The following is a 144179-nucleotide window of genomic DNA, read 5'->3' as shown; positions in this document are numbered from 1 at the left end:
TTCCCCCCAGGTTATTTTCTAGACGGGAAAGAAGAAACTCCATTAAAGGTCTTTCTTGCCTCAAAATGTCCAGGTTTGCTGTTGCAAAGGCCACCATAGAATCTTGCTAGCTGTATGTTTAATTTATAATGCAGTGAACAGGTGAATTCTGTGAATTCTCCTACTCATATACTTTCTTTGGCAGGGGATGTGTGTGTGTGTGTGTGTTTTATCTCTGCCAAGAATCTGGGGGCAGGTTCTTTGGAATGTTGCTTTCATTTGCCGTGGTTGGTGCGCCAAGTGCAGTAGAGGCGTGGGGGGAAAACACCAGATCCCCACAAGGAGCGGGGGAGGAAACAGGAGAACAGCATCTACAATCTGAATCACAGACAGAAAAGAAACAAGAGGGAGGAAGAAAAGGGAGGGTGCGTTCTCTCTTTAGTTACAAGAAGGCTTTGCAAGCAGGGACAAAATTAAGACCGGGCGGTGGAATCCCTACTGTGTGTGTCATGGTTTCTAACCCCATATCAGACAGAGAAGGATGGGTATTCTCCAGAAAACAGTGTTGGAGAACGTGGGAATTCCTCTCAATAGCAGCAGAACTTGTGGGATGGGCTCCCTTTGGAGAGTGCGTGGCACTTGGACTGCGGGAGGATGCAGAGTTCTAGGGAAAGATAGAATCCTGAGACATGTGGTCTCTTTCTTTCCCACTGCCAAGACCTTAATAGAATGAGCAAGTGGGAGCCTGCAAGGACCTGTGGGGGGCATCTCATTCCCCCCCCTCCTCACTATTTCCTCTTTCCTTCCTTAAAAGCCTCCATAGCTTCTCCCCTTTTCTGGCTTCCTTCTCCTTCCCACCCAATAGCCAACCTACATTTATCTGTCCCTTTGTCTTCAGCTTTCCCTCCCCCTCCCAGCAGCCTCTACCTAGGAAAACTATGGCACAGTTGTGTGGAGCCAGCCACTGGGCCAGGCCCACTTAAGAACATAAGAAAGGCCATGCTGGATCAGACCAAGGTCCATCAAGTCCAGCAGTCTGTTCACAGTGGCCAACCAGGGGCCTCTAGGAAGCCCCCAAACAAGACAACAGCAGCAGCATTATCCTGCTTGTGTTCCAGTGCACCTAATATAATAGACATGCCCCTCTGATCCTGGAGAAAATAGGTGTGCATCATGACTTGCATGGTAGTTATGGAACCCCCCTTCCCTGGTAGAAGTGCCCAAGCCAGAGATAAACAGGAAATCTTCCAAGTAGTAATGGGTTGGATCCAGGCTACATTTTTCACTCATGCGAGGCACTTCTGTCAGTGGAACTGAATGTTTCTGTGTCCCCCATTCCTGCTGAGAGGGGACCCTCAGGAGTAGAATGGGAGGAAAATTGTAGGTCTGCAGCAGGAAAGGGGGATTGGGGAAAATCAACACACCCCTTCTGTTAGCAGAAAATTTAGTCTGGGTCCAACTCTGTGAGACTCGCCTAAGAAGCCAGAATTCCATTGCTGTCTATTTCTACGCCAAGCTTTTGTCTTCTGTGTTTTCATTTGCCCTGAGCTCCACGCTGTATTTTGGCACCTAAGGTGGGTTCCTGAGAGCTTCTACTTCCATTATTTAAAGAGAGAAGTATCCAGTCCTCGTGGTTACGGAGATACTTTTGACCCTGTAATCAGTTTTCACTTGCCATGCTTTTAATGGGGGTTTCATCCTTTTGTCTGGCACAGCCTCTGTGCTTTTAACAACTGTGTGACAAGCAGAAGTTCAACAGGTGAAGCATTTCTTCATATGAGGCATGAGGAAAGCATCTTTATCTGCCTGCCATGGAGCTGTAAAAGACATATAAATAATGGCAACCCCAACAAGGCTTTTTGCCTCCAAAAATTCAAATTCTTTGGAAACTCCAAAACCAATTTTAGAGTAGGGTGCAAACCGAACAACCCATTGCAGATTGAGTATATTTACATATGTGCATAAATTTTATTTTCACACTTTATTTTGGGGGCAGAATCTGCGGAATTTAAATTCCTCTGTATGTGTGAACAACCTGGGCTACCTCGGTATGATTTCTGTATCTTGCTAACCAGGTATGTCATCTGAGATGCTTATTTGATAGCTAAAACGGAAAGAGACAAATGTGAACAACACAGCAACAACTTGCATTTGAATTAGCAAGTTTCTCCCCATCTTTTCCGAGTCTTAGCAGGATGCTGAGCTGCCTCCACCCCCAGACCCCATGCCAAGAAGCCTTTATTTTTAAAATCGCAAACAATGAACAAGCAGCTGCTATGAGCCTGGATGGAAATTATATATACATTTTAATTAGCTCCCTTTGAGTCAATTTCCCTTCCCATAATTCATTAGCAGGAGCAGGTGCCAGAATGACCCCCCTAACCCCTTATCTGTAGGGTGGAGAACCTTCTTTATCCCCCCGGCTCACCTGGTATTTATTTTTGGTAGTTAGACGGCTCTAGTCTGGCATCACAAACAGAATTGAGAGACACAGAGCCTGCTATGAATTCAAATGTAAAAGAAACCTGTTGCAATACCATGTCTGTGCTGTGCATATCTATACTACAGAGACATTATCCCCCCTCCCCAAGCAAATTCTGCAAACTCTAGTTAAGGGTTGTGAAGGCTTGTTATCTCTAAGGGAAAAAATGCTAAGCATTTTTACCAAACTCCCATTCCTAGGATTGTTTGGTGGAAGGTACAACAGTTAACTTGGTATCAAATAATGTTTGTACTGCAGATGTGCCCTTTGGCTTTTTCAAATCAAAGAGGCTAGAAAGAACCACAGATAAGCCCAAGGCAAGATGCACGAACAGTAAGCACAAGTGAAATATGTACAGATTCACCTGTCCATTTTTAAAATGCGTGTTTTGGCGCTTTAGATACTAACATACTTATTATAGCATCTTTTGACTTTAGACCAGGGTCTATAATCTGATGAAATGAACTCCTGCTCACAAAAGATTGTCCAGTAATAAATCCATTAGTTTTTAAGATGTTTCAACACTCTTTCGGTTATGCTGTAAAACAATATGGCAGTGATAGCCCATACACAGACAGATCCTCAAAATGGGCTAGGGAGGGTGTAACTGTTTTGCCTGTGGCTATGTAACCCACCTATCCCTCTGGAATCTGCACTCTTGACATCGCATTCCCATTACTACTGACCCTGAACCAGTATATGTAGCCATCCTTCTCCCACCCAGTGACCTTCCTGCTGTCGCATGTTGAAATCAGCACGGACCAGCGATTGATGCCCAATCACAACTGCAAGCGGTTAGGATTGCATGTGTGATCCATGCAAATTTAGTGCATGACATCCTCAGCAAAGTCACAGTAAGCTCAATCCCTGCCAATGTGGCTAAAAACACATGGGGTGACCAAGAACCATTGCTGCCACAACTTTCCAGAGCCTGGCCGGGATGCCAGAGTCAAAGCCACAGTGAGGTTGTGAGACCACTACTGTTGTGGGACCACTACTGTTCATTGTCTTCCTAAGGTCTCTGAACCACAATTGAAGGTCAAGTCAGACGCAAAGAGTCGGCTCCTGCTTCAGCTATGGATTGAGTGGGAATAGGTCACACTTATCTCAAGAAAACACTGTGGTAGCTAAGGCATGACGTCAGCACCCTGATGCCACCAGCTTGTCAGCCCTTCCAGCCTTCCCCTCTCTCTCTCTCCTGCTCCTACAAAGTTTCTCTCTCCTACAGCTCTTCCCCATGAGGAAACACCTTGCAGAACTTGCCAAGTCTGTTGGAACGTAAGCAGCGAGACAAAGAGCTCCTTGGGTGGCAATAAAACCCACCCCCACCCCTCTGGAGGGCCTGGCAGAGACCTGGGTGTGCAGTGGCTCCAAAGAGCCCTGAGCAAAAGGTTGCTGTTTGCAGCAAAGGTGGAGGACTGGCCGATGAGGCACTGCGCACAAATGTGTCTTTGGACTCTGCAAAGAGAAAATGTGTATTGTAAGTAGGCTACATGCCATTCTGTGATTGTCCGGCTCTGCATTCCTGCCTGTGCCCTTATAAGGATGTTTGTATCCTCGCATGTACCAGCATTGGTTGTCACTGTCCAGTTTGCTTGGCTGCTGCCTTTTCTCTCCTGGGGAAACCTCAAGGTATGCACATGCTAATTTGTTTGAAAATATACAGATTTTCAAATTTTCACAGAACACCCCACCACCACTCAATATATAGGCCAGGCCAAGTCAGTGGTGGAAAAAATAGACTAAATAATATTATTCTGGACTTCCAAGCTTGAATGTAAGTAAAATGTAAGTGTTTCCGATAATGAACTCGTTGGAATAGGGACGTGTCCTTTTTGCTTATGTTGTACTGCCATGTACATTGATGAGCGTATAAAGAAGCAATATGTTGTTCATCGTAATGTATGACCAATATTCTGCACGCGTTCCTGCCCACTTTCACCAATCTGATTGATTTCACTGGCTAGGACTATGGCTCTGATCCTCACAATTTCCCCACGACTTGATCCCCTCAAGTTCTGAAACCAGAGAGGGTTTGCCATGCAGCCTAGAGGATCTAAGCCTTGGTCACCAAAGTGACTCCCGTGTGCCTGCCAACATTTTTCCTGGTGCCCATCAAGTGTCTTTAGAAAGTGAGTGAGGCCAATTGGGGCTTTTGCCCAGCAGGGTTTCTGCTTGGGCACTGGAGATCTGATTGGGAGTGCAAACTAAAAGGCATCCTGTTAAACAGGGCTTCCGGCTGAAATGTTGGAAGATTTCCTATTAGAATTATGCTTAGCCTCACTCCTTGGCATTTTGTGGTTGACCCTGCCTCCTGTGGCAGCCATATTGTGGTTGGCTTAATCTCCTGTGGCAGCACCATTTCTGTATTTGCAACCACTACCACACGTCAGGATTCCAAAAGGCAACTCTAAGCAGCTGCACTTGGGCGTCTTGAGCAACTCACTTAGGACCTGAGAAGTTCTGTGGCTATTATTTGGCAAGGAAAGCTGCTCCATTTATATACAGCTCCTATCTTTTGTTCACTCCTTCAATGTGGTATCAACATCTGTCCTAGGGGAAAGCAGACTGGAGGAATAAAGTGCTTTCTAATGAAATGTCTGGTCATCAAGGGGAATTAGCTGTTTGACGTGGGTCCTTAGGTCCCTAGGATTGGTTAAGCGGGGGCTCCTTTGAAACCAGACCCAACTGTCCATAATGTGCCCAGCAGACCGTATCTAATGAATGAGAAGCAGGAAGAGTTCAAGAACGGTACACAAGTATTGGAAAAGGTGGTAGAGAAACCACATCTCTGGCGCATCACCTGTATTACAGGTGTCAGTAGTGGCTGTTTTGCATAGCGTGGAAGTGGCTTTTAGGACTGCCTCAGCTGACCCAGCACCGATGAGCTACAGCCCATAAGGGGAAGGAGTGTTCATAACCCCCGCAGGTGGCCCAGGCACACATTCATCAATGCTGTGCTCCCAGAGCTGTTGGGAAGGGAGGCTTATGCAACACGTATTTCTCTATGCCAGCACAGAGCAGTACACCCCCCTGGGGAAAGAGCTGATAAAGAGACAGGTCAATGACTTGTAAATGGGTGACAGGTTTCGCACATTACACGCAAAAGGCATTCCCGGCATTCCACAGCCTGTACCCTCGGACCATCCAGGCTTTATAGTTCACTGGAGTGCTGCAGGGTGGTCTTTCTGTCTGCCTCTGAAGAAGCCCTTGAAGACTGGAAGAAAAGGCATCTCTTTCCCCCAATAAGAGCCTTTTTGCTTAATTGCTCCTCAAGCTGTAGCCAGCAGGCCATCTGCTGCCAGCAAAGCCTTTTGATGTGGTTAGGAGCCCCTTAGACGAACATGAGTCAGGGCTCACAGAAGACCAGCAGTGGATGAAGGGGAAGCCACTTGTGTGCCCTGTACTGGAAAGGACCGCATTGCAGTCTTATTTGTTTTTATTTTAAACATTTATTAGCTGCTTTCCTCCCCTGTGGAACTCAAGGTGGCTTAAATTTTGTTATATTACTAAAATACAATAAAAACAACAATTATAAAACTGGAAAAGAGAGCCAGTGTGGTGTAGCGGTTAAGAGTGGCAGACTCAAATCTGAAGAACCAGGATCGATTTCCCACTCCTCCACGTGAAGCCTACTGGGTGACCTTGGGCCAGTCACAGTTCTCTCAGAACTCCCTCAGCCCCACACCTATTTCACAAGGTGCCTGTTGTTGGGGAGAGGAAGGAAATGTGATTGTAAGCCACTTTGAGATTCCTTAAGGTAGAGAAAAGTGGACCACCAATAATAAAAGCTAGATCAATCAAAACTGTCTTTAACTTCCTCCTGAAGGTCAACAATGAGGGGGCCAGTTGCACCCTCCCCGGGAAGGTTGTTCCATAATTGTGGGGCTACCACCAAAAAGGCCCTCTCTCATGTACCCACCAAACGAGTGTCTTTAATTGGTGGAACAGTCAGGAGGGCATCTCCCTGCAATCTTAATGCCAGGGCAGGAACGTATGGGAGAAGATGGTCCTTCAGATACCTCAGCCCCAAGCCATATAGGGCTTTAAAGGACAAAACTAACACTTTTAATTGAGTTCAGTAGCAGATCGGTAGCCAGCGTAATTGTCATAGTACTGGGGACGTATACTCCTGAGAGCTGGCCCCCACCAGCCTTTCAAGTGTGTGGCGCATTGGAAAAGCTAAGAATATAGGCTAGGGATGCAAGTGTTGTAAGGGTGGCCTTCAGTGCAGGGCTGTTGTAAAGATGATCAGTGTAGGTGCTGGGCCATAGACAGCAGCAGTGTCAAACCAGTGACCCAAGCAAAATCTCAGCCTGACCTGGAAGGCTTTATATTGTTTCCCAGCCAGGGTAAGCCAGTGGCTAGCCTGGGTCAGCCAGAATCATGCTAGAGCCTCAGAGTACTTCATTGCCTAGGGGAACACTCTGCAGCCCCCACATCTCTGTTTCCAGTCCCATCTGTTCTTTGGATGTACATGTGAGAAACACTTTGAACACTTGAAATGTAGAACTTGTAATCACTATACCTTGCACATGAAGCCTGCTGGGTGAGCTTGGGCCAGTCACAGTTCTCTCAGAACTCTCTCAGCCCACTCAGAGGTAGGCAATGGCAAGACACCTCTGAACGTCTCTTGCTTTGAAACCCCTACAGAGTTGCAATAAGTTAGCTGTGACTTGACAGCGCACGTGCACACACACAGACAATTACTATACATTCCCATGTGTTTTTTCCCCCCAAATCTACATCTACTGTGGTTCCACCAGAAAGAGATATCTTTCAGCAAGAATTTCAGAGAACTGTGTTGTCTTAAAGAGTTTGAATAGCAGCTTGGGAGCATGGCTCCAGGCCCTGTTAAAATGGAAAGTGAGAAAGTTCTTGTGGGTCCCTAAAGAACAGATCCCAGCTGCTTGTGAAGGAAAGAACGCAACAGGTTTATTTACATAGGGTTGGATCCTGATGAAACTGGCAGTTTTCACCGATTCCACCACTCTCTGTCCCCAAGGAACAGCATTTTGTTAATTTCAGTGGGCCACAGTGGAAGAGGCAGGAAAGTTCCTATCTGCTGGTGGAAAAGTTAGTCTAGATCCAACCCATATTTATACCACTTGGGCCTAGAGACCCCGACAGCAACAACTCCAACAGCCATCTTAGCAACTTTTTCATCCAAGACACCACCAGGAGGCAGAAAGAAGCCTCCAGACATTAGCTGTTTATGAACTGTATCATCCCTTGTATAACAGGCCTGACTACACAGCACGCTGTTCCTAGGTCCTGTTGACAAGACATTCTCTTGGAACTTAATTCACAGGCACCTGTGAGCCCAAGCTGGCACATGTGGAGAAGCAGACTCAAGGCCCCCACAGGTTATTTTCCCAACATGAAATGGGCCCCTGGAAGCTGATACTGTTACTTCCAGGTTCCTAGCCCCACTGTCTGCATGCACGGTAGAATCAGAGTGCGCACAAGGGGGGCTAGGAACCTGTAACTAACAGTATCATGCCAGGAGTGTGTGTGTGTGTGTGTGTGGCGGATCTCTCTCCCCTTCCTGCTTCTGCCCACTTGCCATAAGCTGGTCAGCGGGCAGCCCAGTCGATTGGCCGGCAATTGCCTGCTGCAACTGGGCAGTTGGTAACCCTATGAGAGGGATCGTGAGGGGATGGGGGAAGGATGCACAGGCATGTGGGCCAGCAGGAAGGAAGGGAGGCATATGGGGGGGGGCTGGTGGAAGGCTGAGGGGAGGAGGGGAACTCTATGCCTAGAGCCCCCCAAAATCTGGAACCAGCCCTGCTTGTTGTTTTCACCTCCAACCAGCAGCTCCTGTGGAACAGGAAGCAAGTGCCTGAGCCTAGGTTGAGCATAGGGTGCCTGGCAGTCTGGCCTTGATGGTTATCCAGCCATGCCCAGACCTTAGTTGCTGTTTACCTGTTTACAGAGATTGCCTTACTTAGCCCTTGCATGGCCCCCGATCTTGTCCCTGGTTTTGTTACAGACCCTAGCTGCTCCAGTGCAGCCAAAAGTCCTACCTGAGTATTGAACTCTGGTAAGGTCTGCTAACTTGAAACTTTGCTCTAGGGCCATTTATGCATGGCTGCCCTGCTGACTACACTGGGGCTTTGCCTTGATTATGCATGCATTTTCCGACAGTCAGAGGTCTTCCCTCGCATTTCCGCATGTTTTGCCTGCATTTTCTGGAGTCATGGTTAGCCAGCATCCAGAAATACCGGGCAAAACGCGTGGGGAGAGTGAGGTGACCGCTGATGGTCCGAAAATGCATGTATAATCAAGGCAAAGCTTCAATGTAGTAGGTGGGGTGACCGCGAGGAAACAGCCATGCACAAATGGCCTAAGAGAGTTTTAAGGGAGACAAAATGAGAACTGCTTTAACACTCTTTATCTTCAGCATTTAGTGCATTCGCTGAGAAGTTTCCTTTGTAAGCGGAGAGAGCCAGGATTTAGCGGTCTTTCCCATTTTACATGCAAGGACAACCTAAGGTTACAGTGATGTGATGTGACCAATGCTAATGCAGGCAGACAGTGTGAGAGTACGGCATCCAAAGCAAGGATCCCTCTGACGGCAGCCCTTCACCCTTTATCCATGCTGCCTCTAAGTTCCCATTTAACAATTCTGTCACATTTGTCTGGCAATACTTTGTCTTCCATTGACAGTCACCTTAGCAAGAGAACTAAGGACTCACTGGACCACAGAGGCTGAACTCTTCCATGACCTCTAAAGTGGTCCCGCTCTAGCAGAGCAGCTCCGGGATCACATGGTGTAGGAGGGAAGTCCATTGCCCCAACTCTAGCCCATGTTGTTATGGATAAACAGCAGTCTGCATTCCATTTCTCTCCCCCCCTTGCTTGCGTGTGCTGAGGGGCAGAAAGCATAACTAAGTGGAGAGACTTCTCTCTGACCCCCCAAAACCTGGCACACCAAAAGGAGAAGCATGAGAAATTGGGTGCAAATGAAAGGCAAGGCTTTGCTCTCTTCCCTTCCCCCCCGCAATGTTCTGTCTCCCGCTTCCAGCTATCCTTAGGCTGAGAGGAACCCTCTGAGCCTCGACATGTCCATGGCCAAGACCAATGCCTTTGCATCAAGCGTCACATTTATCATTCCGGACCCATTTCAATAGCAGCCATTGTCCTTAGGAAAGGTCACCAGCACCAGACACTTTGCTGGACTCTGGTCTGCAGAAGAAGCCTGTGGAACAATTCAGACTGTAGGAAGGGGATTGGAAGTGGGAGATAATGCTGACTGAAGTCATGGAACGGATTAGAGGGCAGTTAGAAATTGCCATGACCCTAGTTTGTTGCCTTCGGGATAAGGAAGCATGTGTGTATGTATGTGTGGGAAATGTGGTGAGAGACCAAACTGGCATTATATGAATATTGGTTTTGTTTATTACAGCTTTAGCCTGCCTTTCTTCCAAGGAGCTGAAATTATTATACAGATTATGTCCAGAATTTTAAGGTGTGGGCATCGGTAGTGAAATAGATCAATGCCAAATATTTACCTTAAGTTGACATTTAAATTTTTTTTGATATGACAGAATTTGATACCATCTAACATTACCGTTTGATGTATATTTGTTATTTAAAATTTTGGTTTTCTGTGGGATGCAGTTCTGTAAATATAATTTAGTTTTTTAAAGAAAGCAACAACAAAAAAGAAATAAAAGTGATGAGTGCTGGACTGGATGTTCCCCAAGCCACAATTTGTGGGGAAGGGCTCCCTTTGCTAGCTTGTGCCTTTCTATGGATCAAGGTTCACCATCTCTACCTCAAATGTCTCATTTTCTAAAGTGTTCCTTATCTGTGTCAAATTGGTTTTGAAAACTCCAGGCACTTCGAACTCCTTTTCTAGCTTTCTCCCGCTTTCCTAGCTTAAGAGCTTTTCTTGAAGGCATTCTCCTTTAAAAGGCATTTTTAAAGGAAGGCTATATTTTACCTTGTTTAATGAGTACCCTTTCAGGCTAGAGATCACTTTAGGAGCCTGTGCTTTATTTACACCAAGTTGTCTATCCCAGTTTCTGATATTCACTTTCCTTTCCTCTCCGCAAAATGTATTAATAAAAGCCATTCACAGTGGAAAGCCGTTGCCAACATATTTTCCATCTTATCGTCATTCTCTTGCATTTCCCCCCCACCCCAGTGCTTTAGTAGCACATGCCATGGTGTGATCATCTTACTAGGTCAGCCCCTCAGAATCTGAGTTTACATCGATAGCCTCTTGGGCTCTTTATTAGTCACGACCTCTGGATTCCCCCACCCCCCAATAGACTTTATGAATACCCTAGTTTGTCTTGGTTTTGAAGGCTGATTCTCAACTGTCCAGGGCTCGTGCCAATTTCGGGAAAATGTCAGTCCACAGCAGACGTTTGGCATCAGTCTGAATTGCGCACAGAGTCCACCGCTCCAAACCACCGCTCTTAACCGCTACACCATGCTGAAACTCTTCTCTGCTTTACCCCTCTGCGTGCCGAGGAAACAACGCATCAAGCGTTGGAGCACAGTGAGGTAAGACAAGCAGAGGACAGGATTAAGGTACCATCACGTGCCCCCATTATATCTAGTTTGGGCATATGGAAGAGAAATTATTCCAGGATTTCAGATTCTACATATTAGGGATGCCCATGTGATGTAGTGGTTATGGTATCAGTCTACGATCTGGGAGGCCAGATTCAGATCCTGAGTCTGCCATGGAAGCTTGCTGGGTGTTCTTGGACCAGAGTCACACTCTCTGAACCTAAACTACCTCACAAAATTTATACTCCACTTTTCTCCCCAATAGGGACCCAAAGCTTTGGGACCTTATTGGGGAGAAAAGTGGAATATAAATTAAGTAGGTAAATAAATCTAAGAACTTCATGCCAAACATATTCAGCAGACGAATATACCATTTTTGACAGTCGTGATATCACAGGATCCTAGCTTCAGAACTCCTTGTCTCTCCACCATCTGACATAAGCTGCACAGTTTTGTAACTATGCTGTAGCTGTGGAGGCTTGCTTTCCTTTCTTTATGATTTGGGGCCTCTTTGGCAAAGGGACATACAATCTCCCTCATGGTCACCATTGGGTCACGTAGTTAAAGTGCACAGATCTCCGTTTGCTTCCTCCTGCGCATGCGCGAAATGCTGCCAATCCAGATTACCATTGATAACATGGACTAAGAAGAACACCAAATGGTAAATTTAAAAAACAACAACCAGCGTTTATCTAAAACGCTGACTGATTTGTTCACTCTTTATTTAAACAGTTGGCTGTGGAGTGGCCTGCATCAACTGGACAGGCCTGTGGGGAGGGACCTATGACTCCCATCCGTCTGTGCGAGAATGCTCATGTCTACAATGCTCCCAATTGCACTGAACTGTATACCGTTTGAATATGTGGCAAGTGAACCCACCATACAGTCTCAAGCTTCTAAGGAACAGCTGAATGGAAGTTAGTTCCCTGCTTGCAAGGGGCGAGCAGAACATGCTCTAAACTGTTGGGTGCTCGAGCATTCGTCCTTGTCGCTGTGACTCTGTGCAGCATCTGGGCTGGAGCAGTGCTCCTTGTAGTAACCATCCAGGCAGCGGGTCTCAGGAATGAGGAGAGCTGCTGTGGGCTGGAATGTGGTTTCAAGTGACGGCACAGTTGCCGCAGGTGAGAAGAAAGGGAGGAGGGAGAGCCCTGGGAGGAACAACAGCGCATTGAGGCCACCCTATCTCTCTGGGGCAAAGGAAACGGAAAGAAGATAAGGAACCTTTTGGATCAAGAATTCCTTCTCACTTTCCCCTTTCTGTTTGTCTTTCAGCAGAGATAACACCAGACCTTATACAGTTTACCTGTATCCCAAGCTGCCAGCAACAGCAGAAAACAGCTATGTGACACTTTCAATTTCCTCAAACACACACTCCTTACTCTTTTCTAACCAGGGAACAACGGCGCTGGACAAATGAACTCACCCTGTGCGTGCCACACCCGACTCCAGGCCCTCTTATTTCTAGCATCATGCCCACCTGGCTTATCTCGACTGGCTGTAACTCGAGGAGTGATTCGGAAAAACAGAAACAAGATTTCAGACTATGAAATGGGGAGCTTTTTCAAGCCAAAACTGATAAAGAAGGGAGAATATTGGTATTGTGTTTCCTTCATCACTTTCCTTGTTGAAGAATCTGGGGGAAAGGATAGCTAAACCGTAATATGCATTTGGGGAGGGGGTGTTAATGCAGGGGATTAGGCTAGGTGTTCTTCATGACCTTTCTGGTTGATGAAATTGAAATACTCTGCTGACCAAAAGCAAACAGCTTGAGGTATTTTTATAAGACGGGTCTGCACATCTTGTGACTCACCACACCAAACACAGCCTGGGAGCCAAGTTTGACCACCCTTGTGCTTTCACAGCCTTGAACACACAACAAAACCAGAAGTTTTAGTGAGTTACTGGTGGACCTCCATAAATAGCTGGAGGACTGCGTTTGGCTTGGTGGGTTGCAAGTTATGCAGGCCTCCTATAAGAGCTGTTCCTGTCAAAGGACCTCACTTATTTACTGTCTCGATGGGAGACCACCAAGGAATACCAGGGTTGTTGTGCAGAGGAAGGCACTGGCAAGCCACCTCTGTTAGTCTCTTGCCATGAAAACCCCAAAAGGGGTCGCCATAAGTCAGCTGTGATTTGATGGCACTTCACACACACACACACACACAATGAACAAAGGGCTGGGGGAATTATATGCCACACTTTGTTTCCACTCTGTGTGAGCAGAGGCAAAGCTGAAGAAAGGCCCTGCTCTGCACCCTAGGACAGAGATCAGTTCACCTGGAGAAAATGGCCACTTTGGAAGGTGGACTCTATAGCATTATACCCCATTGAAGTCCCTCCCCAAATCCCACCCTCCTCAGGCTCCACCCCCAAAATATCCAGGTATTTCCCTACCCGGAGCTAGCAACCCTAAGCTCCCAAAGCAGGTATGTTTTTCACAAGCCATGCACATAATAACTTGATACTTAGAGAGCAAAATAGGAGCCCGGCAGGATCAGACCAAGGATACATACAGTGTACAGCATTCTGTGTTCAGCAGTGGCCAGGTGGGCGCAGGCCTTATCCAAGAGAGTTCTTAGTGTTGATTCACAGTCCAGTTCTCTTGCAGCACACACGGAGCAAATGTGGTTTTACTGCATTTGCTGAGCCATTCCTAATACTGGGGGTGGGGGGGGGATTCACTTGTGCCGGTGTAGCGATGCAAAAGAAGTGTGGGGCAGATACACAAAATGCTCATGAAGTGCAGGCAACCCCCAACCGTTTTCCTGTTCATCACCTTTTGGCAAAGACCTTCATTCTGTTGTTGTTGTTTGTGGCGGTTCCGTTTGACGTAGGAGAGGATCTAGAAGGTAGGGAACACAGGAAGGTGGATGACTCAGATCCAGTAACCAGATGGCAGTTCTAACTATTGGACACCTGAAGAGTGGCAGGAAAGAGACTGGAAGGGTGAATATGACCGAGGGGGTGGATTTGGGAGCTCCAAAATAATACCGCTTTCCCCTGCTTTATTGTTTGCTCCTGCATCTGGGAATCTCATCAAGCGCACGCCTCAAGGTTAGCTCATAGGCAAGCAGGCTGGAAAGGAAAGGAGGCCTCAGAGCACACCAAAGCGGAGAGTGCCCCAAGAGCATTTCCATCTGCATCGTCTCTGCAGATGACCACTCCTAGGGTTGCCATGTTAGTTTCCTGACAGGGCTCTTGTGCATTTAAGAGCAGCCTGATATGAAGAAACGTAGCCGTTTTCTTAGCTTGGAGATAAGCGGCGGAGAAAGGCTCACACTGTGTCAGGCTGCTCTTCAAGACACAGGAGCAGGGATAATTAAAAAAAAATCTTGGCAGCTGTAACCACTTGGTGCCATTTCCTCTGCTCCCACATTCCACTTCTGCTCTCTTATTATTTTACAGAATTGTGTGTGTGTAAAGTGCCGTCAAGTCGCAGCCGACTTATGGCGACCCTTCTTTTGGGGTTTGAAGCGGCTAAGAGAGGAAGAGAATCAGCTAAAGACACTGTAGAAATGTAGCTGTGAGTTGTAAGGAGGCAGGAAACAATCTGCCCTCTCCTAGTTTGCACAAAGGAGGTCAACAAACCCTCACAGAAGCCAATCCTGGATAGGCAGCTTGGCCAGTCTTGGGGTTGCAGGGGGACTCATTGCACTCTACTTTGCAGCCCCCTCCCTCATTCTCATTACACGAAAGGGCCATCCACTGCCCTTTGTTTAGCACTATGCTCTCTTGGAAGAAAACAGGGCAAAATGGACCTCGGTCCTCTGGGTGGAAAAGAGGCACGGGGCAGAAACTGTGACATGAGCTAACATGATAGCATGAATCAACAGAAACAATCATCAAGGCAAATTGCAATGTGTGGCTCTTTTTTAGGGTTGCCAACCTCCGAGTACTTGGAAAAAGAAAGGCTCAGTGCTGTATGGATAATGGAAGGAATCCAGACAGCACTCACACGATATATATTAAAGTACTAATTTATAAAGGTGAAGGAAGGTGCAAAATGATGCACTTGTCCACTTTGAGACCTACATGAATTTCTTCTGGTCCTATGAGACTGTGTTTTTTCCTTGCATTTTATTGATACAGATAGCTGATGAAGCCATGAGCGAAACGTGATTTGGATCTAGACAACACGTCCTAACAGCTTCCCTCCGTGGCTCCTGCCTGGGACTCCGCTTTCCAGCAACTTACAACATCGAAAGAAGTCCATATTTGAGTATAAAATTTTTCTTACCTGTTACTCAGGACACTCAGGAATTGACGTTGACTTACCTGACTCCCAGGATATTTATACATTGAACTTTTTTGCTGCTGGACGGCTATTGATATCTATATGTGTATCTGGTTATTACCTTGTTGTATATATTGTTCACTTTTGCACCTTCCTTCACCTTTATAAATTAGTACTTTAATATATATCGTGTGAGTGCTGTCTGGATTCCTTCCAACCTCCGAGTACTAGCTGGAGATCTCCTGCTATTACAACTGATCTCCAGTTAATACAGATCAGTTTCCCTGGAGAAAATTGCCACTTTGGCAATTGGACTCTGTGGCATTGAAGTCCCTCCCCAAACCCCGCTCTCCTCAGGCTCCACCCCAAAAACCTCCCACCGGTGGCGAAGAGGGACCTGGCAACTCTAATCTATGACCTTCCAGGGAAGAGGTTCAGCCTCCAGTTCATGGACGGTACCACAGGTGTATTGTGTACATCAGACTGGTTTTCAAATAGGGGTTTCTAGGAAGCTTGTCAGGGGTTTCCTCAGGACAAGATCGGTAATGGTTGACAAGCTTCCCTGGAAGATACTATTATCAGTCTTCCCCTGCCATGAAGAACCTCAGAGGAACATTAGTCTCCTCCTAGGAAGAACCCTGGGGCTGAATGAGGACAACAAGGCCAATTGTCCTGACTAGCCTCTATGGAAACTGTAGGAGCAATTTAGACTTCATGCCAACATCTACTATAATGCACAAGGCTTCTCTGGCAAATAAATCCACGAAACAGTTCCCTAAAGGCAGGAGGCTTGAAAACTGCTGGCACAGAGTAATGTTCCCCACACAGCTATAGTGCATCAGAACATGGACTGGGATGTGCATCAGAACATGGACTGGGATGTGCATTCAAAACATGCACATCCCACTAAAAATAATGTGCATTCACACTTGAGTGTTCATTCTGGTGCTCATTTAAGAGTACATCTGATTTGCACCCTGATGCACCCAGTGATTCCGCACACCCAGTGTGCAGAAGCCTGCTTCTGGGCTCAGCTCTTCTTACCTGGAGTGGGGGCAACTATGTTTCTTTCTACCTTCAGATGTCAGTTATTAAGAAGTACGATGGCACTTCAATGAAGACAGATTGATTGTCCCATTAATAGTAAAGGGGGGCAATTTCCATCATCCTGAGCAGCCTCTAAAGCCAGAAGCTCAGGCTTTGCCTGTCAGCACCGACTGCTAGGGGCAACTCCCCCCCACCCCTGGTCCACCTACAAGGAAGTCCTGCTTTGAATGGGGCTAGCTCCTGTCAAATACATCTGTAAATGATAACCAAAACAACCAAAATCCAAAAAGACAAGTGCAGGGAAGTATACTAGAAGCTAATGAAGCGTGCTTGAGAACGGATTAAGGAAAGCAGCAGAGGTTTTCATGGGGCACCTGTTGAGACTTTCCCCACCGGAGAGCCGGGCGCTCCAGGGTCCAGGGCAGTATCGTCACTTCTTGGCTCAAGGAGGAGAGGGGATATCCTTAGCCTCTCATCTTGAACCATGGCATCCGGCCCGTTACTGCCTTTGCAGAGTTCCTGTCCTCTGGAATGTGCGTGATGATCTAATCTTTCACAATACCACATTGAACAGAGCGATGTCAGGGCCCCTTGTGTGTACTCCCTTCTGCAATCCAAGTCCACTCCCCACCCTGGCCTAGAAATAAACCTGTTACTTCAGGCACCATCTTTTTTATCCCTTCTCTTTTAGGTCTCTGGCTTCTCCTGTTTAAAAGATGACTGGACTCTATTTTTAAATAGGGCTTGATGTCACAGTTACCTGGCCTGATCCTGACTGGTGTAGCTGGGAGCTGTCACAATGACTCAGATAACAGTGTCACAATTTGCCAGTGCAGTTCAGATGGTCTTTATGGTCCACATAAAGAAATGCACAGACACCATAAGACCCCAGCTCCTCTTGTAGATCTTTTCTCGCAACGTGTTTCCAATATGTGCTCCAACCACATTCCTATGCCTCTGGAATCCTCACGTTTCACCTTCAGGATTTCTTCTGGTCCCAGTTGAACACAGGACACTGCCTTATACTGAGTCAAACTCAGTCCATCTAATTCAGTATTGCCTACTCTGACTGGCAGCAGCTCTCAGGCAGAGAAAGGTGTTTCCTTGCACCTATTCTCTGAGATCCTTTCACTGAAGATGCCAAGGATTGAACTAGGATCTTCTGCATGCAAGATGTGCTCTTCCACAGATCCAGTCCCTCCCTCCTCTGCACTGGAATTTCCATTCCAGTAAATATCCTGCAACACAATCTCCCATCGTAGGGTTGCCAACACTGGGTCGAGAAATTCCTGGATATTTGGAGGTGGAGCCTGGGGAGGGAAGGTTTGGGGAAGGGAGGAACCTCAGCAGGGTATAACGCCAAAGCAGTCATTTTCTCCAGGGGAGCTGATCTATGTAGTCTAGAGATCAGTAGTAATTCCAGGAGATCTCCAGGCGTTACCTGGAGGTTGACAGCCCTATCCCACTTTGATTCCTGTTTCTCAGTCGGTGAAGCCCTATCTGAACTCACACCCCACATTTTCAGTTTATCCCAGCCTCATTGCGGGCTCGCCCCTCACTCTACCTCTGCCCCTACTTATATTCCGTATCCTCTGTGCTGCAGATCTTCTCATTGCGTGCAGCCTCCTGCATGCATGAGCAATCTGTAGTGCAGACAGCTGCAGTTGCGAAGTCTGACTTCTTCTATTGTATGTTTTGCTGGTATCCGCATGGTAGCTTAAGCTCCCCAGATCTCTCATCCCCTGTTAAAATGTCTTTGCCATTTTGCATGCCTAGTCCTGGTTTAGCATATGCACATTGTTTTCCTTAGTAATTGCTTCTCTATTAATTCTAATAAAAGCTAATAGCATTCGGAGGAGATTCGTGAATGAAACTCAACAGGGCTCTTTAGCAGAAGACTTTTCTGTCCTCACCGACAGAAAAAGGCAGGCACAGACTGTAAAAGGGCTTTGTTAAAGATCAAAGGGAGGGAGAGAGAATCAGGAGATGGCATTCAGGCTCTAGACTTCCTGATTCCTGAGCTCATAGTCAATCTGCTTTGCTGAAGATAGTCATCTGGGCTGATTTGCCCATTGGCAAAAGTATGTAGTACAGCCTTGCATTCACACAGACAATATGAACCATTCTTTTCCTACAGAAAAGCTGGCACATCAGAAAGAAGATTCCTGGATAGAGCCCTCCCCGACATGCTAATTTTCTATATGCAAATATGTGATGCTCCACCTACATTCGGAACTTGTGGAATCTATAGCACATATTCTTAAGACTATATAGTGGGTGCATTGATCTTTGCTTGTTGTATACCATTTCTGGAATACCCCCCCCCCCCGGAAAATTCGCAAGAACATACTTACAAAGCTGACTGGTTCCACATCAAGCCATGGGTTCATTAAGCCTAGTAGTGCCTTCTGGTTGGCAACAGCTCTCCAAAGGATCTTTCTCTATCCTGCTCATAATTTCTTAGACCCTGTACAATCTTATGGCCCTGTACACCCATCCTATCTCATCCCATCCATATGATTTCATAAAAGAAGCGTGTATTTTATTACTAAAATGACATAGACTGCTTCCGTGGGGGGAGGGCCAAGAAGGCAAGCAGTAGGGAAACCTCCACATTACCTTGTCCCCATGCTGTTTACTCCTGTTAAAGCCCGCCACCCAGCTTCCCCTCCTCATGGGCTTCCAACACATCACCACAGAATCACCAATGCACCGACAATTATGCTGCAACGACAATTATGCTGCACCCTTTCCCCTTCCCAGCTGCACCACAGCATAAAGTCACCCTGCAGCTCAGCTGGGGAAAGGGGGGGGAGCCCTTGACAGAACTAAGAATGGGGGATGGAGCTTAGGGCTGCCATTTTGAAGGCGAAGCTTAGCTCCACTCTCCGATCCTCCACATGGATACTCTGCCCATGACCATCCTGCTGTTCTTCCTCAAAGGGGAAAGCTCTGGCTCAAAGGGGAAACACGTGGCACACATCTGCATGCTACCCCCCCATGCAGTATTTCCCTTCCCCCAACCACATTTTGTTGTGGTGGTGTGTGGAAGTCTATCAGTGTGGCAATATGAGGTAACAGTACTTGGCACATTTGAGAAGTAGGTATCAAGCTATATGTGTTGAAAAATAGTATGTGTGAAGCTGAGGTCTCTGAAGAAGACCTCAGAGAGCTTGAATTCTCAGAGTGGTAGAGCAGGTGCGGAAATGCTGGAAGTACCGGAGAGGGCTCCTCAGTCCAAAGGAAGCCAGCTGCAGATGATGTTAACCCGGAGCAGGAAGTGGGACGATGGAAGGAGCTCTCTTGAAGGAAGTGATGAGGCACCAACTAAAGGAGGAACATTTCATTAAGACACAGTCAAGGTGAGGTCAGGGAAGAGCATCTGGAACCATTCCCAAAGCTAGAGAATTCCTCTTATGGCTGTGGTTGCAAGTTCCTTGGAACTACCAAACAAAGTTCGTTGTCTGACCATTTTTACACTGTCAGCTCTTGGTAGGAGTGTGGAGACGTAAAATCTCCTTCCCACATCATCCATCATGCCTGGAGCCTTAAGATAACCACCAACAGTATGTTTCCTCAGAGAGCACTAAAGAAAGATGGGATTGGATAGGCCAAGCAATTGGTGAATGGCTTCTGCTGTGAGTGGCAGGCAAGCAGCAAAGGACGGAGCCAGAACTGGATTAGATGAAGTTGCACGAAGAAGAGGCACTTTGGCAGCATTGTGAGAGCCCCAAAGACCAAAATAGCAGAGATCTAATTTGGACAGAGCTTATAGAATGGATGAAAGGTCACTGAAATTGCCTGTTTCAGGAGGGTAGCCAATCTGGAGTAGAAGAGCTAGATTCGAGTCCAGTAGCACCTTAGAGCAGCAACAAGCAGCAACAAGATTTTCAGGGTATAAACTTTTGAGAGTCAACACTCCCTTCGTCAGATACAAGAAATCACCTGGTATCCTATATACCAAAGTGTGTCTACAAGTAGATGGTTTAATTGTTCTGGCGTCTGCCAAGGAGCCTTGGGATTTCATGGTTTTCCCACCAGGGTGCTGAGGTGCATGTTGTAGATCATTAGCCTCTTGACAAATCTACTTTCCCTAAGGCTCCTTGAAGGGAAGACATTCATCTGACTTAAGCTTGCACACGTAGAAAATGACTTTTCAGCTACAACAGGGCAAAGGTAACACATATGGCACTGCTGCTGGGCAGGAGCGAACAGGACAGACAGACCTTTTGGAGCAGGGGCATGCAGAAGTGGACCTGTCGAGGCAATCATGTATCATTAAATGCTGTACAACTGGCAGAGATCAACACGCCCACTTCTGTACCTCTGCACTGATGGTGGCTGAGAACGAGCCGAGCCCCAGCAGCAGTGGCAGCACCATGGGGGACATCTTGAATCATAGAGTTGGAAGGGACCACCAGGGTCATCTAGTCCAACCCCCTGCACAATGCAGGAAATTCACAACTATCTCCCACACACACCTCCAGTGACCCCTACTCTATGTCCAGAAGATGGTCAAGATGCTCACCCTCTTATCATCACTTTGTCATAGAATCAGCATTGCTGACAGATGGCCATCTAGCCTCTGCTTAAAAACCTCCAGGGAAGGAGAGCTTACCACCTCCCAAGGAAGCCTGTTCCACCGAGGAACCGCTCTGTTAGAAAATTCTTCCTAATGTCTAGACGGAAACTCTTTTGATTTAATTTCAACTCGTTGGTTCTGGTCTGAACTTCTGGGGTAACAGAAAACAACTCCTCTATGTGACAGCCCTTCAGGTACTTAAAGATGGTTATCATATCCCCTCTCAGTTTTCTCCTCTTCAGGCTAAACATACCCAGCTCCTTCAACCTTTCCTCATAGGACTTGGTCTCCAGACCCCTCACCATCTTTGTTGCCCTCCTCTGGACACGTTCCAGCTTGTCTACATCTTTCTTAAATTGCGGTGCTCAAAACTGACACAGTACTCTAGGTGAGGTCTAACCTTGACTGGTGGCAGCAGGGATCTGGGAGATGACCATGAGTGGAGCCTGCACCCCTTGCGTCCTCCCACCTCAGTGGGCAGGGATGGTCTGAGCTCTTGCAACGCATTGGCAGCCTCCAGTGCTTGGGTGGCTTGGGCAGAGAGCCAGCCCTGGGAGGAGCCAACAAGGGACAGAGTCATCAACTAGTGGGGTGAAGGAGGCGACTGCTGTTAACTCTTTGTGGCCCTGTAAACTGGCCCTGGACAGAGATAGCTGAGCGCTTGCATCAGCGGGACTGCCCAAGGAGGCAAGCAGGCGGATGTTTTCTTCCCCACGTCTTGTGAGAAAGTTCGTTGGACCTTCTCTGCGGCCTTTCTCCTCAAAGTTTCCTTTTGTGCATGCGGGACAGAGGGCTCCTTGTGTGCAAGAGACGTGTATGGGAGGCAGCTGTCTTGGCATTGTGGAGCGGAAAGCAGAGCCCTTTGAAATGGCAGAAAGACCCGCGGCCACACCCTGCAGTTGCATTAGGGTCTGACTGTGGCAAACCAGACCACTTCTTTTTTTTCCCTCTTAGAGCAGCTGTAGCCAGGTTAGAAGGGAACCCTGGGAGTTTCCCTTTTCTCTGGGTGGCAACTGAATCACCTGCAGAAGGCATGCCACCATAGTTATTCTCCACCCCCCCCACCTAGAGTTGTACAACTGCAACTACTAGAAGTTGCTTGAATGTCATCCAGCCCTAGCAGCTGTAAGAGGAACTGTTTTTTGTGGGGTGCTTCCTGGATTTTCCATCACCCATTTTCAGAAGAGGATTCTGAGTAAGGGGGGGGGGGAAACAGAGGGCATTTATACAGAGCTGTTTCCCCACCGTCACCCCTTCCGACTGCTCCGGTGCTTTGTTTTGATTATGCACGCCTTTCCCAACTGTCAGAGGTCGCCTCCCTCTCCCCTTTCCACGTGTTTCGCTTGTGTTTTCCGGATGCTGGTTTAGCGAGAATCCGGAAAACGCGGGCAAAATGCACGGAAATGCGCCGGGAGAGCGAGGTGACCTCTGATGGTTGGGAAAGGCATGCATAATCAAAACAAAGCACCGGAGCAGTTGGAAGGGGTGATGGCGGGGAAACAGCTCTGCATAAATGGCAAGAGAGAAACAGGGATCAGAGGAAGAACCCGTAAAGTGAAAAGGGGAGTTTTGAACACCAGGAACAACCAGGGGGGGGGGGTGCACGCTGCAGCAGCAAAACCCCCCCCCCACAATTTCTTCTTATTTTCCAACTCTAAGTTTTCACTCCCCTAACCTCCACCCATTGATTTTTGCACTGCAAAGAATCAGGTGTAGATGGGAATAGTTAAAAGGGCTACTGAACAAATGCAGAGCCTTGCCCCTCCACCCTCCCCATAGCTGCTTTAAAATGAAAGAAAAACGTTGGGAGATCCCACGTCGTGTGCACTGGGCCTTGAGGATGGCTTTGGATGTCCTGCAGATGCAAACAAAGGGAGCCCAAGCGCTTATTGCTCTTCTGCATCATTGCAAGGTCTAAAAAAAGCTTTCGTAGTGTCTTCAGTGGGGCAGTAGGAAAACTGTACATCCATGGGTAGCCTGCGTACGGTTGCCAGTCTCCAGACCACTTCTCCTGGAGCAAATGGCAGCTTCAGAAGGCAGACACTATGACATCCCTGCTGAACATCCTCCCTAGGCTCCGCCCTCAAATTTCCAGAAATTTTCCAACGCGGAGTTGGCAACCCTACACTTGTGCAATATCTCTGTTAAACAGTACAAGAATGCAGAGGAACAAGAAGTATAGAGGGGTTGCACTTCTGGTCCTTTTGCATTCTGCAACTTCTCTCAGAGACGGTGGCCTTTTATGCAGGGACGTTTCCCTGTGGTCCTGTCCCCCCCGCTGACTGCTTCGGGGCTTCTTTTTGATTATGCATGCCTTTTCCGCCCGTCAGAGGTTTCCTTGTTCTCCCCGCGAGTTTTGCCCTTGTTTTCCAGATGCTGTTTTAATCAAAAGGAAGCCCCGAAACAGTCGGCAGTGGTGACAGAGGGGAAATGTCCCAGCGTAAAAAGACCTGCGAGTGGGCGAAAACGCACGGTCGCTTTAGCCTCCTTTATTCCCTGTTTCAGCCAGGATTCAGCCAGGATCGAACGCATGCGTTTTGCTGAACGTGCGTTCGATCCTGGCTGAATCCTGGCTGAAACAGGCAATAGGAGGCTAAAGCGACCATGCGTTTTCGCCCAAGTGACTCCAGCCATTTGTAAGTGTTGGGGGAACAGGAAGCACAGTTGCCTTGCAATTCCTGTCTCTATGGTTCTCCACAATATCCAAAAATGGAACTTCCCCCTCCCTTTTGTGATGCCTGAACTGTCCCTTTTTGAGGAAATGGAACTCTGCAGGGAAGGGAGAGAGTGTTTAACCCTTCAGTCTGCACACAGTCTCAAAGTAAATGTCCTGTAAAACCACATCCCCTCCCTTTAAATGTTAATAACAAAGAAGGGAGACTAACTTTAAATTGCAAAATTGCAATGCAGCTGATGAAACACTCTAGCCCTTCTCTGCATGGGCCCAAGGCAAACCGATGTTGCACCAACTTGCCATGTGTGTTTTATGAACAGGAGGAGATGCCTCATCCGAGCAAATGACAAATGTGGGCATGAAGAGGCAGGGGTGGAGGGGAGTTTCACCAGCAAAATATTCCATTCAGGCCACATGCAGCAGCAACACCAGATCTTGCAGCAAACTGTCCATTTGGTGGCATCCTAAAGATACATCTGCTTAATGCTTATTTATGCACAAGCTTGGCTGCCTGCTGGACAAGGGCTGGTTTGACACTGAGGTTTTTCTCCCCTTTGGCTTCCAAACTGAAGTGCTTTTTTATGGAGCATCCACACAACCTTGTGCTCTTACGGTTGTCTAATTGCCCTTTCCCTGGCTTCAATATGTTCTTCCGCAAACCTGCTTCGCTCTGATCGTTTCAGAAAGCGCACAATCTATGCACGCTATCACATTGTGCAAAGGTCTTGCACACACTGGCACCATTTTCTGGCCGTCAGATCACTGTAGTTGCCGTTTTCCTCAGAGGGATTTTTCACTGGTAATCGTTACAGCTTTATAATACCATAGTCATTTAAAAACAAATTTCAAAAAGCTCGCCAGCGGGGCAGCAGGGAAAAATGTAGGGAGAATGGCATGGATGTGAGGGGGTGACAGAGGGAAATGAGCAGAAAACCCCTGTGTGGATGCTCTGTGGAGAATGCACACAGCTTGACATTTGCAGTGGCTATGCAAGCGGCACTAGGGTTACCAACCTCCAGGTACTAGCTGGAGATCTCCGAGATAATGGCTGCTTTGGCAGTTGAACTCTATGGCATTGAAGTCCCCTCCCCTCCTCAAACCCCGCCCTCCTCAGGCTCCGCCCCAAAAACCTCCCGCCGGTGGCGAAGAGGGACCTGGCAACTCTAAGGGGCACACAGAATCCTTGCTGCGTAGAAGCAGCCAGGTTTTGCGCTCACTGGCTCAGGGTCCTCCATTGGGAAAAGCACCGATGTTTTCAAGGGCTGCTGCCTCCATTTCCAGTTGCACTCCAGGCTCACAGCCTGTCAATGAAGCAACATGAAGAAGTTTTGGTCAGCAGACTCCAGAAAGGGTGTGTGTGTTGCGTGTCTGTTCTCTCCCACCCCACCTATGTCATTTTACAAAGCGAGCGGGAAGAAAGTGTTACTTCAAACATGACAATGTCTACAGCCGGCACAAACAGCATCCAGCCCAAAGCAGGGGAGCAGGAGCTGGCATATTAGAGTGCTCTAAAATGGAAAAGCAGCTGTGGATATTGTGGCAAAATTATGAGTCTGATTCAAGCATGGACTTCCTGCATCTCTTTTTTTCCTCACAGGAGAGTTGGCATCTTTGAGCAATTATTCTGCTTTTGTGTCCCTGCAACTTCCTGTGTTTCCTCCCCACCCCCTTGCCCGGGTCTCCACACAAGCAACCAAGCAGCGTAAAAACCGGATCTGAGTTTCTCGAGAAATCTCCTGCTACTTGTCTGCTGGCTGAAGGACATTCAGATGTGACGTCACAACCCTCTCGGTGGCGGCCACCCAGCGGTGTGACGGCACTGACGCACTCAACTAGAACGTTATGCAAGAGGCAGAGCGATTGCGGTCTCAAGATGCCGGGACACGATCCCAACACTTCAAACATGGTTAGACAAATCCCTAGAATATATTACTATGGCACATTAAACGGAATATATGAAAGATAATACACGAGAACAGAACTATGAGAGATGGAGATCCTTTTATGAATTTATTAAAAACACCAAACAAAAGATCCAATTAAACCAACTTACTAATAGGAAAAAATAACAATAATAATTTGGAAGACGGTATTACAAAAAGGGGTAGATATTGCTAGAAAGTAACAAAATGATATGTAAATAATATTATTTTCCTTTCTCCCTGGTATGTCTCTATATAAATGAAAATAAAATAATAATAATAATAAAAACAAAATCCACTTTGCGAGTAAGTTAATGTATTATTATACTCCACAGGGGGTAGCATTAGGCATATCAATGTTGAACAATATTGCTGTAATGTTTTCTTTTTTTCCTTCCCTTCCTTTTTTTCCTTCTGTACCCTTATTTGTTATTGAAAATAAAAATATTTAAAAAAAAAGATGCCGGGACGCGGCTTTGCACAGCGACACCTAACCTCACCCCTCAGTCTGCAGAGCCATGTCTGCTCAGCATCCTTCTGTAAGCCAACTTCCCTTTCTTCCAAAACTCAAATCTGGACAGCAATGAGTCAGTAACTATTGAGAGGACTGGGGCAGATTTGGCTCTTCCCTGGAAAAGTTCCTGGTGGGCCACTGGCCTGAGGGGTGGTGCTGGCAGGGTCACAGGGGCTGTTTGGCTCAAACCCAACCAGTGGCAGTGTGCCCATTGCCTTGCCCCATTGCCCCTTTGCAGGCCGTCTGGGTCCAAAGCAAAAAATTCCACAGGGGCCACTCAGCTCAGACCTAGGGTTGCCAACCTCCAGGTGCTGGCTTGAGATCTCCCACTACTACAACTGATCTCCAGGCGATATAAATCAGTTCAGCTGGAGAAAATGGCCGCTTTGGCAATTGGACTCTATGGCATTGAAGTCCCTCCCCAAACCCCACCCTCCTCAGGCTCCATCCCAAAAACCTCCCACCAGTGGCAAAGAGGGACCTGGCAAACCTACTCAAACCTGGCCAGCAGCAACCATCATTGGCATTGGCTTGCTGATGGCTTCCACCACCACCCCGAAATGGCACCCTTTATGCGGGTTTTATGGATCTTAAGGGAGCTTTTGATACCATCCTGAGGGAGAGGCTATGGTTGAAACTATCAAATTCTACTATGGATAGGAGGTTACTATGGCTTATTCAGCAATTTCATAATGACCTCACAGCTCAGGTTCGCTGTGGCAATCAAGGAGAACTAACCGAGGGTCAAGGGAGTTAGACAAGGTTGCGTCCTTGCTCCTCTCGTTTAATCTATACCTGAATGATACGGCAACCAATTTCTCAGAGTTTTGCCACCCCCCAAAGCTTGCAAGTCCTCCCACCCCAATTCTACTCTATGCTGACGATGCAATTCTCCTGTCCCACACAATAATTGGTTTGAAAAGATCTTTGCAAACTTTTTCTGAGTACTGCTCTAGGGAAGGTCTTAAAATAAACCATCATAAATCTAAGATTACGATCTTCACTAAGAGGAGAAAAATGCCTCTTTTTCGCTGGGTATTAGATGGCTTTGAGGTTGCCCAAGTCAAGGAGTTTGTTTACCTTGGCATTCTTTTTTCCCATAACCTAAATTGGAATGCCCATCAAAAAGCAGTGTCCAACAAAATTAAACCTGGGGTTGGTGCTATTGTCAACTTTTTTCACACCAAAGGTGGCAAATATATTCCAGAGGCTATTCAGGTTTTCAATCTGAAAATTACCCCTATTATCCTCTTTGGTGTTGCCATCTGGATTACAGTCATCAATGAATCTATCGATCGTCCACTGCTTCAGTTCTTACGAAAACTCCTAAATGCCCCTCGATGTGTTGCTGGCGTTACTCTTCGTTCCGAGTTTGGCCAAATGTCACTTGAAGCTAGGGCGTGGTTGGCCACCTTTAAACTACACCTTAAACTGTGCTTTAGCACTGAGGGGTTCCTAGCTTCTCTGAAGCATGACCCTTTTAAATCCTCATGGCAAAAAATCTTAGATGAGAAACTGTCATTGTTGGGCTTCTCGCAGGATATGTTATTAGATCTTGGGAAAACGGAAGCTTTTACCAAAATTAAAAAGCGCATTAAAGAGCTCAATTATAACAGAACTACTTTTCGTGCTCGTCGCGTCTGTTCATCCCAGTTCTTCGGAATACCCCCTCCACGTGGTCTGCCTTCCTATACATAGTATCTGACAACTCGTCTCTGTAGAGCTTTTTGCTTGGCTAGATTGAATGCTAACCCTTCTATGGTAATGCAGGGCAGAATTCTGAATATACCATACTCAGACAGGATCTGCCCTTGCTCTTCTGGCTCTATTGACTCATTAGCCCATGCCCTTTTGGAATGCCGCTTTTACGAGGATCTTCGATCGCACTATATTTCCCCCCTTTTAATATACAAATCCAATGCCTCTGTGACTGACATAATGCCTTTTTTACTAAGCGATAGGGACCCCAAGGCTACATTGTCAGTGGCAAGATTTGTTTCAGTCCATATATCCCTCCAACACTAGATATATGCTGCTCAAGATCAATTGATCAAGGAGCTTCTAAGGGATAAAAGGAAAGGATGGCTTCTACCTCCTCTTCCACCACTGTTGGTTGAGCCTACCTGAAAGGAGCCTGTGGGGTTGGACAGCGCTCCAGGAGGCTGCTCCAGTTTCCCCACACAACGTGTTTCGGCCTGTATGTATTTCTGGATGTGTATCTATAATAATTGTACTTGTATATATGACCAATGAAGAAGGCCATACAAGCCGAAACGTGTCTGGTTATTTATCGGTCATTTATATTGGTTTTTAGCATCAACAATGTTGGAACGTTAGTAATTATTTTTATATATATTCTTTTAATTGATTAGCCTGTATATAAGGCCCAGTGTTTTTATTTCTGTGTACACCGTATAATAAACATTACTATTCTGTTATAACTTTCAGCTCAACTTGCAGGTTCATAAAAGATAACCTCCAAACACGTGTATGGGAAGGGTCTCTAGCTCAGTGGGAGAACATCTGCTTGGCATGCAGGTCTCAGATTCAGTCCCTGGCATCTGCAGTTAAAATGATCAGATGGTGGGTGATGTGAAAGACCTCTGTCTATAAGGCTCCATGTATTCATCACAAAGTCCTCACAAGGATTGTTTATCACACGTGTGATGGGAGTTTTGTGTCTCCGAGATGCAACCACAGCACGCAGTAGGGTTGCCATGTCTCTTTGCCATTGGCTGGAAGTTTTTGGGGCGGAGCCTAAGGAGGGCAAGGTTTGGCGAGGGGAGGGACTTCAATGCCACAGAGTCCAATTGCCAAAGTGGCCATTTTCTCCAATATTATGTATTTTTACCTTTAAAGAGATTGATGTTAGAAATCCACATTTGTATTTAATGGTATTTTTTGTATAAGAGGTACTACTATATGTGTTTTTGCCTTTTTGATATGCTTAGTACCTTTACTCCCCTTTGGGCTGATTGTTCATTTTCTCCAGGTGAACCGATCTATATCGGCTGGAGATCAGTTGCACTAGCAGGAGATCTCCATCTAGTACCTGGAGGTTGGCAACCCTAGTCAGAGTAGACAGGTCTGTCTTTGATAGGCCGTCTGACTCGGTAGAAGCCAGCTGCATGCATTCATGTGTGTATTCCTGCACAAATCCTTTCTACCAAGTGACTATGGGATGCAATTCACCTCTCAGAAAAGTAAGTGGTAGAACTGCTAATGACCTCAGTGATGCAAGATTTCACTTTGGCGCACTGATCCACAAATATGCAAGCAAAGAAGGGGCCCTCGTTCCTTTCCCCTGTGAACAGATGATCTCTGTCAGTTCCTGACAGTGCTGAGCACCTGTTTGCCAGCGTGAAGAACCCAGACCTGGGAGCCTAGCGGCAGACAGGCAGCATTCTGCTGGTTCTGTGTAATTGCCTGTGCTGGCTTGCAGTTGCACCTCTCCCCCTAGCTTTGGAATGAGTTCAGAATGGTGATGGACATTTAAGAATATTGCTGCTGAAATTCTGAGCTCTTGCTATTCTGATAGATTGTTCCTTCTGTGCAGAAAAGCTGGCAGGCGATGCTGCCTCCAACGTCCCATGCCTCCAATTTTCCCGTCCATCTGTATTCAGTGGCTGAATGTTCTGCTCTGTGATAGGCCGGTGGCAGAGACAACATGCCACCCTACCTGGCCTGCTGCCCTCACTAAGCTTCTAAGGTGATTTCTAGGGTTGCCAACGTCCAGGTGGTGGGCTAGAGATCTCCTGGGATTACAACTGATCTTCAGGTGACAGAGATCAGTTCACCTGGAGAAAATGGCCGCTTTGGAAGGTGGGCTCTATGGTATTATATCCCATTGAAGTCCTGCCCCTCGCCAAACCCTACCCTCCTCAGGCTCCACCCACAAAATCTCCAGGTATTTCCCAACCGAGAGCTGACAACCCTAGTGATCTCTGGCTTCTCATCTACTAGTTCTGTGAATAGGGGAAACCTCTGCATGCATGCAAATTCGGGGCTGGATGCAACGAATTTACCCCCTTCAGCAGAAATGTGCATTGGCTGGGGAAGAAATTGGGAAACTTATTTTGTGTAGAGATTGTCCCTCAGTGGATCAGGGGTGCCAGGTATTCATATGGGCCCTGCTGTTGATAGAAACAGCAAGACGTTTTTAAAGTCCCTGAACAGTAACAGCTCTGGTAAATATAAATATAATTAATTTATTCCTTTTAAATTAAAAGAAAATCCCACCATAGCCTACAATATCAGAGTATGTGACCATTTGAAAACAAATCAAGCTGAAATGCAAGCAGAACCACTCTAGGCAAGTTCCACAAATGCTTTCCTGGTCTAGCAGTCATAATATCAGAGTTCGTGGAACCACCAAAGGTCATTTCCCTATAGGAAAATCTTTGATTGAAGCCACAAGTACAGTCTTAGTACTGTGCTAAACTGTATGCCAGTCTAGAATGTATTTGCTAAAGCAGCCATTTTCTCCAGGCGAACTGATCTCTATCGGCTGGAGATCAGTTGTAATAGCAGATCTCCAGCCACCATCTGGAGGTTGGCAGCCCTAGCACCACTGCTGTGACTGAGCCTATGCCAACAGGCTGAATCTGTCTTTTCACTGGACATAGATATATAACGTGCCGACCACAGGCCTGGAGTGCCCCTCTTCCCAGTGCTGCCAATCCACCGGAGGTCTGTTCTTGCCAGGTTTGGGAGAGGGCATTTTTCATTTTAAACAAAGAGAGTGGCAGCAAAGAATCTGTCCCACCCCTGCAAGACCTGGATGGCTGCCGTGTCTAGACACCTTCCCTTCTACGCTACTGTTAAAGGCCTGTCCTGTTTTGACTGGGGCAAGTTGACTTTGCCGCACAACCCGCTTCATTCACAAAACCTGACAGAGGAAACTGGTGTGAGTTTGAAGCTGATGTGTGAAAGGATTTCTATGAACAGCAGGGAGGAGCCACAGAGAACCACCCATTCAAAAGTGGGCCCCAGAAGAGCAAGCAGGCCAAACAGCTGCAGCATTCAAAACCTCTCCCTTCTGTAGCCGTGTGTGTGTGTGTGTGTGTGTGTGTGTGTGTGTGTGTGTTGGGGAGGAGGCAGGGCTTCTGTCCCAGGGCTATTGAACACAGATCAGACCCCTGTTGTAAAACACGTCATCGTTTTATACATTCACATCAAAAGTTTAAAATGTACATACATGAGTTGCAACTCTGATAGTGCCAACCAGTGGGCAGTCCAGGTGTTTTGCCACCTGGAGGAAGGACACGGAATGGTAGCAGTAACTGCCATGGCTAGGGTTGCCAACCTCCAGGTGATAGCTGGAGATCTCCCGCTTTTACACCTGATCTCCAGACGATAGGAATCAGTTCCCCTGGAGAAAATGCCTGCTTTGGCAACTGGACTCTATGGCACTGAAGTCCCTCCCCTCCCCAAACCCTGCCCTCCTCAGGCTTCGCCCCTAAAATCTCCAGGCATTTCCCAACCCGGAGCTGGCAACCCTAGCCACAGCCAGGAGTCAGAGGCAAGATAACTCTCCTCACTTTTTTTTGCTGACCTGGGCTCTCTCTTAAAATAGTGTACCAAGTCACACTATCGCAAAAGTCCTTCCTTTTGCAAGAGTCCAGCCACCATTTTGACTATCTTGGCAATAAGCAATTGGAAATGGTGGCCCAGTTCTTGCAAGAAGAAAGCATCTTGCAAAAATTTGGGAAATACTATGCAGGGCCTCTTTAAGAAGCTGCAGGGGACTCTGGACAGGGGTGGTAGTTCGGCAGCTGCCTCAATGGTGACAGGTGGAGGGGGCGTGAATCTGCCACCTGAGGCCACTGCCTCAGCTCACCTCCCTCTGAAGCTGGTCTTGATGCCAACTTTCAAAACATCTCTCCAGCTGTCCCTTTCAGAGCAGTTTGATCTGATGCTGTTTGCCCATCACCACGTTTGGTTCTTGACCATGAAAAGCTTCACCTGCTGATTTCTGCAAATCAAATTCCTATGAAAGAGACCAGTTCCTTTTGGCCAGTTGGCTGCCTACGAGCAGCCCTGAGATTGCCACATTCAATGCCGGATTTCCTACCCTGAGTTTGCGTTGCCATGAGTGCGGCACATTATAATACCCTAGAAGGAAATGGTGCTAGGACAAAAACTACCAACTTTCTTCCCTACAGTGCCTTCTGCAGGGGACTGAAGAACCTACAAGCACCAGGCTCCATATTGCCCAGATCACTGCCCTTCTCCATGGAGTATTTTATTCTCCACCCTTGGCAAAAGACCCCCTAGGCCAGGGGACAGAAACTTTTTACAATTAAAAAGCTAAATTACACCAAAATTCAGAGCAAGAGATCAACCAAGAATCAGCATAAGAAAGCCCATTTGCCTAAATAAAGTATATATTACTTAACAATACTGCTAATTGACATGTTGATTCATAATGTGTAACTTTTCTGCAGCCCAAACACTGGTTGTTGTGAGTCTTTTATTAAGAAGGGTCCCATACAAGGTCTTACAGTAAGACAATATGCCCAGGAGCACCCTGTGTCATAGCTTTAGGGCACTGGCATAAATCTGTACATGGTTCACACTTGGATTAATGGCAACTGTTTATCATCTCTGAGAAGCCCTTTAGTCCCATAAAAATCTTTGCCTGCCATTCCTTTCATATACTGGTTATTCTAGCCTCCTACCTACCCCGCCAATATACTTGACAATTTCATGTTCTTTTAATTTTTTTAAAGGACCACGTTTGGCTCTAGAGGTTATAGGCCTCTGCACTAGAGTAACCCAAGTACAGCCAAGGGGAGGAGAAACACACACATCTGGTATGTGACGTCCTACCTTAAATTTATCTATTTACTTCATTTATACCCACCTTTTTCCTCGACTAGGACCCAAAGTGACTTCCATTGTTCTCCAGTCCTCCATTTTATCCTCACAACAACCCTGTAAAGTAGGTTATGCAGAGAGTGTGTGACTGGCCTACACTCACCAGCAAGTTTCCATGGCAGAATGGGGATTCAAACTGGGGTGCCCTACATCTTAGTCCAACACTAGCCAGTAAGCACCACAGTACATTTAAATAGCAAGGGGCGCTCATTGAAATATTAACCTCAGGGATCTTGAAATGATATTCAGTGTAATGAGAAATTGAACCCTGGGGAGAATGGCGGGATATAGAAGTAGAAAGGTCCTTTGGAAATTACGTAGCCATGTTAGTTAGTTGCAGCAAAACCAAAAAGGAGATTTGTGGCTCCTGAAAGACTACCAAGTTTATTGTTGGATAAGCTTTCATGGGCTTGGGAGCATGTTGATCAGATGCACGAAAAAGCTTAAGCTACAATGAATGTACTGGTCTTTAAGATGCCACAAGCTTCTTTTTTGGTTTTGCAAACAAGGATCCTGCACTCCACAATGGACAGAGTATGGAATGGGGAATCCTGAGAACAGGTGTTGCTGAAAGGAAGTAGGTGTGATCCTGAAGTCTGAAGTGCAAGCCAACAAAATTTCAAACGTTCAACAAACGTGGGTCATATTGTGGGCCAAAATTTATGGTACCCAAAAAGACATGTTTCTTTTAATGAAAAGCAGCCTTGGAGGCTGTAATCAAGAGCAGGAGACTATTAGCCTCCTGCGGATGCTTTTCATTTAAGGCAAATTGTTTGGAGACCGTTTATGCATCTCCAGTGCTGACCTCTAGTTTGGCCTTGACAGCTGCTACTGTAAAATGCAGCCTCTGATGGGTATTCTTATATCTAATAGTCAGGTATGGGCCCATCTGTGGATACTTAAAACTGTGGATTGGGGCCACAAAACAGACAGTTCAGCAAACTTAGGGGACCCTCTGGGTTTGCAGAAAAATCTTAAAACCTTACAAAAGTACCCTGGGGAATTTAAATCCCGCCAAAGTGAAGAGCATTGTCTACACATACAGAGACAACAGACTTACCTCCTGTGTCCTGGAGGAGAGCAGGAGCTGTGCGGGGACAGCTTGTGAAGTCTGGGAGCCACTCCAGTCCTGGGAGCAATGGCAGAGTCCAAGAGCCATGCTAGATGCAGCTATGGAAGTGGTGATGTCCAGGAGCCACTCTGGTCTGGCAGTGTTGGTGTCTGAGAGCCTCTACCCTCCCAACCATGTTGGCAATGGTGTCCGGGAGCTGCTCTGGGCTCAGCAATGGGATGGTCATGGCAGGGAGCTGCACCTAGGCTCAATGGGCAAGTGGTGGGCAGGATTGGAACCCCCCCCCCACGCATCTCATGGGCCACCTCTTGTTTGGGTCTAATAGATTATCCAAGCCAATAAGGCATAGAAGGTAGAGTGTTGGATGTGCAGAGTTCAAATCCCCCATTCTACTGTGAATCTCACTGGGTGGCCTTGGGCCAATCACAATCTTGCATCCCAACCAAACTCAGAAGGCTGTTAGGGGAATAAAATGGGGAGGAGAGCTACGAAGGTCTTCCTGAGGTTCTTGGTAGAAGAGTGGGATAAAAGAAAATAACATAACTCCTACATCTGATAAGACTGTTGCCCCCAAAAATGTATCCATTGTTTTGGGTGGATGGAGTGTTATGGTGAATCCAAATATGCTGTGCTGATCACTGGATTACTTGAACATCCAGCAGGGAATTGCAAGTGTGAGTTAGTCATCACGTATCAGAAACCAGAGACAGAACTTTCTGAGCTCCTGACATCACTTCGAATGCAATATTTTTCAATGAATGCAGCTCACCGGTTCAGCTGTGAGTCATCACCTGCAGTCATCAACTGCGGAGACATTGAGTAGCAGATGTCTGGGAATGAGCCCTTAGATTCCAGTCGGGAAGCCCCTGGGCTCAAATATCCCCCTGATCATTATAGGAGCATCCTGGCAGCTTTCAAGCTTTCATTTGATTACTTGGGAGCACGACCTAGGAGGGAACTTAACCATGCAGGGGCCCCTTTTCAGTACCCCAGCTGGTTGTTCTTGAGCTCACTGCCTGACCCACATCAGTCCCCATTTGCCAGAACCAACAGTGGCACAGGGAACTGCTATGAAAGCAGAGAAGCTCAACAGGGATTGCTGCACTCTGAAAACAAGTAAGGCTCTTGGCCTTTGCACACTTTTCTGCTAAAACACACACATCAGATGCCTGGCTTGGGATGACAGGAGGCTGCAAATGTATTGCTGACCCCGGCAGGCGATATCCTTTATGTTTTGAAGGGGAAAACTGCAATGGCTATTCCACCCAAAGTCATGTTGCAAAGATTTTTTTCCCTCCTAGCAAGAAGGAACAGAACACCTCCTCTTAGCCTCCAGGCTGTGCTGTCAAGATGCGCTTTCTCCATTGTGTGAGTCAGGCCTTCCTGACTAACACCTGAACAGCAGGGAATGAGGTGGGTTCACGCAGACACCTCCTAACCTTAGGCCATACAGTTGTCTCCCTGACTTCCTCTAGTAGCTTGGCCAAATGTGTCTTCTTCAATCCATCCATCCAGCTAATTACTCTGGTAAGAATCTCTGTAGAATTCCATATTTAGAAGCAAGTTATCAAGGAGGCAGATGGCTTGCTTTGTTTTGCTTTGAGAGGACACACAGCTGGGCTTAGCTGGTGTTTCTCAAACTTGTAAAACTTGGGTTCATCTTCCAGGATCTCAAACTCTGTGCAAAACTATCCATTGGATGGGTGTGTGCAGATTTCACCCATCTCTGCGTGCAAGAAACTGGACCGGAGTGCCTAGATATTAATGATTAGTTTAGTACAAGTGCTATCCTCTTTCTCCTGCCTGTCACACCTACTCTCCTGCAACATGCAGTCCTTTGCTGGTGAGCACCTCCTTCCTTCAGCTTCTGCTCCAAGGCTTCTTAACAAATGAAGGTTTCTTTCTTTCCCATTAGAATGCTCGACCAGGGTTCAACCCTGGTTAACAATCCTTGTTACCAGGGAAGAAAGAAGTCTCAGGTTGTTTATGCATGGGTATTTTCACTCACATTCGCCCCTGGTCTGAAGTGGTTGTTCCTTGGAGTTATGCATGAGTTTTCCGTCCATTAGAGATGACCTCGCGCCCAGCCCTCGCAATGTCTGGGTCTTCCCATTCCTCTGTTAACCCAACACTTCCCTGTCCCCTGAGCAAAGCCTTGGTTTCTCTCACAGCTAGTTACAAAGCAGCATGTCCAGAGGCGGGGTTTCAAATACTTCCTGGGAGCTCTTTCTGAGCAGAAGAAAGGCTTTTTAAAACCGATAATTGGATTTCTCCCCCACCCCCCTTTCAGATTGCTTTGGTTTTTTCGTTGTTCTTAAGATGCTTTTTAATGTGGCAGTTGGGTTGGGGGGGGTTAACTTTTCTCTCACAGTAAGCACTACAAGTAAGCCAATTACAAAGCAGCATTTAAAGGGGCGGGGACTTGATTTGAGCTTGGAGACTGCTGGTGCATAGATTCCCAACAGGAAAGCATGGGTACAGTGAGCAACAAACTTCAGGTAAAACTCCCATGCATAAATGGCCTCAATGTGTCAAGGCGGTGCCTGCTTCCAGATATCATGGCAGACTGGAGCTAACTGAAAACTTCCCTCCTTCTTGAATCTTAGGGGAGGAGGGAGAGAGCCTAACAACAAACCATGTTCATGCCCATCATGAGCACACATTTTGTGTCGAAGATGCCTGAACTAGAGAGAGGATCCCCATGTATCATTTATCTTCTAGAAACGGTGGATGTCTCCCAGAGCGAGCCTCATCACTTTTGATGCTTAGAAGGAGGGATGCCTCCTGACCCAACATCTGCAAACCTGCAGCTTTGCTCATGATTGGATTGGAAAAGAAGAAAAGGCAAATGTTATTTTTAAAGGAGGGGGATTTGTCCCTCTGAATCAGGTATGAGTTTCTCTTTCCCTAACAAGAGCTTGAGAGGCCCTTTCCGCCTTTGCTCAGCTGAAACTTGAAACTTGATGATCCAGCGTTCTTTTCACTAGAGCAGAGGATGGGGTGTCATCCTCCTCCAAAATCCTGGCCCAATTCCAGGTCCCATTTTCTTTTATAAATGTGGGGCTGAGCTCCCTATGCAGCCTTATAGCCGGAGTGTGTGCGCGCGCGTGTGTGAAATGGAATTTGAGCCGTGTAGGCCCAAAGCCAGGCTGTTCTTACCCCAGGGGGGAGAATGAAGCAGGATGCAAGTGTATTTTTAGTGAGGTAGGATTGGGTCCTGGCTTGCCTGCTCAGTGTGCAAATGAGGAACAGCTGCAGGCAGTAGAAATGGTTGGACTGTAGCAATGATGTCACCACCTAGGCAAGTTCCATGTTGCCCTCTGAGTGTGGAAGAGAGAGAAAGAGAGCCAAAGGCACGACTACCAGACAAAGGGGAAGGATTCTGAGCCAAAATAACACCCCCAGGAATCACCACATTTAGCCATCCACACCTTTTGTTGGGCACAGGCTCAAGCCAGAACACTTTTAAGATTTCTATAAATATTGTCCACACCAAGCCCTTAAATGAGCTTAGGGTTGCCAGGTCTCTCTTCGCCACCGGTGGGTGGTTTTGGGGGCAGAGCCTAAGGAGGGCAGGGTTTGGGGAGGGACTTCAATGCCGTAGAATCCAATTGCCAAAGCAGTCATTTTTCTCCAGGTGAACTAATCTCTATTGGCTGGAGATCAGTTGTAATCACAGGAGATCTCCAGCTACTACCTGGACGTTGGCAACCCTAAACCCTAGGTCCAGAAGAGATGAAATCAGCAAGCCACTCAATTCAATCTGGTGTGGAGCCAAATGGTCATAGTGAAGCGGCAGCTTGAGACTGAAAGTGGCTTACAGAAAGTGCCAAGAAACAGAAAGACAAACCCCTCTGCATCCCTTTTCCTACTGTTTCATGTTCCCCCCGCTTCCCAAAATGGCTGTAAGATCTCGAGAGAGCCTTCAATATGGTCAGTTCCCTGGTGAGGAGAGAACATCAGAGTTGGATGGTATTTTTGTGACCTCTGTTTCTTAACAGAGGTACAACTTGAGCACAAGGGTACAGAAGTCTTCAAAGTGATACCAGGGTCCCATAACCAAACAGCCCTTGGAACCCCACCTCATATTTTTTGCCAGCTGCAAAATGTCTGCTTCTGTCTGCTTTGCCAGCTACATGCCAGCTATCAGTCTGATTCTTTCCACCCCAACTCACACAAATAAGGGGTTCCGCTAGCTATTGGTCACTAAATATCAAAACCATTTAGCAAGTCTTTCAGATATCAAATGGCACAAAAACCTTGAGGAAAAGGCAATTTTGTGTATCCATGGATAATGCTTACAACACAGTGCTTCTTGGAATATGCAAAGCAACTCCAGTTTATCAATTTAATCTCTCTGATCAGCTTGGCAAGGCTGCCTTGCTTTCTAACAGCCCTACTGGTTCCAAAGCCTCCTCCCACCTTTGGAAAGTTGTTGTATCCTACCAGCAGCCTCACTGCCATCCTTCCATTGGGGTGTGCATCAGGCAAAAAAAAAGAAAAGAAAGAATTAAATTGCACTGAGCATGCTATATCATAATAAATCATAGCATGGAAATGCTTTGAGCAATTGGGTTTTCCCCAGGTACGGGCATCATTGTTCATTGCTATGGCAATGGGAATAACTTTATAAACTAGTCATGAAAATGCTTCAGGGTGGATAATGTATATAACTTTGGGCCCTCCATCAGAGAATAAATTCATCCCCAATATCCAAACCAACCTAAGCCTACATACAACCTAAAGCAGTTATTTCTCAAGGTTTCCTGGCACCTGTTTTCTTCTTCCCTGAAGCAGCTCTTTCCCAGAGTGACTAGCCAGTTCTGGCTTTCCTCCATCTTCTTGGAGGAGGGGGTGATTCAGAATATTCCAGGAGGCACCACCTTTGTGCCTACAGGGAGCACCCATTCTGAAACGGCTGCCTACCAACAGTTTTTGACTGGCCCAATGGCAGCAATCTTGTGGTGTTACTCACTCCTCATTCTCCGCATTCCAAAAGTACCCACAGTCTCACTGAGATTGGAGACCCCTGACATAATGCCTTGTCCACACATTATATTTTGTCCTTTGGCTGCTGCCAGTAACAGCAACTAATCTGTTTACATAAGAAAAGCCATGCTGGATCAGAACAAAGCTTATCAAGTCCAGCAGTCTAGTCACACAGCGGCCAACCCAGTGCCTCTAGGAAGACCACAAACAAGACAACTGCAGCAGCAACATCCTTCCTGTGTTCCACAGCACCTAATATAACAGGCATTCTCCTCTGATCCTGGAGATAATAGGTATACATCATGAGTAGTATCCATTTTGACTAGTAGCCATGAATAGCCCTATCCTTCATGGACATGTCCACTCCCCTCTTAAAGCCATCCAAGTTGGCAGCCATCGCCACATCCTGGGGCAGGGAGTTCCACAATTTAACTGTGCGTTGTGTGAAAAAATACTTCCTTTTCTCTGTTTTGAATCTGTCACCCTCCAGCTTTAGCAGAACTCCATGTTCTAGTATTGAGGGAGAAAAGCTTCTCCCTGTCCACTCTCTCCAAACCATGCATAATTTTATAGACCTCTATCATGTCTCCCCTTAACCGCCTTCTTTCCAAGCTAAACAGCCCTAAGCGTTTTAACCGCTTCTCATAGGGAAGTTGCTCTAGTCCCCTGATCATTTTGGTTGCTCTTTTCTGCACCTTCTCAAGCTGTGCAATATCCTTTTTTAGGTGTGGTGACCAGAACTGTACACAGTATTCATTCAGTGTAACCAGCACAAGCATAATTGTCTACAGCAAGGGTGCCTTTTTTGTTGTTGTGGTTACCGTAGGGTTTTTAAGGCAAGACACATTGGGAGGTGGTTTGCCATTGCCTGCCTCTGTGTCATGACCCTGGTATTCCTTGGAGGTCTCCCATCCAAATACTAGTCAGGGTCAGGGCTGAGAGTGTGTGACTGGCCCAAGGTCACCCAGCAAGCTTCCATGGCGCAAGTGGGGATTCGGACCTGGGTTTCCCAGGTCCTAGTCCAACACCGTAACCACTACACCATGCTAGCTCTCTATGGGTGCCTAGAGAACATGTTTTCAGTACTTTGGACCATATCAGAAATATAAGCGTGAAGAGGCAAGGTGGATTCTTCATTTAAAAAGAAGAAGCATGGACTCACAGTCAGAGGTACGTCCACAAGGAAGACTAGGAAGGATGAGAGATTATTTCCAGCTCTTACCGAGTAAGCACAGGCATTGGCAGCTTCCTTCCCTTCCTGCAGGAGGCACTATGGGACACAGAAGCTAGAGGCAGAAGCAGTCATTAGTTAATGCTGAGTCATGGCAACCCCTGCTGGCCATTGTGCACACAGGTGGGATTCTAATATTCTTAAATAATGACTCAACATCCACCTGCATGAGGAAAAGGCACAATGCAGATGTTCATACAGGCTATAAAGGGAGCTGTTTGAAAGGGCCCAGCCAGCCAGCCCTTGGGAGAAGGGTATTTCCTTTCTATTGTTGGCCATTATACCTCACATCACTCATCTGGAAAAATGTACGGAGACGTCTGGGAATGTGAGTTTACTCCTTCTGGGCATATCTCCTCTCGCTTTCCTTCCTCTTGGACAGTTGTTTCTTAACTTCATGGGCCTGAGACATTCTTAGACGGAGCGAAGGCTGCATTCAGCCCTCCAGACTGACTCCCTTCAACCAACCGTTCTCCAAAAGAGAATCACCCCATTTATTCCTTGTGTGTGTGTAAAGTGCCGTCAAGTTGCAGCCAACTTATGGCGAACCCTTTTGGGGGGTTTTCATGGCAAGAGACTAACAGAGGTGGTTTGCCAGTGCCTTCCTCTGCATAGCAACCCTGGTATTCCTTGGTGGTCTCCCATCCAAATACTAACTAGGGCCAACCCTACTTAGCTTCTGAGATCTGACAAGATCAGGCTAGCCTGGGCCATCCAGGTCAGAGTTGTTTATTTTTTAGTTCCATATATATACAAAGCAAAGACAGTGCAAAGTCTTTTTGATTCTGGTGGGGACTAAAAAAATAGAGAGGCAGAATTCAGATGTTGTGCTAAACCATGATTTGTTTCAACTGGGGTTAGAGCAGCAAACTCTGATTAGTCTACCAGGCAGAAGTAACAAATCCCAGTCTGTACAGACAGACCCTAGTTTGACAGATTCTTGCATCTCTCCTGCCACCCAGCAAGGAGGATGTCCTCCTAGCGTTGCCAGCTCTGGCATGGAAAATTCCTGGAGATCTGGGGATGGAACCTGGGGAGGGAAGTGTTTGGCAATGGGGGGGGGGGCTCACCAGGGATGTGGTGCCAGAGAGTCCCACCATCTGAAGCTGTCGTTTTCTCCAGGGCAACTGATTTATATAGTCTGAAGATCAGTTGTAATTCTGGGAGAATTCCAGTTCCTCACCTGGAAGCTGACAACCGTACCTCCCATACTGCTGTCCAGATGGTCACAAAAGACAGTACTACTCCACAAATTATACTATTAGCAAACTAACTGGGGCGTGATCAAACCACAGTTTATCATGATATTTGAAAAGAGCTACAGCAAATTCCATTTGAGCGTACTGATGATCCCCTGGGTTGCTCTTGACAGCACTGGTTAATGCTGTTGATCACAGTGCCAAAATCCACTCAAATTCAGTTATTTGCTTCAGTAACACTAATAAAAAGATACGGAGGGCACTTTCACTTTTTAGCTGGTGGCTGCTTTTACATTACGATCATTTTGTGTTTATTTTTACATGATTTTATGAGGCAAGTCGCTCTGAATGTAGGGAAAGGCAGGGCAAAAAACTATGGACGTAAATTAATGAAGTTATTGTGGTATTGTTGGGTTGACCTGCGACTTGGGCTCTTTGTGAAAACAGCCACATCATTATTGTACCAAATGCACACCTTTGTCCAGATATGCTTAGTGTATGTCTCACACTGTGCTGATAGCCATTCCCTTAGAACTATACAAGTATTTCCTGATCTAGGGACCCTTTGACTATGGATAAGGTTACCCTGGGCCTCTGCTTCAGAATACCTACTCAAAAAAGTTTACTGTTCTACTCCAACTAGGCCCTTCCCTTCTCCATGATCTAACTCCCCCACCCACCTACCCCCCTTGGCTGCCCGGAACCTGACACCAGTAATTGCTCCATGACAAAATGGGAATCTGGTAAATGAGAGAGGGCAAGAATAAGGGTCCTCTGAAAAGAAACAGCCACTTCTTGCTGTTCCCCAAGAACCTCAGCCATAGCAGAATGCTTCCATGGCAACTGGGACACCTGGGAAAGGCATCTTTCAGCACCCCACACATGTGTGTGTAGAAAAAGACAGCTTTCAGGGGCAGGAACAGAGCCAATACATTTGTGTCACAAATTATTCCAGACAGGTTCTCATCTCTCTCTCCCCTCCCCCAGCATGACATCCCCCTTTTTCATATGAGGGTCTTCGTTCCTATTAAAATGCCCAATATTTCCTTTGCTTTCTGTTCATACCTTGCACCTTTTTTTTTTTTTGCTTGCTTGCTCGCTTGCTTGCTTATAGACAGGTCTCTGAATGTTTCACACTATAAATCAAATGTCTGTAGCAGAAACAAACACAAATGCAGTAATATGCAAGCAAGCATAAACATATTGATTTTACTTGTATATTGTTGTCTGCCACTATGGTTTTCAGCAGTGTGCTTTATGGCACAAATACTACAAGCAATTTTTGCAGTACTTGATTCAATGATATATATACTGATTGATTGTGCCTAGTCTTTCTACTGATACTGCCCCCAGAGAGCTAATGAAAAATAAAAAGTTAACAATTAAACAACATTAAAAAGCCACACAATTAAACAAGAGATAATAGTTTAAAATTACACCAAATAGCAATTAAAACAGAACCACATTGAAGTAACACACACACATATTAACCTTTACTGGCATAATAACCACATTGTCAGATGCGTTTGTACAGGCACCTTAAAGAAAAAATCGTGTTCCATCATAAACTGACAATCAGTTAAAATCAGTATATAACTAACATTAAAAAGGATCTCCTTCTCATATTTCAAACTAATAAAGCCATCTGGACCCTTTAATAACAAATACACTGATACATCTCTATGGGCACCATTCTTGTCCTATACCATCATTCTCTCTCTCTCTCTCTCTCTCTCTCTCTCTCTGTCTTTATAGCGATTGCAAGAAATTCAGTGACATGCTTGATGACTTCTGGAGTTTTATCCATCAATAAAAATTTGATACTCTTGTCTGCTGAATTTTTTGGACTTGAAGGAGAGGATTAATTAGTTCTAAATGCTGTTGAATAAAGAATGGACAGCGCAAGAGGAAATGATGGTCTGAATCTGGTTCATTAAAGTAACACAATAATCAGATCACATCAGAGCAGATTTTGATTTAAAAAACAAAACAAAACAGTACCCTCTACTCACTGCTTTCAGGAAATAGCTTTGCTGTTTTTTATCTAAAGGACTCAGGAGGGACTGGGCCCAACAGGCATGCTACTTGATTGCACCAGTTAAAACTAGGGTTGCCAACCTCCAGGTGGGACCTGGAGATCGCCTGGAATTTCAACTGATCTCCAGAGTCACAGCGATCTGCTCCCCTGGAGAAAAATGGCATTATACAACACTGAGATCACTCCCCTCCCCGTACCCCACCCACACCAAGCTTCATTCCTAAATCTCCAGGCATTTCCTAACCTGGAGTTGGCATCTCTAAACCTTTGCTCCATAGCTTCCAGATAGTGTTTGTAAATAAATAATCAAATTTCTCAGATTGTGCCTGCTATTCCCACAACAAAAGTTAGCTTTTTACGGTGCAGCATTTTAATTTTATGCATTTATTTTAGTGCAGAGAACACCCAGGCTTCTTAGTAGATGGTGGGGAGAGAGGGAGAAGCAGATCTACTCCATTCTGTGCAACTACAGTGGGGAGACTCAGATTGCAGTCTGTTCAGCTATGAAGCTCACTGAGTCACCCTGGGACAGTCACTCTCGGCATAACCTACCTCACAGGGTTGTTGTGAAGACAAAATAGGAGGGGTCCACGAATGCTTTCTTGAGGTTCCCAGGTAATATTAAAATAAAACACATAAAATAAACTGATTTTATATCTGATTGTCATAATCATCCCATACACTCAAAAGGATCCTGAGTCATAGTATGTTGAGGGAAGGAACTGAGAATTCTCTGCTCGATACCCTTAACCTCTCCATCACTGAGCCCTGGGGATGACCACTAAACTTGAATACATTGGCAATGTAGCTGTGGCCGGAGAAACTTAACTATTGCCGGCCGGCCTCTGAAAGGGTCATCTAGCTACTTTGCTGCTCACTGTGATAAAACAGATACTTGAAGGGGGAAATTATTTTTAAAATATTAGAGCTGTAAATCCCTTTATGCCCCGGGAAGTTCATCAACAACCAGTCATGATTATTGGCCCCATGGGGTCCCCTTTGTTTGAGAGCACCAACTTAACATCCAGACGAGGAAGGAGCCTCAGAAATGGGACCTCTTTGGCAATATGGGATAGGGCGGGGCTAAGAAGCAGAAGCGTTACCAGCACATTCACCTCCCTAACCAGAACGGCCCTTTTCGACTTTGCGCTTGCTCTCTGCATGATGGGCCCTGTGGCTTGTGTTGCTTGGACTGATTGGTGGAGGCCTAGAAGGGCAGATATCCCTGTTATTACGGGCAAGAGTTGAACCTGAAGGGCATCTGGGTCCTTTTCTGCTCTGCGAATTCCCCACTTCTGGGCCTAGGACAAGATTGGTTTTAAGCGAAGTGTTTCTAGTGAGTTTTCTCCATAGCCCTTACATAGCAGCGCTCCCTCATCCCGGGTCAAATCTGCTGCTGCTGCCTGCCTCCCTCCCCTCCTTTGGGGCCTGTTGGGAATGGGTGTGAAGAATTTCTGGCCCAGCTTCAGAGAAGAAGCCTGTTCAGGCAATAGCAGCAGTGAGCACACGTCAGGGCTGCTCTGAATTCCACTTCCAAGAGGCAGCCGTGGGACAAAAGCCAAAATGGGGGCTGGAGCGGGGCTCATCAGCTGAGGAAGGAGCACCCAGCCACCTGGTTCCTTCAGCATGTGAACATGCTCTCCCTCCTCTCAGTGCGTGGGTCAAGGTGGAGGAGGAAACCTGGACGTATCTACTAGGCAAATTAGAGGAGAGGCTAAGTGGAAAGAAGGGAATGGCTAAAGAGTGAAGAGGGAGCAACAAGCTTGGTCCAGTACTGTACATATGGATTGCAAGGCAGGTGTGAAAAGGACAGGAGTGAGCAGTCATGGAGGCTTGAACATGCATCATAAAAGCGTAAGAAAGGCCATGCTGGATCAGACCAAGGTCCATCAAGTCCAGCAGTCTGTTCACAAAGTGACCAACCAGGTGCCTCTAGGAAGCCCACAAACAAGATGACTGCAGCAGCATCCACAGCACCTAATATAATAGGTATGCTCCTCTGATCCTGGAAAGAATAGGTATGCATCATGACTAGTATCCATTTTGACTAGTAGCCCTGAATAGCCCTCTCCTCCATGAACATGGCCACTCCCCTCTTAAAGCCTTCCAAGTTGGCAGCCATCACCACATCCTGGGGCAGGGAGTTCCACAATTTAACTGTGCTTTGTGGGAATACTTCGTTTTATCTGTTTTGAATCTCTCACCCTCCAGCTTCAGCAGATGACCCTGTGTTCTGGTATTATGAGGTGGGGGGAAGCTTCTCCATGTTCATACCATGCATAATTTTATAGACCTCTATCATGTCTCCCCTTAACTGCCTTCTTCCCAAGCTAAACAGCTCTAAGCATTTTAACCGTTCCTTATAGGGCAGTTGCTCTAGTCCCCTGACCAACAGAGAGATGTTCCACCTACACCCTATGTCAGCTGGTAGCAGTTCCATGCTGTTGTATATTTTCGTTGCCCTCTCATTGAAGCCTGTGTTCATATTACTTGTGATGCATTGCAGGTTATTTTGGAACTTCACTGTCAAGGAGTGCTAGAATAGGGTGGAAAGGAACCCCCAAATCGATCAGTACTAGTGGGCTGCTTTATGTGACCCAGAAGCAGTTAATACTTTTATTCCATCTTCAACTGCCTTTGCCCAGATGCAATGATTTCACCTATTACTGAACATAGAGTAGTCCATGTACTCCTCTCGTTGACCAATGCCTCTTTGCGGGATCTACAGCTGCCAACCTCCACTTGGTAGCTGGAGATCTCCCGCTATTAGAACTGCTCTCCAGATGACAGAGATCAGTTCACTTGGAGAAGATGGCCACTTTGGAAGGTGAACTCTTTGGCATTATACCCCACTGAAGTTCCTCTCCCCTCCACAAACCCTGCTCTCCTTAGGCTGCACCCCTCCCAATCTCCAGGTATTTCCCAACCTGGAGCTGGCAACCCAGCATTATCTCAGGCAGGGTTCTCACCCACCCCAGCTTGTAGTGAAATCCTTTAATTGGGGTCACCATGGATTGGACCTGGAGGAGTCTCCAGTGTCCATTGCTACAGTACAGGAAGAGGTTCTCCACTCCAGGCCCCTTCATTGATCGTCTCCCATAGTCCAGCTGCAGCACAGTATTAATTGGGACTTTCACAAGAGACCATCGATGGAAGAGTGAATCCAGCCCAGATCCAAGAACTGATTTCACTACATTTTCTCTATTCTACAAACACACAAATGTCTCAAACTCCTGTTCCATGCTGCTGTTCATGTATTCTGTGTATTTCCATTCCTCTCCTACTGAGACCTGTGAACATGTTACTTGAGATTCATTGTGGACTATTTTGGAACTTCAGTTTGTTTAAAACCACAATGTAGGAACACCTTAATATTAGTGGTTGGAGAAAATGAGCTGTCCTGCTGGTCCTTATGAGACCTTACTTGACAAAATTAACTATCACAATGCATCAGGCCAGGCCGCTGTATAGGTGAGCATGTGAAATACATCTTGGCTTATAAAAATGGAAAAACAGTGTACACATAAATCCACCCATCCTAGTTACCAGGGTATAATTACTGACAAGAAAATTCTACCTCTTTCAAAACACAGCCTTGATACCTTCTTCATGATAACTTCAAGCAGCCCAGAGTTCAAGGCACCAAAGGAACTGAATTTGGGAGTACAGAAGCCCCTCCCCCATTTTACCATACTTGCAAATATTAAATTGACCCTGAGCATACTTCTAAGCCCCCATTCTGGAGTTACAATGTACAGCTGTTCCATTTTCAGACTTCCAGTAACCAGAGTGTCTTGGCTGACGTGTTTGCCAACTGTCCTGTTCCTAGATGGTGTAGAAATATCCCAACAATTCTGATAAACCAGTTAGTAAATGAATCCAAGAAACTTATGAATGTAAACTTTTCCAGTTGTCATACATGATGCATCTCAGAGACTGAACAGGTCAGGAATTGAAATGACTATTAGGAGCCCAGAACAAAGAGGAAAGGCCAGACAGAAGAATTTGCGGGGACTGTTTCAGCAATAGAGAAATGAAAGCATGCTCTTGTGCCCCCATCATGTGCAATGCATTACTTCTGCTTCAAATTCCAATAAAACAAGACAAAAAGACAACTCTCCCTCAGAAATGATCTGTTCTGTTGCTGAGGTATTTATTTTTTATTGGCTAGTTATCACTTTGAAGGAAAGCCTCCATTTCCTCTTCATCAACCCAAGTACACCATTCAATAGAGATGAAGACTCTCCGCCAGTCTTACAAATATATGACCAAATGCTGGAAACTGGAGGCAATTGGGGTCAAGAACACTTTTCCAAAGACCATATCTACCCCCCCCCCCCGACAGCACTGCCATTTCCCAAGGAACAATAATATATATATATATGGGTGGGGGGAGAGAAATCATCAGGGAGAGAGAATTGTTTGGGAATCTCCCACCCCCACAGAACAACAGTGACAGATGGCTGAGTTTTGTGCCTAGGCGAGCTGCTTCCTGGTAACCTAGCTCTGAGCATCAAAAAAATTGTGCTGTATGTAGCACATTCCCATAGCAAACATTAAGCAGGAAGCTACTTAGCTAGCCTCAAACGTGAGTGCTATGGTGTGGGATTGAGATATTTCTACCCCTCCTTCTGTATAAGGGAGTTTGAGGGGAGGGGTTGGGTATAGAATTCTATACACCAGTTATATCCAGCACACAGTGCCTGTGGGCACTATGATGCCTACCCATCAACGTGTTTCCTGGCACTGACTTGCTTCTTGAGTCTTGGGGGATAACATTCAAAGGGTCTCAAATACAACAGAAAAAGCTCACTCCCTACTGGCTGACAGGTCAGCAAAGCACCGCGCTCACTCAAGGCAGGATGCCACAGCCTCAACTTGTCCATAGACACACACTTCCTTATGTCTCTGAGCTTGGAAACTTCTCCCTATGACAACACCGAGATCAAACTCTTCTTTCTTTAGAAACTCAAACCAAGCGTCATGTCTTTCCCAAAGAAGTGAGCTAATCTGGGGTTGTCGTCCACATCTTTGGGGCAGGAAGTACTTCAGAAGAGGCCAGGAAACATTTTGTTTGCAAGGGGCGCTCACTCAGAAGCCGCTGCTCCCATTGTGGGACAACACTTGGCTCGGTACCCGACATTTGAAATCAGCCCTGTCTCTGTGGCAGCCATCCTTTGGCAGCATCCACCAGTTTCACAAAATTCCAGAAATGCCTATGGGCTCAACAAGGCAAGGAACTCCTGCTAGAAGCAGGAGAGGCAGCATATAAAATTTTTGGTGCTTGCTCGCCTGACCAGCTTCTGCCCAAGGAAGAGGGTTTATAGTTTAGGAAGCCATGTTACCACCCAAGCCTGTTTGGTTCCCATTTATGGATGCGGCTAACGTTGTGTGGGAGTTGACCATGGCAAAGTGGCTCCCACTCAGCTTAAGTGTCAGCCTGGAGATGGGAGAACACACACACAGAAGTAGCTAGGCAACCACAGAACAAGCTCCTCAGATCATAAGTAGCCTACAATGAGAAGCAGCTGCTCATGAGGAACCAAGTAGTAGGTGGAGTAGTGGAAGAAAAGAGGGTCAATGGGTTGAGCACAAACCAGGGCAATATTAATAGCAAGGAGTCTGGGTCCTTCCTAGAACTACTGCAAGATCATGATGTAGGGAAGAAGGAGGGAACCTGTAGGGATGCTGTGAATGTTGCAGTGACCGTGTGCACAGGTGAGTTTACCTGGTTTGACAGTTGCAATCAAGGTAAGCCCATTCCCTAGAGCCAGCGTGGTGTAGTGGTTAAGAGCGGTGGACTCTGATCTGGAGAACCGGGTTTGATTCCCCACTCCTCCACATGAACTGTGGAGGCTAATCTGGTGAACTGGATTTGTTTCCCCTCTTCCACATGAAGCCAGCTGGGTGACCTTGGGCTAGTCACACTCTCTACCTCACAGGGTGTCTTGTTGTGGGGAGGGGAGGGGAAGGGAAAGTGATTCTAAGCTGGTTTGGTTCTGCCTTAAGTGGTAGAGGGAGTTGGCATATAAAAACCAGTTAGCCCAAGGTCCCCCAGGAGTGGAGAAACAAATCCAGTTCACCAGATCAGCCTCTACCGCTCATGTGGAGGAGTGGGGAATCAAACCCAGTTCTCAAGATCAGAGTCCACTGCTCTTAACCACACCACCACGCTGGCTCTACATATTGCCCTTGATTTTTTAAGATGTAAAAGGCAGATGTGAGGGGAGACAACTCCCACGGTGGTTGGCAAAATTGTGCATATGTGAAAACCCTCCCACTCCAAACAGATTGGCAGCCATTATCATGACTAAGGAATACAGAAAGAAAGGAATAGCAGATGGTAGCATTTTAAAAAAATAGTGCTGATTTGCCAGTTTATATGCTTAATGATTGATTTAACTCTTGGTTTTTGGCAGAAGACAGTAGTTCATAGCAGTGACTTTTTTTGGGGGGCGCTCCACTGGGCTGTGACACAACACAGGTGCGAAAGCCAAACGTGCCATTACTCTCTGCAGGAATACAGTAACACTTTGAACTGCCGCAAATGGGTTACGAGCAGTTGAACCAGTCATCCAAAAATCATCTGCAACTGGCAATCAGGACAGGATCCAAAGCAGCTGGTGTTCAAGCATCCCTAAACACACCCTAAAAGAGGTGTGAATTTGTTTTATTTTGGTAGCAGTTGACTGGGAGACGAAGGCTGCATGTGCTATACCAGTAGCTATGGGTGGGGCCTTGGCTCAGTGTTAGAGCACGTGCTTCTCATGCAAAGAGTCCCAGGCTCAGTCCCTGGCATCTCTAATTAACCAAGGCTCAGGAAAGAGATGATATGAAGAACCTCTAGAGAGCCAGCATGGTGTAGTGGTTAAGAGTGGTGGACTCTGATCTGGAGAACCGGGTTTGATTCCCCACTCCTCCACATGAAGCCAGCTGGGGTACCTTGGGCTAGTCACAGTTCTCTCCAAACTCTCTCACAAGGTGTCTGTTGTGGGGAGGGGAAGGGAAAGTGATTGTAAGCCACTTTGATTCTCCTTTTAAAAAAGGTAGAGAAAGTCGGCATATAAAAACCAACTTTCCATCTCTACTTGGGTCCTCAGAGATCCACAAACCACAGAAGACAACACTGACCTCCACAGACCAATGCTCTGGGACTTCGCCCCCTCCCCCACTGGGAATCAATTACCAAGTGGACATTCAGCACTTCAAGGGGCAAATGGGCATGTGGGATTTTGGCTAGCGCCCTTCTCCCCATTTGCAATGATTTGTGACTGCTTCTGTCAGCCATTGAAGGAGAGTTGTTTTATCCTGCCATGAGGATAAATCCAGAGGCTAGATTTCTTCCCAAGGCTCGGAACAGATGGCAAACAAGGCATACCTCCTCAACTTACAGCGTTTATGAACACAGGACACTAAAGGGTTTCATCGCTGCCTGCCACAAATCCATCACTCCAGGAAGTATTGGTATCATGGTTAGATTTAGAGCAGAGACAAGGGTTCAGGATCCATAGCCATGAAACTCACTGGGTGATTTGACTAAACTACACTTATCAGACTTGATGCCAGGTTCTATACTATGGTCCACACGGAAGCAGGGGTGAAAGCAACTTACATTTCTTCCAGAAAGATGGGAGGGAACCCTTCGGCCACTTTCTTCCTGGATTATTTGGCTTACTTTCACCCCTATGTGGAATATGAACAATATTGGTATGGTAATATGGGAACAATATAGTCAGGACTTCTGATATTCTAGATGGTTATGCCACACTTAGAAACTCCAGAAAAATCCCCCATCACCACCAAAATCCCTGCTTAGGCAGGCAGTATCAATAGTAGCATTTTGGGGAAGCCTAACCGCAAGAAAAAGGCTATATTTAGTGCATTCTGCATTTTGCCAATGACCACAAAGAATCTCATGACACTCAATTTAAGAGGGAAGGAAGAGAAACTTCCTCAAAAATGAAATCACATGAATACTGATGAAATGGGCCTTTTCTAGGAAACTTGAGATGTTTCCAAACAAACCCAAAGCGAAAACTGTCACACTAACACACCATTTACCTCCCCAGTAGTTAAATGTTTACATTAACCAGCAGAAGATTCCTTTATTCTTCACTCCGACCCTTATCCACACCTCTCCTATTCTTGTATTTATAGTCACCCTAACACACACAGCCTATAACTAAAGAAATAAAGATGGAATCCCATGCTTGTGTTTGCCAAGTATGGAATTATGTACCATGATTGCAAACTTTAATGCCTTGACAAAGCTGTGGCAGATGAGGATTCTGCTGATTTAACGTTCTGCAACATTTTTGTGAACTGCCATTCACAACAATGGTGCCATATTATAAAACATGGAGGGACCTTTGCAGAATGATAGATGGAAGATCAACCTGACCCCAACAAGCTTACAATCTACAACTTGACACAGGGGAAGCAAGCAAGGGGGCAGGAGAAGATGGAAACAGGACAAACGGGGAAGAACATCCACTCAGTTCATACCCACATACTTATGCTTCACTTCAGCAGGCGGTGAGGATTGGTTCATAGCAGATGGGGTGCATGAAACTCTTGCTATGGACGCAGCCCATGGCAGGTGGATTTTTACTGCCCAGAAACAGAAACCACCGGAAATTGTAAAAGGGAGCAATGTTCGGGTCAAAGCAAACACCAATTGCTAGTCTACCCTGGACGCGTGTGTGTGTACTGTCGTTTCCGACTCATGGCGACCTTATGAATCAATGTCCTCCAAAATGTCCTATCTTTGACAGCCTTGCTCAAATCTTGCAAATTGAGGGCTGTGGCTTCCTTTATTGAGTCAATCCATTTCATTGGGTCTTCCTCTTTTCCTGCTGCCCTCCACTTTTCCTAGCATGATTGTCTTTTCCAATGACTCTTGTCTTCTCATAATGTGACCCTGGATATATGTACTTTTAACAGCTTCAGGGTAGAGATTATTTGGCAGGCTTCACTCTATCTCTACAGTACAGTGTCAGGTGAAACTGCCTCTCTCAGCCTCAGAATCCCTTTCACAAGAGCTCTATCCAGTATGGCACCTAGCAAGAAGCAGAGCAAACCTGATGAAGACCTTGGAGTTAGTTCTGCTGTTTTCTTCTAGTTCTCCCCCACCCAATGACTCATGCCCCAGTTTACTGAAAGGATTACAGGCAAATGGCTATGTTCACAGGGAGAGTACATAATTTCAGTCAAGAGGGTTGGGTCTGGCTGTCCCAACCCAGCATCTTAATGTAAACTAAGTTAAATCCACACCTTGCTCTGGATGATTATTCTGGATGTACAGAACATAATAAATATGAATGATGGTGATTAGCGCAGATCAAAAAGCCTTTGTGAATGTTGGAAGGAAATTGTTAGTTCAAGAGGATCTGAAATCTGTCTTGACTTGGCAGGTAGCACGGGGCTTCTCCTCCCTCCTGACCTCTGCTGTATCGGAGCAGTGTGCTGACTAATAGCACTACAAAGGCCGCTGTCAACGGGTTTCAGGCCTGCTTTAGTCTACAGGAGGGTGCAGCTGTAATGACTGGGCATTTCCACTGAAGTGAGGTGCTTCAATGAACTCTGTGGATGGCCCCACTCACACCCTCAATTTGGGAGGGGGGAATGGTACTCTTAATGCGGACAAAAGCAACCAAAGAGCAAATAGGATGAGCATGTCCGTTCGGTGCTGGGCTGGGGTTGAGAAGTACATCCAATCGAAGAGCAAATAGGATGAGCATGTCCGTTCGGTGCTGGGCTGGGGTTGAGAAGTGCATCCCGCTCCCGGGCAAGTTGCAAAGTTTAATACGACACACACAGCCTGGGGCAAAATCATTCAAGCACTTTTGTGGTAATAAAAGCAGTATCATAACTCCACCTTGTCAGTTTACTATGCAAGAAAAGGAATATCTCCCTGCTGTAGTTTTTTTTAAAATCAGCTTGGTGGAGGCCTCTAGGTAGGTACTGTCATAGACCAATAAATAATAATTAAGGTGACTGAAAAGCAGCAGTTTTAAACATGCCTGAATCACAAGTCAAACCAAGCTACCATTACAAAAACAAGCCTAGCATCAAATATACACTTAAGATCTGCAGCATCAAATAGCAATGGGGGTGGGGGGGCAGGATGAGGGTAATAACATGTCTTTCAAAGAGTAGGGGGAGCCAAGGCAGTAGAGAACAGCCACAGGCTGCTCAAAGAAGCTTCATCCCCTTTGGGCATATTAATAAACTCCTTCCCTATGTTAAGCATACTTGAAGCGTTCCACCTGTCCCTCTGATCAGAGCAAGAAGACTGGTCCCACGTAGCGGCGCCAGATGAGCCACTTGTGAAGCTAATTGTGGGAACGGAAAACTCAAAACCTCAAACCGCCCCCTTCGTGCGCCTGAGGCAACCTTGAACATAACGCAGTCTTTACCGAGGAGGAGCCGTTGCTTTCCACTTCAGCTGCTAAGGAGGAGGAGACCGGGGACATGCTGGTCTCAAGCCTGATGTTTCCTAGCAAGGGTACGCACACAAATCAGCATGTCCCACGGCTGGAAGGACTGGGCAACTCCACCGGGATTTTTGCTTCATTTTGCCAGCTAGTTCCCTCAACTGAATATTAAGAGCTGGTTAAGAAGAGCTGGTTTTTATATGCCGACTTTCTCCACCACTTAAGGATCAAACTGACTTGCAAACACCTTCCCTTTGCCTCCCCACAGCAGACACCCTGTGAGGTAGGTGGGGCTGAGAGAGTTCTTAATAGAACTGTGACTAGCCCAAGGTCACCCAGCTGGTTTCAAGTTTGAGAACCAGTGCTCTGTGAGGAAGGACTGTGACTCAGGGGCGGAGAATGCTTTGCCATACAGAAGGGGTCCCTGGCTCAGTCCCTGAGCCCTTCAAGTTAAAAGATAACAGGGGTTCAGCAGAGAAAGGCTTTTTCCAACACCACAGAAGGCCTCAAAGTCAGGCAATGCTAAGCTAGATGGGGAGTAATAACTTGTTAAAAAAGGAAAGCCACTGCATTAGAGACCCCTAAATTAAAATCTCTTGCTATCTGTGAAGTTTAGCGTAAATCCCTGTCACATCCACTCTCCATCTAACCTCTCAAAAGGTTGTTGCACAACATTACTGGAAGCCTCAAGTATGGCACCCTGAGCGCCTTCACTGAAGAACAGAACTCAAATGTGATAAAGAGCTGCAGATGAAATACATCTTATTTCAGGATGCACATCCATACTGGGGAACATTGTGAATCTGGCTGCTGAAAGAAAAGGGAGACGTGCTGTACCTTAAAGTGACCAATTTATGGTAGCAAGAGCTTTCAGGGCCTCAAGCTCACCGTCGGATACGTGCATGATTTCAGAATAGATGATTGTCTAAACCACACTCTGCAGAGCTCATCACCACGAAGGTCATCAGTCTTTTAACAGACTGCTTACAGAAGGCAACTGCACATGATCGGCAAATTACTAAAACACAGAAACGACGAAAGAAGCCACTTCTCCTCCCAGGCCAGAGTCTCTTCCAGACTGAGCTCAGTCAAGTCCTGATCCCTGACCCTAGTTTGATTGTTCCTTGTTGCTGTGGAGACTGTGTGCTCAACACAGGATGCAGAATTTGCCGCAGCAACTGAAAGGCTGAGTAAAAGCACGATTTGACAGAAAGCACTGAGAGCAAAGAGTGCACCACCACCTACTGGTACATTCAGTTTGCAACAGCAGGGTTTCTTCCTAGGGCATTTTCACATAACGAGGCCTGATTTATCTATACTGACCACCGATCACTGCTTATGTAGAAATCACCAAAGAGAATAAAAATTCTGGGTTTTACTTTCCTATCACAAACCTAAGTGAAACAATAGCCTTCAAACCACAATCTTTATATTCTTAAAATTCAGCAACCCCCTTCTCCATCACCTTGACATATTTTGGTATTTGAAAGGTCAAAACTAGTAACAGGAGGAGCCTAGAAATGTCTCCTACTGAGCAAGAACACCTCCTTAGGAAAAATATACCATTTAATTCAGTAGAATTTGCTACTAATCCCAGAGTTAAAATAGTACTCCCCCTCCAAGGAATCACCCCTGACTGCAGCCTTTAGATTTTCAAGACAAAGAAATGCCTCCATGGTCACCCAAAATACTGAAATGTGAAGCTACCTTAAACTGAACTAGACCTCTGGTCTATCAAGGACTGTACTGTCTACTTACACTGGCAGTGGCTCACCAGGGTCTCAGGCAGTGTTTTTTCGCATTGCATCCTCCCTGATCTCTTTACATTTGAGATGCCAGAGACTGAACTTGGGACCTTCTACATGCCAAGCAGATGCTCTACCGCTGAGCCATGCCCTCCTCCCCAGTCCAGTATTTTGCTCCCTTGTCCCAACCAGTAGACCTTTGCCCTGTAGTTTTCCAATGCTTGGGAAGCCAACAGGCAGAGCAAGCAAAGGCCAGGAAGTTTTTTTTTAAAAAGCGCAATTGAATAAACTTGGTTACCACCTTGCACAGGTCTATCTCTTCCTTGTGCACCCCCCACAATGTGTTGCAAGCAAAAAGAATCCTCTGGAAATCCAGGGACTGTACCAGGGAAAGTGCAGGCACAAAGTTTTAATTGCCCAAAGTGCATCACATACCTTACATGACCCCTACAGGCAGTCTTGAAAAGCCAGTCATCGTGGTTATCCCTTTAGCGTAGTGGGCAAGAGTGAGCACCAAGGTAAGCTGCCCCTGATTCAAACCTCACCTCAGCCACAAACAAAGGGGCCATAAGTGATTCTCTTATGTCTACAAAATAGAAATACTGACTTACACTAGAAGGCAGTTGCCAGGAGGTTTGACATTTAATACCATACTGTGGCTAAATAACTGTGGAATAAATTTGAACTAGTACTTCATTCAAGGTATTTAGCACTATGCTGCCCCAGCCCTTTTTAGTATGAAAGTTATATTTTATTGATAACCAACTATGAACTAAACTAAGAACACAATACCTGAAGATGCCCATTCTTTGGCATTTTGATTACAGAGAACTTATTTACCTCCCAGCAACACTCAGCCTAATAGTGCAAAGTCCCCTACAATGAGAAATAGCTCAGAGCCCCCTAACTCAGCTGTGAATTTATGAACTTGGGCAGGGCTTGACAAATCCCAGGCAACCAGGTTGCCTAGAAATTTCATTGTGGTGGTGCCTAGCATTTTTTGTGGAAGCAATACTTAAGAACATGATCATACATAATCTCAAAACCTGAAATATGAGTCTGGCAGGGCTCCTAAAGCCACAGAAAAAATGTGTCAAGGGAAGGCCTGATACTTCCCTTCCACCTTCTTCTGAAACCATTACAGCACAAGTGGGAATTGCAGAAGTAATCAAAGCAATCTGTAGGACTACAGAGTTCTGTAATCAACAGGCTCCACCAAGGACCAATGGTAAAAGCATGGTATAACAAAATGCAACTGAGTGGACCACCCAATCACCCACAGCTGAACAGTTAGCTATTTCCATTCAAGGTCCTCAATACAGGTCCATGCAACAGTCCATGTAGTTATATAATCTCTAGAATCAAAGCATTGGAAATGACCACCAAGGTCATCTAGTCCAACCCCCTGCCCAATGCAGGAAAATCACAACTACTTCCCCCCATGACCCCTACTTCATACCCAGAAGATGGCAAAAAAATAAACCCCTCCAGGATCCCTGGTCAATCTGGCCTGGAGGAAAATTGCTCCCTGACCCCAAAGTGGCAATCGGCCATGCAAGAAAGGGCCATGAGAGCCAAACACTGATGCAAACCTTCCTGCCCTCCCTCTCATGATCTGCCTGAGGTCATAGAATCAGCATTGCTGACAGATGGCCATCTAGCCTCTGCTTAAAAACCTCCAAAGGTTACAGCTTGTACTGACATTTCAAAGGAAGCAAGTGACCCACCACTTCTGCCCCAATGTACCAAAAAGGCAAGTCTTAGGCAAAACAACCAACCTGACTGCTTCCTTTGAATCTCATTTTTAATTGCTTGCTTCAGTACTAACAGCAGGTACGAAGGTTCCTGAGCTGCTGGCCATGAAGGTGATTTTATATTCCAACACAACACAGTTCAGTTATAACATTAATGCCCAATATTCAACTCTCGCTCATGAGCTACACATATCTGAATTTAAAACAACCCGCCGTGTGTACCACATCATGTGCATGACAGTCCACACTAACAGTGCAATCCTCAAAACACTTTCCTGCGAGTAAGCCCCACTGAATACAGCTGAGCAGACCTACTTCGAGACTGCTGTTATGAGCCACCTAGAACATTTTTAGAACAGGGAGTAGGGACATAGGTTTACCAAAAAATGATCACCACAGTACAGAGGAGATCCAGAAGGTTAAAGACACACAACAACAAGCTAACTCAGCCTTCTGCATCTTCTTGTACAGTGAAGGAATAATGAGCACCTTGGAACAGAGTGTACAGGACAGCCTGCTATATTCAAATTTGGGTGGTGCCACAGTGCACCTGTTGTCATGGAAATGTATCTGTTCAGGCAGGTAAGAACAAAGAACTGTGGTTGCTGGGCCTTACAAGGAGTTTTGCAATATTCATAGGCCCATCTAGAATAGAGGCAGTGTGGTGTAGTGGTTGGAAGGTTGGCCTAAGATCTGGAAGACCAGGTTCAAATCCCCACTCTGCCATGGAAGCTGACTGGGTGACCTTGGGCCAGTCATACACTCAGCCTAACCAACCTCACTGGGCTGTTGTGAGGACAAATGGAAAAGAGAACGTGGTGAGCCACTGAGTCCCCATTGGGGAGAAAGGCAGAGCATAAATGAAGCCGATAAATAAAACACACTGTCATCCCAGCTTCCCCCGCAGAGAACACCACTACCAGGATACAGATGGTTAACATGCGTGATGCCCCAAGACCAAGAGCTCCTAGTCAGAGGGCCCCCAAAAAGCTCCATCCAGCCTGACAGTCAACCTTCAAGTGAATTTACAGTTAGAGCACATATATATATACAAGCAAGTCTACTGAAAGGAGGACATTTGCCACCTAACATCCTACCTGCTTGTACCCACGGGACAAGTATGCCCAACCCATTATAATCCAGCTAAACAATGGTTGCAGCAACAATAATTCATAAAGCACAGGCCAAGGAAGTGTTTCTGAAAAATATGTGTAGCTTTATTAGAGACTACAGGCCATATTACCACAATTTGCCAGACATTATGCTGCCTCTTCTTTGGCAAGACGGTCTTTCTTAAGTGGTCCCTGCAAAGAAAGTCACAAAAATGTCAGTGTACAAAACAGACTCCCCCCCATGTCTCACACTTATCAAGGAGTACACCTTATGATTTTTGTTTTGTCCTGCTTCTTGAAGAGGCGGTAGGGTAATATCACAGGATCATTAAAATTGTAGTACTGCCATCTACTGGTCATACAATGCACACCAAATACAACTAATAAAGCGTAGGAAAGGACCAAGACGGAGCACTGACTGTATTACTGGTGACCAGCCTGCTAGTTGTAGATTAACAAAACATGCTGGACTAGGCAGATTTTGGCGCGATCTAACAAAGACTTATATAAACAGTGCCTACTTGTGGTTACTTGAGTTAGTTATGCCTTAACAACTGTAGTCCTAAGTAGGATTTGTAAATTTAAAACCAGTGAAGCAAATGTTGAGAGTATGCCACACAAGACTGCAATCAGCACACTCTGGCATGGGGAATATAATGTTCCCTTCGGTAAAATGAGTACCCAGCTTGCTGGGGTTAAAGGGAAGATGACTGGGGAAGGCACTGGCAAACCACCCCGTAAACAAAGTCTGCCTAGTAAACGTCGGAATGTGATGTCACCCCATGGGTCAGGAATGACCCGGTGCTTGCACAGGGGACCTTTACCTTTAAGGAACAACTGGATGAACCCAACCTTTTGAATAGTATCTCAAAAGGGCCTTTTGGCAAATGCACATAAAAGCCCCTCCAATTTAATCTGTATGTACTGTGTCTGAAAAAGAAGCTTTAAAGCAAGCTACATGGGAAAAACACACCTGTTAAGAGCTACATCCAACCGTTTATCCACCTTTAACAACTCCATGTTATGCATGATTCTAGCCCTCAAGACTGTTAACATTCTTTATGCAGCGGTTCCCAAACTTTTTGAGTCACGGAGCACTTTTCAGGAGAGAAATTTGTCACGGAGCACTAATTTTAACCTAGAATCTATATACTAAACCAAATGACAGCAGTATTTTTCTTTCCGCTCTCTTCACGGAACACTAGGAGATGTTTCGCGGAGTACCAAGTGCTCAGTGGAGCAGTTTGGAAACCGCTGCTTTACAGCAATGTCCAATGAAACCTCAGAGAAGCTAAGCAGGATTGTAAGGTATAAGGTAGTTCTACCACACACCTTCTTTACATATAACTTTCCTAATTGTACGTGTTTACATACCACTGTACATCATTTAGAAGCATCCTTCCACATAGGCTGTAATCGGTATTCATACTATTACGGTACTCTTAGAGCCCTTGCTCAGATGGAATCTCCAGGACAGATCTTCCATGGGTAACAAAAAAAGCTGCCCCTGTGCCTAGACTATTAATGGGTATGTTCCCTTCACATTCTGGGAACATATTCCTATCCCTCACACTTTGAAGTAGTTCAGCCAACCCCACAGGGGTTGAAGAGGCCCGATTCAACACAATGAGCATATCAACATTACATTTAAGGATCTATGCAGCAAGCAGATATACAAGCAAGTAATCTTACCATGAAAGCCTTCTTTTCCTCTGCTGTCTGGAAGCGGCCATGACCAAACTTGGAAGTTGTGTCAATAAACTTCAAGTCAATCTTCTCCAGGGCCCGACGCTTGGTCTGCACAAGCAACGACTAAGGGGAAAGAGCGGGTTAGAATGAACTGGCAACCACAAAGACTAGAGTTTTCAGACTGCCACCTGGAAACACTGCAGATGGGGTGGGAAAGTCACAGCCTAGAGCAGTGATGGCAAACCTTTTAGAGACCGAGTGCCCAAACTACAAGCCCAAACCCACTTATTTACCGCCAAGTGCCAACATGGCAATTTAAGCCAACACGGCTTAAAGCATCTACCGCAGGGGTGGGGAACCTTTTTCCTGCAAAGGGCTATTTGCATATTTATAGCATCATTCGGGGGCCATACCAGGTGTAGGTCTCCCGGCGGCAGGGTGGGGGGGAGATGCTAGGGTTGCCAGGTCTCCAGCCACCACCTGGAAGTTGGCAACCCTAGTAGAGGAAGGGAGGGGGAGGGATGGATAAAGGAAGGAACTGGGAAAGAAAAGAGAAGGAAGGAACTGGGGAAGAAAGGATGGAAGGAAGAGTGGGGGGAGGGACAGAGAGAAAGAGGAAGAAAGGAACTGGGAAAGGAAAGAAGGAAAGAACTGGGGAAGAAAGGGGAGGGGGAGGGGGAGAAAGGAAGGACGGAGGGAGATGGCAGGCCCTTCTCTGGTGGACGCGCGGCTGTTGAGGGGCCGCCGGGCCCTCCACGAGCGCCCTGAGGAGACGGTGGGCGAAAACCGCCGGGGAGAGGCGCCTGAGGACGACGATGGCGGCGGCTGCGGCCTGGAGCTGGTCTTTTGGGAGCCGCCTGAGGGGGACGAGGAAGAGGAAGGCGGCGAGGAGCTGCTCCTAGAGCCTGGAGGAGCAGGCCCGGCCTCCTTGCCGCTGGCCTCCCCGCCGCCTGTCAGCTGTTGGGGGGCTGGAGGGGGGGGAAAGCGGAAGAAGCCAGCCACGTGCGTGCGAGGCGGGAAGCCTTCAGCCCTGCTGATGCGCACGCAGGTGGGGGGAGAAAGGCGGTGTGTCGGGCGCTCTTCCCTGCCGGCCCCCCTCAAAGGTCCCGCCAGTGGCAGCGGCACCGAGGCTAGCCCGGGGGGATGAAAGCGGGGGAGGCGAGGCCAGAGGCAACAACGAGGCTCCAGCAGCAGCTCCTCCTCGCTGCCTTCCTCCTCCTCGTCCCCCTCAGGCAGTTCCCAAAAGTCCAGCTCCAGGCCGCCGCTGTCAGAAGGAGGCTTCGGCCAGGAGAGTGCCGCCTAGCCCTGCCCCCAGGAGGCCCCCCCCCGCCCCTTCTATTGCACCTGGCCTGGCCTCTGGAGGGAGGCGTCGGAGAGGGTGCCTTTTCTGAAGGGAGCGTTCATGGCCACCATGCAGAAAGGCTCCGGCTGCTGCAAGCGGAGGAGAGCCCCACCCGCCCCGTCTATGGCAACAGCTCCCCGCGCGTGCCCACAGAGAGGGCTCCGTGTGCCCAATCCAGCACACGTGCCACGCGTTCGCCAACACCGGCCCAGAGGTATTTACTGTAGAGTTCTCCACTCAACCTGAAAGGTATCATGTATGACAGCCCCAGCTTCCCCCTCAAGGTGTGCAAGTCTTGCCTACTGTTCTGGAATGCACCTTGCCATGTATAGTACAGGAAGCCTCATCTAAACTCCTTAGTGTTAATGGCGTAGAGCAGGGGTGTCATAACATAGGGCCTGCGGGCTGGATTCGGCCCCTTGAGAGCTCTTATTCGGCCCGCGAGCCAGCCACGGCAACCAACCCTCCCACTCTCAATCTGGGCTGGCAAGGCATGGCCCGGCCCAACCAAGTGGTCCTTGCAACATCATATCTGGTCCTTGCAACAATTGAATTCGACACTCCTGGTGTAAAGTTTACAATGCCCAGAAAGATGCAAGCAATACCACCCCCTTAAAGATGTTAGTTGCTGAATGACATAACAAGAGATTCAACGTGACCCAGAAGTATCCTTGTATTGCTCACCTTGCGCAGAGTGAGAACTCTCTTCTTGGTCCCAACAACACAGCCTTTCAACATGATAAAGTCATTGGTCACTTCACCATAATGAACAAACCCGCCCTGTACAAGGAGAACAGTGAGTAAACATACAAGGCAGTTCTTAATACTAAATGTCATAATTAATTCTGCTGTTTGCCAAACCAAGGCACCAGAAGTTATTAACTTCATCCCAAGCAGGATTTACAACAGAAAACTAGCCTGGGGAATCTGCCTGTATGCTGAAGGAAAACAGAAACTACAGGAGCTGCCAGAGCTATTAATAATCCAAGTACTGCAATTTAGTGCCTGTGCCTCAGAGAATAGTGGGGCCCCTCAAACCTTGGCCTACACACAATGCAAAGTCTTATTGCCTAGATATTCCACCCACAACCCACATCTTTTTAACTAGAAAACCACTTACCAGAGGGTTGATGCTTTTGACAGATTGATCATACTCTGTTGAAGCATTATTTTTGATCAGCTTGCCATCCTTGATTTGGTATCCCTGGCCAATCTTGTAGATCTAAGAAGCCAAGAGAAGAGGGGTAAAGTTTCTCTTTAATGAACTGTGGAAAGCGATGACCAAATCTCAATACCAACCCTCTTAGGCTGACTTTTCTCCTAAGCAACTTGATTCCTCCAATGTGTCACAAATGCCATTATCATGGCAGCACTTTCTACACCTGATTATTGAACTTTGATATGTTTCACTTACAAGTTATGCTTACAAGCATGTTCTAATTTGAATTATTAACTGCAGTTATTGCCTTTAGCATGACAATCACTCACTGGGCCCATTACAAAGCAGTTTTAATTCATTCTTGTATAACTGCTCATAGCTAAGGGACGCATTGGGTTATACCCAGCATAAGGAACTGGCAGTGTGGATCCTTCCCAAACAGCCTGTTGCTCCGAAAATCGTGAGGATGGCAAGAGCCTTGAAAATAGAATTTGCCACAGTATGAAGAACTACAGCAAGAACATAAGAACTACTCAGCTAGCTCAGACCAGTGATTAATTTAGTTCAGCATTATGTCTGACATAGTAGCCAATCAATTCCTCTGGAGGGCCAAAAACAGGGCATAGAGGCTAAGGCCTTCCCCTAATGCGGTCTCCTGGCAATGGGATTCAGAGGTTTACAGCCTGATGTGGAGGAGGAATCAGGTAACATTGCCACCTACTGGAATAAATTTAGATTGGCCCAATTCAATCCAAGAGCTTTCAAGAGACTCCATTTCTCATCCAACAACCCTTAGTGAACAGCAACCTGTATGAACTACATGAGCTAGGCAAATAACTCCCAAAGCTCTCTGCAGGATTAAGTCCAGCTGCCTCTGCTATAATCCGCACCTATACAGGAACTTCTATGGAGCACAGGGCACATATACACACCACTCCATCTTAAGGCTGCAAACTGCAAAGTACACCCATACCTTTTTATTGATTTCTGTGCGGTGATGATAGCCCTTCTGACCAGCTCGAGCTACAGAGAAGGCCACACGAGCAGGGTGCCATGCTCCAATGCAGGCCACTTTGCGCAGTCCTCTGTGAGTCTTGCGGGGCAGCTTTTTGGTGTGCCATCGGCTGGTAACCCCTAAGAACAAGACAGAACAAATGAAAGTGTCAATATACTGGACTCTGTAGAAAAAAGAAAAACCCTGTAGGAAAGCAGCCAACAAAGGTTCAACTACCTATCCTGTACCTCCTGCATTTACCACCAGTAGGATCTGACTGCTCCGCTTTGGGGGCACTTAAAACACAAGTTACACACAAAAAAATAACTTCTAAGTGAGCAAAATTTATTCCCAGACATTGTTCCCAAAGCTGATCTCAGAAGGAAGGCAGCATGGAATGACTCCTCACGGGTATCAGGCACTGTGCCCAGTGCATATTCCATGACCTCATCACTGAACAGCTTCTACCTAGCAATGGCGCAATGTAATCCCCTCCTCCTTCCCTATGCCCAGGGCAACAATACAAAGGTACCAGAAACAAATCTTTGCCATGGGATCAGGTGGGGGAATACATTACCTTTGTACCCCTTGCCCTTGGTGACCCCAATGACATCTATCATTTCGTCTTGGCCAAAGACAGTTGATACTGGCACTTGCTGCTCCAGCTTCTCCCGGGCCCAGTCCACTTTTTGAGCCACAGTGCCACCATTCACCTGGATCTCCATCAGGTGAGACTTCTTTTGCCGCAGAGGAAGCATGCGCATCTGAGGACCCAGAAAATAGGTGTTTATTACCATAGTGTATACAACAAGGTTGCCTTCTCAGACTTTTCCTGTATCAGGTAGGTATCTTGAGCTCAATAACCCCAACCTATACTGGATTTTTTTTTTCTTTACTGATTCTGAAATTTTAACACGACTTCAGAACTGACTTATTAAACTTGATTTTGGAACCAAATGTCATTAGAAATCATAATAGCTGTATAATTTTTCCAGAGTCCACAGATCTTGCTATGTAAAGTGAGCAATAATGCTTTACAGCAACTTGAATGGTAATGAAGAATAGGACAAAATGTGCTAACGCTGCACAAGATCTGGTAGTCTTTCAGATAGCAGTTGCCTCATTCTCATGGACAGTACTTGGGACTTCAAGATTTTGCACAATCTATTAAAATGGTCAAATTCAAAGCCAAATAAATGGGGCCCTGGCCAAAATGCTCACTGATGCAGGAGTTTGCAGCACATTAGCATCTAGGCTACATGGCACCAAATACCAATTACAATTCCCATTCCATTCAGCCCTCAATAACCAAACCCCATTAATTCCTAAGGTCTTCCGTAAGCCCCTATATGCTGCCAGAAACAGAGAAGACTTACTTGGGTATGAGCTATAACCCTGATAACCTGGCAGTACTTCTTCATGCTATTGAAGTCCTTCTCCAGTTGCTTTTTGCCTTCATCATCCTGCCACTTCTTGCAGTACTTGGTAAAAGCCTTCTTCTTGGACTTATGCCTTCAAGGAGGAGCAGAGAGGGGGATTGGCACAGCCCTTCATCAACCCACCCAGGGAGGTGGTTGAGTGGAAGAAGCTGCCACAGGAGGTCAGTTGTGGCTCATTGTCGGCTTCTAAGGTCTTTTCCACCGACAAGAGGAGCCTGGAGCTCATCAGACAAAGGCAAAGCTGCCAAAGCTGAGCGGAGCTGCCATAAATACATGAAAAGATTAATATGCACTGAAAAGAACAGTCACAAGAAATGGCACTATTCAGAAATTCCTCGTGTCTGATATTTATGTGCAAGTAAACTGCTTTCACTTTAACACAATCACTCCTCTTAATACTACATAGTAGTGAAGCATCTCCTTGACTCCATTAACTTACAGGAGAGAAACATTTACAACTGCACAAAATTCAAAGTTCTGTATGTGGGGGAAAACCCTTCCCAGGTCTTCAAGCAAAGGTGCTCCAAGAAAACAGGGCTTGCCACCTTGAAGACAACCTACTACACTCAGTACTCGACAATCAGCAACAAGCGCCAAAGGCGATTTTCATATGTCCGCCCGTCGAGGAGATCATCATGTGTAGTATTCATCTCCAAGTACCAGAGAACTATCATCATCTTTATCCTAACACAGTATAGTTCCTATAAAGAACCTTTCAAAAAGTGTTCTGCTATAAATGCTGAGATCAAGCCTTCAGGATACCTCTGAATTATTTCCCCCAGATCTGCAACATGGAAGCCCTGCACTCTCAAATGCTTCCAGAAGAGTTGGTTTTTATATGCGAACTTTTGCTGCCACTTAAGGAAGAATCAAACCGGCTTACAATCACTTTCCCTTCCCCTCCCCACAACAGACATGGGGCTGAGAGAGCTTTAAGAGAGCTGTAACTAGCCCAAGGTCACCTAGCTGGCTTCATGTGGGGAAACCAACCCGGCTCACCAGAAGTAGATACAACCTAGGCTTGATTTTCATATTATATCTTTCTAATTAGAAAAATTAATCACTGCCCTCATACCAGTTCTTGTAGAAGCGACGCTTGCACTCATCGCTGATGTGCTCAGCAAAGATGGTCTTGAAGGTGCGAAGGCCACGTGGAGTTTGCACATAGCTCACAATACCCACAATGACCATGGGAGGGGTTTCCACTATAGTAACCGCCTCTACAACTTCTTTCTTGTTCACCTCTGCAGAAAAAAAAATACACAATACAGTTAATATCAATGCATATTAATCTATACTTTCTTACAACTGAGGGCAGATTCCAAAATAACAAATTCCAGGGACACAGCAGTGTTAGCCTGTCGCAGCAACCACAAACAGAAGTCTTGCAACACTGGCTTGACTTACTGAGGCAGTAGCTTTTGTGGAGCTGATTACGTGACATCAGTCCAAGTTTAATTCACACTTTTTTGTTCATCTTTAAGGTGCAACAAAATCATGTTTGAGGGAAACCTTAAATGCTATGCTCAAAACCAATATTCAACACTGAAGTCCTGTCAGATTAAAGAGGCATATTACTAGGTTAGCACAATAACCCCAAGTGTGCAATTTTAACACTATTCTGAAAAGCCGAAGAAGTGCCCAAGGTGAAGGCTAGAGACAGACAGTAAAACAGGCGTTTTCTCTGTGACTAATCTTTTAATGCAGGCCAAAAGAAATGTCAACTAAAGCTTTCTCCCATCTTCTATGTGTTACTGTAGCCTAAAAACAAACTGCAACTGTCTGGTGCAATTCTTTCAGGCTGACTCATCTGCCACATGGAGATAATGGCCTATGTTATAAGGTTGACTGAGGGCATACATGAAGAACTCTTGAATAATAAAAGAAATGCCGTAATGTTAATTTCACTTCCCTCCCTCCCAACTGCTTCCCACCTCAAGACTGATACATACTGGATCCAGGCCTGTCAACTTCACGGACGATGTGGGTCATGCCAGCCTTATACCCAAGAAACGCAGTGAGGTGGATGGGTTTATTGGGGTCGTCCTTCGGGAAGCTCTTCACCTTGCCCCGATGGCGACGGCTGCGCTTGCGAGGCAGAAAGCCCAAAGATCCATGCCTGGGAGCTGAGAACTTACGATGGGACTGGAAAGAAATATATATTGCTCAGTAGGTAGCTGTGACCAACTCATTCTCTCCCCTCCTATCTCAAACCAGGATGATTTGTGAGGTTAAGATACTCTAAGCTCATTGGGAAAAGACTGGGACACAAACTTTAATGAAACCCTTTCCTCCATCCACAATCAATTTCTTGAAACGAGAACCACAACGTACTTTCACTGTGTCTGCATCTACATACTCTACTGACCAAATAACCAGATTTTTTTAGCAACAGTACTGTAATTTCAGAATTTTCATTTATTTGTTTACCTTATTTTCTACCTTTCTCCCCAAAGGGGCTTACATCTTTCCCTTCTCCCCCATTTTACTCTAGCAACCTTGTAAAATAGGTTAGGCTGAGTGTGGGATTAGCCCAAGGTCACCCAGCAAGCTTCCATGGCAGTGGAGATTTGAACCCGGGTTCTAGTCCAACAATTTAACCACTACACCATGCTGGCTAGACCATTACAACTTCCACAGGATCACATTAACACTATTAAAATGATAAATTAGCCTTCATCAGCTCTTTCCAGGACGTTTACCCTTAGGTACAATACTGTTTTATACTTTTGCAGTCCCATGACATAAGTCTGCCATGTGTTTGTTCTATTAACAATAGCAACAGTTATGAATTATATATTTAGGGTTCTGCATCTGTTGGACAAATACTGCTTCTCCTCTTCATGTACTGTTACTACTAGTCATGAGGCATGCCCATTCTCTCTAGTATCAGAGGAGCATGCCTATTATATTAGGTGCTGTTGAACCCAGGCAGGATAATGCTGCTACAGTGGTCTTGCTTGTGGGCTTTGTAGAGCCCTGGTTGGCCAGTGTGTGAACAGACTGCTGGACTTGATGGGCCATGGTCTGATCCAGCATGGCATGTGCATGAGCTTTTTATATAGTACAAAGTAACCAAACTTCCATGCTACATTAAAAAAAATACAATTAATTATCCTTATGGGAAAATCAATTTCCCTTCTACAATAAGCAGCCACCAATGATAAAATACATTGGTATTGTAGTCAAACACCACTAGAGACAATTCCAACTCCCATATTTAAGAAAAGACATCCAAATACTTGTTAGCTCTATATGTGCTATTAGCCCAGTTAGATATCTAGCTAGACACTTAGGCTCTTGCGCTTGCCAGTTTATTTTCACAGGACAGCAGTTAACATTTCTATATAGACCCCTAGAGTTGGAAGGTCAATGTTCTACTCAGTACTACCCCTGCTCTTTGGTAAGACATTCTTTAGAGTAAAAAGGCTAAAGAAAAATTATCCTTCATACATCCCATTGTTAAAAGTACTTTTTAAAAAATGGGGCAAATGCTAAGCGGGTTCACCCCCAATCCATTTCAACCTAAGCAGCTGTTACATGTTTTAGGGACATCGAGGTAGCCTGTACAAAACACCGCAGGCCGATACCACAGTCGAGCTAAATCTCATGGGGGCTTACACAAATACGGGCGAATCCCCCTCGCTACACCAACCGAGGACAGGCGTCAGCGGAGGCCTAGTGTTCCCTCAATGTTCGCGGTGTAAGAAGCCCCTAAATAGTTATCGGGTTACCGACAACAGAGACCCTACAGCAGGAAAAAGTAAGTCCCCATGCGGTCGAAACCATAATCGAGGCGATGGCCACGGATAACGCTTTCCCCAGCCCCCACCCACCACTCACCATCTTTGCTCCGAGCTGACGTAGAAGGGAAGGAAAAGACAGCGCACGCGCTATTTATGCCCTCGCCCTTGTACGTACGTAAGCGCGCAGCAGTAACGCACGCGCATTCCAAAGCATCCGTGGGGGGCTCAAGCTCGCGAGATGTTGAAACTGTCCGAGAAGTCGGGAGCTGGTAAATGATAACGCCATTATTTAAATGAACAAAGTAGTTAATTACGGGCGCCGGCTGTGCTCAATCGTCTTTGAAAGGCGGAATGTTGAAAGGTCTTCAGTTGTACCGGCGTAATACAAATTGGGAAGAACTAGGTAGGACTGCCTTCTGAGTAAACATGCATAGAGTCAGCGTGTCTAGTGGCAAGTAATAAATCCCATTCTCCAGTAATAGAAATGTAAAGCAAAACTCCAGTATACTTTGATAGCATTTCCTGAGAGCGTAACAAGGACTTGGAATTCTTAAGACATTCCAAGTGTTTACTAGCTTAGGAACATTAGAGAGAGTATAAGATATTGCTGTTGTGAGTGATATCTATACTGCTTTTTTTTTGTTTTGTTTTTTGCATTTTACATAATGACATCTGATTCTGGATTTCATGGCTCTTTGACCCTGCTGTTGACAATTTTGTTCCTTAATAACCTTATATATATATATAATATCTGCCTGGTGGCAGCCCACTACCTGCACCTTACAAAGATGGCTCTGGTCAATGAAAATTTACAATGCTAGAATAAAAACTTGTTAGCCTTTAAGGTGCCAGCCACAGGACTCCTTATCTGCCTTGAGTCTCATCAAGAAGAGTGGATATAAAAATAAATATATTTATGCAGCACTGGGGTAAGCGATCCTGCAGTTTCAGTGGGAGCCAGCAGAAATGCAACATATGAGAGAGCCTGTCAACATTTTCACCCAGTCATGGGAACTAAGGGGGTAACTCACCCCAGGCCCTAAATGAATAAAATTATAAATGGCATGACTGTCTGATATAAAATAAAACAGAAGTCTAGTGGCAGTTGAAACATTAACAACATTTTTTATTTCAGAATGTGCTTTTGTGAGTCAGAGCTGATATCAGCCATTGTTGACCTAAAATGTCCCACATAGCAGGACATTAATAATAGAAAGTGTGATACCATTTTGTGGACTAAAATTATTCAGCATATGCAGGCTTTCCAATTGCACAAATCTTTCCCCTTGCATCCGATTGCCCTCATACCTCATCTTTCTCTATTTCTGTCTTCTCAAATTTTGCAAAATATGATGATAAAAACCAATAAACTATTAAATCATCTGAAATCCGTAGGTACAAGGTCTTTAAACATCATAGTTCCCTATTTATCTTATCATTTCAAAAAGCCATTATGTTCTGTAATAGGTTTTATAGATCTCTCTATGCAAAATGCCATCTCTGTTTTCATATCCTTACACTGAAGTCAAACACCAGCACTTTCCACAGTTGATCTCCAATATTGACTCTGAAGCTATGACTTGATAGCAACAGTCACCTCTTGGCAATGATGCACATGGTACAAATATCTTTTTGGAGCTGCTACATTCAAATTTTGCTTTTATAAACATGTGATGTCCATTATTGCCACAACTGAAAAGTTACATGCAGACTGGTGGGAGAAATGACTGAAAAAGAACATGAAGCTGATTCTGTAAGAAACCTGTACAAGGTTGTGCAGTAAGTAATGGCAATGCCTGTTAGCAATAGCTGTATAGAGCATGCTTGGTCAGTATTTAGACAAAGGAGCACAAGCATCTTCCTGCTGATGTATTCAAGATTGAAGTATCAGTGACTTCCATAACCAAAAACTAGGTTGTGTGTGTGTTAAGTACTGTCAAGTTGCTTCCAACTTATGGCAACCGCATGAATTAATGTCCTCCCAAACATCATCAAATACAAATATTTATACTTTTATTCAGATAAGAGTTTGATGTGACACAGTGTGTAACCTGGCTCTTGCTAATTTTGACCAACCTTAGGTCACACGGTAACCCTATTCCTGCACTAACCAACTCCATTGCCCTGCATTTCCCTTCATCCTCAGCCACACTTGGCTTCTAATTCTCTGTATTTTCCTCTTTGAGTAGTGAGGTACAGAATCAAAGTTGTGCCCTCTCGCTTGCCTCTTCCTTCCTCCAGCTCTCTCCCCCTACAGCCTCCTTTCTTTCCATTTACGCATTCTGGGCTCTTGACAATTCTCCACTCTGCTGGACTTTGTAACAGCTGGGGAGGGGGTTGACTGTTTAGAGAGTGCCATATTTTAACTGTTGTAAATTCTCTATTTTAATGTATTTAATTTTTGTGTTTTATGTTCTATATTATTATTGTACTGATGATGTTTTTATCTTGTTATAAACCCCCCTGAGTCCTGCTTTGGCAAGGGATGGTGGCATATAAATAAAATAAATTATTGTTGTTGTTATGCATGTGTATGTGTGGCTGGTATCCAGAAAAGCCTGGAGCCAAAAGATGGTCACTGCCTCAACATGACAATTTAGTCCTCTCTCTGATGTAATCAATTGTGATGATATCATTCAGCCTGTGAGGAGAAATGTCCAACACTGGAGCTGGGGCCAGAAGAGAAGTGAAGACATTTGTGGTGGGATAGGTATGGCTTTACATCAACACTAACAAGAAAGAACCTGCAATTTCCCAGCCATCTGGAAACAAAACTACAATGAGGGCAGAACAGACATGGGGGCAGCCCCAGGCCCACCTGATAGCACTCCTCTTAATGTACTGTCTCTGTGTGAAAGTCTACAGGACACTGCTTCATCCCCTTAGCACCATAGTAAGTTTAATCTTCTATTGGGTCACTGTCCATGTGGCTGGGATCTTCATCCTTTGGGACTGTGGCCTAAAGATGTCAAGCGCGATGCTTTCAGTTCTGCTTAGGAAACTTGGGAGGGAAGTGCTACTTCCAGTGGTCCAAATCGTCTGGAAATCCCAGTTGGCAGTCCAAAGCTGCTGCTTTTATTTGGCCAATGGCTTTCTATATTGTGCTGCCAGACGAGCTCTGGAGCTCCTGAGGCAACCAGCCATGCCACCTCCTTCGTCTCCAGTGCACCCATCTCACCACTGCCTGGACTCTTTTCTCCAACACAACAGTGAAAGCTACCAGACAGCATTGCGGCCGGTCATGCAGCAAATAGCTGTTGCGCTCTTCCTTGGGTTCCTCAATGGTGTGCAGGAAGCATTCCGTCAGTCAGCAATGTCAGTGAAATATGAACTGATTGAGTTTTTTAAAAGCATCACACCCGCGCACCATCCTGCTTACAAAGAAAACATCTTAGACGACATCACCTGTAGCCTCCCGCTTACCCGCATCCCTTTGTGTAACCGTTTCAAGGGCCCTGCAACTTGCACCCTCAGAGACATACCCCATTCCATTGCCATGCTTAAGTTTGTTGTGGCCACCAAGCATATCATCAGGGGACCAGGCAAGTATGGTTTAGAGGTCACGGCTACCCCTTTGCATGTGAGGTTCCAGAACAACATCAAAATGAAGAATACAGACCCAGCTGTGAAGCAGATGAAGAAGGCATGTGTAGTCTTTATTGCTTTCTACCTTTCTGTACTCTCCATCATCATGAAGATGGTCAAATAAAGAGACAGGATGTGGCACATCAGAGATGTTGAGTTTCTAATTTAGAACAAAACCCCATCTTGTCTTAACAATAACACTCTGGTTTTGAACAACTAAGGGTGGTCTTGCCCAGAAGAGTCCTTCCCTGTCTTTGATAACAAATGGATAATAATGGAAATTATGAAAGTGCAGGATCTTCCAGGGCTTAAAATGCACGTGGTATGTTCCTGTTTTGTCACCTTTCAAATGTGAAGTGTGGTCTTGGAAATCAAGTAAGTATTGATTAAATGGGGCTCAGGGCTGACCTACATATTATATAGGAGATCTATATTGAATCTTTGGGCATTTTTGTTAGTATTTTAAAGCAGGGGGGGCTGAATTGGGTTGGAGCATTGGCACTTGTGGGAGATGGGAGGGGTTTTTCCTTTCCCAACACACGCAATTTCCCTGATGGAAATCAAACACACACTGAAGCGGCTGTTAGCCCTGTGGGAGGAAAGCTGAACTGCACCTAGCCCCTCTGAAAACTTAACAACAGTTTTTGAGGGAACAAACTAACACCACCACTCCAACCAAATTCAGAACCTCCAGTGGCTGCTTGAAGTCAGGAGATTTAAGTGTGGCTCTCCCATGCATTTTGGAAGCGAGCAGCCTTGCGGTGCAGAGAGAGCAGAGCCAATTTTTGAGAATTTTTATTCTATAGCCAAGAAGCAACTGCATATGAAATTCAAGACGAATGACTGAAGAAGCTGCTATTGCAGCAGCGAAAACGCGAGGGTCATCCGGGCCGCATTCTCGTCTTGCGCTCACTCTCGAGATAATTTACGTATTAGTTCAAGTAAATTTTGACTGATTACAACACTTCTGTGATAAATCTTGTAGAACATTGACCAGCCTTTTGGAGCTGTATTGTATATATGGTTGTTCTGTTTGTAAGAGTTTGCACTTTCACTTATTGCGCAGTTTTTTATAATAGATGTTTGTTTGCATTGCAAGAGCCTAGTACTATTTATTTCCTCAGCTTAGCATTTGGTACTTGTGCCTATTTCTCCAGTTAACTTCCAGGTAGTAGCTGGAGATCGCCTGCTATTACAACTGACCTCCAGGCGACAGAGATCAGTTCACCTGGAGAAAATGACCGCTTTGGCAATTGGACTCTATGGCATTGAAGTCCCTCCCCTTCCTCCCCGCCCTCCTCAGGCTCCGCGAAAAGGGACCTGCAACCCTTCAGAAGATATAATTGCATGCTATAAAGCAGTCATTATTTCTCCGTTAAAACAAAACCGAGTAGCTGCTGCTGCATGTTTGCTCCTTCATCTCAGAGGTTTTTCAGCGGGGTGGGGACAGGGAGAGGGCAGGCAGATTGGTGATGTGGTCAGTGCAGGCCTGTTCTGCAGTTGGCAGGAAGGTCTGACATCTCTGCTTCTTCTGCCACTATTTTTCACCCTTTAGGAGAAGCTCTTACATCCTCAATAAACAGGATCTGGACATGCTAAAGCAATACAGGGGGTGCCGCAAAACACAAGTTGCTTTAAAAACCAACAGAATTATTCAAGGCTCTGATACCATCTGATGATGCTCTGAGGGTCAGTCTTGCCAGAATCATAGCACTAAATGAATCAGATTGGGAAATACTTTCAGGGCCATATGTGGGAGCTCAGTGGGGGGTACTCTGTGATCCACTTGAGGATCTTGTGCTAGGATTCTGATAGTCCTAGCTATCCCACAAACTTTATTTCCCCCCTTCAAAATATGACGATTCCTGGTAGCTTGTAAGGAAGAGACAGCAAAGGTGGAAATATAAAGATTAGTGTGAAAAATGGCTTTAGCATAATAATACTATCATCTTTACATAGCAATATATAATATATACAACACCATAATATTATCTTCCTTATCATATTCTACACACAGCATACAAAATAGGTAATATTAATCAGCAATATTATTTACTGCTGTAGGATTTAATCATATCATTCACAGATTTAAACCAGAATTTTCTGATAAGGCCCTGTGTGTAATGCTGGCTAAATCGATCAGAACTGCAACCTGAACAGGTATTAACTGAAACCTAGAAGATCAGTGATGAATTATTAACTCTACTTTTGGCAAACAGTAGATCATGTTGAAGGTGAGTTGCACTCTCTTAATGCCATCTGGATTTGATGCTGTGCAAGAATCTTGGTAGCAAAGGATACAGTCCTAAGAACACTTTCCTGGGAGATTTACTTCTGAGTGGATTTGCTTAGAATTGCTCCATAAACTACTTTAAAGCTGTACTGTTCTCATAATTCTGCAATGAAAAGAGCTAGGTTTAAAGCTGGAAACTAGGAGATTGTGTCAATGGATTGTTATGTTATAGCCCATTTGTTTGTTTTTTAGCTGAGGCCTCCCAAAAAATCCTCTGGTGGTGGTGGTGGGGAACCAGGTACAGCAAAACATCCACGGGAGGTGGGGGAGCCCCTCAACCTCTTGCATCATGGTTTCCACCAGGATAGGGAACCCATGGCATTTTGAAAAGTTAAAAACCAAGCTCTAAAATGGCACCACATCCCCATGGTGGACTCAGGAACAAGGTATTGTCTTGTTTGGCCCTAAGGCTTTCTGTCTCTTATAATCTACCATATTACAGTACTATATTAATATTATGATCTTGGATCCAAAGAATGCTCAACCACTTATGGTATCAGGTAGCTCCACTCTAGGTTTTTACTATGGCTTCAATTATAACTAAATTATAATATTTATTATACGGTGTACACAGAAATAAAAATATATGGCCTTAAATAAAGCCTAATCATTTTTAAAAATTAGATACTTATAGTTACTAACTTTCCGACATTGTTGATAATAAAAACCATTGTTAATGACCAGTAATTAACCAGACACATTTCGGCCTCTATGGCTTTCTTCAGTGGTCATATATACAATTACAAATATTATAAAGATACATCCAGAAATACATATAAAAGGTGTGCCAATACACTGTATCACTGGTTGATGGTATACACATCCATACAACATTAGAAATACATTACAAGACTTCTGTGTGAGCCAATTCCAATGGTGAAATATCCGTGGTATACAACAATAAGTGACAACAGGCCACACAATATATAAGGTTATTGTTTTATAGCACACCTTTTATATGTATTTCTGGATGTGTCTTTATAATATTTGTAATTGTATATATGACCACTGAAGAAGGCCATACAGGCCAAGATGCGTCTGGTTAATTATTGGTCGTTAACAACAGTTTTTATCATCAGGAGTAGAGTAAGCCTTCTAGCAACCAAATGTTATACTGCTAATGCACCATATTTGGAGGGTAAATACTTGATTTTAACTGATTTCTCCTCCCATCTTTGAAAGCTAGAACACCACTTTTCACCTGATTTAAAGCTAATTTAATTTTTATTTTGAAAATTTATTTTTGCTTTTCTGTGCTCAATTTGCATAATAGCAGTCTGAGGAAAGTTGTTCTGTATGGTAAATTGCCCTAGAGTTGACCTTAGCAGCAAGCCTGTGCTACATAATTGAATTCTAAGGTTTTGCAAATTATGCAGGCTTAGCAAAATCTCAGTTGACTCATTATTAATAAGCACCTTAATTGTTTGCCAGAAAACCAAGCAGGCAGTATGTAGATGAGCATATACAGCTGCGTTCAGTAACTAGGTATATGAGAAAAGCCAATTTGGGTAGGAGATGGCAAATGATATACCTCTCATTTCCTGAGTGGACTGCTACTAAATTCCTTTGCTACAACTATTCTGTCCAGAGACCTCTCTGGTTAGCAGCTATACATGACAACTGGTACTGTATTTACCTGAAAGGACGATGACCACCCCCTAAAAGGTTTTTACAACTGGACATAACTAATGTGTATGAGAATTTAACAGCGCATTCCTGAGATCCGAGGGCACAAGCCCTTAGGAAGTCAGGAAGGCACCATGCCGGCATCTGGGCCCCCTCGCGCTGGCATCTGGGCAGCTAATGTTGGTGTTAGTGGGCTGAAAGCCAGTGGGGACGCCGGTTGCAGGGTTCTCCCATGGCAGCGCTAGTCCGGGACACCAACGGGGCCTTCCGGTGGCATCCGAACGCTGTCAAAGGCCGGGCTGGTGACCCGGGAGGCATTCCCGGGGCGTAACCGTGCAGGGCAGGGGCAGGGCCACCTTTAGGTGGCCTCTAAAGCCCTTTCAGCCTGGGAATGCCCCTTTTTATTTTTGCCAAGATACACCATGGATTTTTGGCACCAAGAAGAGGTTTCGGCAGGGCTGAAACCTCCTTTGGAGGCAGCGCAGCTTCGTTGCCTCCTAAACCCGGCGCAGGCATTTCTCTGAGGAATGCACTGTAAGACTACTCTTGGGGGTGTTGGCATACCTGGCAAGACAAACAAACCCTAGTCTTGCAGTGGAGTAAATGCTGTACTTCTTAGGGACCTAGATGTGGTCCAAAGCCTCCGAAATGTGAAATCACATTGCAGAGATAAGACAACTTATCTAATGGCTCTGCTTAGTAGCCCAACAAACAGAACAAACAGAAATCTAGTAGGTGAAACTTTTCCTGACCTGGGGATTGTACTTTTTCAGTGCTGTTACTAAAGCTGCAGGAATAGGGAAGGTAAAAATTTGTAACATTTTGTTGGGGGAGGGAGAGATCATTTCTGTGGCATCGTGCGTACAATATATCTTGTAAACTACGGTAACGCAAAATGGTATTTAATTCAAAACAAGCCAGGATAATCTGGGGGCGTTAATCTTGCTGTGCAGCATAGAACTTGTTCAAGCAGTCTCTCTGAAGCTCGTTTTAGTTTTCAGATTAGAACAGACCAGAGATTACCTCCCTTGCAACATCCTTCTACAGAGGAGGTTTTGTATTTACAGAGCGCAGAGTGAGTGGATTTTAAACAAGCAGATTGGCTTCTCTCCAATTATTGTAATATTCCCAGCATCTCTTTCTGCAAAACAGTTTTGCTGATTCTTCTGATAACAAATTAATCTGGTATTTCCCAGGACATAAAAAAGGTAAAAGGAGGGTGGGGGCAACAACCAGAAAAGATAGACTGATTAGGTAACCCAGAAGGTTGAGAAAAAGCAAAAAAGCAAAATTGCACAATATAAGTATAAAAACAGACAAATATCATAAAACACCCCTATATCCAAAGAAGTCTAATGTTCACACTGCAAGCACAGCATATAAGTGTCAGGTACAAAAAACAAACACAGAATACTCAAAGCAACACCTATAAATTGTACAAAATATGAACAAATGGTGCAAAAATACCTTCCTCAATAGCACATATTATCAAAATGAGGTAAATATGTCATTAAAACAACACAATATGTAGGGGAAACCTTTTGTATAAATACTTCTGATCAGATACAATTAATATCTCATGTCTCAGTAGTCATCTCCTTGTAACATATAATTCATAATAGACCTCATGGTGATCTAAACGAAACTGATCAGGGTTACTTGTGGGTAAGCGGACCATCATCCTCAAAGCTTCAGATCTGTAGCTGGGTCATACTTTCTCAAGATACTTTGTGGGGTATTTAAATGCTCCTGCATCACTCCTTATTGTCTGCAATTACGTAAGAAAATTTTAAGTGTTTTCTGTATTGCAGCATTGTGGAATAGGATCAAAACAGCCTCTGGCAGTTGTTGTTCAGACAATAAGAACATGTTAAAAAGTATTTTCAGTGATAAAGCTCTGGAATTCCCACATTATTCTCATCATTTATTTCAGCGTTTTTTCAAAAGACTAGTGCTAAACCTGATCAGGGCATGCTGGAAGTTTATGTTCGCCTTTTGCTTTAACTAAAGTAGTGGCTTGTATGAATAATGCATTTTCGAGAAGGTCAAAATGCTTTTCTTTTTGTCTAGTTGTGTTGGCTAAGCATGTTTAATGTTATACAGCCATCCCAAGAAAGTGTTTTTCAGGGGCTTTGTAGTAACTAAGCAAGTACCTGCCGAGACATGAAACAAAACCCTTGAAAGTACAAGCAGGGCTGCTGAAATGAAGCAGAGCAGTCAAGCTCGGAGCTACTGTCATGGACACCTTTATGTACTTAAAATATTTATACCCTACCTTTCCATTTTGCAGGATCCACAAACCAGCTTGTGAAGGCCCTCCCTCTTCCTTCTTATTGGCCACTGGGAGCTTGGAAAGCCCCTGCATGTATCCCAAGTATCTGTTTGGCGACACTGCCCCTTCTTCCCCGTGCTCTCCAGGGGTTCCCAAACCAAAATAGTATTCATCCCTGCCACTAATGACTGAGAGTATCAGGGATTGAACCTGGGACCTGCTGCAAGCTGAGCAGATGCTCTACCACTGGGCCATGGCCCCTCCCCTGATATTGAAGTGCCCTGGTTGTCTTATAGAGTCCAATGAAGACAACTAGGAGGAGGTTAAAAAGAGCAACAGTTCTTTATTTAGCTAAACACAGACCTGGGGGTGAAATAACCCACAAATAAGATGCAGAGTTACTCACCCGAGAAACAAAGGAAAGTCAGTATAATTTATGCATTTGCATGGGGCAGGTCCATGGCTGCTGACAAGCAGATTGATACACAAAAGCACCAATGCACATTAAGTGTCTACTTCACTCTAATTAGCATAACCTATAGATATTGGCCGAAGGCGTCACTTAGTGAGTGCCTGATCTTGTGAGCTCGGTAACCAGAAACCACATTCCTGAAGATGAACATAATTCAGAGCTCTCTACTGGTGAGAGGCCGTACCAGGCACAGAGAGCATGATTTGTTGGTTCATGGCTCCCGGATACCAACTTCCCAAAGCTTCCATGTGTGTGCGTATGAATACATAGTGTTCTAAACCAGCCCTTACATCTGGGCATTGCAATATTCCTTGGTGGTCTCCTACCCAAGTACTAACCAGAGGTGAGCCTGCTTAGCTTCAGAGATCTGATGAGATCAGGCTAACCTGGGAAATCCGGGTCAGAGCGGGTGTGATTTGTGTGTGTGTGTGTGGGGGAGGTAGTTTGGAATTTCCTGCATTGTGCAGAGGGTTGGACTAGATGACCTTGGGGACCCTTCCAACTCTTATGATTCCAAACGTCGAACAGTCGTGTCTTTAAATCTTCTTTGAAAGTGCACTGGAGGGTTTCCGTAGACAGGTTTTTGTCCACCAGACGAGCCCGTGAGGAAGGATGGCTCCCTGACGGCCCATAAAACTCTCATAATTTGTTCCATAGTAGAAAAGAGCAAGAGTCCAGTCGCACCTTAAAGACTAACAAAAATATTTCCTGGCAGGGTATGAGCTTTCGTGAGCTACAGCTCCCTTCTTCACTCAGAGCAGTGGCTCACGAAAGCTCATACCCAGCCAGAAAATATTTTTGTTAGTCTTTAAGGTGCTACTGGGCTCTTGCCCTTTTCTACTATCTGAAGAAGCGAGCTGTGGCTCACGAAAGCTCATACCCTGCCAGAAAATATTTTTGTTCGTCTTTAAGGTGCGACTGGACTCTTGCCCTTTTCTACCACTGCAGACAGACTAACCCACTGTAATTTGTTCAATGGCACCTGAAGCAGCCCTTATATCTGTGCAAAAATCCCTTAAGAAAAAAAGCAAGCGAGGACGAAGCCCGAGGCCTCCCCGGAGCCTTCCCCCCTCCCCCCCCCCCGCGCTCTGCAGCGCCTCCCCCTCCCCCCTCCCAGCCGTTGGGCCTGGAAGCGCGCGCGGGCGCGCTCCCTTCACTAGCTGGTGCGCTCGCGCCCGTCTCTCGGCTGCCGCGAAGCGGGAGCGCGCCGGGCTGAGCCAAGCCGGAGCCCGCTCGCTGCGGCTCGGGTCGCGTTTCCCTCTCCTCCTCCGGCCCACCGGGCAGCGCGGGAGCGCCGAGGCCGAGCCGCCCGCGCCCTGCTCGCTCCGCCACGGCCTTCGCGACGCCGCTCTCGCCGAGCTGCCTCCGTTGAGCACGGCCCCTGCCCGGCGTGCGTTGGCGGGGCTCCCCCCCCGCCCCCGGCCATAAACTTCGGCTGAGGCGAGCGGCCGAGGGACGGAGGGAGGGAGGAGAAGGCGGCGCGGCGGCGGCCTTGCCGAGCGGGGCTCCTCCGAGGATGGAAGCCGGCGCCGCGTACGGAGCCGGCAAAGCCGGGGGCGCTTTCGACCCGCAGACTTTCATCCGGCAACCGCACACCGTCCTCCGGATGGTTTCCTGGGTAAGGTGGGGGGGGCGCGTTTCTGGCCGCTTCGGGTCTGCCTCGTGATGGCAAGTCGAGGGGGGGGGAGGGTAAAATGATCCGCACGCTCCCTCCGAAATGGGCCGAAGCCTCGTCATGTATGGCTTCGTAGAAAAGGGCAAGAGTCCAGTAGCACCTTCAAGACTAACAAGAATATTTTCTGGCAGGGTAGGAGCTTTCGTGAGCCACAGCTCGCTTCTTCAGATACTAGAAAAGGGCGAGAGTCCAGTAGCGCCTTCAAGACTAACAAGAATATTTTCTGGCAGGGTAGGAGCTTTCGTGAGCCACAGCTCCCTTCTTCAGATACCTACCCTACCAGAAAATATTTTCGGTATCTGAAGAAGGGAGCTGTGGCTCACGAAAGCTCACACCCTACCAGAAAATATTCTTGTGAATCTTTAAGGTGCTACTGGACTCTACTGCAGACAGACTAACACGGCGACCCACTGTGAATTACCTGTATGGTTTTGGAAAGTGAATTGATGTTGAATATCGGAAAGCGACTTGGTTTGGACCAAGGGCTTGGCTGTTGCCCGCGCCCTCCCTCTGTGCGCAGCCCAGGCGAGCGAGAGCTGACATTCAGCGGGCCGTTTACGCACGGGAGGTTTGGCCCCGCTCTAGATGCGCGTTTGCCCCTCTCTGAACTCTGCATCGGGGGCTGATTGTCGCGTTCTGAGCATCGGGATGGGGGAAAGGTGCGCCCGGAGAGCGGCCGGTCCCAGGCCAAACCTCCCGTGCAGAATTGGCCGTAGAGTGCCCAGCCTTCTTGGGCCACCGGCCCGCTTGTTCGCTTCTTCCTTAAGGAAGATTTGATGAGATCAGGCTAGCCTGGGCCATCCAGGTCAGGGCATATATTATTTATGAATTTATCCTGTCTAAGGGCTGAATTCTGTGGTAGGAAAGCTGTGCGCTTCCATTCTCTATAACAAGTTATCAACCTGGTTGGAAGTGGCAATTCTGGGTTGAGAACAGGCCGGATTCTGGAAGGGCGCTACTGCTGTTGATCATTCTTACACCCTCCAGTTCTTGATAGTATGCTTGTCTTAGTTAATATACTTGTCTAAGAGGTCATGCTGGTGGTTGCATTCAAGGCTGATTTTGATTCCGGTGAGGGGTGGCAAGGTGCCGTCGGAGCGGTGGTAACGAGGGCCCAGAGTGACCTCCAAAACGGGGGCGAGGCGGCGCCTGCCCCTCCTGGAAGCCCCGTCTCGGGTTGCTTCTCCCTTCTCCGTTGCCTGCCGCTTGTGTGACACGGTCTCAAGCCCGCAGTGCCGTCAGTGTTTATAAACCGGGGCTATGGCTGTTTTTTTGGGGGGGGGGGTTGCAATGCAAGAAGCCTGCTAAGAATTGCATTATGAGTTCCTGCTCTCCATCGCCCACATTTCATAGGATTAAATTATAATATAAAGCAAGGTCCCTCCCAGAACCATCAACTTTTATTATTTTGTTTTTTTATTTTAACCAAATATTGATTTTTTTATTCAAAGCTGATATTGTATCGAAATAACATTTGGTTGATTGATATAAAGCAAGGAACAGTTTTTCTTTATGTATTGTGACCTCTCAAAAATCACAGTGGTATTTTTTAAGGGAATGGTTTAGCCTGTTTTAATCTTTAAACATGATGAGCAGTAATATTGGAGGGGGGAGTTGAAGGAAAGAATTGTGAACATTCTGCATCATCACCACTTTTCTAACCCTACCCTTAGCAATGTGTGTGTATGTGTAGGCAGGATCAGGGGTAAGGAAAGGAGATGTTGGGTAAAATGCAAGCTCTCTTTGCTTTCAGTTCCAAATCCTCAACACATTCAGTTCAACACATTACCTCCCCCCCCTCAATGTGGAGTAATTCCCACCTAACATTGTGTGTCTTGTGGATGATTAAGGAAAAGATGCAGTTAATGGAATCAGTCAGCAAGGGGTGGTTCCTCTTTTTCATGCATTTCCCTTGAGATAGCCGAAGTGGGGGAAGGTTGCTTATCTCGTGACATTCTTGCCATGGCTGCCTATGTGCTTGTAGCATGTGTAAGAAGGTCATTGGGATTAAGACAGCAGGCTGCAAACCTTGAAGCTGGAGAGGGATTTGTCTCCTAGGGGAATTTGTAGGGAGAAAGAGAGGAGGAGGGTGCTGTACGGTGAAGCTGACCAAGGAGAACAGATGTCTCTCTAAGTTATATGAAAAAGTTGGATTAAATAGGGAAGATTTTATTAAGAGACAAAGTTTTTTTGGGGGGTGAGAGTTGTTTGCTTAGCCTGTTACAGTTGATAGGATTAAGCCAGTAGAATTTTTTTGCTCTGGGTTTGCTTATTTCATGAGTACCATCCATGTGTCTCCGCCCCTTTTTCGTCAGATGTCCCTCCCTTGCTGCATTTGACTTTGGGACTGGTGTTGGGAGAAGAGAGGGTGAGCCTTACAGAATTCTAGCAGGGCCCTGAGAAAATGGGTTAGTGTCTCCTGGTGAGCTTGTTTTACAGCATAGCACAGTACACCAGAGTTGCTTTACCAGAGGGCAGAAGGCCCTCTAACTGATAGTCTCCCAGCTTGTATCTACCACTGCAATCTCAGACGACCTGCTGGAAGAACCTTTTTGTTGCATGAGCAATTTAAATCTGAATTAGGAAGGCAACAGAGAGCCTAGGCAGTAATGCAACGATCATGGTGCCCATGATGTGACAGTTAGATGGACATTTCTGTACTTAATAAACTGGGTCAGAACGTCCTCCCCTTTTGAAGCTGTGACTTCATTCTGTTGCTGCAGGGTTTCCTAAGCACAAGAGGAGAGAGAGAGAGGAGGGGTTTCTGCAGTGTGCTGCTTTTTTGCTTCAGAATGCTGCCTTATTGGCTTTCTTTATGAGATCAGATGACCTTTCAGCTCCAGAAAGATAGCCAGCATCCCAAATATCCTTGGATGTGCTTCTGTTTCCCCAGAGCATCAACTGCCTACTGCATCTTGACCTTGGAAGTGACTTTCAGCCCTGTTATATCCAGAGTCCAGGATGGTGCTTGTGGATATCCTGTGCTATTGCGCAGCTCAACTCTTTCTGCTTTGGAAAGGGGAAAAAAAACTAGTTTTATGTAACACGATAGGGTATATTTCTTCAGATTTTTGCAAGTAGGAAGGGCAGCCAAGCCTGTGCATATTTACCTGGAAATAAACCATGTTGAGATTTATTCCCAAGGATTGCAGCCTAATGCTATGTGTGCTTACTCAGAAGTAAGTATCATAAGGTTCAATAGGATTTACTCCTAAGTGTGCATAATGTATAGTTGTCTATTGGATTAAAATCATTTGGAATTAATTAAAAGTGGTTAACCTGACAGTCCTGGGAATTAGTTCCTTTGCATGTTACAATCAGGGATCCACTATGCAAATTTATGTGTGCATTGCAACATCCATTTTCTGATTAATGGGGAAACCAGTATAGCTGCTGTGAGAGAGTAGTTTAGAACTTATTTGCTTGCTCTGAACTGAGAGACAGTAGAGCTGTTTTTTTCTGTATTTTTTAAAGTACTAGTAAGTGAAGGTTGCATGGTGAACAGGTAAAGTTATCCCCTGCTCCAGCTACTGGGCCTCAAAGAGGGAATGAATGAATGATACCTTAAACCAGGAGTGAGCTCAGGAGCAAAATGTGGCTCATTGACATGCCACCTGTGGCTCTTCTGAGCATTGTTCCGCAATGTGACACACACTGCATCCTCCCAGGAAGTAGCAAGACCGTGGCAACCTCACTCTCTTGCCCAACCTGCTGTGCCTCTTGCAGGAAGGCAGGGAGGGAAGCCTTCCCCCCTTCGCTCCAGATACACAAGGGTTGGCTAAGGTTCATCCATGACAGGGAGAGGCATGCACAGAGGTACTCCTGTAATTTAAAAGGTTATACTTATATACATATAATATTAATAGCTATATGTTATTATACATGTGATGGTGTCAGTTGAAAGTAGAAGGAAGAGTAGTTTACCACCTTTGTCCACATGCAGATGACATAACACTGAGGTAACTCTACTGTTCTTGGCCATAGAGGCCTGTGGTTTTCCCTTGCCTCATCTTAATTCCAGCAAGTATGCTGTTTCATTCTACTTTTTCTAGAAGCATATTTCCCATCTCTTCCTATTTGAAAAAGCTCTCTTCCTATTTGAAAAATGCCTGGATGTCTGAAAGTGAATCCTATTTGCCAAATGAGACCTGGAAAGCAGCTATTTCCAGGTCTGAATTAGAACGGACAAGTTGGCAGCCTGTGAAGAATTGTAGGAAGGGCAACAATTTAGGAATCTTCTACATCTCAGGATTTTCTTAAGATCTCAGGAGCTGATTTCCCTTTCCTTTTTTCCATCCATTTAACTGGCTTGACTACTGTCAGTATTGTGTGTCTCCTGAAGCATATTTATTTTTATTTATTTACAGAATTTGTACCCTAGCTTTCTGCCCCATCAGGGCCACCATCATAGCCATTTTCAGATGTTATGTCCACATGTACCAGGAGGCTGACAATTGCATGCATCATGAGTATATTTTGTAAGCATATACAGCTTAATGCAGACAGACCACTGGGTTTTCCATTGTTCTGGTTCACACATGCATCATGCAAAACATGTTCAGACAATATGATGACCACATGTATTGGGAGTGTGTTCATGATACATGTGCTTGCCAGCCACCCTGTATGCACAGATATAACCTCTTAAAAGGGCTTATGTTTTTTTAAAGGCAAATTGCAAAGTCATTTTTCTGTGTTACCTGGGGAGTATCCTGAATATGTAGGAAGCCTCTACCTTATATCTTGGTAGTCTGGTTTTGCTGCTTTTGTGATTGGCACAAGCTACCAAGTTTACTGCTAAATATAGTGATGTCATCGCTTTTAGGCTAATTTTGATTCATGACCAGTGGTAATCTGCATTCATATATACAAAGGCAAATGGACATTTCTGCCTGTAAGTGGAGTTAGAAGAGCAATTTTGTGTACTGGGCTACATTTTTCACTTTTAACTCACAAGCAGGAGAATAATGACTGCAATCATAGGAAGATCATTCTCCTTTGCAGTCTTCCTCTTTATGGTATTATGTCTGAAAGGCAAAGTGTGGCCTATAAGCTTTAAAATGAGCTTCTCCTCTCATCAGCAAATGAAACAATCATTGTAATGAGATGCGCTTGTTGCATGTTGTTCAGGTTTTCCAGATTGCCTTGGGAGCTGTTGATTCCATAGACAGCTGCACTGTTCTGTTTAAAATAGTTAAACAGCTTTGGGGTGTTTCTTTGTTTTAACAATAAGGGCTTTTGAAATGGCATATGCTAAAGAAAACTAGCAAATAAGACAATCGCATGTGAATAGAGAACAAATACTACATGTACCCTGATGTGTAGCAGAGTAGAGTTACCACTCTACTCTGGCTAGCTCCTGTGGCTTTAAAAGTTACTTCAGCACAAAAGCTTCAGTCCTGTACACATTTAAGTGTGCGTTAAGTGCCATAAAGTTGCTTCTGACTTATGATGGCCCTATGAATTAATGACTTCCAAAACGTCCTATCCTTAACAGGTCTTACAAAGTGGAGGCCGTTGCTTCCATTATTGAGTCAATCCATCTCATGTTGGGTCGTCCTCTTTTTCTACTGCCTTCAACATTTCCTAGCTTTATTGTCTTTTCCAATGAGTCTCGTCTTCTCACTTACTTGAGAATGAATAATTTTTTAATAAGCGAGGCTGTTTGGTGAGACATAAGTAAACATGCATGGAATTGCAATACAAGGGTTGCTAGTTCTTTTTTTCTTGGCAGGGCTTCTTTTGTAAAATCTGAGTGATAAGCAGAAATTAAGTAGTCTAAATACAGGTGAATTGTGTGTGTGTATGTGTGTGGGGGAGGCTTTCTCCATTTACTGCATCTCCTTGCAATAAAAAGGAGGCTCATCTGTTTAGAGCACAGCTGCCTTCCCAGGAAAAAAAGTAGACATCTTTACTCATTCGTCTCTCTCTTTCATCTTCAACGTTACTTGTGTTTCTAGATACATCAGTGGATCTGTCACTGTTGGTAAGACAACCACAATATACGTCATGCATTCCCGTTTTGTCACTATTACATGCTGTCATGAGATCTTACTCCTGACTTTTAAAAAAAGCTCTTGAGTAGGAAGTGTCATGGGAGCAGGAAGAGGCTGGGTGGAAATCTTAATAGCTTCATGCTAATAATTAAAAACATAAATAAGCAGCACTGTTCTGTTTAATTTTGAAGAACTGGGCTTGTTTAAAAGTTAATATGCATTTAAAGTGTGCCTTTTAATAGGGAAGAAGGAATATGAAACAGTATGTAACTAAGCAGATCTGGCTGTATGCAATATGTAGAGGTAACAAGCAGGAGAACATTGAAGGGTAGGGGTTTGCTGTGGCAATGTTCCTCTGAGAAATTTCTCCAAAATGAGAGATTATATATGAAGCTGAAATTCTGTGCAAAATCGGGGGTGGGGGAGGGGGGAGCTATACTGTGAATTACATGTAGGTTGTGGTAGCAAGGCGAGCCCTGTTTACTTCAAGAAACATATGCATGCAAGTAGGCATTAATGAAGTGAAAGAAGTTCATTTTCTCTGTCTGTATACTGAGAATGATGGATTCAACCTGAGCTGCCTCTTAGAAATACTGTCCCAAAAAACAGGCAGGCACTGTAAGCAATGCCAATCTTGCGTAATATTCTTAAAACAGTGGTCCGGTGGTACTTTCAAGACTAACACAATTTATTCCAGCATAAGATTGTGCAAGTAAAAGGTGCGTAAGAGCTCAGATACGTAGGAATCCATCAGGTCCAATTTACAGAAACAACAGAAGGAGGGAATGCTACAGGGAGGGGCTCTTTCAAACCAGGATTCCATCCAAAGAGTTATCAGAATTGGTGGCCCTTTGGATGGGATCTTGTTTCAAACTGGGTAATCAGTTCTGGGTTAGTATTTGGATGGGAGACCACCAAGGAATACCAGGGTTTCTATGCAGAGGAAGGCACTGGCAAACCACCTCTGTTAGTCTCTTGCCATGAAAACCCCAAAAAGGGGTCGCCATAAGTCGGCTGCGACTTGACGGCACTTTACACACACACAATCAGTTCTGATAACCCTTTGGATAGGATCTGGTTTTGAACTAGCCCCTCTTTGTCACACACCCCTTTGTGTATATAAATTGAGCCTGATGCATTTATACTCCTGTACATCTGAAGAAGTGAATTCTGACTCATGAAAGCTTATTGTGAAATAAAATCTGTTTGTCTCCAAGGTGCCACTGGACTTCTGTTCTTATTTATTTATTTATATTTATTTCATTTGTACCCCACCTTTCTCCGCAGTGGGGATCCAAAGCAGCTTACATCTTTCTCTCCTGCATTTTTCCTCACAGCAACCCTGTGAGCTAATTGTGACAGGCCCAAGTGAGTCTCCATGAGTAGAATGGGGATTCACATCTAGGTCTCTTAGATCCTGGTCTGACATTCTAACCACTATACCACACTGGCTCTATTTTTTATTTTTGCTGCAGACTAACATTCCTACTCATCTGGAATATTCTTTTGAATTTCCCCCTTTATAAAAAAGGGCAAGAGTCCAGTAGCACCTTAAAGACTAACAAAAATATTTTCTGGTAGGGTATGAGCTTTCGTGAGCCACAGTGAGCTGTAACTCACGAAAGCTCATACCCTACCAGAAAATATTTTTGTTAGTCTTTAAGGTGCTACTGGACTCTTGCCCTTTTTGACTACTGCAAACAGACTAACACGGCTACCCACTGTGAATTATCCCCTTTATAAAGAAAGCATCAAAGATAATAAGCGGTGAGTATGTTGGGTCACAGAAATCTCACCGATGTGAAGGCTAATGATTATTATAATGGGTGCAGAAAGCAACGTTCAGTACAACAATGATCCCAATGAGTAACACAATTGTCTCTTTATCAGAGGAATATTTAAGATGTCTGTGCTCTTAATAGTGTATCAGCAGGTTATTCCAGAGCAAAAAAAGAGAATCCATAATATTTCCCTGATGAATAGCTAAAATGCTCAAAACTCAGGACTGTTAGTATGCTAATAAATACTCTTTGCAATTGAACAAAAAAAAAGTGGAAATTACAATTCTTCATAAGAGTATTTGAATGGCATTAAGTATTTCTCTAGGATATGATTGCCAGGTCTAAAACACGAGATTGTTCCTTTAGAAGCAGGTCCCCTCAGAGGTCTAGAACAGCCTGGGCCACAGCCAGCTTTTAAGGTATCTGTCTGTAACAAAAAATTAAAAATGGTGAGATATCAAAACAAAGTAAGGCATCAAAAAAAGAGAATGACATGTAATTTGAATTTTTAAAAATTTAACAAATGATTTTCTAGCTCTTTCCTGTATAAGTGGACTAAATTATTGAGGCAATTATAGTGCAGCATGACAGTTGGTATTGAAAACAGCAAACCCATTCAAACATTTTCGTTCCATAGTGAACCTTTTGCCTCCTACCAAATCACATCACTTAATTTGCAACTCTAAGATAAGAGAGTATATCACATTTCAGTCTTACCGGGATGCCCACAAAACAAGTGGGGAGACTTATCAAACACCAAAACAAACAACCCCCCCAAGTGTCTAATTTGAGGCCCAGCCTAGGGTTGCTGACACTGGCCTTGGAAATTCCTGGAGATTAGAGGATGGGGCCTATGGAGGGGCAGGGTCTTCCCTCCGAAGCTGCCATTTTCTCCACGGGAATAAATATCTGCATTCTGGAGATGAGTTGTAATTCTGGGAGAGGCTCCACCTGCAAGTTGGCAACCCTAGGCCCAGGCCTGATGACACCCCCCCTCCCCGTTGGTCCTGCTTAGAGGGCAGTGATTGATTAGAAGCTGCTTCACCTGTCCCCATGTTGCAGTGACATATGCAGCTATGCCTCCTGGAACTTTTTTTCTTCTGTGGTTCAAGCGCTCTCTAAGGGTCTCAACCATTTTTTGTTGCTGCGTTCAAGAGCCTAAGCAGATTCAGTCAGGTGCATAAACCTTCAGTGGTCCTCTGGTTAAAAAGAGAAGCAAAGCAAACTGCTCAATATATAACATCAATTTAGAAATCTGCACCAAAACTAAGGGGATCCAGAGAGAGCATGTCTTGTTTTAGGGAAATTAGGTAGAACAATGTTTCTCTGTCTCTGGGCGATGAATATCCTTAAGGGCTGCCCAAGGCAGGTGTGTTAGGCCATTAGCATCCATAGCAACAGTGGAACTACCTCAGTCCTGGCCTTTGCAAAGCATTTTGCCAGCTATATGTCTCCTGATACTGCCAGTTCGTAGGCTTACAGAACCAGCATTAGCAAAAAACAGAACAAAACAAAAAAAACCCTTTCCATAGTTAAGAAGTAACATCTGTCAGTTTTTCATGTATGAAGTGCCCTGTGATACAGAAGTGGCCTATATGGATTCTCTGTGAGGTTGCATTCATGAATGCAGAGATGGTAGATTAATTTTTAAACTAATTTGTGATTTTTAAACTTACATGGGGGGATTTTGATGTTCTGTTTTTGTGTTCATTTACATGCTTTGAAGTGCCCCCCTTGTACATTCGTAAGGGAAAAGCAGTGAAACAGCTCTTGCTGCTGACATTTAAGCAGACCATGCAGAGATTGGAAAGATGAATTGGGGAAGAGCTCCTTAAACAGGCACACACTGTCCAAATGCAGAGGCTGCGCATGCACACACGCAAGGGCAAAACAGCATTAGGTACTGCTGTAGGAATAATTCAGAGGCAATTACATTATTCCTGTGCATACATTCCATAGAATCACAAGAGAGAGATATCAAGCTCCGTTGCGGTGATTTCAAGAGATGCAGAAACATCCTCTGGTGGAGATGAGCATCCTGGGGAAGGTTATGCCTTGTTAGTTCTGTATTCAAGAACAAGCATTACTTAATACAAGCTGCAATTCATCAGATGAAGTTTTTCCTATGATAGAGATACAGGAGCAGACTTCATTTGCTGGATTTCTGCATGTCATGCATTAGATAAAGATGCAGGAGCTCTTGGGGTGGGGGGAGTGGGCCAGTCAGGGTCTCTTTGTTGTATGTGTTCTTGTCTTTAGGGTTGCCAGGCCCACACCATGGAAATGCTCTTACGCCTTTAAGAATTGCACAGGAAGGACAGTTTCTCTAGATATGACTCTTCCCAGAATTGTAGTGATAGGAAAATTCTGATCCCTTCTATGCAATTCATAAAGGTAAAAGTTGGGTTATTGGGTTCTGGACTTGAACTCCTTACTTGCTCTTTCCTCACTTTCACTCTTTTCTTAGGACAGAAGCTAGAAGTATGATGAGATTTTGTCAAACTGACTACTGCTTGTGTAAACTTGGCCTTTGAGGTGGCTGCTATAGCAGAATCCCTTCAGGGTTCCAGACAAGGTGTCTCCAAGTGAATAGAATTACGTCTTGATTCACTGATGCTGACCTATTCCAGTAGGAAGTAAATCAGTCAGTACTGTGGGATCCATGACTAAGCTGGGGATTGGCCAGCAGATAGGGGCAAGTTGCAGCATCTTTGGAATACCATTCAAAGGGAAGGAAAGAATGGAGCAGTTGGAATTAGGGAGCAGTTTGCCCCTTTTTTATCATTTGCTGCAATACAGCAGTAGCTGTTCATTAGGCAATGGAAGTTGTGACTGGTTGTTGAGAGGAATACAGGAGAGGCACTTAATATTTCCCAAGCATTTAATTGCCATAAGGAATGATGATTCCAATTGATTTTCAGAAATGGAATATGTACTGCCAACACGCATTTCTTGTGGCAGCCCCACATAATGTGTAAACATTATATACACATGTACCCTCCTTTGGGAATCCTGGCCCAATCAGATTTCTTGCATGTAGTTGAGCATCTGATATCCACAAGTTAAATGGTTGCTGTGGGAAAAGTCAGTGTTTCTAGCACTAATTGTAATGCGTGGAGCTGCTGTAAGTGTGTTTCTGCTGGTGGAGTACCTTGGAGATAACTTTTTGGCAAGGAGTGTTTTTAAGGATATAGTCCTGAATTGTGTTCAGTTTTGGGCACCACAATTTCAGAAAGATGTAGACAAGTTGGAACATGTCCAGAGGAGGACAACAAAGATAGTGAGGGGTCTGGAGACCAAGTCCTGTGAGGAAAGGTTGAAGGAGCTGGGTATGTTTAGCCTGAAGAGAAGACTGAGAGGGGATATGATAACCATCTTCAAGTACCTGAAGGGTTGTCATATAGAGGAGGGTGCCAAGTTGTTTTCTGTTGCCCCAGAAGGTCGGACCAGAACCAACGGGTTGAAATTAAATCAAAAGAGTTTCCATCTAGACATTAGGAAGAATTTTCTGACAGTTAGAGCGGTTCCTCAGTGGAACAGGTTTCCTTGGGAGGTGGTAAGTGCTCCTTCCCTGGAGGTTTTTAAGCAGAGGCTAGCTGGCCATCTGTCAGCAGTGCTGATTCTATGACCTTAGGCAGTTCATGAGAGGGAGGTCATCTTGGCCATCTTTTGGGCATGGAGTAGGGGTCACTGGGAGTGTGTGTGGGAGGTAGTTGTGAAATTCTTGCATTGTGCAGGGGGTTGGACTAGATGACCCTGGTGGTCCCTTCCAACTCTGATTCCTTGCGCAAAAAAAAAGAAGTTTGTTTTTTAGATGGATGCAGTTTTGGACATTTTTGAAAAATGTAGCATTAGTGGTTTCTGCTCATGTCTTCCACTGAGATATATACCTGAAGAGGATCTTATGAGAGATCAATGTTAGAATTGGGTCTGGAGTCTGATCTCCCTTCTCACACATTCCAGATAATAGTTTTGCCACAAATAAAGATGCAGCAGAATTACCTTGGGGTGTTGGTGAATGGTTTGTAAGTGTGTGGCCCAATGCTATGGTCAGCGTAAGCGGAGCTCATGCACAGCCTAAGCTGATGCTTCACATCTTTGAAGGTATCAGTGCTGGGGCAATACTGCTTCTCACTTTATGGAGCAAGTGCGTAAGTGTGGACACCGTTCTCTCTCCTGTGCCGTGATTTGCGCCAAAGATCTACAGTCGGGGTTGTGGGGGGAGGCTACTATTTGGTTATGACTTTTTAAGGTATAAATACTTGTGTTGAACATGACTTGAAGCAAAGGGTTTGGCAACAGATGGAACTTGTATTACAGTAGCCATGGTGGTGCTGGTTTGTATCAGTTTTAGCTAGGGTCACAGAAGAAGAGCGATGCAGGCAACAACTTGTGAGTTGGACTCATATCTTGGCAGGATAATCAGTGTCTGCTTTTGGGAAAGTGCCAAACAGCCTTACATCAATGGTTAACCACTCTTTATTCAAGTCTAGCAAATTTACTTTTCTGAATAGCCTTTGCTTGATCTTCACTGATAGGGCAAGTTTGCTGATGTATCTGGCTTCTCACTTGGGTATGGCATTGGGACTGCACTTACCGGTACTGTCCCCATTTGAGAGCTATAATCAAATATCTACAAATAATAGAGAAGTAAGGGGCATTAAACCTTTTTATTTTATTTCTATGCCGCCCCTTCCTCGCTGCAGCAGATCCATGTTGATTTGATTAGATCTGTCAACAATGTGTTAATAACTGTCAAGGTTTTTGGAAATGTTGTCCCTCAGAAAATCCTTTCTAATACAAGTGTTGGTAATCAGCTGGTTGCATACACCACTTTGGAAGAAGAGTAGGTTTTTATACCCCACTTTCATCTACCTTAAAGGACTCTCAAAACAGCTTACAATCGCATTCCCTTCCCCTCCCCACAACAGATACCTTGTGAGGCAGGTGGGGCTGAGAGAGTTCTTAGAGGACTTTGACTTGCCCAAGGTCACCCAGCAGGCTTCATGTGGAGGAGTGGGGAATCAAACCTGGTTCTCCAGGTTAGAGTCCTGCCGCTCTTAACCACTACACCATGCTGGAGCAGTTCATTTTGCTCTTCACATGGAGTCATTCCATATTTCTCAACATTTCCCCAGGATCCTTTCTGTCAGCTCCCTCAAAGGGATGTGGGATGGGGAGGCAACCAAACAAGGGCGAGTGGCATCTTAGTATAAAAGCTAAGGCAGAGTATTCTGTGCTGCTTCATATTGAGCATGTGTTTGAAACTGCTGGATGAGTCAGAGGAATTACCAATATGGTGATATTGTGTAGCTTTATCTGACCAGCTCTAAAGCTATATCTGACCATGGTCCTATAGGTGCTTCTGTGGGGTCAGCCTAGGTTGGATGGCTCTAGGGATTGTGGAGGAAAGTTGCGTTGATGATGTGTGAGTGCTAGAATTGTTGCCATCTATTTGGCTCTCTCCCTTTAAAGCTAAGCCACTTCAAAATCCTCTAGAGCTCAATCACAGAGTGAAAAATGTTCTTTTGTCTATGGAAGAGTGGAGCTACTAACAGTCTACGTTCACCATTCCTGTAATGTTATGTCTTGTCTTCACCCATAGCTGAGCTCACCAATCAAGTGATGGGTGATTTCTTCTCAACTCTGAAAGTTGTACCTTAGGACAGAGTATGAGCATGAATGGCTTGTGATCACCATAAGGATGTTCTGAGAGAAATTCAAATAGTGGTAATAATAACTTATGCTCTTACAAATGCAATAGTAAAAATATATTCTGGAAGGAAGTCTGCTCCTAGCTCTCCAGTGATAACTCCAAATTTGCATCTGTAAATGGCTGAATGCAAATAAAAAAGAGTTGGACAATCTTTATCTAGAAGCTTGTTGAATTTTCTTCCTATGGACTTCGAAAGATTTCTCCCCTGACCCCATTTTCCCTTTTATATTTGGCAATTGGTCCCTCAAATGCAAGAAAAGCTTTTGCTTTATTTTGGCTGAAGTAGATTTGATTATAAATCCTGTGAGGAATATTATGTAACAGAACAATTTCCTTTTCATAACTGAATTTAAAAAGGAGCAGGGGAAAGTGAAAGAGGCAGTGCAGCAGCCTCGTGACTGAAGGGGATCATGGGGAGTTGAAGGGCTGGGAGCGCGGAGAGGAACGCGTACGTTCTTCAGTCGAAAACAAGGAGATCTTCCTAAATTAAGTAGTAAGATGTTGAGGCACTGTGACCGTTTTTCTTGTATGGTGTTCAAGAAACACTAATGGGCATCACATGATACTCAGGAGGTTGTAATAGACTGCAGGGAATGGGCATCACAATGGAGGCATCACATGGTCTGTGGTACAGATGACCCCCTCCTCCCTGTTCAGCTTATTGTGGGGCCCAAAAAGCAATTGCTGGGGCAGGTCTTGACTGCTGAAATGTGACTTAGTGAAGAAAGTATCTGCTCTCTGTGTGTGTGTGTGTATAAAGTGCCATTAACTTGCAGCTCACTTACAACGACCCTGTAGGGTTTTCAAGGCAAAAGACTAATACAGGTGGCTTGCCATTGCTTTCTTCTGCATAGTGACCCTGGAATTCTTTGGTGGTCTCCCATCCAAATACCAACCAAGGCCAACCCTGTTGAACTTCTGAAATCTGATGAGATTGGGCTAGCTTTGGCCTTCCAGGTCAGGGCAAAGTATCTACTAAAGGTTTATAAACTGGATGGGGACTGGGCAATGTTTCCAATGGCTAGGGCTTCCAACTTGTCTTACACACTGCATAATGTTACATGTGGCTTTCATTGGTTCTCTCCCCCACAACCCATTACCATTTTGGCAGTGTGTTTCTGCTCTCAGGCATGGAAACAGAACACATTTTGAAAAACAAGTAAGCAAATTTAAATGTCCTTCAGTGTTACTACTCTGAAGATGCCTGCCACAGCTGCTGGCGAAACGTCAGGAAAGAAAATTCCAAGACCACGGTTACACAGCCCGGATAACCTACAAGAACCAATTAATTGGGGAATGCTTTAAAAATAATTCAGTCTCACTTCTCTAAAGTGGTGAGAATTTCCAGGGGCTTCGTGCTTACCAGGGTTGGTCAGCTTTGGAAGCGAGAACACTGGGGATCCATGATGTCTTGCAGCTTTTTGCTTTATTTACACATGTACAGGTAGAGCCCAGGTGGCGGCACAAAGGCTCTGCTGCACAGTAGCAGATGCACTACCTCACATCAGATCCTCAGAGAGAGGGGGAGAGAAAGATCCTGTCTGTGTTAAGTGCCATCAAGTCGTTTCCAAAACATCCTGTCATTGACAGCTTTGCTCAGGTCTCGCAAACTGAGGACCATGGTTCCTTTATGGAGTCAATCCACCTCATGTTGGGTGGTCCTCTTTTCCTGCTGCCTTCAACTTTTCCTAGCGTTATTGCCTTTTCCAGTGAGTCTTGTATTCTCATAATTTGACCAAAGTAGGATAGCCTCAGTTTAGTCATTTTAGCTTCTAGGGAGAGTTCTGGCTTGACTCGATTTAGAACCCACTGATTTGTCTTTTGGGTGGTCCTCAATATCCATAAAAGATTCCTCCAACACCACATTTCAAATGTATCAACTTTCTTCGGTTTCTTCATTGCCCAGCTTTCACACCCATAAATAGTAATGGGGAATACTACAGTATTAATTATCTTGATCTTGGTCACCGTCAACGTATCCTTACACTTAAGGATCTTTTCTAGCTCCTTCATGGCTGCTGTTCCCAGTCTCCTGCACCCTCTCAAAGTGCTTCAACCAACTCACAGCAGTGGCTGCCTTGCTTTCCCCCCTCTTGCCTACTCCAATATCCCAATTCTTTCTTTCTTCACCTCTTTCCTCCCCGATGCGGCTAACAACATTTTCCCCTTCTCTATTTTATCCCTGCAACAACCCTGGCAGGTAGGTTAGACTAAGTGTATTGTACTGGCCCAAGTAGGCTTGCCAACCTCCAGGTAATAGCTGGAGATCTCCTGCTATTACAGCTGTTCTCCAGCCGATAGAGATCAGATCACCTGGAGAAAATGGCCGCTTTGGCCATTGGACTCTATGACATTGAAGTCCCTCCCCAAACCCCGCCCTCCTCAGGCTTCGCCCAAAAAAACCTGTTGTGGCGAAGAGGGACCTGGCAACCCTAGGCCCAAGGGCATCTAGCAAGCTTCTGTTGAAGAGTGGGGCTTTGCACCTAGGTCTCGCAGATCCTAGTCTAACACTCTATCCACTGTTCTCATACAGACACATACCTGCCTGCACCCTTCAGCCAAAAGAGGCTGCTTGCCCAGAGCCATTAATACCCATGGAAGGGATATCCAAAACTGTGAAGCAGTGTGGAGATACATTACCATTCTTTTTGTCATGTAGGATAGACCATTGGTGATTAGAAGCCAAGCTCATTACATAATCAAAATAAGGGAACATGTATACCAGGGGTCCCCAACCTTTTTGAGCCTGTGGGCACAAAATAGATGCCACAGGAGGTGGAACCCACTACAAAATGGCTGCTGCAGGAAGTGGAGCAACACACACACCCAGAGGAAGCACAAGAGCAGGGGAGGAGGGGAGTATTTTATAAAATGCATTGGGAAAGAGGAGTGAGAGAGAATAACGTTAACACTGTGGTGGTAGCTGCCACTGAAACAATGTTATTTTAATCTGCCCAGTCAATCAGAAGCCCTGCTGGGCGAGAGCCCCACGTGGCTCCACTCACTTTCTAAAAACTCTTGGTGGGCACCAAGAAAGGTGTTGCCAGACACCATGATGCCCGCAGTCACCACCTTGGGTACCCCTGGTATATACTTTTGCAAATTGCATTTGGTTTACAAAATAGCTGTGGTATTGCCTGATACCGCTAGTCATGATGGTATTTGCTAGTGTTAAACAGATCTTTCTGTCGTCTTGTTTTCCTGATTTGTTAAGGAAATGGCTAATTTTGACACATAAAGCCCTATGGACCCATGTATGAAGGCTCCCTTTCTCTTCTATGAGATGGTCCACTGAGGTCCTGTTTTCTATGCCCTCAACTTCAGTGGTTAGGTTGGTGTCTACCAGAGAAAGGGTCTTTTTCTGTTGGGGCAACATAAGCTGTGGAGAGCTATGGTCAAATGCATGTGCCCTGTCACCTACTTAGATATCTTCTGGATACCAGATGAAAACTGTTATTTACTCCGATCTTTAGTAAATTTTAGTTTGTTGGCTTTTATGTGTTTAGTGCATTTGAATTTGATTTAATTCTAAATTATAGATTGCTTTTTTTATTATAAACACCCGGAAATTCAATTTGGACTGGGTAAGAAACATACGCAGTTAGTGTATATGCACAAAAATGTTTGTCAGTATGTATGTATATATATATTCAGTATAGACTTCATTATATTTAATAATAATCAAACTTAATATATAAATCTGATGTTTACAGATGATTTTAAAAAGGAAACCAGATACTGAAACAGAGAACATACACTGTGGAGATAGAATATTCAGGAGCCTGAAAGCTGCTTTATTCTTTATGGAACAGTTATGTTTACAGGACTGTGGCAGTGTGTACTAGTGTTTCAGGCATTAAACATATAAAAGAAGAGGTGCAGGTGCTTAGCCCTAAATACACAGGAGCTATAGACCATGAGTCACCCCCTCCCCCCATTTCCTGGCCCTTATTGTTGCCGTCCTTGAGAGCCAGCATTCCATAGTGGTTAGAGTGTCAGACTAGGATCTGGGAGACCCAGATTCAAATCTCAACTCTGCTATAGAAGCTCACTGGGTGCACATTGGCTGGTCACACACACTCATCCTAACCTACCTCATGGAGCTGTTGTGAGAATAAAATGGAGAACAATGTACATTGCTTTGAGTCTTCACTGGGGAAAAATGGGGTATAAATGAAGTAAATACATACTCTCCTTTCTATAAAACAGCAATTTAAATACACATGTTCAGTATTCTTGTAGTACTAATAGTTTAAAAATAGTTGTGGTAGGGAAGGGACAGGGGACAGCATATTTTTTGGGCATATCTTCATTTGAGGATTCAGCTCTTTCTGAAACCGACTAGCCAGTCTGCTGTTTGCTCATATGCTTATGTCTGGGTCATGAAAGGTAATGAACAATGTGTGACACAGTAGAGGTAGAAAGATGTAGCAAACAGACCGAATAGCAGGAAAGGTAAAGAAACAAGGACAGACGGATGGCTGATGAATGGAGAGTGAAGCATAAGGCATTGCTAGAATGAGTGGAAAATGGGATTCTAGTCATTGGTTAGGCAAAAGGAAATGGGTAGAGAAACTACTGAGAAACAGATGGGGGAAATAGTTTGCAGTGACATGGCAGGTGGAGGATTGAGTGGGTGAGCGAATTATGGTGGTAAATGACTACTAGGTTTTTGTAGTCTGAAAATAAACACTTGCTTTTTCAGTGGATAGCCTATCAACTGAAAGAGAAAGCATACTGGGGCCCACGCAGATCTAGGTGCCTTGTAGAATGCTAGATTAAAATACCTGCGGTACAGTCCAACCACAGTGTTTAAGTTCCATTTAAATGAGAGAGTTAAGCATGCATGCATGTGCTTCCTTCTGCTGAAATCAGTAGAATTTGGCAGTGCTTGGCTTTGGCTGGATTATGCCCTGGTTTCTGTTTGTAGAGGGTCCTTTTTTTAACCCCTTTCTTGCCTCCTTGTATCTAGCTTTTCTCCATTGTTGTGTTTGGCTCCATTGTGAACGAAGGCTATCTTAACCATCAAGATGAATCAGAGGAGTATTGCATCTTCAATCGCAACCAGGATGCCTGTGGTTACGGCATCACCGTGGGAATCCTTGCCTTCCTCAGCTGCCTTCTTTACCTGGCACTAGATGTCTACTTTCCACAGATCAGCAGTGTCAAGGATCGCAAGAAAGTTGTGCTCTCCGATGTTGGTGTGTCTGGTGAGTTTCTCCATGGATTGGCACTGCTCAGGGTTCTGTAGGGATGTTTAATATTAAGAAAATCCTGTAGCACTTAAGACCGACCAATCTTTAATTTCCAGAGCATGAGCTTTCCGGAGGCTGCTTTCTACAAGTATCATCTGCTAGTGAAACTGTTAGCTACAAGCTGAGGAAATTGGTGGAATGTTTACAGATATTTAGAATTGTAGCAACCTATGTAGTATGTCTGATATTTTTCAGCAGGAGAGGTGTGATGAAGAAAAACCTTCACAGCACACCCTTTGTTGATACCTGGCTTCTCTCTCTCTTCTTTTTCAACACCTTTTCCTATGCCAATCCCCCTTCCCTTCATGCTTTCTCATTATCCTCATTTCTCTCTCTCTCAGGCAGCCCCAGTGTAAGTTTGCACACACAATTAAAAACAAAGTCTCTTGTACGTGATAATTTATATCCAAATATTTATCTATTATCTCTGAGCACTGATGCGTAAATGAGCTCCCAGATTAAATGGGAGGTTATCACAGGACCGCTCCTGTGAAGCAGACCTGCAGAACAAACCTCCACACACACACTGGAGCTTTTCTCAGCAAATCTGACAGGAAGTGCTTGTTGGGTAAGGTGTAACTCAGCCTGTCCACAATCCAATAGCTAAGTCGTTTCTAACCATCTTCAGGTAGATCTGTTCCACGCAGACTTCTCTGCTAAGAAAACTGAAGTGTAGGGGAGTATTCTGCAGAATATCCTAAGGCAGGGGTCTCCAACCTTTTTGAGCCTGTGAGCACCTTTGAATTTTGAGGGAGGGTGGTGAATGCCACCCCAAAGTGACCGCCAGAGGAGGAAGAGCCAAACACCAATACCTCTCTCCCCACTTTGCAGAAGAATAGCATAAGGGGAGTAAAAAGAAATGAAGGAAAGCCCCAGGGGGATAGGAAAGAAGAAGAAATGCTTATTCTGCATGTCTGTTTGCGGTTCCCTATTAAAATGTACGTTCTTTTTGCTCCTACTAAAAGCCATATTCTAGCAAGCAGGTCATGCAATGAAGGGGTTTTTTTGAACTCCAAATCAGTATTGATTAGTATTGGCTCAGACACTACATCCCATTCCTTACAAAACGTAAGGTCTACTCAGACATGACATTTTTTATTAGAACAGCAGAGGTTCTGGAGTAGCCTTGTAAATAGTCAGTTGCCTGTGAGGAGGGACTATTGCCTTCAACCTTTGTGCGGCCCCATTGTGCAGATATTTTGATCCACATCCTGGCGTCAGATTTAGAATTAGATTATTTGTCAGATAAATAAAAAATTGATTTAAAAGTTTCCACTGATAAATTGGGCAGCTGATATAATTTTTAAAATTAATTTTAATACTTGTCATTTATAATACTATAACTGTATCATTTTGGAAATGCATTCCCTCCTGTGTGTGAGAATGTGAAATGCCACTTCTAAGATGATTCCTGTTGAAGCAGGTGTATGAATGGGAAAGGCGAAAGCACATTATTCATTAAGACTCCAGAGGGGAAACAATAGCTCTACTAAGGATCCAGAAACAGCTTGGCAGTTCTCCTGTCTTTCTAAGAGATGAATAACAGCTTGTATTAAACCTTCTCCAGTGACATTTTTAGGTCCAGAAGTGATTTGTTGGTGACGTTTGGTCTGCAGAATGGCAAAGTGCCTTTGGAGAAGTAAATCATACTACTTGTTCAGTTACTACCATGACTGTCAAGTTGCTCATATTTTCTTTCATTAGCACAGCAAACCATTTCCCCGTATCACCCTTAAAGTAAACCACCCATTCATTCTTCACACATTTACTTCACTTTATAAGCTTGATTCTAAAGGGGCTCAAATGTAAATTCCAGACACTACTCTGGTCCCCTGTGGTTGGTGATGTTGGTGTGGAGCAGATAGTATGAGAAGGCTGTTGCGTCGATGTTCATTTGCTTTTCACTTTGCAGTTTTGAAATTAAAGTTGCAGTCTGTTTGAGGAGAAATTTCTTCTCATTTGGCAAACTGTGTAGTGGATCTGGGAACAGCTGTGATTCTATATGAGTAAGAAGTCTTGTAATGCAGTGAAGGGTAGTAATCTAGAATGTGCTGCCTTCTAATAGCCCTGATCTTCCTAAGCACAATGATATTTATTTATACCCCACTTTTCTCCCTAATGGAGACCTGGAGTGGCTTACAACATTCACCCCTTCTTGATTTTTATCATCACAACAACCCTGTGAGGTAGGTTAGCTGGAAGTATGTGATTGGCTCAAGGTCACCCAGCAATCTTCCATGGCAGAGTGGAGATTTAAGCATGCTTCACCGAGATCCTAGTCTGATACTCTAACACTGTGCTGCCTCATATAATAATACTTCCCTAGCGTAGTGTTGCAAAGGTACCCTAAGCATACATACCTCAGTGAGACTTATTTCTATGCATAGGATTGTATTATACGCTACAGCACAGTGATACTCGCTCAGTGGCTTGGGAGTCCAGGTGGCTCTTTGACTTGCTACCTGTGGCTCTTCCCCAGTGTGGCATGGGGTTGCCAGCCCCCTGCTGGTAGTAGGGGATCCCCGCTTTAGGCCCCAGCCCCCCTGCGCCATTTGGCCAGCTAGCGGGAGAACATAGGGCAGTAAACTTACTCCAAGGCCTCCAGCATCCAAAACACAGTGACGTCATTTCCCACATGCACCAAAAGGGACATCATTGAGTTGCCGATGACCGCTGGGACGCTCTGGTATTTGGGCAAAACTCTGTGGCAAGAACGGCTTCTACCATAGAGTTTTGCCCAAATATCAGAGTGTCCCCACAGTTGTCGGTAACGTAATGATGTCACTTCTGCTGCATGCCAGAAACGACATCACTGTGTTTGGGAAGCCGGAGGCCTCAAAGTAAGTTTACTGCCCTAAGTCCACCTCCCACCCCTGCTGGTGGCCAGCAGGTATGTGACAACCCTACTGTGGCACCCTTCCCATGTGCCAGGAAAGTGAGCAAGGTTGTTGCCTGGTAGATAGGGCCTGTGGTTGGCAGATGTTTCCCACCTAGAAAGAGCCACTGCTGGAGGGACCAGGGCAGGAGTTCCCCAACCTTATCGAGCCTCAGGGCACCTTTGGAATTCTGACACCGCAAGGTGGGCGCAGCCACGAAATAGCTGCTGCAGGAGGCAGAGCCAGCCACAGAATGGCTGCAGCACCTTACCCTCAGTCACACAGTGAAGATCCTTGTGCTGTGATGGCAGCTGCTGCCAAAGCAACCTTTGGAAAAAAAATCTCCTTAGCCAATAAAATCTCCAGTGGCCAATCAGAAGTGTTGCTGGGCAAAAGCCCCACCTGGCGTTACCCACTTTCTAAAAACTCTGGTGGGCACCAGGAAAGGTGTCCTTGTGGGCACCGTGTTGGGGACCCTGGACTAGAGAATGGGTAAGCAGCGAACCTCCCTGAGGTGTGAGCCTCATTCTAGGGATGGAAATAAAGGGCCTGCTCTCTCCAACAACCTGCCTCCCCTGCAGCCTCTGTGCTCTCATCCCAGCACCTGGGCAGCTACCAAAGAAAAGAGGAAGCCGGCCACAGTGGGATGGTGGTGGTTTTACCAGCCCTCCTCCAGATGCTTTGGCAATGCCTCTCTGCCCCAACTTGCTGTGCCTCCTGCTGAGGAGAGAGTGAGAAGGCAGAGTGTGAAGCCCTTCCCCTCAGTCCAGATACACCAGGGCTGGCTAAGGTTCAACAGTGGCAGGGAGAGACAACCCTACGTTTGCAGAGGTATTCCAGTAATTTAAACAGTTATAGTTACATACTTAATAGTTATATCTTACATTATTGTGTGCATGTGTTTGAGGTGGTGTACAGTATTCCTGTGCTCCTTTTGATTACTGGTAATGGTGAATGTGGCTCTTTGTGAGCTGAGGAGTGAGTTCCCTGCTACAGTGTGTTCATAGCTGCACTTGTTCAGAAGCATTCAGTAAATCATTCTCTGTCTCTGTTTAGGGATCTGGAATATGGGAAGGACCTGTCTTACTATGTTGTTGTCATGATTACTGAGATAATATACAGGAAGCTCTGTCAGTATTCCCAAGCACTGTATGATTGCTGAACGTTATGATGATGGTGCTTGGAACTGCAGCCCAAGGGCAGTGCAAGGGAATTAATGCCATGGCTATTTGCCTTGAAGTACTGGAAAGGGCTGTGGCCCAGTGATATAGCAGAAGCCCTGCATCCCAGTTTCAAATCCTGAAAACTTGGACTAAAGGATCTCTGGGAGCAAGTGTTGTGAAGGCCCCTACCCGGGACCACAGAGAGTAGCTTGCAGCCAGTGTAGATGGAGCTAGATAGGCTTAGCATAACAAGGTCATGTGCTCAGACACTTGATATATATTGCTTGGTATATGTTTATGACAAGGGAGTGTTTCTTCATGTCACTCTCCTGACATGTTTTTAAAAAGGAGTAAGAGCCAGACATGGGTTGACACTGGGAGTTTTGTGAATGGAACTCCCTGCAGTTCATTAAAAAAACAAAACAACAGCAAGAATGCAGGGGCCTGATTCGGATCAGGATTGCAGAACCATATCAGTTCCCGTTTGTGTCCCCAATGGGGCACATAGCTCTGTGGGGCTGGTTCAGACTGGGTGAAACATGGAAGGAAGGTTTAAAATTCCTTGTCCGTGATCCCTATTGGAATCTGTCTCTATCTGCTGTTTATATAAGTGTGTGTGTGTGGGGGGGTGCTCCATTCATGGAATTCCCAGTGTCATGCCTGGTTTGGCTGAAGTTGCAGAAATATTTCTGTATCAAAATGCAGCAAAGGAAGTGCCCTGAGGAAGAGGGAAGATAACCAGATAGTTCCAACTTGGGCACTAGTTCCAACTTGAACTACTGTCCCACACTGACCAATGCTTAATGATGCCTTTTCCACTTAAGGGAGATGATGGCTTCGAGGACAATTGAAAGTAGCTCTGGAGAGGTTCTGCTTCCCACAGTTTTTGCATGTTTCATTTATTTCACCATTTCCTCTGGTCAGGCAAGATTTTGTAGGGTTGCTAATCAGTATGAACATCTGCAAAACCTCGTTTACCAGGGGTGGAAGCAGGATGAGTTTATGCACTGCAAGTAGCCATTCCTTTTTCAAAATAATTGCAATACTAAGTGTAGTCGGGAGAGAAGATTTGTTTTTTTTCTTGCAGGGTTATGATCCTGTGCCTATATTTCTAGAGTGCTTGGATTTATATGTGCGAAGCATGTCTGTCTGTCTCTCCGTGTGTTCCCTGTTATATCTACTATCCGCATTACTACTGCATGTAAAATCCATCTGTCGAAAGTGTCCCATTGTACCAGTGACCACTAAAGGATATTATATTAATAATTCTGTGGCATTTTTCTTCCCTTAAGGATAAGGAAACTAGCCCTAGAGTTTTGGCGAAATTCCAGCAGCTTTTTGTATAGTCTGGCTGTGGTTCCTCTGCAGTTGATTTGAGACGTTTGCCCTTCAGCTGTGCTTTCCAGGACAGTGTTTTATAATGTGGCTTAATTCTACAGAGGGCCTGCATTTCAGGAATAAATGAGCAAGTGATGTGACTTTTGCGGGGCCCAGCAGATCTCACATGTCATGGATAGTACCAGCTAAGAATTACGCTACAGGCCCAGTGTTGCTGAAGCTGTCTTTCTTTCCCCATTTCACAGAATGTCTGCTTTTCCTGTCTTAGGGTAGAGTTAACGCTTACCTCTGCAACTGCATGTTTCTAAAACTGCATTCACCAAGGTAACACAAATGCATTCAGTAAGGTATTCACCAAGGTAACACAAATGCAGGGATGGTTGGGGAAAGGAGTTAACCCACACATTCTGATTCTCTTCCCTGTAAATACCATCCACCAAGGTCATTTTGCCTTTAGCTGAGCTTGGTTAAGGACTCTGAGCCAGGCTGGGGGGGAATTCAGGTTAAAAATGGCTGGAAGAAGGTATCTGCTGGAGAAAATTGTCAGGAAGGAGGAGAGATAAGCACTGCCTTTTCACCTGCCTTTTCCCCAGTGTTAGCTTCTTAGCATTTCACTCTGCTTTACACAAATGAAAGTTGCTCCAGTCTGGAAAATGCTTTGGGATGCCATAGGTTAGTATTTGCTAGGGAAATGAGAGAATCGATACTTACATACCTTGTTTTCCCCCTTTTTTTCTTCCTCCTCCTCCTCCTTTTGATGGTTGTCTCTCTCAGGCTTGTGGGCGTTCCTCTGGTTTGTCAGTTTCTGTTTCCTGGCTGACCAATGGCGAGTTTCAAAGCCAGAAGACAATCCAATGAATGAAGGAACGGATGCAGCCCGGGCAGCCATTGCATTCTCTTTTTTCTCCATTTTCACTTGGGTAAGTAATGCAGCTAAGTAATTGTGTTCTCCTCTCTAAGACTTCCTGTTACTTCAGCTTCCAGTACTATTACATGCAGTGCAGCTTTCTTCTTGCAGGTTTCACAATTCAAAAGGTCTTCACATATATCCAAATAAATCACTGGCTTGACTCCAGCCAAAACTTACTAGACAGTTTTATGTGCCAAATTTCACGTAACTTGAATATTTGGTTACCATAGTGTCCCAAGCAGAGCTGGCACAGCCGTGTATGAGTTCCAGCGCCATCCTGGTAGGGCAGAGTGGCAGTATAGAGCGAACTACACACACAGAGGAAGGACAGGGGATAAGAGGAGTAATTTTAAAAATACACTGGGAAAGAGGAGTCAGAGAGAGAATAAAATCAACTCTGTAGTGGCAGCTATCACTGAAATGTTATTTTAATCTGCACAACCAATCAGAAGCCCTGCTGGGCAGAAGCTCACCTGGCCCCACCCACTTTCTAAAAGTACTTAGTGGCCCAGAGAAGGGGCTGGTGGGCCCCCTGCTGTAGTGCAACAGTATTGCAGTATCCAGTGTCATCAAAATGAGGAGGAATTTCAAGGGAATTTGTTTCCCTGTAGAGATAAGGCCCTCCTGCTGTTTATTTGCAAATGTACATTTAAATGTGGTAGATTCATTAAAAGTTTCTCATTGACAAATGTAGCAAAAAAAGATTTATGAGACAGAAAACTTCAGTCTGCCCATTAAAAAAATTGACGGGGCATCCAGTCTTTATCTGTGGTATAGGGGATATTCCACTGTCTAGTACATATTCTGTGCAGGCGAATGGCTTGTTTATTCTTTGGTAACAAAAATTCTGCATTCTGAGCACACTTTCTGTTATTTTCCAGTGCTTTCAGTGACCTAGTTCTGCCCAGTTTTTTAAGACTCTCTTCAGTGCAGCTTTTTACCTTTGGCTGGTATTGAGGCCTTTTTAGCCAGAGGCCAGTGGCCCTGAAAGAAGCATCTGCAGTCACGTGGGTCTCCTTTGCAAAAGGAGGGGAGGCCCTCCGATGACACCCCAGTGTTCCTTTTTTCCCTTTTACTCCATAGGATGCCTTTTTTTAAACCAAGGGGGGTCTTGCTGAATCCTCTCCCTCATTAATGCCTATTGTGTACGTCCTGTTCTCTCCCTACAGAGCACGCTGACATTTCTGGCTTATCGGAGACTCGGAGACATTACCTTTCAGGAAGAATACAACACACTGTTCCCTAACTCTCCACCGCTGCTGCCCTAATGCTAATGTCCAGAAATAGCAGGGAGGAAATTGTTGGAGTGAAAATGTTTCCAGCTCCACGCTGAGGGGCAAGAAGAAAGATGAGAGGCAGAATTTTTTAAATAGAGAGAGTGTTCGTGCAGCTGATGTGGGGAGAATGAGAACACTGAGATGCCTTGGAGTCTGAGAGAGCCTCTACCTGCCCTTTAGAGCTGAATTGCTGAAAATACAATGTGCCCTGTTCATCTTCTCCTCTTCCTGCCTCTGTGCTCCTTTCCCCCAATTCATGCCAAATAACACCAATGTGCCTTTCTCTCAGCCTTAATATTATTTAACTGCCAAGGGCCATTGCCAAAATACACTTTCTTCTTCTACTCATTCTTGTGTCTTTCTGGTTTGCTCTTCCCCCAACCCAAAGTGAGGGTGTTGGGAAGGCAGCTGGTGATCTATGAGCCTTTCTCCACCCTAATTTTGCCAAAGAGCGTAGCGCAAGAACTTTTTCTGGTGAGGCAGGGCCTCTTGACCACTGCTTCGACGATTCTTGTGTGTTGAAAATGGCCTTCTGCCAGCATACCTAGCCTCCCAAGGTGTGTCTGCCTTGGAAAAGGAGCTGAAACCTTTCCTCCCAAGCCATTCTAATGCTAGCACAACAGAGTGTGTTCTGTGCTGAGCCCGCAGTCGTCCTTCAAAGCCGCTGGAATGTGCAAGAGATTGAGCAATGTCAAAGCCTGCAACATATGTAGGCTAGTCCTGAAAATAAGCACCATAATTTGTATGGTGAATTGGAATATGCACATAATCTTTTTTCTGCCGTCCTTTTCTTAGTAGCGTGAGATACAAAATGGTAATGGGAACAGTTGCCTGGGCTCACTCTGTGGTTTCTTTTCTGAACTAGTGCTCTGCAGGGCGTGCCAAAATCTTCTTACTGTTTTCAAATGTCTGTGTTCGACTTGTTAATAATTCCAGTGTCTCATGCACTAATGATGTCTTGTGCACTAACCACTACTAATCCTGCTTTTGTTTGTTTCTCCTTGATATGTTTCCCCTCTCTTTCCCCCCCTTCCATGTCTTCCTCCTTCCCATTCCCCTCCCTTCCTCCTTCCCATTCCCCTCCCCAAACATTCTTCCTGTACTGCCACATACTCCTTTTAAAGGTGGGCCAGTCATTTCTGGCATTCCAGCGATACCTGCTTGGCGCCGATTCGGCTCTCTTCTCCCAGGACTACATGGACCCGAGCCAGGAGGCCGGCATGCCTTACGCGCCCTACACAAGTGAGGATGACACTACAGCTAGCATGGGGACATACCAGCAGCCTCCTTCGCTGGATGCTTTTGATGCTGACACACAGGGGTACCAAACACAGAACTACTGAGAGCTGTTGGGGAGCTCGTCTCCTTTTCCCTCCCCTCTGCCCACCCTCCTCTGCCACCAACAAGCCAAGGTGCAAAACAGACATGTGTGTTTTGGAGCAACAGGTGGCTCTGGACCACCCTCCAGCCTTCTAGGGTCTTTGTTTTTAATTTCGTAGTTTTTTTAAACTGGAAAACCTAATGCCTCGCTGCTCCTCTGCTCTACTGAAACTGAATTGTTGAATCCAAAGTGTTTCACTGTCTTTGTTTAAAGAGAGAGCCTTCTTTCCCTTTTTGTAGAAAGATGCTGTGGGAAGAGATCTGGTTCTTACTTTCTGAAAGGGGAAAAGAAGGAAAGACCTGAAGGCACAACGGCTAGGTTGGAGTGGGTGACAAACAGAGATGGAGCCGGAGTCTGTACAAAAGTGCAAGGGGCAAAGAAGAGAACAGGCTGGGAGGGGCAGACAAAACTATGTGCAGGGTGACAGTGAGCATGTGGGCATGCAGTCAGGCAAAGATGAGTGACACACAAGGCAGTGGAGTGTGAACATGGTATGCATGTAGAGAGGGGTGTTGAGTAGGCCGGAGATTACCTTTTCACCAAGTTTGGCTTCAGGGCCTGCATCAACTCCAACTTGACAGTTCTAAACTAAAAAGGACTTTGGCCTCTCTCAAATCTGGTTAATTCTTATGGATATTTTTTTTTCATGTTAGGATGCATTTTTTTAACCCAGGTTATCTTTATCTGCATTTTCTCCATGGAAAGTTGGCCATGTTTGGCTTCTGTCATAAGTGTGGACTGCAGTTGGCCAGTCTCTCTCTCTCTCTCATCTTGCTCATTGGAGTGCTTGACAGCATTCTGAATGCGTGGCAGAAATATTGCATGACCATCTTGCTATGAAAAAAATGGCAAACTGAAAAGGGGACAGGCAGAAGAGCTGTGAGAATTTGCTTTAGTCATGGGGTACTGGTTTATACTCATGGGGTGGGAGTAAAAACTCCTGTACCAACCATCTAACACATAGGGGTTTTCTGCATTCTTTTTTTCCTCATCTCCAAGTTCCTGTTTCATCAGTGTTTTTTAAAGTTCTGCACATGTTTTGCTCCTTCAAGTGTTTGATTTGATATCACATCCGATTTTATCAAGAGTCAAAAGCTGCTGCAGTAAAAAAAAGAGTAAAAAGCAGGGTAATAAACTAGATTTAATCTTCTGCTATATCAAATCAACCACTAGGGGGAGTAAAAACATGCAGAAATCCACTGAAGTGTGTTTTGGCATGTGTAACTATGGTTTATAAATGCTCCAACAGATTACCTGTTTGTTACTGAACACAGTGTTGAGCTGAAATTGCATGGAATACCAAAGCCAAAAGTGGCTGCCTTAAGATTTGGATGCCCAATTAGTAAGGCTTCCACCAGGATTACATATGGGCACCTGTGGTCTGGAGAATCTCTGTTCAGTCAGTTCAGATGAACTTTTGGTGTATCAGTGCAGTTGAAAGAGTAGTTCAACATGCCAAAGTCCCCTGAAAGTAATAAACTAACGGGGTATGCAAGTCAAGGCTCCATGAACAAAATTATTTTGGCTATACTAAGACATGCTGAAATAATTCTTTTCCAAAACCTTTTTGTGCCCTTAATTTATATGGAGTTTGTCCTCTGTAGTCAAGAAAATAACACACTGGAAAGAAAACTATTAGAATGATTCCCCTAGTAATACGCCATATACCATAGGTCAGCGGGAATTGTTATGCAGTCCTATCCTTTGCAAGATCACTCAAAGGTAAGACCCACTCAGTTCAATTGGGTTTACTTGTGAAAGGGGGGGCATGTAGAATTGCAGCTATAGGATGTTTCCCTCTCACCCCGTAAGACTTTTTAAGAGAGATGCTGGGATGAAAAACTGCCTGGAAGATACATTCACAGCATTAGCCAGGCTCTGTTAATAGGACAGTGAATTCGCTTTGTGTACCAGGTAGTGAAACAAAACTCTTGACCACTTGCTTCCTTGCCACGTAGAGTTGTCCTCAGAGATCACAATCCATTGTGTTGTTTATTATAATGAGGAGGGGGAAAAAATGGGCTGACTTGTAGGAAAAGCTAGCTTTATAGATGGTTAAATTAATTTTGACATTCAACCCTGTGAGCCCTGTGGCCTTCTCCCAGTGGGACAGAGATCCGTGTCCCACTGGGCAAATTATTTTGCTTTACTGAGGTTAAGGAGGAAGACAATTTAGTTCTAGTTCAGAATGAATCATGTCACACACCATTGTGGTCAAGAAGAACCAGCCATAATTCCCACTGTGAATGTTTTGCTCAGCTGGGAGGTAAGACAGTTTGTTGTGTTGGCCAAGATCAACTACCATGCTTAATATCCCTCTTATTACTGTATGTTTTATCAGTTTTCCTTATCTGAGCCTAATCCTTCAAGAGAATCTTTAGATGGTTAGGAGAACCAGAGAGAACACATTTTTTACTCCTTAATCAGTTTGGAATATCTACCACCTATTCATATTTGCTATTTCACCAGTGAAGAGCAGACTAGAAGGGTGTAACCTCCTAGGATGGCACTCAATGAATAGATGTGCATTGAAAGATCAGGTGGAAAATGCTTCACAGCTGCTCAGCTGTGTGTCTGTTCCTACCTAATGCCATTGAGCCCTTGATCCCGTTTACTCATGAGTAGGGAAATGTAATCTTGGAAGTGATCCAAAGCAATAACATGAACTGCTGCATTATCCTGGGCTTAGTGCCTGATCCTGTGGCCCAGTTGATAATTTTGTGGCACTTAAAGGCCCTGTGCCTCTCTGGACCTATGTACTTTGGGGTCAATAGCCCAGGCCTTTTCATGCATTCTATACTTCTAGGAAAGAATTATGCCTACAAATGATTAAGGCCAGATGCATTAATGTTTCACTTCATAAAATAAGCCATTACAAGGGCAGAGTTTGTAGTGTGACTTTAGGCCTGGGGTCCCCAACCTTTTTGAGCCTGGGGGCACCTTTGGAATTCTGACACAGTAGGGTGGGCGTAGTCACAAAACGGCTGCCAGAAAATAGCTGCTGCTGAAGACAGAACCAGCCATAACATTGCTGCTGCAGCTTACCTTCAGTCACACAGTGAAGATCCTTGAGCTGTGGTGGGAGCGGCTGCCAAAGCAACATTTTAAAAAATCCGCTTAGCCAACCGAATCTCCAGTGGCCAATCAGAAGTGCTGCTGAGCAAAAGCCCCACCTGGCTTCACCCACTTTCTAAAAACACTTGGTAGGCACCACACTGGGGACCCCAGCCTTAGGCAAATGCTTACTATTTGGCTATGATGATTTAACAAAGAGCAGACAAGTATGCTTACAAGGAGCTTGTCCCATCGGCCTTTGTCAACATCTGTACCGCTGACATCTCTAGGCAGCCTTTGCTACTCTGGGCAGATTCTGTGGTCCTATCCCAAGGATAAACCAGGTTGAAAACTCTTCAGTACCCATTTAATGCCTTGGTTTGTGATGTGCTGGTATGGCAGTCAACATACAGTGCAAATAGTCAATACACTGGTTCTTGTAGGTTATCCGGGCTGTGTAACCGTGGTCTTGGAATTTTCTTTCCTGACGTTTCGCCAGCAACTGGCCATTGAAGGGCCATTGAACCAAACAAAAATCAGAAAACTCAAGAAAAACAGTCTCCCATAGGAAAGGTATTCTTGCCATTTATTAAAGGAGTCACTGATAGGATGGAGAAACTTTTGAAAAAACATAACCTACAAACAGTGTTTAAACCCACCAAGAAAATACAACAAATGCTACGATCAGCAAAAGACAAAAGAGACCCCCTCACCTCTGCAGGAGTATATCGTATACCTTGCAGCTGTGGAGAAGTTTACATCGGGACCACAAAACGCAGCATACAAACAAGGATAAAAGAACATGAAAGATACTGCAGACTTGGCCAACCTGAGAAATCAGCAGTGGCTGAACATGGACTGACACAAACAGGACACAGGGTCTTATTCCAAGACACTGAAAGACTGGACAATTCTACCAACTATTTTGTCAGATTGCACAGAGAAGCCATTGAAATTCATAAACATCAGCACAACTTTAACAGAAAAGAGGAGAGTTTAAGAATGAATAAGGCTTGGCTTCCTGCCCTGAAAAACCTCCAGACAAAGACAACATTCAACAATAGCCATACAGATTAGTTTTGGATTACACACATTAACAGATCACTTCAGGATACAATGGTTCCATATTAACATACCATACCCTCATTAGCACATTATCTTGATACTTACAGGACAATACTTTTGTAGGACAATACTCAGCTCAAACCCAACCCTTTCTGACTATATATTACTCTTCCTACACCCTTGACACTGAGAGACACTGTCCTTCAGTGTTACTATGAAGATGCCTGCCACAGTTGCTGGCGAAACGTCAGGAAAGAAAATTCCAAGACCACGGTTACACAGCCCGGATAACCTACAAGAACCAATGAACTCTGACCGTGAAAGCCTTCGACAATAAGTCAATACACTCTTCAGCATTTATTGCCATAGGTTAAGGGGAGGTTTTAAGGTTGGCAGCTAAAAAGAAAGTATCTCCAGTAAATAGAGAAAGTATAAAGTGGTTAAGAGAATAAACTTGAAGTACATTTTGTTTATAATCCTCCAAAGCATACATATATCTGCAGAGGTGCTGGAGTATGGTGCTAACCATTCAGAAGCAAGAGATTAGGAAGAGGGACCCAACATGAAGTTCAAGGTTAAGAAGCAAAGCACAACCTTAAGACTTCAGGCTGCTGACAGAGTGACCTTTCCGTATACAGAAGTCAAAATGGCTAGCTGGGTGTCTTTGTGACCACAGACTTCAGTCTCTCAAAGCTACCACAATCTTTCTTTAGTTTGTTACTTGTGTCTAGGATTGCCAGCTGGCTTGGAGAAAAAAATGTCCTGCCCTTTTAGCAGAGGCTCAGTGGGATGTTATTTACCTGCATACCAAGAAAATATTCAGCTGCCCATTTCTACACTTTAAGCCTACATTAAAGGAAATACAGAAATTTCCCCCAGGCCTGTTGACCACCTTACTTGCTGACCTTTCCAGTTTTATAAAAATTGTTTACAGTGGCCATTTTGTAGCTGTTTCCCTTTTTAAAAATGAGGATTTTGTTTGAAGCAGTTAGTCTTTTGGTCAGTGCTGTGTGTCTGGTGATTTCCCCGTTGCTGGTATGGATGGTAATGTAGCACACAGCATAAGGGCTTCCATATGGCAGGCTTCCCCACAGTTCCCCTGCCCCAGTCCCCCAGCAGTGACTATCCCTCCCTCCCAGGCCAATGGAGATTTTTTTAAATTGGCAATTGAGTATCAATGGGAGAGAGTCAGGAAAAATGGTGGACGTGTGGGCAGGAAAATCTGAATGTCCCCCAGCCATTCATGTTTTTCCATTACCTTTCCCTAACCTTTGCAACAAAGCAGGTTTGAGAAAGATCAGAGAACAGGTGGGGAAACCCTGGGAGGCTCACAAATGCACCACAAGGCTGCAGAGAAGCAGTAATAAACACTGCTTCCCAACAACATCGAACCTAGGGCAAATAATCCATGTGAAAACTACCTTTCTTCACTACCTTTCTTCACTAGTAACAAGGTAGGAAGAGGGAAAGTATAAAAAGGCAAAATGCTGCTTGGAATGATTAGATATTCTTTAGTGTTTTTTGTTCATTTGTTTTCCCTGCAGCCTTTGACTTTGGGGCCACGGAACTTCAGGGGTGGAATGGGGAGGAGCCATTCATTGCAATGGCTGTTGAGGCTACCCCAGTTGTGTGGTTTGCATGGTGGTGTCTGTGAGCTGCCCCTAGACCCTTCCCATTGGCGGCTTCTTGCTAGAGACTCATTTTATATAGTGAGTGGCTAGAGATTAGTGGAGGCAAGAGTAGGGATAGTGCACACTGTTGCAAACAGTCTAAGTCGTCCTAATTGAAAGCAATACTGTGTTGAGGGAAGAGGAAAGGCTCTCCACCTCCAAAGAGTCTGTCTCTTCTAATGGGATGGCCTAATATTTAGGCTTGTGGGTGGGTATTTTGCCAAGTGGGTTTTTTTTTTTTTAAATAATAATTGAGGTCAGGGTCCTTCGTATTAATCTCCCTGGAGGGAAAGAGAGAATCTTGGGGCTGGAGGGCAGGGAGGGTGGAAATCCAGTGTTGCAAAATTTCATTGGTGTTGACTGCATGATTTCATGTCTTGTGGTCGAACAGGAGATGTTCTACTCTTCGATATTTGTTCTGCTAGCGCAGATTTTATTGGGGGGGGGAGGGAGGCCAAGACTTTCAAACTGGACGCATGTGAATGAATCCCTCCCCCCCTTTTAAACACCCCTTTTTACTGTCACATATGGATGGATTCCTAAATCCAAACAGGAATATTTTCTGTAGTAACATGCAGTGACCCTCACAAGACCCTTCCCTTGTCCATAGTCAAACTTGGAAAAGAGCATTGGCCGCAATCCAACAGCTAGGTGTACTTAAAATCACTGTTTCCAATTTATATAAACACTTAACTTTGTTGGATTACTGCCAATACCTCAGGTACACAGGACATTTTTACATAGAAATAAACATCCTGGTCATGTCCTTTCTTGCTCTGCAGCAAGAGTTCCATAACAATTCCTTGATAATTGTTTTTTTCTTTTTGTTAAATCATTTGCAGTGGAAAGAATCATTTGGGGTGCATTCATACTAGAGGTTTTTGGGGTTTTTTAATCACACAGTAGCAGGAGAGTGTGTCTCTCTGGTCAGTAAATGTTCATAACATAAATGTAATATGATAACGTAGGACATTATTCAGCTTGGTAAAATGGCAGTCTTTGGAGACCCCATCATTAAGTTAGGTAAAGGAGATGCTCTGGTTACCCGGAAACTGCAGTGCGGTAGTTGCTGGAAACAGTTTTGCAGCTGTGAAGCAGTACTGGGATGTGACATCAAAACAAGCGTGGTGCAATGGCTGGAGCTGGGAGACCCAAGTTCAAATTCCCCACTCTGCCACGGAAGCTTGCTGAGTCAGGGCAGGCACATTCTCAACCTAACCTACCTCACAGGGTTGATGTGAGGATAAAGTGGAGAACCGGAAAATGATGTAAACCACTTTGGGTCCCCATTGATGGGGAAATTGGGGTATAAAGTGAATAAGTGATGGGGTGCCCAAAACACTTCCAACATCTCCCTTAGAAAATATATCATGTCAAGGACAAATGTGTGTCCTTCACATGTACTGGATATGCACCAAGTAGGTGGAGCTTAGTATAGGTCCCAGGTGCCTGTCCTTGATGTTTGGGTGCTTTCTATCCTACTTTGTGTGTCTACTGTGGGAAATGTTTTCCCCTCCTGGCTACTGCTGAGAAAAGTGAAGCAGCTTTAAAGTGAGATTAAAGCACTTAACTGTGCTGTAAAATACCGCTTTCGTGTGTGAATGCAGTTATAATACACTCAGACTGAGAAAACGGAAAGTGAATATACAGCAACATTGTTAAATAGCATTACCACCATCGAAGATCAATCTCTGCCAAACGGTACCACAGACCAGGGCCTGCACAGCTTGTGAGCCACTGAGCCAAATGCCAGTCAGGTACTGAGGGATGGCAGGTGTTTGGTATTCCTCTCCCCAGGTTGCAAGGCAGAGCAGTAAAGACCAAAGATGGTAGTTGGCCAAATTTGGCCAGCATTTGAATTGGTGGTCACAAGTTGTGCATGCCATCTGTAGACTCTTAAGTGCCCTGCTAGGAAAGAGAGAAGGTACCGATGGACACAAATGTGTGTCCTTGTCCACACGTTCTGATCTAGATGCTATTTTGGTGCACAAGCAAATAGGCAGGAACACCCACCATCTCCAGTTTGTCATTCCAATTTCTTAGCTGTTGCAGGCACAGTAAGGACTCCTCATGACTTTTAGGCATGCATAGGGTTGCCAGGTTCCTCTTGGCAAATGGGAGATTTTAGGGGCGGAGCCTGAGGAGGGCAGGGTTTGGGGAGGGGAGGGACTTCAATGCCATAGAGTCCAGTTGCTCAAGCGTCCATTTTCTCCAGGTGAACTGATCTCTATCGGCTGGAGATCAGTTGTAATAGCAGGCGATCTCCTGCTACTACCTGGCAGTTGGCAACCCTAGGCATGCACATATGCTTACCTTGTTCATGTTACCTCACTCATCTTGTGAATAAATGGGGAAGCCGCAGTACTTGATCCTGCCAGTCCCCCCCCCCCCCGAACCTTCAAAGTGTACCAGCACTATTTCAGATACCAGAACAGATGACTGGAAAATCATTGAGAAGCCGAATCACAGTTTGTTTCCCTCATATGCCACATGGACCATTTCTTCTGACAATCTTAACAGCTCCTGTGGCAACTTCATTGGGGATCTCTGCACCCCTTTGTGCGCAGCATTACTGCCTGTGTATAGTATATACATTATATGTAAAGATGTATAATATAAAACTATTCATATATATTTATACACATGTGACAATGAAAGGATGCCCTGCTCTATACAGGATCCCCAAATGTCCAGTTCCCAAATGACCTGCTCTCTTCTCTTTAGTCTGTTTTCCCCCCAAGTCAACTAACATAAATCCTGCCATCTCGGCACCTGTGTTTACGATGTCCTGTATATTTGTGGTTTTGAAAAGTGAAGGTGGTAACTACTGGTGTGTCTTATCAATAAAGTTATTACATTCAAAAGAAAAAATATGTGGGGTTTGTGCCTTTGTTTTTTTAAATGTATCATATTTACACCTGCCTGTATTTTACAAAGTAGTGAACAAAGGTTGTGATCCCCCCCCCCAAAAAAAACATGATAGTTACAGAGCAAAAATCACCCCAGGTATTCTCTCTATGTCCGCCTGCAATACGGTATAAAAATGGGCTAGCTCAGCTATTCTCCGAAAGACATTCAGGCCTGAAAGTTAACCAGTTTATATAGAGGGAGTTAAAAAAATGTCCCTCTGCCGGTAAAGAGAGGTAATAATACAAATACAGTTGGGCCAATTCAGAAATATTGTGTTTGGAGGTGTGCATGGGTGTGTGGGGGTGAAAATATTTCTGCAAGCATCATCTGTATACTGCACAGCTTCACTGACACCCTACAATATAACCTGGAAGCCAACCTCCACCAAATACCAGGCTAGGTCTGCATTTTTAAGAAAGCTTTTAAACGTTAATACGACAATGAAAGAATTATACACACAGAGCTCTTAAAAGTTAGGAAATAAACGACAGCTCATTTGACACAGTGAGAGGGAAGTGGGGTTGCCAACAGGCCTGGAGAAAAATGTCCTGCCTCTTTAATATCAATTTGATTTGCCATCAAACAGTGCCTACGTTTAGCCTCTGTTAAAGGGACAGGGCGTTTTTCTTCAGGCCTGCTGGAAACCGCATGGGCAAGATTCACAGATGACCCGGCATCTAATTTGTTGGTATAAATGTCATTGAAATTGTGAAGGTGAGAGAAAGCTGAGCTTGTGCTGACGAATACTGTGAGCTCTTTGAAAAACTTAATATTTAGGCTATCTTCACTTTAATGTTTCTGCTTCTTCCTTGATGGTGTACCAAGCAAGATTATCTTGATAGCCATTGCAACGGGCCACAGAGGACATGGTCTTAAAAGTACATATGGTCCACCAAATGGATCCTTAATCAGTTCTTGGTCTCTTGGAAGGAAAATGTTTTAATTACTACATTTTCACTTTGCGTTTCATTAGCTTTATTTTTGTACTGTAACTACGGAATCATGAACATATAATCGTGAAAAATAAAATTAATGAACAGCCACTTTGGCTGAAAATAAAAAAGTAAGCAATGCCTCCTAATTAAGGATCCATTCAGGAAACCATTGGGAGGAAGTCATTAAACAATCACTTAAGCACAACTATGCTTTAAAAGGGGGTTAGGAAGATTTATGGAGGAGTGGGCCATCAATGGCTACTAGCCATGGTGACCTAGGGGAGCTTCCATATCCAGAGGCACTAAACCTGAATACCAGGGCTGGGAGGCAACATCAGGGACGGGGCTTGACCTTTATACTCTTTGCCCTCCACGGCAACTGGCTGTTGTGAAAGAGGATGCTGGATTAGATGGACCACTCTGTAAAACAAAAGAAATAAATAAAAATTAAGGGGGGAAATGGGATGTTTACTGAATGGAATTTACTTCCAGATAAATATAATCCTAGGACCTTGCCTTTCTGGATGGCATTGCTGGATTTTTATTATGAGGGATATAACACCAGTACTGTGTAGATAGAACCACTGTTTTAATACCACACGGGATTGTAGGAAAGGCCTCATCAGCAGCACAAAGGGGGAGATCTTTGAAAATAAGGAGTGGTGGAGCAGGATTCCGTTAGAATATTGGTATTGTTTCTGTTCCAGATCTCCACAGGATTTTGACCCACATCTTTACATACGTGCTAGAGTCAAGATTAAATACTACTGGACTCCAGAGATAAGACCAGCAGCCTCTGGCAAAAGGGTAATAATGTTCTATGTAAGCAAGTTAGCAATAGCCTGGATCCCCCTCCTAGGAGAAAAGGAAGTCTCCTGGGGCTAATCTATGGGGTTAAATAAATGGCTCTTCCTCTTTAAAAGGGGACATGTTTGCATGCAACTTAATTTTGTCCTTATATAATGATCTGCAAAGGCTACAGTTTTGGGCATAGTTCCCTGATTATTAGTATTTTTAATATTTTTCCTGCTCACACATTCCCATTGGTTTGTACATATGGCCAAAGCCCATCATGCTGTTCTTTGTCAGATACAAAATAATGCACAAAACAACAACAATCTGTACATGGTTTAAAACAGCATGCAAATGATCTGAACGTTTGCAAAAATGTCTGGGAGCACCCAATATTTGTTAAGCGCAAAAATAGGCAGGCAGTGGCACAGCAACACAATTTCTACGATGATTTGGTTACTTCTATTTATGGATTTTTCATTACTACATCGCCTGTGTAGAACATCGCTGTTTACCGAGCTCTATAAGCAACAGATAGAAAGGTTGGTTGCCCCCCTCCCAATTTACAAACAAAGCCAATGGGGAGCACAACAGAGGATAGGGAGGCACTGAGGGATGGGTGAGATTGTAAACCAGTGTAGCTGGTAATGGTTAGAGTGAGGGATTAGGATCTGGGAGAGCTAGGATTGCCAACCTCCATTTAGTGGAAGGAATCCAGACAGCACTCACACAATATATTAAAGTGCTAATTTATAAAAAGTGAAAGTAGGTGCAAAAGTGAACAATATATACAACAAGATAACAATAAGATACACATATGAATATATAAATAACAGTCCAGCAGAAGAACAGATTCAATATATAAACATCCTGAAAATCAGGTAATATATAAACATCCTGAAAATCAGGTAAGTGAGTGTCTATTCCTGAATATCTTGTGTGACAGGTAAGTCAGTCTTAATAATCAAATATAGACTTCTCTATGTTTGTAGACTGCTGGAAAGCGATGTCCCAGGTTAGAGTGAGGGATTAGGATCTGGGAGAGCTAGGATTGCCAACCTCCATTTAGTAGCAGGAGATCTCCCACTATTACAACTGATCTCCAGCCGTCAGAGATCGGTTCCCCTGGAGAAAACGGTCACTTTGGCAATTGGACTCTATGGCATTGAAGTCCCTCCCCTCCCCAAACCCCACCCTCCTCAGACTCTGCCCCAAAAACCTTCCACCGGTGGTGAAGAGGGACCTGGCAACCCTAGGGAGAGCCAGGTTTGAATCCCCACTCTACCATGGAAGCTTACTGGATGCCCTTGTGGACAGTCACCCACTCTCAACCTAACCTACTTCACAGGGTTGATGTGAGGATCAAAAAGAGGACAGGAGAAGCTGCTTTGGGCCCCCATTGGGAAGAAAGGCTGGGTAAAAATGAAGTAGATACATTTGCACGTATTGAAAGTTTACATATGTTCACTATGTTGGACAAATACAAAAAAAAATACATTGTGCAAATAGAGGAGAAGAGTATTGGCGTATGCGTAAGTGTTTTTAAACGGTATGGTCACAGTTGAGATACTTCGTCAGTTATAAATAAAACTGCGATCTCCTTCTCGAAAAGCTCCATGCTTGTACGACAGACGGAAGCCGCACGCCTGAGAGCTGCACCTGTTTAATTTCTGCCTTGCATATTCGTATTAAAGGCACAGCAGAGAAAAAACGACGGCAATGCAAACCGTGAAGCTGGAAAGCCCAAGTCCCATGTTTTAGCATTTCAGGTCCTCCCCTCCACAATTCTTAAGGGATTCGTCTTTTCAAAAAAAACCCCACCGAAATGGCTCTGGACGCGCTCCCATTTCCCACTTCTGCCCGTCAATGGGATCGCCAGAACGACACACACACCCTTCCCAAGCGGGCTCGTCCCTGACCGGCGGTATTTCCCTCCGTCCTGCAGGTGGCGCTGTGATTGAGTTCAGGCCATCTTCCGCGGGCGACGCCAAAGGACGCTCTTGGCCTTTCTTCCTCCTGTCTCGCCGCCTCTCCTTCGCCAGCGACGGGCGGAGGATGTCGCTTCCGCATAAAGATGGCGGCTAGGAGGAGTCTCCTGCAGAGTGTGAGCAACCCGGCCCCTTCCCTGGGGAGGCGGGAGGACTCATAGGGGAGAGAACGCCCAGATTCAAAGGAGAAGTTGGGGGTGCTTGAGCCTTCCTTTCAGAGGGAGGGCCGGTTCATGTGTAGGGAACATGGGCGCGGGGAGAGACCCTGTTAGACAGCTGTGGGTAGGGGGAGTATGAAAGAAACCATCCTGTTGCTTTGTCTCTGCAAGGAAAGGTGTGTGCGCCCAATCTTCAGGTTATAAGAGTGATGCCCTTGTGTGTGTGTCAAGTGCCATCAAGTGCCGTCAAGTCGCTTCCGACTCATGGCGACCCTATGAATGAAAGTCTTCCAGAATGTCCTGTCTTGGACAGCCTTGTCGAAGGCTTGCACGGTCAGAGTTCGTCGGTTCTTGTAGGTTATCCGGGCTGTGTGACCGTGGTCTTGGTATTTTCTTTCCTGACGTTTCGCCAGCAGCTGTGGTCGGCATCTTCAGAGGAGTAACACTGAAGGACAGTGTCTCTCAGTGTCAAGGGTGTAGGAAGAGTAACCCAACCCCTTTCTGACTATATATTACTCTTCGTACACACTTGACACTGAGAGACACTGTCCTTCAGTGTTACTCCTCTGAAGATGCCTGCCGCATCTGCGGGCGAAACGTCAGGAAAGAAAATACCAAGACCACGGTCACACAGCCCGGATAACCTACAAGAACCAATTTGACAGCAATTTGCTCAGATCTTGCAAATTGAAGGCTGTGGCTTCCTTTATTGAGTCAGTCCATCTCTTGTTGGGTCTTCCTCTTTTCCTGCTGCCCTCAACTTTTCCTAGCATGACCGTCTTTTCCTGTGACTCTTGTCTTCTCATATTGTGGCCAAAATACGATAGCCTCAGTTTAGTCATTTTAGCTTCTAAAATAAAGTGATGCCCCTACCTGCAGTTATAAGAGTTGCGTAGGGTACTTTGGTAGGTGCAGTATTGTGATGGGGGGATTGAGAAAAGCGGCACCTGCTGAAATTGCCTCTGCAAAGGCCGGAACTCTTGTCTTCTGCTGATCCCCTTTCCCAGATAGCTTACAGGGCATAGGATATGCATAAGATTGCTAACGCCAGGCAGTGAAGTGTACTTTTAAGAATGGCATAGAGCAGGGAAGTGCCCCCAAATGCAGCTTATCCTGCAACTGTCATTCTGTAATGGAAGGAAAGCTTCACCTGACAATATTTTCTCAGGTGCTTTTGGGTTTGGTGACTGTAAGATGAGTGGATTAATTTCCTCAAGGGAGGAGGTTTGTGCTTGCAGTTAGTTTCACAGAGGCACCCATAAGGAGCAAAGAGAGGTGGATTTCTTGGCATTCAGATTTTCGGAAAGTTATCCATGTAGACAGCATGTTGAGGGGTGGGGTTAGGTTGGGTGGGTCCATCACTGCAGTTTTGCTGGCACATTAAGAGAAGAGGGCTGGCGCTGTGGACTAGAGAAACCTAGTTTTCTGTGACTTTGTTCAAAAACGGTGTGTGTGTCAAGTATCTGGCAGAGTACAGCACAAAGTGGGCTGTGTTCAATTTGTAGAGTAATAAGTTGTGCAACCCTGTTTGAGAAGCAGTCTCTTTTTTCCCCAGCACTGTGGATGACATGCTGGCATGATGCATTAATAAAGTGAATCAGACCAATCCTTGTGTCAGTCACTCCTGATCCAAACATACTATCGGGGTCAGTGCAGAAGTAGCTGTCAGGTAAAGCCAGCAACTCCAAACCTGTGGGCAGGTCCCTATTCTATGAGGTCCTCCCTATGAAACCTATGTAGAAAATAATATCTGGAAGGTCTCTAACATCTCCAGAGTTTTATGGAATGGCAGATGGCCATTTTTATGCTTAGACAGATGGTATGAGTTCCCTTGTAGTTTATGTCAATAGCTGTTCATATTATGCACCACAAATACCCAAGTTATGCTCGGAGAACTAAGGTAGGAAAGCCTGAGATCTGTTATCCAGTGTTGCTAATTAAAATGCGTGGACCTTATCCAATTTTGCTTTCTAGGACCTGCTCAAGTTGCACATATTCAGAAACAACTAGTTGACTTTTGTGTGTGCATTTAATTTCAAGGCGGGGTGTGTGCATTGAGAGTGATGGAAGGTGAGGAAGTAGGAGTAACGTAGTAGTGGCAGGATGAGAGGCACAAGTGAGTAAACCGAAAGGATATCTCAACCGGCGTGATCATTATTCACGCCTTTGCTAAAAACGGTATTGAAGCTCTTTTCTGTTGTTACTCAGGAACAGCAACCAAGTTGGACAGATGACTTGCCCGTCTGCCAGTTGTCAGGTGTGGGTTCGTCCCCTAACCGTTCGTACACTGCGGATGGAAAAGGAACAGAAACCCACCCCTTGGAGGATAATTGGCTGAAATTCAGGTGAGTTGCCTACAGAAGGGGGTGGAATGGTTTAGTGACAATCTTAGCAGGTTGAATCCAGAGTAAGTATTCCATCAGTGGAACAGACCTGTCCTATCTCCCATTGAAACTCATTGATAAGCACAAAATCGTGCTCCTGGGAAATAGGAGTCCCTCCTGAAGGGGTTCTGAAGCCAGCCCAATCTGGATCCAACCCATTAATTCTAACAAGTTCACTTTAACCTGCTCATATGTATTGCAGGGCCTTGTGGGTCCGGTTGCTTTTCTTAGACTACATGGTGAATGACCCTGACTTATCCTTGCCACCCTGACCTCTTTTGGCAGGAGTGAAAACAACTGCTACCTCTATGGAGTCTTCAACGGCTATGATGGCAACCGGATCACCAATTTTGTGGGAGAGAGGCTCTCTGCGGAGCTCCTGCTGGGCCAGCTGAATGCTGATCACGATGATGCAGATGTGCGCAAAGTCCTGCTGCAGGTACTTGAATTCCGTCTGTGAGGATATCAGGAATAAACTGGTGCCTCTCTTTTGCAGCCCAAGCAAGAGGAGGATCTGTGTTGTGGGTCAGTGTGTCAGTAGCAAAAAGCACAATCTGGTGGCATCCTCAGATGGGTGCCATGAATCCACCACACTGTGCATCTCTATATTGTCCTTGCTGTCAACAGTGGGGTTGTCTAGTTAGTGCTGAGTTGTTTTATGGATAACTGTTATTTGCTTATCAGATGACTTATTCTGTTGATTGTACTGTCTTACACTGTGTAATCCTCCATGAGTCTCCGTGGGAAAGGCAGACTTAAAAATAACGTAAATAAATCTGGATACTATCCATTTTGAAGGTGTAAAAGCTCGTCTTAAAAAGCACGTAGCTGTTTCCTAAAGAGAGAATATTTCATTGTAGTTTTTTTTTTAGCATTCCCCTAAATTTCCCAGTTTTCCCAAGGGAAACATTGGAAAAGAAAGTCAAACAAAACAAAAACGTTCCTCATTTTTTTCTGTTCTCCCCCACCCACCCCCAACCGTACATTCACATCTCTACTCCCAGGTATCTCTACTACTCCTGCTTTCTGAGATCCGGTAATTGCGCCCTTCTCGGGCTGTCTTCTCAGTAGGATGCAGGATTGGTATCCATCAGAAACAAAGGCTTCTTGGTAGTTGAAGACTTTTTTTGTTGTTGTTCTGCCAGGCTTTTGACACTTGAGCTTAGCTGTGCTGGTGTTTCTGCTGATGAGTTTTGGGTGATACTTTTAGAACTGTAATGTTTTGTTTTTTAATGATTATTTCAAGCAGTTGAAACCGTGTTTCTATTTTTTGTTAATTATGTGGGTTTTTATCTGCTAACGGCCGTGTGAGGGTTTTTTTTTTTTGAAGGGTGGGAGTGACAGGTGGTATATAAACTCTAACAATAAATGAATATCGCATGCTGTCAGAATGGGCTTTATGGCCCTGAATTAACTTGATGGCTTTTCTGAAGGAATGCTGAAAAATGAAGTGCTGAGATGTTGCTGACAACACGAGCCCCAAGCCCCTCACTGCACTTCCCACAATAACCTGGGGAGCAAGCTTTAGTGTTAAACTGGTTTATATTGCAGTCTCGGCATGTTCTTGTACCAAGAAAAAAGGCTGCAACATTATACTCAGCCTTTAAAATTCCCTAATTACATATGATGAATATATAAATATATTTTTAAAAATTATCCTTGCCACATAGATGAGGGTCTCCAGAGAACATATGCAAAGCTGAGGACAGTATATACAAGTGAGACCGGCAGGCTGTCAGCCCATTCTGAAAACCATAACATGACATAGGTGAGGAAACAGTCCTTGAAGTATGTAGGATCCAGATCTTTCAGAACTGTTTAGGTCAAAGCCAGCATCTTAAATAGTATTGAGTGTTTTTTGTTGTTGTTTTGTAACACAAAGGTGTGTTAACTGCTTGTTGCCAGAGCCAAATGTGGCTTGGGAGGAAACCAAATATGGCTCTTTAAAAAAAGAACAAAGTTGACTTAAGAGGGAAAGAAACAGTTATCTAGGTAATAGATTTGCAAATAACTGGATGCCATCAATCAAATATTAGATATGAAATTTATGGATAGTGCACAACTTTTGATATAAAATACTGACAAAAAGAGAAATATTTGCATTAAGGTATATTGTAGGAGTAGGTTGCAATGCTGGAGTGACCAAAATGTGAAGGAAACGGCAGACAAAGATTTTATAAAGGGCTTCTTGGAGATGTTTTTACAGAAAGGGAAATGCTAGAGGTGAACAGTTGCCAAGAATCCAGATGCTCACAATGGACACATTTATGGCAATGCGCTAAAACAATTGCCCAGGGTGTTCCTGTGTAAATTTATTGTGAGACTTCATGTCTGTGTGCTACTTCCTAATCAAGAACTCGCAACAGCCAGTGTTAAGTTAGAGCTGCAGGAACTTTATGGATTATTAATCACCAACTCAATTATCAGTAATGTTAAGTTGCATGTTTTCAGTTATGCAAATGGATTTCTGATACCAGCTCTTTGTTGATCATTTGATCTGAATCTTGACTTAATGTATATCTTTATAATTATGAAAGGTGGTTTACCTCTATTGTACAGCTTCCCTTACTGTGAGGGATGGCCTGAGTCAGATTTAAGAGTCTCTAGTTGCAGGGAACTCTCAATAGTCCTTCTGAGCTTGAGACCAACCCTCACACTCTCTCCTCATTCCCCCCCCCAAGTGTTGGTGTTTCCTTTGTCAAAAGAGTAGAAGAAGAATAGTTGGTTTTTATAGCCGACCTTCTCTACCACTTAAGGAAGAATCAAACAGGCTTACAATCACCTTCCCTTTCCCACAACAGTGAGGGAAGTGGGGCTGAGAGAGTGTGACTAGCCCAAGGTCACCCAGCTGGCTTCATGTGGAGGAGCGGGGAAACCAACCCCAGTTCACCAGATTAGAGTCTGCCGCTCTTGTGGAGGAGTGGGGAATCAAACCCGGTTCTCCAGATCAGAGTCCACCGCTCCAAACCACCACTCTTAGCCACTACACCACACTGGCTCTCATTGTACAGTACAGGCTGTTCTGCATTAGGTTTTCAGTTTGCCTTGCCATGCTGGATCAAACAGGAGTATAATGAGCTGTAGAAGAAATGGAAAGCTTTAGCACAATGAGAAGATGGGACTGTGGTAGTAATTTCAGTGATTAAAGTTCCCTTTGGCTTGGACGAGGTACTCTTGGTTCATTGTCAAAGCTCCTAAAAATGTTTGTGAGACTTGTGTAGTCGTGAAGGACCGTGCAAGAGGAAATATATTTGATAAATTCAGTGTAGCTGATTGTGCAGTTTTTGTTTGTTTTAATGGTGTTTTTTATTTAACCTTGTTCTGGACCCTGTTAGGCTTTTGATGTGGTGGAGCGGAGTTTCCTGGAGACCATTGATGATGCCTTGGCAGAAAAGGCCAGCCTTCAATCCCAGCTACCAGAGGTAACATATCTTCTTGACCTTAAAGAAACAGGGAGCCTTAACTGTATATTTTCTTTGTCTGAGAATCCTTGAGGTCTACTGGGAGAGCCCTGAAGCAGGGGGAATAAGCTTGGCCCATTCCCAGTGTGTTTATGTTCCAAATTGCTGCCTTCATTTGGCGCTCCTTATCGGAGGTCTTCAAAGCTCTTAATGACAGAAGAGCTAAAATCTTTTCTCGTCAGTGTTGGTTTAGCTCCTGAAGGTAGAGAATCATAGAGTTGGAAGGGGCCATACAGGCCATCTATTCCAACCCCCTGCTTAATGCAGTATCAGCCCAGAGCATCCCTGACAAGTGCTTGTCCAGCCTCTGCTTAAAGACTGCCAGTGAGGGGGAGCTCACCACCTCCCTAGGCATCAGATTCCACTGTCAAACAAATCTTACTGTAAAAATTGTTTTTTACAATAATTTTTTACTAATATCCAGCTGGTACTGTTCTGCTCGCAATTTAAACCCATTATTGCGAGTCCTATCCTCTGCTGCCAACAGGAGCAGCTCCCTGCCCTCCTCTAAGTGACAGCCCTTCAAATACTTAAAGGGGCAATCATGTCCCCCCTCAACTCCAGACTAAACATTGTCAAGACTGGAGGGATATGATAACCATGTTCAAGTACTTGAAGGGCTGTCATATAGAGGAGGGTGCCGAGTTGTTTTCTGTTGCTCAAGAAGGTCGGACCAGAACCAACGGGTTGATTCAAAGAGTTTCCGTCTAGACATTAGGAAGAATTTTCTAACAGTTAGAGCTGTTCCTCAGTGGAACAGGCTTCCTCGGGAGGTGGTAAGCTCTCCTTCCTTGGAGGTTTTTAAGAAGAGGTTAGATGGCCATCAGTCAGCAATGCTGATTCTGTGACCTTAGGCAGATGATGAGAGGGAGGGCATCTTGGCCATCTTCTAGTCACTAGGGGTGTGGAGGGGGGAGGTAGTTGTGAATTTCCTGCATTGTGCGGGGGGTTGGACTTGATGGCTCTGGTGGTCCCTTCCAACTCTATGATTCTAAGTCCCTTAGCCTTTCCTCATAGGGCTTGGTCTTCAGGCCCCTGATCATCCTTGTCGCTCTCCTCTGAACCCTCTTGAGTCTGTCCACATCCTTTTTGCAGTGAGGCCTCCAGAACTGCACACAGTACTCCAGGTGCGGCCTGACCAATGCAGTGTGCAGCGTAACTATGACATCTTGCGATTTGGATGTTATGCCTCTGTTGATGCACCCCAAGAGCTGAAAGATATAATCAGTAGAGGGGGGTTATTTGGTCACTTTGCGCTATATACACAAAACTGGACCTTTGTATTTCCCCACTAAGTAATCCTGATGAAATTCAACCCCTAGGCTACACTAAAGGGAATTAGAATCCCCATTCCACCAGAAGTATGCCTTGAAAGAGAAGAGGATGTACACCCATTTGCAATTAAATGAGCAACTAAGATGCAGTAAATGAAATATATCTCCTTATACGTTCTCTCCAGGGTCTGCTGTTACAGCAGTTGTTGAGAGATGTGTGTACCAAAGGCACCAAGAATGTATCAAGAGTGTGCTAAGAATGTATCAGGATTGGAACACGGATAATTTTTAAGCAGGGTTCCATAACTTTGTGTCCTAGGGTGTGCCTCATCACCAGCTGCCGCCTCAATACCAGAAAATCATGGAACGGTTGAAGGCTGTAGAAAAGGAAATCTCTGGAGGAGCCATGGCTGTTGTGGCTGTCATCCTGAACAACAAGCTTTACATCGCCAATGTAGGTGTGTGCCTCTTCAGCACTGTTTTGATTTTGGGCATTTCCTCGGTGCAGCACTGATCACTGAAGAAGGCAGTTGGACTCCTTCATTCTGTTTGTATATGAGACACATACTTCAGTGAATTCTTAAAGGGCCACTGAAACTGGCTGCCGCCACTTCTGTCAAGTAATATAGCTTCCTGGGAAAGGGAGGGAGAGTCTTGGGTATTTCCAAGCATGCCCTGCTTCAAGGTGCTGCCTTAGAGTGAACACATGAAGCTGCCTGATACTTAATCAGACCCTTGGTCCATCAAAGTCAGTATTGCCTACTCAGACCGGCAGCGGCTCTCCAGGGTCTCAGGCAAGGGTCTTTCACATCACCTACCTGCCTAGTCCCTTTAATTGGAGATGCCGGGGATTGACCCTGGGACCTTCTGCATGCCAAGCAGATGCTCTACCACTGAGCCATGGCCCCTCCCCAAAATGCACGAAGCTGCCTTATACTGAATCAGACCCTTGGTCCATCAAAGTCAGTATTGCCTACTCAGACCGGCAGTGGCTCTCCAGGGTCTCAGACAGAGGTCTTTCACATCACCTACCTGCCTAGTCCCTTTAACTGGAGATGCCGGGGACCTTCTGCATGCCAAGCAGATGCTCTACCACTGAGCCACAGCCCCTGATTGCATTGAGGGCATGTGTCTGTCTTTTTCCTGTGGCCTCTCTCATGCCCCTTTCCTACGTCTTTGTATCATGCACTTCTTCTGCACAGGAACAAACCGTGCACTCTTATGCAAATCTGCGGTGGATGGGCTGCAAGTGACACAACTCAATATGGACCACACCACAGAAAATGAAGATGAACTGTTCCGATTTTCCCAGCTGGGTGAGTAAGCGGCAAGCCCGGAGAGACTGTTCTTGGTTTTCAGCTGAATCAACAGAGAAAGGGCTTCCAGTGTACGGTCTTTCTGGTAGGCTTTTGCCCTGCAGAGCTTTACTATTGCTAGCTGGTTCTGTGGTCGGCAGGGTCAAGCCAAATTATACTGATATTAATATATTATGATGATTTCCCTTTCTACCACTGAAAGAAGTTCAAAGCAGAACATTAGACATGATTGAGGGAAGGGGTCTGTTGCCATTATTGGTTGGGAAGTCATCTCTTTTTGATCCTGTTACTTAGCCTACTTAGTCACTGTGACTCAGCATGGATAGCAATTAGAAACATGTAAAACAGACTGAATGCCTTGTGTGTGTGTGTGTGTGTGTGTGTGTGTGTGTGTGATTATGTGTGTGTCCTAAACAAATCTATTTATAAGCCAGCGTGGTGTAGTGTTTAACAGCGGTTGTTTGGAGCAGTGGACTCTAATCTGGAGAACCAGGTTTGATTCCCCACTCCTCCACATGAGTGGCAGATGCTAATCTGGAAAACTGGGCTGATTTCTCTACTCCTCCACTTGAAGTCAGATGGGTAACCTTGGGCTAGTCACACCTCTCTTAGAGCTCTCTCAGGGACCACGCAAATAGCTTCTCATCTATGAAGTTGACTTGGGTAACCTTGGGGAAGCCCCTGAGTCTGAGCTTGAGCTACTTTTCAGATTGGCTAAATGGCTACAAGGATCCGATGAGACCTGGTTCAGAGCCCTTGAGATGAGATTTTTTTTAAAAAAAATTAAGAAAATAAAATCTGTACAATTGCTTGTATCCACTGCGCTGGAACAGTTGCTCCCCTTCAGCCTTAATGATCTTTGATGAAATTTTGTGAGTATGATTAAAACAGGGATTATAAAGTAGAGCTATATAGTGACCATCATGGCTGCTATGCAGTAGCTGTTCTGTAGGGGGGGATCTTTTATAATCTTTAATAGTGCTCCTTACTTCAGTAGCTGTGGTCATTCTTCTTACCTTACTGTTCTTTTGACTCAAAGGTCTTGAACAGATCAAGATCCAAGCCTCTTATAGGCAATCACTGCAGCGAAATATTTCATGACTACTAAGGTGGTTTTCCGATCCTCATCTATAAGGAAAAACTGGACAGCTCTGCTCATTCCTAGAGGGTGGGTCCCAGAAGAGGGTGCTGAGCCACTCCATGGCTGTTGGCTAGTGAGACTGCAAGGGTCCTCTTGTCCCCCATGCTGTTTAACACTTACAGTGAGAGACAGTGCAGTGTAGTAGATACAAGTGTCGGTCTAGTATCTGGGAGGCCAAGGTCCAAATTCGCACTCATGCCATGGAAGCTCACTGGGTGACCTTGGGCAGTCACACCGTCTCAGCCTTGTTTTGAGGATAAAATGGAGGAGAGGGGAATGATGTCAGCCGCTTTGGGTCCCCGTTGGGGAAAAAGGCTGGATATAAATGAATTAAATAAAATGCCTTACGTTACGTGGAGGTTTGGGGCGAGATATCATCAGTATGCTCCTTTCATTCAAATCCTGGGAAGAGAGGCAGGTTGGAGTTCGTGAACTCGAGTCTGAGGTCAGCGATCACCAAAATGTCAATGAAACTTAATCCAGACAAGGTGGAAGTAATGTTGTCTAAGGTATCGGTTCAACTTGAAATAGATGTAAAGCCTGTTTTGGATGGGTTGTACTGTTAAGGTGAGTGAACAGCATAACATTAGGAAGAGTTCAGACCAAAGGTTCCAGCTAGTCCAGCTTCGTATCAGAGGCTTCTGGCAAGCCAGTAAGTAGGGCGGAAATGGCTGTAGAGTTTCACAAAACTCTTTCTCAGGATAGAGGAGGGGGAGGAAATGCGTGGCTGATAAAGTGCATGGAAAAGTCCGCCTTGCAAAATGTGACCATCTGAAGTCTTGCAAAATGTGACTATCTTACGATAGGGGCCCTGTGGCGCATAGTGGTAAGCTGCAGTACTGCAGTCCAAGCTCTGCTCATGACCTGAGTTCGATCCCAACGGAAGTTGGTTTCAGGTAGCCGGCTCAAGGTTGACTCCGCCTTCCATCCTTCCGAGGTCGGTAAAATGAGTACCCAGCTTGCTGGGGGTAAGGGAAGATGACTGGGGAAGGCACTGGCAAACAAAGTCTGCCTAGTAAACGTTGGGATGTGATGTCACCCCTTGGGTCAGGAATGACCCGGTGCTTGCACAGGGGACCTTTACCTTTTTAAGATAGCTTCTGGAGGCTCTTTGCAGGCTAATACCATTAGCTGGTGCACAGTTCAAAAGATCTCAGGTTACATCGGGTGTGTACTGAGATGAAAAAATGGCTGCTCCTGAGTGCATGTATCTTCTTTATTGCTCTCATGAATAATTACTGCTCTTTTTTCCCCCCTCTCCATTCAGCCCACCATCTTCCTTTATTTATTAGATTTTCCTTCTCAGTTGACATGTCTGTTTGGTTGGAGGCAGTTTCCTGTGCTGGAATGCAAATACAAGGGATTTGGCACATGCATCAAAGTCAATTAGCTGATTCTCTATCTGGCAGGTTTGGACGCAGCGAAAATCAAGCAAGTAGGAACCCTATGTGGGCAGGAGAGCACTCGCCGCATTGGGGATTATAAGGTCAAATATGGCTACAGTGACATTGAACTTCTCAGGTGAGGCAAAGGTTTCTGCCCGGAGCCTTTACTTTGAAGGGAAGTTCTTCCACCTCTGTTGCTTTCCTCTGTTCAGCACTAATGCTGCTTTCTGTTTTGAAGTGCTGCAAAATCCAAACCGATCATAGCAGAGCCTGAAATTCATGGAGGGTACCCGCTAGATGGAGTTACGGGTTTTCTTGTTCTGATGTCAGAAGGGCTCTACAAAGCTTTGGAAGCAGCTCATGGGCCTGGGCAAGCCAATCAGGTAAGAGCTGCAGAGCAAATTAAAACTGCACCCAGGGCTCTTTGTTGTATTGATCGTGATCTGTATTGTGCGCTAAGACCGAGGGACAATTTGCCTCTCTGCAATCTGGCGAGTGTTCATTATTGATTCCTATTGTTTGCTCTGGATAGCACTGTGGCTGCTGAAATGAGCCAGTAGAATAGATACAAAGGCAGAAAATCCAGGACCCATGAGAAGACCTAAGCCAGTGATGGCGAACCTTTTAGAGACTGAGTGCCCAAACTGCAACCCAAAACCCACTTATTTATTGCAAAGTGCCAACAGGGCACAGCTTGGCGGCAGGGGCTTTGAACCGAGCGGTTGAAAGCCCCCGCCCCCTTCCCTGCACTCCCCCCGCCCAGGGCGGCGGGGAGTGCAGGGAAGGGGGTGGGGGTTTTAACCGCTCTGCGCTGCCTGCTGGTCTGTAACACACGGGTCTGTAACCCATTCAGACAAGCCGAGAGCCAAGGCTGGCGAGGGAGGGGGAAAGAGGAGGATGGTTTGGGTGGGGGGAAGAGGGAGAAAGATATGGATTTAACCTAGGGTTGCCAGGTCCCTCTTCACTACCGGCGGGAGGTTTTTGGGGTGGAGCCTGAGGAGGGTGGGCTTTGGGGAGAGGAGGGACTTCAATGCCATAGAGTCCAACGGCCCAAGTGGCCATTTTCTCCAGGTGAACTGATCTCTATGGGCTGGAGATCAGCTGTAATAGTAGCAGGAGATCTCTAGCTAGTACCTGGTGGTTGGCAACCCTAATTTAACCCCCCTCCGTAGATGGAAATCACATTGCCACGATAGGGAGGTTCCCCTTTGTTGTAAAGGGGGGGCGAGTAGAAAGAGTATTCCACCACCACCCCCCACACGCTGCTGTTGGGACCTCTCCTCTTTCCCCCCAGTCAGTCATTCCAAAATATTTGCAACGGGGTGGGGGGAGCTTGATCTCCCTGCCTTGCTGCGCACGGGTCTGTAACCCATTCAGACGAGCAAGAGCAGTGCGCAGCTTGGAGAGCCGAGGCGAGGTAGGGGGAGGAGGATGGTTGGTTGGAGTGGGGGAGAGAGAAAGAGAAGCCAAGCTGGCAGCTCGGGGCCTGCGCCGGGGACTGACGCACAGCTGGCCGCCCTGCTCATGCGCGGACGGCCGGCAGGTGCTACAAGCCTGAGCAGCGAGTCCTGGCTTGGGAAGGAGGGGGGAGAGAATGGGGCGGAGCGGCGGCAGCGCAGCCTGAGCTGCCCAGCTCGTCGGGGCTGCTGCTGGTGGCCGGAGGGGGGGGGGCGGGCGGGTTGGGTAGGCAGGGAGGGGCGCGAGCCGAGCGACTGGCCGCGGGTGGGGAAAGTTGGGGGCCAGGAGGGAAGTGCCGCAGGGCCTGGCAAGAGGAGGAGGCGGCGAGCCGAAGGGGGGCGCGGGCAGTGGCAGAAGAGGAGAAGGAGGCGGGGAGAGAGAAAGAGAAGCCAAGCCGTGCGGAGCGGTTCAAAGCCGGGCAGCGGGGAGTGCGGGGAAGGGGGTGGGGGCTGGGCCAGTGGGGAGTGCGGGGAAGGGGGTGGGGGCTGAGCCGCACGTGACGGCAGAGAGGGCTTCGCGTGCCGGAGCCGGCACGCGTGCCATAGGCTCGCCAACACGGACCTAGGCGGTAAAGAAGTTTCTGAAGGCCTTCCTCTTCAGTGAAGCAAAGCCCATGTCCAACTCCAAGGTTCTCCTTTCCAGTGATTTGGCAGGGGAGAGAGTAGGCAAGTGAAGTTGCAGTCCAGGAGAAAGAAACCAATGTGGGATTCTTCTCATTCTTTCTCTGTGTCCGGCACTGTTCACAGCAGAGGAAGGTGATGCTAGTGGAGCCCTGGGGCTGGCTGTGTTGTTCATAGGAGACCTGTGAATGCTTTCTCCCCTGAAGCACAACTTTTGTTTCCAGGGTCCTAAGAAAGGTACCCTACAGAGGTCATATTGGGTTACCTGTTTCAGTAATCCCCTGTTAAGTGGGAGTTCTCCCAGCCAAGTGAAGACCCGCTTAGCGAGTAGCTTGAACACAGCAGGAAGAATGTTCAAAGAATTCAGCCATGTGGGCGGGTAGGCCCCGTTTGTGTACTTTTTTCGCATAGAGGAGTGTATGTGTGTGCACGCTTGTGGGCCAGTGTTGTGGTCGGGCCCTACGCAGTCAGCCTGTATCTAAAGGGCCCCGAAGTCTTTGCAACAATTCCAAAATATGTTCCTGTACTCTTCTCTCTCCAGGAAATTGCAGCCATGATCGCCACCGAGTTTGCCAAGCAAACGTCACTGGATTCTGTAGCACAGGCTGTTGTCGATCGGGTGAAGCGCATTCACTGCGATACATATGCCAGTGGCGGCGAACGATCCAAGTTCTGCTCTCGGCATGAGGACATGACGCTGCTAGTGAGGAATTTTGCTTATCCACTGGGTGAGATGAGCCAGCCCATGCTGACCCCAACACAAGGTATGGGTGAAGTAAATAGTGTGTCTGAGTGTTCGTACGAGGGAGGGAGGTAGAGATGGCTCTATCCAAGCAGTGGCGATCTATTGTTGGCCTTTCATAGCTCTGAAGGAACTGACTTATCCCTTTGAGACTTGAGTCAGTATGATGCAGAAGCCAAGAGATGTTGGAAAGAGGGAGCTTTGCAAACCAGGTCTTCAGTAGTTGTCCATGGGAAATGCCAGTCAGTCATAACGTGACATAGGTGTTAAGGTTCCCAAAACTTCTCACCCTTCCTCATGCCATTGTATGTTTTTATTCTACTTCTCAGGAGGCCGTGTTTACCCAGTGTCCGTGCCGTACTCCAGCAGCCAGAGCACGAGCAAAACCAGTGTGACATTGTCCCTTGTCATGCCTTCCCAAGGTCAGATGGTCAACGGTGCCCACAGTAGCTCCACATTGGATGAAGCCACGCCAACTCTGACAAAGTAAGCACCCCCAGCTCTGATGTGGCTGTTCTGTCCTCTGCTTTTGGAGGCATGTTGCAGTTCTTCCCGTTTGTAGCATCGGCTACATCAGGGATGGGGAACGTCAGGCCCGGGGGCCATTTAAGGCCCGCGAAATCATTTGGTCTGGCCCTTCGTGGGTCCTGGCAGATCTCTAGCTCAGAAGGATCTAAAACTGGTGATCTGCCCCCTCCCGCAGATAGGAATAGCCTCTATTCAAGACGGATGTGAGTTTGTTTTGCCGAGAAGGAACCTTTCCCCCTCCCCCTTGTAGAAGAGTCATTAGCTATGGAGCTGCTAAAACCACCCAAGAATCTGTGTTAACCCTTTCCCACCGTGGAGAAACGTATTCACTCTGTACAAGAGGGCTGGGGGCGGAAGTGGTGACAATAGAGGGGTTAAAGGAGACAGGGCCAGAATGCGCAGGGGGGAGGAGTTCTTGTGTCCTCATTTCATCCCTGCGGGCGGAGCTAGCAGGAGCTGGCTGTAGAATCCAGCCCCGACCATGAGGAGCAGGAGCAACTACAGCGTGCAGCTAGACGGCTACACCCGGCTGGTGCAACAGACCATTCCTTTGCCACCAGGTGGGCAAGTGCGCCTGCCTGCTTGCCCATGCCAGGGGGGGGCTCATCTGGGGCAGCTGCCTGCTTGGGGCTTGGTTGACTAATTTTTAAGTTGATAATTTTGTATGGCCCGCGAATGATGTTATAAATATCCAAATGACCCTTGGCGGAAAAAAGGTTCCCCATCCCTGGGCTACATGGTCCTAAACCTTTGTAAATGTGGTATGAATCAATAACTGGGAAAATGCCAGGACTCTTAGTTTTCATTAAACAATTACAAAAAAACAAAACAAAACCATATCTTCCCTTTATAATTGTGAATAAAAGTTTGAAAATCACTGGGGAATTTCTTCTAAAGGCCCTTCAGGGGTAATATGCCGTATATACTCGAGTATAAGCTGACCCGAATATAAGCCGAGGCATCTAATTTTACCCCCAAAAACTGGGAAAATTGAATGACTCGAGTATAAGCCGAGGGTGGGGAAAGGGGGGGAATTATATTCTGAACAATGGTGAAAAGGGGGGGGGAATGGAGCAAAAAAAAAAGGTTGAGGACCACTGCACTGGATGGTCTGTCTTTCTCTCTCTCTCTCTCTCTCTCACACACACACACGCATTACCTTCGCACAGGTATCCGGCCAGCCCCCAGATGAAGTTGGTGGAGTAGTGGCAGAAGGTGGGCTTGGTGAGGGTGACCAGCCTGAAGCCGTGGCCGGGCGCGCTCCCACATGGTGGCGCTGCCATCTGCAGCAGCTTGGCGGACGACGGGGTGGGCAGCGAACGGCTCTTGCCGCCCCTGGCTGACAGCAGGCTGGACACTGGGTTGGCACCGCGGCTGCCGCCCGGCGCGGAACAGGGGGCTACGTCTGCCATGCCACTTCTCCTTCCCCCCCTCAGAGGCGCCCTCCTTTCTCTGTGTGTGTGTGGGGGAGATGCCGGGGAGAGGCCGTGGAGACTTCTCCCTGGATCGTGCCTGGGTGCTTGCGTGTGTGTGTATATGGTGGCGGGGAGAAGCCATGGAGACTTCTCCCCGGATTGCGCCTGGCCGCCCCAGCAGCCGGGTTCTTGTGTGTGTGTGTGGGGGGGAGATGCCGGGGAGAAGCTGTGGAGACTTCTCCCTGGATCGTGCCCGGGTGCTTGCGTGTGTGTGTATATGGGGACTTCTTCCCGGATTGTGCCATGGAGACTTCTCCCCGGATTGTGCCCGGCCGCCCCAGCACCCGGGTGCTTGCGTGTGTGAGTATGGGGGGAGGGGAGAAGCCATGGAGACTTCTCCTCGGATTGTGCCCGGCCACGCGAGACGTCCGCTGCGTTCCCAAAAGAAACTTCCTCAGTTTTAGATTACTGTATATACTCAAGTTTAAGCCGGGCGGGGCTTTTTCAGCCTAAAAAAAGGGCTGAAAAACTCGGCTTATACTCGAGTATATACAGTAAGTAATTAACACAAGGAGTGGGGTAACAAAGGAGGATTACAGCCACATTAAACATGTTGCATATAGAGATAAAATTGGGTGAAAACTTCCATTCCTTCCTATCTATTAATTTTCCCTATTCCTTATAGATCTGTTTGTCCGCCACTTCTTAGCATACCCATGCCTGGATTCTAGTATGTCCCTTTCCTATTCTTTTTTTTAAAAAGGTTTTAGATGTTTAATATGTTTTTTAGCTAATGGCAGGCTTGGTGGAGCTTCTTTTGTTATAGACTGTGGTCTTCTACCCACATACACAGAGATTGGCCCCGCTATCAGGACTCAGTTTCAACCTTCCTAGATTCCTTCTTGGTAATACCATTGAAGAAATCCTATGTGTTTTGCATATTAATGCTAATGAAGTAAATGTATGCACCCTTTCCTGATTTACATAATTTATTCCAACTACGTGGGTCGTAAGGGTGTCTTCACACATTAAATTTTTTAAACAATATACACCTGAAAATGTAAAGTATAAATGCAACAAATGTGTTTTGCCACTGTATGTATCAGGAAGTCCGGTTTGGCTGTGAAATGGCCCAGTTGCAGGATTTGGGCTTGTGAATATATTGCAGCAACTTTGACTTTGTTTCCATAACGATACAGGTAGGGGCAGGGTGAGGGATATTACTTGGAGCATATGAAGACCTCACGTGGTGTTTGCTGGGTCGTTTGTGATGATTGAAGTGAACGTGTGCCTCTCTTTCTCTTTCCGTGGCCATCTCTGCAGTCAAAGCCCCACCGTGACCCTCCAGTCTACCAACACTCATACCCAGAGTAGCAGCTCAAGCTCAGATGGGGGCCTCTTCCGTTCCCGCCCCTCTCACTCTCTCCAGCCAGATGAAGATGGGCGTGTTGAGCCCTACGTGGACTTTGCAGAGTTCTACCGCCTCTGGAACATGGACCACAGCGAAACAGGGGCCCTGACTGTGTCGTAATCCAAGATCAGCTCCTGTGAACTTCTGTAAGGTGGGAAAACGGAGCCTGGTGAAGCAGGACCAATTTATTACCGAATTGATCCCATTCTGCCTTGAAGCATGAACCTTTATGGACAAGGCTAATGTACAGAGAGATTGCTCTCTGATACAGTTTTTTTCTCAGCTTGTCAGGAGACATGCATTTGCATCAAGCCCTTTTCGTATTGCCCCTGCCATGCTGCAGACCTTGTGGGCACTAGAGAGTGTTGTGAACCTTTCCTGTATCTCTAGTATTCCAGTCACCAGGCAGGACTGTTGTGAAGAAGACCATGTCTGTAAAGGGATGTCTGTGTGTGCTGTTGCTCAAGATTTAGTCCTGGAAATACTTCATCATGATACCGATTTAATTCCATGAAAGATACCTCTATTTTACAGAATAAATTATAACTTATCGCTTCTCGTCATTTTTATGTGACACTTTTTCACTTCATTTTTGTGATTTTTTTTTTTTTAGAACCCTGTAGATAATTGTAAAATCCTCAACTAAAACTCCCAACGGGGTTATCACTACTGGCTTCCAGTCAGCTATGGGGCTCATATAGGAGAATCACCTTGCGAGGAAGGAGAGCAGCACCTGCTTCTGAAAGGCATGATCCACTACATCAGTGGTTCCCAAAGTGGGCAGAACCACCCCTTGGGGGGTGGAGGGATTACCTAGGAGGGCACTAAGAGGCAAGGGGGCAGCAGGGGGGCGCTAGAGGTGGGCCCCTTCAACTGTGTTCACTAATTTACAATAGATCAAGCTATGGCACCATGCTGACAAATTTGGTGGAAACTTATCAGAATTTTTTTCCAGACTTTGAAAAGCTGGTACCACTGGATCAAGTTCATCAGTTTTGTTGAATACATTTCAACTAAAAAGTTTTAATTTGATTTTGAATAGATGTGCAATTAATTGTTATGGTTTTGAAATTTTATTGTTATTATCTTCTTTAGTGAGTCATGCAAACCCCTATTTTGAATAATGCTTTTTATAGGGTAGTGGGCAACTGGGGTTGCGTTTGTGGAACCAAGGGGGCGGTGGCCTGAAATGCTTGGGAACTGCTGCACTACATCATCAACAATAGGCCTTGGTGCCAGAGGAAGTGAAGGTTCAGTCAGAGAGGCAGTATTGTTGGGGCCTAGTCTTCTGCTTTGGTAGTCAGCATGACCTTTGCACCAAAGCTTGAAGTAGCGAAAGGGAGGAAGCATCAGTTTGAATCTAGATCTAACCTGCCCTCTGCCCTTCCTAGTCAGAATAGTTTTGGTTTAGACAACAACCATTGCACTCTTTGTTTGTTCAGGGGAAATCCCACTAGAAAGGGCGGGGGCTTCATTTCAAAAACTCCTTTACTACTGAGAAGCAATCTGTTATCATAGATCTACTAAATGATACAGGCAAAGACACTTGGTTCATTTCTAATTGTTTTCCAGCTGGAGAATGGGAATGATGATGGTACAACTCAGTTGAGAAAATCCAGCGAACTCCAATCCAAATGTACAGTAATCTGTATTGTGATGCAGTTTCTCTCACATTTTCACAGTTGCCTGCTTAATAAGGGACCCCACTAAAGCCTCCACATTCTCCTTTCTGTTGTTTTCCTTGAGCTGCTGAAGAGAAAACATGAAGATAATTTTAACGGCATTGCTGTTGTATTATCAACATCTAAGTGAAGTTTTCCCTCTACCTGGACAAACGTTTGAAGCATTAATCGGGCTATGTCAGATTTTCCAAGACACTTGTGGGGGAGAAGCAGCAGGCCCCTTTTTAAGGCAGATTAGCTGGAGGTGGGAATAAGACACCCTGTGCTCATTTAGTAATGCCTGCCTCAAGACTGGGAAAGAGTGCCAGTAACACCATTGATCTGCAGACTTTCCTTTGCCTGGAGGTTTGCTACTGAAGAGAAGGAAAACGCAAGCCAAGCGTGGTGCAGTGAGTCTGATTTCGGGGGTAGAATAAGGTCAGTCCTTGGCTAGAACAATGAATAATTCATGGTCAATTATTTCTCTTAATAGCAGGAAGCACTGGAACCACTGTCCTTCATCCATCGAGACTGCTGCCTCTGTTCATTTTGTTATTCTGTGGGGAGCTGGAGGCTTCTCAAGGCCAAGATATAAATTTGGTAAAGGAAGCACTGAGAGTTTTTGAATCTGGTGGGATCCACTTTGTGATACTTTGGGAAATGCTTCCACTTGGCCTCCACTGTAATTAAAAAGAGAAGTCAAAAAGAAGGGAGAACAGAAATCAAAAGGACGAAAGCAAGAATAATAGTGTTCCTAGTCCTTTAAATATAAAAATACAGATGAAATTTGTGGTGCTAAAGGAATTGTCCACTGCCTGTTTAAAAATGGATACTGTTTTCCCAGTCACAGGCAGATGGGAGAGAGCCAGTGAGGTTTAGGGGCTAGAACTGGCCAGCAGAGACCCAGGTTCAAATTCCCACACAGCCACAATCAAATTACTGGGTGAGCTTGAGCCAGCCGTGCGCTCTCAGCCTAAACCCTGCCTCACGGAATTGTGAGGAGAAAATGGGCATGTAGGGTTAGGTCACCGTATATGCCATCCTGAGCTTCTTGAAGGAGAGGCAGGATAAATATTGGGAGCTTAGGATCAAATTCATTTATTTACATACTTACACTTTTAGCTTATTTCTGCCACACAACAGTAGCTTGGAAACAAGCTAAAATGTAAAACAAAATCTTTATCAATTTAAAAAAATGTTAGTAAAACCATCCAGTTCTAGTTTAATTCCAGCCTCTGAAAGACAACTCTGACCGGGAGGTCTGGCAAATGCTTGGGGCTTTGGCAAACCTCCAGGCAAAGGAAATGCCACAATTATAAAACAGCTGTGAGCACCTGATTGTCATCATGCCTGATCATCATGGGGTGGAGGTCAGTAGGTGGGGCATAGATATTGTAACCATTCTCTGCCGATCATGATTGTGGTGGAATTGATATCAAACCTACTGGTAGCAGTTGGGTTAGGAATTCATCATCAAATCGGGTTCATGGCTGTTCTTCTGTTGGCTTACCAGAATTCCTTCCAGGAAAACTGCTTGCCAGGCTCTTTATTCAAGCTGTGTCCTGTGATTTTTTTGATTTATTTTTTTGCTATCAAGTCGCAGCTGATTTATGGTGAGCCTCCCACCAGGTTTTCAAGGCAAGAGATGTTCAGAGGAGGTTTGCCATTGCCTGCCTCCGCCTCACGCCCGTGGTATTCCTTGGAGGTCTCCCATCCAAATACTTGCAGGGCCGAGGCTAAGAGTGGGTGACTGACCCAAGGTCACCCAGCAAGCTTCCACTGAGTGAATGGGGGTTTGAACCTGGGTTTCCCAGATCCTAGTCCGACACCTTAAATACTGGATTTAAACTAATAGAAAAGCGATTCCACCTAAACCATTAGGAAGAACTTTCTGACGGTGAGGGCTGTTTGATGGTGGAATGTGCTGCCTCGAAGGGTAGTGGAGTCCCCATCTTTGGAGGTCTTTAAGCAGAGGCTAAATGGCCATCTGTCGTGAGTGCTTTGATTATGGGATCCTGCATGGCGGGGGGAGGGTTGGGGTCAGTGGGGATGTGGGGGGAGGTAGTTGTTAATTTCATGCATTGTGCAGGGGGTTGGACTAGATTACTCTGGTGGTCCCTTCCAACTCTATGATTCTAATACCCTGCTGGCTCTTGCCCTGTGATATAATTGCTGCTAAAGGTTTTAAGGGCTACTAAACTATTTTTAAAAAGAGAAAGGAGCCAGGAGATGACAGTAACAGAATATACAGAAGTTCAACCTGATATAATTTGTTGCAGAGTGGAGGTTGCCTTATCAACACTTGTTTCGGATAGATGTACTGCACTGGCTATCAATGCACTTCAAAGTGCTGATGTTAACCTCCCTCACCCTTATCCAGAAGATCAACCAACACGACGGCCCTGCTGCAAATTTCCTCTGATGCAGAGCTGGCATCCATAAGAAGCTGGGCCTTGTTGCTCCAGAGTTGACTCTTAACACCTTCCCTGGTACTCTTCCATGGGCAAGTCAAGGCTTTTCTTTTTGTTGTGCTTTCAGTAACTGTATGTGAGGCTTTCTGTTCTGCTCACTAGTTGTTTGCGTTAATAAGTTCCCATCGTTTTTGTGATTTTGGTGGGCTTTTTAAATGTCATCTATACCCTGCTGTGATGAGCCCTGTGGCGCAGAGTGGTAAGCTGCAGTACTGCAATCCAAGCTCTGCTCACGACCTGAGTTCGATCCCGACAGGAGTCAGTTTCAGGTAGCTGGCCCAAGGTTGACTCAGTCTTCCATCCTTCCGAGGACGGTAAAATGAGGACCCAGCTTGCTGGGGGTAAAGGGAAGATGACTGGGGAAGGCACTGGCGAATCACCCCGTAAACAAAGTCTGCCTAGTAAACTTCGGGATGTGACGCCACCCCATGGGTCAGGAATAACCTGGTGCTTGCACAGGGGACCTTTACCTTTACCTTTTTTACCCGGCTTTGGGAATTTTTGAAAAAAAGGAAAGTACTGGTAAGTGGGTGTTTTGGGGCCATGATCAGAGAAACTCAGAGAAGCAGCCTGTGCCTATTGGGACCAGAGATGGGTGGGCTGGACTAGCCTAGCAGGCAGCACTGTATTTTGACAGTAACTGATGGCAGAAATGTGCCCTTGATGCTTTTGTAGCTGGTGATTCTTGAATGCCAAACAGACGCATTTGGCTGTGCTGTGGCGTGCTCAACTTGGCTTTGCAGCAGCCCTGTAGGTTGTGGCCTCTGCTTGCTTTATACTGACTCAGAAGTGTTGAAAGGCAAAACCACAAATAGTATGCAAAAAGTGAACATTGTTATCCAAATATCAAAAAGTGTATCAACTTCAAAGTGCAGGAATATATAACAATATACAGCTTATGTGCAAAATACAAAGGGGGCCAAGATAAATAGTCCTTTTAGGTCATAACATGAATCTTGTAAAGGTGCCTCCAGGGCAATCCACCTGCTTGCTATGTAGCATGCATTCTTGGACATATAGTGCTGTTTTTTGGTTCCCTTAACCTGTATCAAGAGTGTGGGCAACAGGGATCCGGTAATCTTCCTGTTTCGATGGCTAATCTTCCTCAGACCAGGTTATATATTAAGGGAACATAACATGAAAACTACTACATAATATATAATCTTAATAATTTTAGAGCAAAATGTTTTTTTAGCAGAAAACCATTTTTATCATTTTAAGCATATTTTTAAGCACATTTTTATGAATAAAATACATTTTATGTCACATAAAGTATTAATATACATATATTACTCACACATGGACCGCTCAGTGGCTGGCTCACATGTCAGGATGAGAGAAATCCTCTACTGATGCATTGTGGAGGAATCGTTCCCAGATCCGTAATAGAACACTTGAGGCCCCTCTGGTCCAGCACTACATCGAGAAAGGCCACAATGATGGGGACATGACTTTCTTTGTCATCTGGAGATATGAAAAACATCAGGTTGATATTGACAGACTACTTCTCCAACAGGAGGCAAAGTTCATCCATATTTTTCAGACTCAGTACCCCAAAGGACTGAATACATCTTGGGATCTATCTTGTTTTATTTAGGCATTGTTCCTTTAAATTACCCCTACCAGTAATTGACTATGCAATAAGCACCTTCAGCTGCCATAATTTTTTGACGCTATTTCTAGTTCCTATTTGCATAGTCAGGCCATCAGCAGTGGCTGAACATGGACTGACCCAAACAGGACACAGGGTCTTATTCCAAGACACTGAAATACTGGACAATTCTACCAACTATTTTGTCAGATTGCACAGAGAAGCCATTGAAATTCATAAACATCAGCACAACTTTAACAGAAAAGAAGAGAGTTTAAGAATGAATAAGGCTTGGCTTCCTGTCCTGAAAACCTCCAGACTAACAAAGACTACAGTCCACAATAGCCAT

The 144179-nt window shown here is 45.4% G+C and overlaps 3 protein-coding genes and 1 non-coding gene across 5 annotated transcripts; 2 read left to right on the top strand and 2 right to left on the bottom strand.

The window, feature by feature from the left end:
• Positions 1-58496: 58496 nt before the first annotated feature.
• Positions 58497-67209, bottom strand: RPL3 (ribosomal protein L3). The gene is made up of 9 exons (XM_056846861.1): positions 66991-67209; positions 66114-66282; positions 64976-65111; positions 64177-64363; positions 63579-63739; positions 62567-62668; positions 62131-62226; positions 60108-60227; positions 58497-58607 (listed from the first exon to the last, which is right to left on the bottom strand). Exons 1-9 carry the CDS (start codon positions 67028-67030, stop codon positions 58563-58565), a joined length of 1056 nt encoding a protein of 351 aa, XP_056702839.1. The 5' UTR covers positions 67031-67209; the 3' UTR covers positions 58497-58562.
• On the bottom strand, positions 63969-64061 carry LOC130475904 (small nucleolar RNA U83B). Its single transcript, XR_008933274.1, has one exon. It is a non-coding gene; the product is annotated as a small nucleolar RNA U83B (small nucleolar RNA).
• A 13328-nt stretch (positions 67210-80537) lies between the features above and the next one.
• Positions 80538-108555, top strand: SYNGR1 (synaptogyrin 1). Of its 2 annotated transcripts, none has more exons than XM_056846390.1 (4): positions 80538-80650; positions 99173-99410; positions 105607-105752; positions 108144-108555. In XM_056846390.1, exons 1-4 carry the CDS (start codon positions 80549-80551, stop codon positions 108360-108362), a joined length of 705 nt encoding a protein of 234 aa, XP_056702368.1. In that variant the 5' UTR covers positions 80538-80548; the 3' UTR covers positions 108363-108555. The 2 variants fall into 2 exon arrangements, with proteins under 2 accessions (XP_056702368.1, XP_056702369.1); XM_056846391.1 differs by lacking the exon at positions 108144-108555 and adding an exon at positions 106912-107111.
• Positions 108556-120858: 12303 nt separating this feature from the next.
• On the top strand, positions 120859-138260 carry TAB1 (TGF-beta activated kinase 1 (MAP3K7) binding protein 1). The gene is made up of 11 exons (XM_056846389.1): positions 120859-120930; positions 123181-123317; positions 123642-123795; positions 126692-126778; positions 128411-128549; positions 129294-129407; positions 131958-132069; positions 132172-132316; positions 134553-134775; positions 135083-135239; positions 138020-138260. Exons 1-11 carry the CDS (start codon positions 120901-120903, stop codon positions 138225-138227), a joined length of 1506 nt encoding a protein of 501 aa, XP_056702367.1. The 5' UTR covers positions 120859-120900; the 3' UTR covers positions 138228-138260.
• Positions 138261-144179: the final 5919 nt, after the last annotated feature.

Source organism: Euleptes europaea, chromosome 3 (assembly GCF_029931775.1).
Source record: "Euleptes europaea isolate rEulEur1 chromosome 3, rEulEur1.hap1, whole genome shotgun sequence".
NCBI classification, from domain to species: domain Eukaryota; kingdom Metazoa; phylum Chordata; class Lepidosauria; order Squamata; family Sphaerodactylidae; genus Euleptes; species Euleptes europaea.
Note: the sequence above shows the minus strand (reverse complement) of the source record. Positions and strands in the feature narration are given on the sequence as shown.

Coding starts and splice junctions, on each gene's coding strand:
- RPL3 (XM_056846861.1), bottom strand. CDS start 67,030: ATGACCCACATCGTCCGTGAAGTTGACAGGCCTGGATCCA. Junction 66,283..66,990: donor AGTTGACAGGCCTGGATCCA/GTATGTATCAGT, acceptor TTTTTTCTGCAG/AGGTGAACAAGAAAGAAGTT. Junction 58,608..60,107: donor AGGAAAAGAAGGCTTTCATG/GTAAGATTACTT, acceptor CTTTCTTTGCAG/GGACCACTTAAGAAAGACCG.
- SYNGR1 (XM_056846390.1), top strand. CDS start 80,549: ATGGAAGCCGGCGCCGCGTACGGAGCCGGCAAAGCCGGGGGCGCTTTC. Junction 80,651..99,172: donor TCCTCCGGATGGTTTCCTGG/GTAAGGTGGGGG, acceptor CCTTGTATCTAG/CTTTTCTCCATTGTTGTGTT. Junction 99,411..105,606: donor CTCCGATGTTGGTGTGTCTG/GTGAGTTTCTCC, acceptor TGTCTCTCTCAG/GCTTGTGGGCGTTCCTCTGG.
- TAB1 (XM_056846389.1), top strand. CDS start 120,901: ATGGCGGCTAGGAGGAGTCTCCTGCAGAGT. Junction 120,931..123,180: donor GGAGGAGTCTCCTGCAGAGT/GTGAGCAACCCG, acceptor GTTGTTACTCAG/GAACAGCAACCAAGTTGGAC. Junction 132,070..132,171: donor AGTGACATTGAACTTCTCAG/GTGAGGCAAAGG, acceptor TCTGTTTTGAAG/TGCTGCAAAATCCAAACCGA.